Consider the following 141,978-nt stretch of genomic DNA (forward strand, 5'->3'; position numbering starts at 1 on the left):
TTTCTGAATGCTTGGCTTTCGGTTGTGGCATGGAAGCCTTGTTTCAATAGAAGACAAGGTGACTGCCCAACCAAAGTTGGAAGCAAGCAAATCTTGACTTTGTGTTTGTTTGCAGACAATTGTGCATTTTTTATTTTTATGCATGAAATGGCAAATGGAGAAAAGTTGTACTCTATAGGCTAGGTATAGAAAAGGGTGTTGCCGTGTGAACTTAAGATTTTCTTGGTCTTGGTTGTTGGCATAATTATCGGTGCATGACTATAAGCAAAGGAAATAGTTATGCATTGAGAGAGCATCCGGAGGAGAACACAAAGGAGAGAAAATAGAGAGTGAGAATGAGAAACACTTGGGGTAGAGTGAGGCTCTTGGGAAAATTCTGTGAGTGTACAAGGGATTGGGGTTTGAGTTATGTCGATTTAACTCAAGTGTATCTTGTACTAGTTATTCTCATAGTGAAGAGCAATATCTCTCCGGGGACGTAGGTAGGATTTTGCTGAACTTCGTAATTCTATCGGTGTCTTTATTTCTTGTATTTTAAATTGTTCAATTGTGGGTTTGTATTTTGGTGAGATAATCTGAATTTGGTTTTGCATTGACCGACCAGAGCACAACAAATACCATGTCGATGGGTACTTTGGTAATCATGTCATGTGTAAGATGTATATAAGGACGTTATTGTGACACACTAAGAAGATCACAAATTGAGCTATTTGACCAACTATACACTTTTCTCCATACCCAAAACGTAAGTGCATTAGCTAAGGAAACCTTTCCTCTCCTCTTACACTTTCCTTTAATTCATGCTTATATATTGCACATGATCATTAGAAAGTTAATTTTCTTCATGTTACTTTTGTTTGTTGTAAAAATTTGTGCAATCTCACACGGAAAATCACATTCCACTATTATTTACCCCCAGGTTCTACTCATCGTCATGTTTAGCTTTGATACAAATACACAAAGATGATTGTTTTGTTAATCATGGTACGTTTTCTCATGTATGCAGTGTGCTTAGTGTGTCTAATTATTAGCTAAAAGAATATAATGTGGAGGTTGAAGCTTTCAGAAGGCAGAGAGCCATGGCTTACAAGTGTGAACAATCACGTCGGAAGACAATATTGGGAGTTTGATCCAAACCTCGGAACACCGGAAGAGAGAGCTCAAGTGGACAAAGTTCGTCTTGAGTTTCACAAGAATCGTTTTCGCACAAAACATAGTTCCGATCTCCTAATGAGACTTCAGGTGAGACTCAGCTCACTGTACGTGCGTGAATGATTTCTTTCACAAGATCATTATTTGAAACTGATGATATGAAATAATATGAATTCTGGATATGTGTGCATATAATAAATACAAAGTTCGCAAAGGAAGCAAGTGAAAAGAAGCAAGTAGTATCAGATCAGGTGAAAGACAAAAGTGGTGACGAGGAGGAAGTAATAAGCGAGGAAGCAGTGGGAATCACGTTGAGGAGGGCCTTGAGATATTACTCAACTCTGCAGGCTGACGATGGTTTCTGGCCTGGTGACTATGGTGGACCTTTGTTTCTTCTACCTGGCTTGGTAAGATTTCAATATTTAACCCCTATTTAGCCCTAGCTATAAACTAGCTTTATCGCAAATGGAGCTCAAAAAACCATTCACGTTGTTCGAAAGTAAAATAAATAATAGCGTTCGTTGGATTAAACCAAAACGTCAAATAAAATAAGGGAGTTTTATTAGAAAGCCCCTTTTAGCATTTTTTTAATAAGAAAACTCTTAGCCAATTTTCTTTAATATATTGTTAAATATATGAAAAATTAATTTATTTAAAAATGTAATATATGCAACGTTGCTTCAAGATAATCTGAGAGATTTGGACAAAGTAAGATCTAGAGTTCTAGACTCTGCAACCTCACATATGTGATTTGGAACGATTTTCTATAAACATATCTTTCTGTGTAAATAGTTGAATTAACCTAAGGATTTTCAGTGAGTTTTTCGGAATATATCACTACGCGTAAAGTGGCATATTTGACAAAACTGAACTTATGAGTGCATGTACTTGTATATGAAATTATAATCCAACTGTTATAAAGAGGAGCATAGCAAGCTTCATATATCCCTTTTCCACTCAATCTAGAAACAAGATCAGACGTTATTCCGGTTCGTCTCCATTTTTGTGAAACTATTCCTCAAGCAAGTCAACCGATAAGTCATGGAAGGTTTTGTGATATGGATAAACAATAGAGCTGATATTTCGTGGGCCTAAAGTATATATTAATGAATAAATTCATGTTCTAACATAATTTTATTGGTAACACTGAATAAAGATGTGATGATCACACTAAAGGTTCTCATATGATATGAGCCCTTGTAATAAAACTAATGAATGACTTTATATGCAGCCACATAAATTGTATAGACTTGACGAAAATGCCATTATTCATGTCCAAATTATGAAGGTTTTCCATATAAACAGCTTCTCAATTATCTTATCTTCTCTTTGATGGTGATGAGTGATAATTAAACACTATTGACTTCAGAAGGCGGTATAAATAGATGTATATATGCCTCGAAAATTCATGGAGTGTTCATACAAACATACTATATTGATTAATTCCTTCTCATTACATAAATGGTCCCCTTTTCTTCCACTTGTAGTTGTTCAAATAGAATTATAAAATATCACAAATAAGTGTAACATGATAATGAAACTGTCGACCCAATATATATATATATATATATATATATATATAATTTGGTAGTAATTATTCCACTTAGTACTATAATTTAGTAGTATTTTTCAATTGTGAGAGAGATTTTTAAGTGCAAATTTCATGCATGGTGAAGTCGATACCAAATTATTTCCCTAGCTACCCGGCCCCTTAGTGTAAACATTTCGTTGTATCAGAAAACTAATTATCACAAATTTTTAAGCAAAAATCTTTCTTTCATCCTTCTATAAAAAAAACTTTTTATTATTGAACAAGTGATGAATTATGTTCAATCTCTCTTTATCATTAATGGTCCCCTCTTTTCCCTCTCATTCCCTCCAATTTGTTCCTAGTTTCCAACACAGAGACCAACACACACACACACACACACACACACATATATATATATATATATATATATATATATATCATACAAATAATATACATTAATTCTATGTCGTAATCATATTTATGCATTTTATTATTGTAAATACATAGAATAGGATATACATCAATTATACCACCAAATAATAATGTTTGTATATACACAATAACTAGTATACAATTGTATGCAAAACAACTTTACAATAAAATCAAGCTGGCTCCTTCATTATTGATGGTCCACTATTTTCGCTTATTCGTTTCAATTTTAAATACTAAGAGACCGTTTGACCATCTGTTTATATATACACCTCTCGTCTTTTATTTGTTTTCCCCCTTTTTTGTTGTTGTTTCTGCTGCATGTTAGTTTTCTGTATATTTAAATGTTTGTTAAAACCCTTAATTATTTATTTGTTTGTTTGGAATAGAAATAATCTTACACAAACAGGAGCTTTAAGCATGTATGCAATGATGTACTAGCTAATGAAGAACAAGAATAATCATATAAAGAACGATTAGCAACAATAAAATAATTGCAGACACAGTAACTCATGAACTCTAACTAGCTAGCTTCTTATTTTGCAATCGAGCATCTCTTATATCATGCACCAACGTTGCAAATCAATCATACAAATTAGTCAGTTTTAACTCTCATACAAGTCAACATTAGCATTACGGTTAATTGGTATTAATCTTTATTTATATGAATTTCATACATTATTATACTGTTCACATCATATGACTACACTAAATATGAGAGTTGTCTTACTCTTATAACACACTAATTAACTTAAGCAATGAAATGTGTCGTAGGTTGTTGGCTTATATGTAACTGGGGCCCTTCATACAATCTTGCCGCATGACCAGCATCAACAGGAGATCTGCCACTATCTGTATAACCACCAGGTATACTAATCAAGTATTTAATTTCTTTTCCTTTATGATTTGCTACCTGTCAATTGACATGGCTGACTTGCCATCTATTAGGAATAGGACCCAATCAATTATCTTGATCTCAGAATTTAATTAACAAGATGGGGTTGACATAACTAAACCACTCAACTGATCCCTTGTCTTTGCATGGGTATATTATTAATAGATAAAATGATTCTTTGTATAATTCTGCACATCTCTATTAGATCTCTATTATTTGATGCGACTTTTAATAATTCTCGAGGCCCCAACTCCTATTCAAAATTTTCAAATTACAATTAATTGTGAAAAAATATGTGACATTGAAACGTTAAGAAATCTTACAAAAGTTTATAAAATTTTGGCTATTCATTCTATTTTCAATTAGTTTTGTGTTCGATCCTTAACTCTTTTTTTATGGTATAACAACAAATTAGCTCATGATGTGTGAAGATTAATCTTACTAGGATATTTATTTATATTAAATAGTGCTAGCACTTGGGTATGACTTATGAGAGAGTACGACTAACACTTTTCCTTTCCTGCAAACTAAATTGGATAAACAAAATGCAGAATATAGATGGAGGTTGGGGACTGCATATAGAAGGGCCCAGCACAATGTTTTGTACAGCTCTGTCCTATGTCACTTTGAGATTGCTTGGAGAGGAAATTGACGGTGGTGATGGCGCAATGGATAAGGCAAGAAAATGGATTCTTGATCGTGGTGGAGTTACCTTCATACCATCATGGGGAAAGATGTGGCTTTCAGTAAGCAATCCTTTTTCTTAACAAATTCTCTCAAATTGTTTTTTTTTTTCTTAACAAATTCTCTCAATTTGGTTTTAAGTGTTAATAGTTTCTCTATTTGGATAGTGTAGAAAATATTGTTTGTTAAAAAAAATGTCAAGAGTATCTATTATGCATAAATCTTCAAAATGTAAAATCAAAGGAAAAAGTTAATATGCGCACAGATACAAAAATTAAATAAATAAATCTTCATTATTGATGTGGTCCTATATTAACCAATTAAAACAAAAATGCGGTCCTATATTGACCAAAAGAAATGTGGTCCTATTAGATAGATATTACATTTTAATGAAAAGTAAGGCTAGGACTTAAAGAAAAGAATAGTACTTGGATATTCGAGTAATACTTTGTACTCAAAATTATTCATGGTCTATTTTTAAAACTTCATGCTTATAACTTAAACCGGGCATATTATGAATCATTCTGTAAGGATGATTACTTTTGCAAAAAATCAATTAAATTAAGGTCGTTTGGTCAATCAATTATAACAAATAAATAGACCGTTTGTTTAGTCAATAGATTGTAGTATTATGAACCACCTATCCATTTAATACAGTTGATGACCTTAGTTTTAATTTAGAGAGACTTTGGATGCAGTCCTTAACTATCAATGTTCTTTGACTGAAACATTTGTGATTTTCAGTTTTTTATTGAAGTCTTTGACATTAATGTAATAATGTATTTCTATGTAGTTATTATTTTTTAAATTAAAAATAAAATTTGTAGTTATTTATAATAATGAAATTTTAAATAAAACCCATAATTTATGGGATAAAAAAATATTAAAGATAAATTATACTCTCCAATATATTGTGTGCGTGTGTGTACACATACATGGGTATGTTCGTCAATACTAACCAAAACATGGGTACATTTTTCAAAAAAAAAAAAAATATATATATATATATCTTAGGCTTAATAACATTATTAAATTTCTTCTATTAACTTGACATAGATACATTCTCAAATCAACGAAATAAAATGTACTCATATAAGTTAAAAAATGGATAAGAAAAAAGTTCGAATGAATTTTATACAAAACAAAAATGGTACATTTCATATAAAAGAGTTACATTTTACATATAACAAATTGGTATATGAATGGGTACATATAAGATTAAAAAATTGAAATTGAAATTTTTTTATTATAAAAAAAAAAAAAAAAATCAAGGTTCTTAAAAACGCTAGGCGCTAGTCCGGAGGTGGGCTAGCGCCTAGGCAACCTAGGTAGATTTAGGTAAATTTCTTGTATATCTTGTAAATAAGTGCATATTGACACTTACAAAAAGAGTAATATATATATAGATAAATTTCTTGTTATTTTTTAAAAAGAATAATATATAGATATATAATTTTGTAACTTAAGATTTTTAGTATATACTATGGTTTGGTGTTTAAAAAAAAATAATACAACATAAAAAATAAAAATAAAAAAGAATGAAAAAAAAAACCCATGACTACAATCGGTGGAACCCAAGTCGAAAGATTCACTCGACCTCTCAATCCCATGTCAAAGATTTAATAGTGCCAAAAATAAATAAATCAATCAATTATAGCATTTAATGATAAGATTAATTAGTGGTGGGCAATGGCAGTAAATACAGTAAAGTGGTGCACATCACAATACCTTTTTGACACTTTGGAATACCAAAAGCCCTTTATTTTGATTCCGTTTCCTCTTCCTCCTTTCTCACATCTGGTCTCCTATTTGGTTATTTTTCTGTTTCGTCTTCCTCCTCTTCCCTCTGTAAATTTCGTTCTTCTTCAAGTGTGGCTTCACGAGAGCTTGAGTTGCAGATGCAAGTCTGCTTAAACCAGATAGCATGATTTAGAGCAGTGCAGAAGACGATGATACGAACTGTGCATAGAGCCGAAGAAGAGAGTTTGAAACAAAAGTTGCAGAAGCAGCGGCGGAGGACAACGAGATTCAATCCGCCTAGACATGCCGCCTAGCTAGCACCGCTTAGAGCGTCTAGACCGCCTAGGGAGCTCCTAGCTCCCTCCCGATTTCTGTAAACGATTTGCCCCAAATCGCATCGGGCCTCCACCGCCCAATGTCTAGACCGCCTGGAACGATTTTTAGAACACTGAACAAAATTAATGGGTATAAACTTATTCTAATTTTATTTTTTATATTTTGGAAATGTTTTGAATTGAAAATTAATTAGGAATTTAGTAAGGATGCGAGTATTAAAACCCTAAAGCAATTACTAATTTTTATTTTAAAAATTATGTAACTGAAATGTAAATCATTAATACATTAATGCTAGAGATTTTGATCAAAATCTCAAAACTGATAAGGTATCAGTCAATGAACATTATAAACTATGGATTGGATACTAATTTTTTCTTTAGTTTATTTTTTATAGAGATGATCTTAATTTGCAAAGTAATTTTCATATGACTAGTTTCGATCATAAGCATGTATTTCTGAAAATTGACCACAAAAAATTTTAAGCAGGAATTCATACGCATCCTTAAATAGCAATGTTTTTTTTTACTAACACACAAGTATTATTCTAAAGAAAAACACAGAGTGACACCTCTCTTTTACTTTTATTTTTTATTTTTTTTTGTTTTTTGTTTTTTGTGGTTGCACTTGTTAGAATAGGAAGATAAATATTGTAATTTGATTGTATTGAGGATTTCTTACCTTAACACATTTCGTATATTATTTCCTAGATTAATTGTCATTAGGGTTATACAACTATATATATTTCCTCCCAGTGAGAAGAATACAGTTGAAACATTCACAAATTCTGTGTACTAGAGGGCAAAATTAAGATAACAAACGGAAGTAAGATTACAAACAAACAAAAATTAAACTGAAATATTCATCAGCCTCTCAAGGCTCCAAGTCTCATCATGCAAGAGACTCACCATCGAATGAGGTGACAGAGGTAAAATTACATGACAATATTAGACCTTAACCCTATAGCTTGTCGATGGCCCGATGTATTCTTTACCGATGAAAAAGTTCTCTCTCTCTCTCTCTCTCTCTCTCTCTATCTCTCTCTCTCTCTCTCTCTCTCTCTCTCTCTATATATATATATATATATATGTTTACATTAACCGTTCTCTTGGTCGCGGCATAATATGTTCATACATGAAAAGACGTACGTGAATCTAGCTATATAAAGCCTTCATCATGTTCAGTCGTACTCAATTTAATATGTATTTTAATTGCATGCATAACTTAATTTGGAATGGAATTGGGCAGGTGCTTGGTGTATATGAATGGAGCGGAAACAATCCTCTGCCCCCAGAACTGTGGCTTTTACCTTACTCTCTCCCAATACACCCAGGTATATATAAATCAAACTGTTTTCTTTCTATTCTTCTCCATCTTACGTGTATAATATGTGAGATTTTTATTTAACTCTAAACCCTAAAAGAAAAAGCTAAGAAGTAAATATAATTAAAAGTCAATCATGAAATGATTTTCATGTAATCATATGCATGCAATGATGGTGCAGGTCGAATGTGGTGTCACTGTAGGATGGTTTATCTGCCCATGTCATATTTATACGGAAAGAGATTTGTAGGTCCTATCGACGGACTTATTTTATCTCTCAGGAGAGAACTTTATACCTTTTCCTATCACCTGATTGATTGGGATCAAGCAAGAAATCTATGTGCTAAGGTACTTACTACGTGTAGTATTCATTCTACTATTTTTCTTATTAAATAAGAGAAAAAAGTTATACAAGTACCATCTATCGCTTAACTTCGTCTATTATTTTTCTTTCAAAATGTTTTTTGTGGTTTGCAATTGACCTATCTGGAGTATATTTTGATATGGCGAGAAGATGAACAGAAACCGTTCATCTCTATTTTTTCTCATAAAAAATACTTGCACAAATTGGCAAAGTAACCACATCCTTAATGGTCTAAAGACTCAAATCTTTGTAATATTATGAACCATTCATGAACATCGCAACAAATACGATTAAAACATTTATAGCTTTCACGTGAATAAGAAGTTGTGCAACAGATACAAAATAAGAGTTTAATATAATATAGAATAAGGAAGGATGACAACAAAGCAGTGTCAAATTTGGTGGAAGGAAGGATGTAAGACCCGCTCAACCAATTAAGGATCAGATATGGAGTCATTTGACAAACAAATTATAAATGGGATGGTTTTCTTTCTAATTACCTAACCAAATCTGATCTCATGACATCATTTTCTGCATAATCTGGTATGTTTTAAATAGGATATAATATACACACGGATAATAATATATAGTAATTAATTAACAGTTTAATTTTGAAAATAAATAGGTGCGTGGCTTGTTCTTAAGCTTCAACTCAAATGATATAAGAAAGCATAATTAGCGCAACGAGGGTTGGTTGAGTTTGTAAGAATTATTTTCTTAGCTAGGCCAAGGTCTAAGTTCGAGTCTTACTGCCAGCAATTCCTCTTGGTCGACAATCTTCAAAAAAGACAAAGAAAAAGACTTGTGGTATGCCCTAACCCTGAGATGGGTAGCCTCACCTCCTCCTAAACCCTTTTTTTTTACAGAAAAGAAAAGAAAGTGTAATTAGCCTTAGAAAGATGAATGACCTAAAGTTTAGACATCATAACAAAACAAAAGAAAAAGGGGAAACTGTGGTGGGCAGGTTAGGTCTGAAATATGCTTGATGTCTTGATTTATTCCAACTTCCAGCTCAAAAAGGAAAAAGAAATGTTTTATAATTATAATTAGATCATTAGGTTATTAAGTTTAGGGTCGGTCTGTTGGCTCAACTGCTAATTATACTTTTTCTATTGGTTGAGTTGGACCAATAATCGAAACCCTAAACCTAAATTTATTTCATGTTTTAATCTCCATATTAAATTTGCAGGAGGATTTGTATTACCCACATCCCGTTTTACAGGACATGTTGTGGGGATCTCTTCATAAGGTTGGGGAGCCTCTTCTGAAGGGATGGCCCTTCTCTAAACTAAGGCAAAAGGCTCTCCGCACTATAATGCAACACATACACTATGAGGATGAAAATACTCAATATATTTGCATTGGACCTGTCAATAAGGTTTGTTTAAAAATATTAAATAAAAAGGAGAATACAACTGTACACAATAAATATTTGATATTATTTATATAATACTCATGGCCCTTGAACCAAGAAGAAAAGCAGGCTGTATGATTATTGTGTGACTTAGCCCATCTCCTTTATACTTTAGTATAAAATAAGGTATTACTCTATCAGAAAAATGTACCCAGTGCATTGTCTATATAAACAGGTACTAAACATGATTTGTTGTTGGGCGGAGGATCCAAATTCAAAACCATACAAGCATCATCTCTCAAGAATCAAAGATTATCTTTGGGTTGCTGAAGATGGAATGAAAATGCAGGTCCTCAAAAAGAATTTTTAACATAATTTATCTCTTATTAATAAATGATGAGATTATTATTATTTTTAAATTGTTATTAGCATTCTAAAAATCTAATTATGCACTCTAAACTTTCTATATTTGGATCAAAAATACTCTTATGAGAAGTGCACAATTAGATTTTCGGAGTGCTAATAATAGTTCTCTATTTTTTAAAAGATGTGGGACTAACTGAACCTACATTATTTTGATCATGTATAGGGATATAATGGATCTCAATGTTGGGATGTTGCTTTGGCTGTTCAAGCAATCCTTGCAACCAACCTCTTTACTGAATCTGGTTCAATGCTGAAGAAGGCGCACGATTTTATAAAAAACACACAAGTAATTAAACTCAAAATAACTTGTATTAATTTAAACTAGATATCGTCTGAAATTCACTGCCAAAACATATATATATATATATATGCCAAAACTACTGCATGCAAAACTACTTAACTGTTTTTTAATCAATTAAGGTTCGGACAAACAGCTCCAGAAACCCTGGTAACTGGTACCGTCACATTTCCAAGGGTGGATGGCCCTTCTCCACTCCAGACAATGGCTGGCCTGTCTCAGATTGTACGGCAGAAGGTTTGAAGGTAATCTTTTTGAGTTGGCTTCTAGTGTGCAAAGTCCCTTAGCGCAACGAATATTCGCATCGCGCAAATGTTTTGCTACTTTACTTTTGGTGCAGCGCACTTGAGCGACAGCGCCTCAGTTTCGTCGCGCTAAATACACTTGCGCGACTAAACTTTTGTCGCACAAAGATCTGTCGCGCAAATGATTTTTTCTGAAATGATATGCTGACTAAAACTATGCACACCATCTCAATTGACTATGTATCCGACTGCTTACAGGCAGCCCTCTTACTATCAAGTATACCGTCTGAAATAGTAGGAGAAGCCGTACAGACTGATCACCTATATGATGCTGTTAATGTGATATTATCCCTACAGGTAAAAAATGGTTTTAGTGATTAGTATCTTATACAATTCTATTGGCAGTTGATTAAGTAGACATGGAACTAAATAGCTTAAGCTTCTCTGACAATTGTAAGTTCTCTTGTCATGAGATTGTCTGACAATATAAGAACATTTATATGTTGTCAGACTATGAATGTAAATAATTGATCAGGTCGATTCTTGCATGAGTCGACTATCTAGGTTCACACAAAATATGCCTTTGTCTGACAATTAAGTTTGGTGAGAGAATGTCAATAATACAGTAGAGTCTGGTTTCTGTCCATTCAATTGTCTATTGTTATGCTTAAATTAAATTTTGTTCTTGAACACAACAGAACAGTACTGGAGGATTTGCTTCCTATGAACTCACAAGATCTTACCCCTGGTTGGAGGTGAAGAAGCAATTCTTTCTTTTTCAATCTTTTAAAGTAAAAGCTTGTTAATTGTGGTTAATTAATTTTGTTGAGAGAATCTGAGACATATTTCAATACCAGATGATCAATCCAGCTGAAACGTTCGGAGATATCATCATTGACTATCAGTAAGCTCCAAAGATAATTTGAGTTATTTCTTTACTTTTATTTTCCAAGGCAATTACATCAAATAATATATATCTTCTTAAAAAAATGTAGGTACGTGGAATGCACATCAGCAGCAATACAAGGCCTTAAATCATTCATGAAATTATATCCAGGACATAGGAGGAAAGAAATATTAGCATGTATTGCAAGGGCAGTCAAATTCATCGAGAGCATACAACAACCTGATGGCTCGTGGTAATTTCCTTCTCCATACGTAAAACTCATTAATTAGAAGAGTACTAATTAAATTAAGGCTAATTATTGTTATACTTCCTGAATTATTCACTTTGCCCCATGGAATTTTTTAATCAGTCGAATAATGTTTCAGGTATGGGTCTTGGGGAGTCTGCTACACCTATGGAACATGGTTTGGGATAAAGGGGCTGGTGGCTGGCGGTAAGACCTACCAAACAAGTCATAGCATTAGAAAAGCATGTGATTTCTTGCTGTCCAAACAACTTGATTCAGGCGGCTGGGGAGAGAGCTACCTTTCATGCCAAAACAAGGTAAGGGACCAATGATTATAACTCAAAGATGGGGAGGGATGTATGATTTATCCCATAAAATGGTAATGATTTCTTGGGTAGAAAGTTGAGGTTCCACCATAAAACTAATTGGTAATATAGAGAATAACCCAACACTGTCAACATCTTGTCAAACAACGTAAAACTTCTATGTAGCGAGAACACTACAGTAAGAGAACATTTTCGGTTGTAATATAGAAACATTTTGATGTTAATATGTCGTCAGACTATTTGACAAGACATTTATGTTATAGCATAACACAATATTTTGTTATTAAATAGGTATACACAAACCTCGAAGGGAACAAGCCACATATAGTGAACACTGGATGGGCAATGCTGGGTCTTATTGATGCAGGGCAGGTGTGTCTCACTCTATGTTTGTTTCTTCTACAAAAAGATATGCTAATAGAAATAGCAGATAAATTCACGTGTAATATTATTTTTACCGTTTTTATTGATTAGGCTGAGAGGGACCCTGCGCCCTTGCACCGTGCAGCAAAGCTGTTGATTAATTCACAGATGGAGAATGGAGATTTCCCACAACAGGTATATTGAGAAAGATTTTCGCACCCGGTTTTCTTCTTCTGCACACAGTTGTTCAATTACATTTCTTGATAAGTTAGTGTCGTAAACAAGAGTGTGCATCAAGAAAAAATAGTGTCGGAAATCCAATTTCCCTATATTTATAAGCTAGCGTCGAATGTTATACATGTAATAATATTTATCTTGCAATTAATATTACTTTGTTTTATTTTCACAGCAAATCATGGGAGTGTTTAACAAGAACTGCATGATCAGTTATTCTGCGTACAGAAACATCTTCCCCATATGGGCCCTTGGAGAGTATCGCAATCGCGTATTCTGACCGTGTAAATGTACAAATCAACTTGCTAGAAAATGTGTAAGATGGTCATGTAACGATGTATTTCATTGGCGTTTTCAAAACCCTACTACGATGTTGATATTACATTGATGAATCTAATGTCTGTATATAATAATGTATTTGAAAACAATCCGGAAGAAAAATGGATATGCAATTCAAAAGTGTTCGAACAGGGGCTGAGTTGCAGAAAACTATATTACAACAGAATTTTACAGATAGGAAATTTTCAGCATTTCGTTACACATCTGAGAATATATAACTTATCCTCGAACCAGTACTCCATGGAAATAAGTGAAGACTCTCAGTTGAAGTTTGCAACTCAGAATCCTTGAATCATAATCAGTCCTGGCTTGTATTAGTTAATGGCAGAACAATCGCTCGACTGAAATATTATCAGAAATACAGAGACAAAATTTCGGGCCATTCAAAACCGTGAATTGCTAAGAAATGCGACAACGCAGCTAGTACTTTGAAACAACTTTTCTACTCTTTGCCATGTTTTGCATTGAATATCTAGGAGCTCCCTGGCCTTGTCCTGCAGTCTTGATTGGCACCGAATTGTTTCACCATGGATCTGTTCAGGGAAGAAAAAGAAGTAAATGAAAGAGGTTATTTGACGTTGAGGGTCTTTGAGCACCAAATGGAAGTAGCAAAAGTCGGTATATACTGGAATTGAAAAAGCTCCAAAAGCCTTCTGATAACACTACTAATTGGTTAAAAGCAAAAAAGGAGAAATCTATACCTTCAGAAACACCTTGATTACAGCTTGTACAAAGTCAAAATTGTTTCTGCACGAAGTCTCATGTATAAAATAATCAAGGAGCAGTTCGATTGAAAGTAATTCTGGGCGGCTTTCAAGTTCTTCCTCATCCTCATCATCAACAATCTCAAGCATTCGAAGCTCCATGTCCAGAGTCGATGGAGACAAACTCTTAATATAATCAGTAAATGCTGAAACTGCAACCAAAAACACAATTTAAGACGATTATGTCCTGCATAGATGTTACAACAATCAAGAAGGCAAAATTACAACTGAATTACAAGTGGAATATTACAGTACTAAGAGATTAAAAGTATTTACAATTTTTCATTTCTGCAGATGACTGAAGATGTTGCAAGAATTGTGATGGTGCCAGACCAGACTTTATTCTAGTGTGTTCTACGTCATCACCTTTGGCCTCCTTGTTTTCTAATCCCGTAAATAATATTTCTCCTGAAAAAGAGGGAATTGAAGGCAAAAAGAAAGGAGCCCTTTCGGGTTTTTTTGGCGGTTCAATTGGTTTATTCCGTTCCTGGGCATAGCAGAGCCACAACATAATTACTGATCAGTCACCAACAAAATGTACAGGGAAACAGATACAAATGTAATATATAATATTTCCAAATGAAGTCAAATGTTTGGAATCTGAACAATAACCACCAGTAGAAAGTACCTTTATAGTGTCTAAATTGATTAAGCTTTGCCACTGGCTTTTAGGCAATAATGAGAGAGTAACAAGATCAGGAATTTGAAAGTCAAGAGTAGTAAATGCAGGAGCATCTTTGGATTGTGGATGGTCCACAATAGGCTCGTCAGAGTCCTCCTCTAGAGAACCTTTTGTTGAAGAGATAGATGGCAACTTAACACTCCTAACTTCCTTTCCACTTGCATAAGAATCGACTTTTGAAGCTCCAGAAAACATCGATTGGTTTACCCTGTTCAAATTGTCAGGTTTAATTTCCGGTAAAAAATAAGGAATGAAAATACGAAATACTACAATATTAAACAATCTATTGCATGCTAAACCGTTCACTTTAAAATTTTAAGATAATTGATATTTTTAACTTTCCACTGGTTCTATGCTACATCATGATGCATTTGGTGGAGGGGATAAGGCCTAAGGTTATATGAGGTTGCTGTGTCTTGGCTCCAAACTGGGTAATTTGGATGGAAAGGTATGGAAGGGTCTTCAAAGGTTATAGAGGGTAAGGTTGGAGAGAGTACAGTTTAGGTGAGCAGGATTGGAAGAAAGCCGTAGGCTGAGTTATTGAGCTGTAATCATTAACGCTGTTTTCTTAATTATGTTCTGCGTCAGTTATTTAGTCTCCCATTGTTGCTGTATTCCTGATTAGATAAGGTTTTTCTTTAAAAGAAGCGTCCACTCTATATGCATAACAATCACATTTAAAAACTCAACCTCCGAATAAAAATTCAATAGTCAATAGAAATGAAGACTAACCAAAGATAGACCCCATTTTGGTCAACATGCGCAGTCGCTAGAACATCCATATTCGGTGACAGAGACAATGCTGTTATAGCCGCGTCAACATCCAATGCATCTATTTGTCTTGCTAAAATAACATCCCAGACTCGAAGACTTCCATCCATACTTGATGACAAAAGCCATTTTCCATCCTCACTAAAACACATGTCTGTAATACGATCCATATGACCTTCAAATTTACGAACCATTCTTGATGCCACAACATCATACAAACGGATGATTAAGTCATCAGCCACAACAGCCAGAAGACCTGAAAGTTATTTTGATCACATTATTATCCAAGGCATTTATGGTGCCAAAAAACCAAGCCAAATAACTCTAAATGGCAAAAATATGTCAAACACAAGTTACCATTCAAACGATTGTATACAATCGTCACAACGGAGCACCCAACTTCCCATCTAGATTTTACATCACGTCCCTTGAAATTCCAAACCTGCAGGCCAAAACAAGTGAGGCATGATGAAACATCCAACTACACTTGGCCATTTTCTTTCTTCCTTTAACTTGGGAAGCTTAGAAAATTTCTTTACTTTGCTGATTCTTATAACTCAAGATGACAATATATACAAGGGCAAAAGGCATCTTCATGCAAAACTGTAATATCTTTCAACAAACAAGGTTTAGGCCAGCCCCACCACCATCACCCTCATAAATCAATGTAAATCCCGCCTTGAGCACCACAGACCTCGTATGCTATTATGTGAGCCTGCCTACCAGTAACTCTGACATAAAGGTTGAGCATCATTTTTTGAAATAAGAAATAAAGACTGACCTTTATGTCTCCGTGATATCCTGCACTTATCATTACAGTATTCGTTGAATCACAAGCAATTCCAACCACTTCCCCATCATGGGCAAAGCTCCTTCTTTCTGACGTGTCCATGTAACTGCGTCGACTGATTCCTGATTGGAGGTTGAACCGCTCAACCCAACCATCCGCTGTCCCCAGTATGGCAAAATTGCCACATGCATTGATGGCACAAGCCTATTACCAACAACAGAAAACTGTTCATTAATATTGTAGACTGTTAAAAAAAATGATTCAGTATGGAAGTGGTTTTAACAAGTCTTTAAGATTGCACAGAGCATAGTCATTAGAACTGGTTCATTGGGAATCATATGAATCCAAAGAGAGTAATTCCAAATTTGATTATTCAACCTTGGAAAATGGATGTTACAAAAAACGAGCTATATTCAAGGCTTCAAGGAGAATCTAACCTTCACTGGTGTGGGGTTTTCCGGTCTTGGCTTCAGAATATGCTCACCAAGAACAAAGTTTTGAAGTCTCCATACATATGCCTGTGCAGTATCCATATGGCATGTAACCACATTGCACCAATCTCGCTCTCTTATTTCAGCTGAAGATATTTGTCGCATAAAGAAATCAGATGATTCAAAAATGTTACGGTTTCTCATCTTGAATATGGATTATAGGAATTAACACCAGTCTTAATGACTTCAACTACATTAAATCTATGGTATTGATTTTTAAACAAAACCAGTAATTTTTTTTCAAGAAGAGACCAAAACAAATTTGAAATTTATTATGTTCAATCATAATATACATTGAAATATAAGATTGTAAATTGCAACCTACAGAAATTTTTAGGATTTCTGTAGTATTTCAGTAAAGTGCTATAAAAAATTGTGTTGTAAAAGAGCCAATGAAGTTTAAAATGAAAACAAATGCAGAAAGTTACACAGAGAGAAAGACCTTACCACAATCAAAAGCGATGACAGGCTTCAGTTTTATCTCTTCTTCCTAAAAGGTAAAGAAAACAGAAATTACATAGTTAAACTATCAGCGAGCTCAAATAGATTTGTCAACTTATGATTCACGCGATAAAATGTTTCATTTAACCATCAAGGAAATGGGTATAAATGTTTAAGCCATGGTACATGGTCTTGACTACATGATGCTTCATCAACAGAGTATCATGAGAAGCATGACACGCATCAGAAGGATGCAAAACATTTGGAAATGGAGAGAGAGAGGGAGGGTGTTAGACAAATAAGGAATATGGTTGGAGTCCTTGTGTAATTGTATATAATATTATTATTGGAAGAATAAGCCGTCCTACAGCCGTCCTACAGCCGTCCTACCTTGTCCTACCTACACACTAGCCGTCCTACAGCCGTCCTACCTTGTCCTACCTACACATTTGTATCATGTATATATATCCTTGTAATCTTGTAGAGAAAAATTAATGAGAAAAAGCATTCTCTTCCATATTTTCCACAAAGCATTCTCTTCCATATTTTCTACATGGTATACAGAGCAGGTTTATAACCCTAGCCCTAATTTTTTTTTTCGGCAGCTTTCTCTGCCGTTCCCATGGCTGTTCGTGGCCCGTCCTCCCCTCCACTGCACCTACTGCAATTTTGATTATCATACCCAAGACACCTGCCATAAACTTCATGGCTATCCCGTTGGCCATCCCCTCCATGGCCAACCGTGGCGACCACCGCGCCGTGCCACTGCTTCCAGTTCTTCCCGCAGCCATGCACCTTCTAGTCATCCCCGGTAGCCACGGTTTTCTGCTTCCCGGCCCCATAATTTCACCCAGGCCCATCACGTGCAAGGCACCCAGGCCCCCGCCTCCTCTTCTACTCCAGCGACCCACCAAGTGCACGGGGCCCAGCCCACTTTGCATGACTTGCAGCTTGCCATGCCTGACCTCTCTGCCAAGCAGCACTCCCGTGTTCTAGCTGCTCTACGTGACACCACCACCCCTCCTCAGGCCAATGCCGTTCTCACTACTGATTTTGCCCAAGGACTTGGTTTCGAAGGCGATGATTGATGTGGGTAAGCGACGTGGCGATCTGTATTACCTTGTGGCCCTTACCTCTTCTCTCCCCACCCGTCAACCTCTCTGCAACATCATTACCGTTCCCTCCTCCCTCTGGCATAAGCATCTTGGTCACCCCTCCTCCACTCGTTTGCAAGCTTTAGCATCTAGCTCTCTTAATTGTACTTTTGATTCTAGTCATATTTGTGATGTTTGTTCATTGGCAAAACAAACTCGTCAACCTTTTCTTTTGAGTTCAATTTCATCAACTTTCCCTTTTGCTTTAATTCATTGTGATATTTGGGGCCCGAATCGTCAATCTTCTCTTTCTGGTGCTCATTATTTCTTAACCATTGTGGATGATTTTTCTCGCTTTACGTGGGTCTTCCTCATGAAACATAAATCCGACACTCAACAATTAATTAAGGATTTTTTTGCTTATGTCTTATGTCACTACCCAATTCCGCACTACCATCCAATGCATTCGTACTGACAATGGTGGTGAATTTTTATCTCTTCATAGTTTTTTCTCTGATCATGGGGTGCTTTTACAAACTTCTTGTGTTTATACCCCCCAACAAAATGGCGTTGTTGAAAGAAAACATTGTCATCTTCTTGAAACCGCTCGCGCCCTTCGTTTTCAATCCCATCTTCCTATCAAGTTTTGGGGGGAATGTGTTCTTACCGCTACTTATCTCATCAATCGTCTCCCTACCCGTCTTCTCCATCATAAATCCTCATTTGAGGTTCTCTTTTCGAAAACCCCATCTTATGACCACTTCTGCGTCTTTGGTTGTCTGGCATATGCCACCTCTGTCACTCCCACCACCAAATTTTCCCCTCGGGCTCATCATTGCATTTTTCTCGGTTATCCTCATGGACAAAAGGCCTATACCTTTTACGATCTCGACAATCACCGCATTTTCACTAGTCGAGACGTCATCTTTCACGAAACTACTTTCCCTTATGCCGTTTCTCACCCTCCTATCCCATCCTCTTCGCCTACCCTACCCATCCCACCCCCTCTGGACTTTACATATAACCCATCACCTTCCTCCCCTTCCATGCCTCCCACAGATTCCCTTGCTGCCCCATTACCCGTTCCTCCCCATGCCCCTGCCCTCTCGGCATCCCCTCCTCCCCCCCCCCCCCCCGCTACTTCCTTACCTTTCACCCTTTTACCCACGGACATCCCTACCCCCCCACTACCTACTAATCCTCCCCTTCCCCGCACCTCTTCCCGTGCCCATAAACCTCCATCCTATTTAAAAGACTACGTTTGCTCGCAGGTGATTCTGCCATCCCACCCATCTTCGACTTTGCAACCCCGTTCTACACAAGGTACGCGATATCCACTTTGTAATTTTCTCTCTTATCACCGTTACTCTCCCAGGCATTTTTCTTACATTAACTCTATCAGTCGGACTGTGGAGCCTTCCTCCTTTGCCAAGGCTGCCACTGACCCCAATTGGCAACGTGCTATGACTGAGGAGCTTCAAGCTTTACATGCTAATGGTACTTGGACTTTAACTTCCTTGCCCCCTGGCAAAATTCCCATTGGTTGTAAGTGGGTGTACAAACTCAAGCATAATTCCGATAGCTCTATTGACTGCTACAAAGCTCGTTTGGTTGCTAAAGGCTTCACTCAGGCTGAAGGTATTGATTATCATGACACTTTTTCTCCTACTGCTAAGATGATTACGGTGCGTTGTCTTCTTGCTCTTGCTGCTAGTCAGTCTTGGTCTGTTCATCAGCTTGATGTTAATAATGTTTTCTTACATGGTGACTTACATGAAGAAATCTATATGTCTCCTCCTCCTGGTCTTCGGCGACAGGGGGAGAATCTTGTGTGTCGCCTTCACAAGTCACTTTATGGTCTTAAGCAGGCTTCTCGCCAATGGTTTGCCAAATTCACTAGTGCCATCATTTCTGCCGGTTTTCAACAATCCAAAGCTGACTATTCATTGTTCACTAAAAAGTCTGGTATTTCTTTCACAGCTTTGCTCATTTATGTGGATGATATTGTGATTACAGGCAATGATGCTAGTGCCATTAATTCTCTGAAGTCTTTTCTCCATGATCATTTTCGGATAAAAGACCTTGATGATTTAAAATATTTTTTGGGTATTGAGGTTTCTCGTTCCAAATAAGGGATTTATATTTCTCAACGCAAGTATGCATTAGAGATTCTCAAGGACTATGGTTTTTTGGGAGCACGACCCATTGCTTTTCCTATGGATGACACAAAATTATTTGATAAAGGAGAACTTCTCAAGGATCCTGAAAAGTATCGACGATTAGTAGGTCGGTTAATATATCTCACTATCACTCGGCCGGATATCACCTATTCTGTGCATGTTCTAAGCCGTTTTATGCACGAGCCAAGGATATCTCATATGGATGCTACGCTTCGTATTGTTCGTTATTTGAAGGCTACTCCAGGTCAAGGTTTATTATTTCGTTCTGACAACCAGACCAAGTTAACTGCGTTTTGTGATTCTGATTGGGCAGGTTGCCCTATCACTCGCCGTTCGACTACTGGGTATTGTGTATTCTTGGGCGGTTCTTTGATTTCTTGGCGGACGAAACGACAGAAAACCGTTTCGCTCTCTTCAGCAGAGGCGGAATATAGGGCCATGGCAGGTGCTTGTTGCGAGATAGTTTGGCTTCGTTTTTTGTTGAAGGATTTGAACATTCCTTTGGATGGTCCTTCCATTTTATTTTGTGATAATCAAACAGCGTTACATATAGCTGCCAATCCTGTTTTTCATGAACGAACTCGTCACATTGAGATGGATTGTCACTTTATACGAGATAAGATTGTAGATGGCACAATAGAGACCAAGCATGTGGGTACGGCACAACAGTTGGCAGACTTGTTTACCAAACCTCTTGGGAAAGAAAAGTTTTCGGGTATGTTACGCAAGTTGGGAGTTCTTGACATCCACTCTCCAACTTGAGGGGGAGTGTTAGACAAATAAGGAATATGGTTGGAGTCCTTGTGTAATTGTATATAATATTATTATTGGAAGAATAAGCCGTCCTACAGCCGTCAAGCCATCCTACAGCCGTCCTACCTTGTCCTACCTACACACTAGCCGTCCTACAGCCATCCTACCTTGTCCTACCTATACATTTGTATCATGTATATATATCCTTGTAATCTTGTAGAGAAAAATTAATAAGAAAAAGCATTCTCTTCCATATTTTCTACAGAGGGAGGATGAAGAAGTGGTGTGATCAATTTATGGATTCATCTAAGACATTTTCTGATTTTGAACATTTTAAAAACATTGAGAAACGATCAGACATTCTTTTCATTGCTATCCAAACTGCAACACATTAATATGTTATGAAATCATTAGAATGGTACGATATCAACATGTCTCATGATCACCCATCATGGTGACTTAAATATAAATACAAAAAGGCAGTCGTGGCCTGATCTTGGGACCTAAATCATCCTTCATGGATGAACCTCACTGAAAAGCGACATAAAGCATCACATGGACCCTTCAATTCACCCAGGCATAATAATGTCAACAAAACAAGACACTGGTAACAGTACGGGTACCAGACACTCAAATGTGTGGACAGATTTTTGAAAATACATAAAAACAAACAAACAAAAAATGAGACATTTGTATGCATACCCACATCACGCAATCACATCTGAGTTCATGTAGTGTAGTGTATGCATATCAAGTTCACTTCGAAATGTTTTCATAGTAAGCGAAAAAAAAAAAAAAAAATCTTAAGTAAAAAAGTACAAGAAAAAACAAGAAACACAACCATCCTCAATGAAATCCATAATTAAAACTATCATTCAATAACACAATAAATAGAATATCCTGTGTTACAAGCAAAAAAAAAAAAGACAAACCTTCAACTAATTTATGTGCTTTCATAAATTTTTAGTGCATGCATCATGATTTGTCCAAGAACTAAGAGTCATGTGAAATTCAATTAAAGAAAAAATTAAAAAGCAATAATACCAACACAGTTTAGTTATACTAAGTACTGTAAATAAGGACAAAGATATTGTACTTCCAAGCCATACCTTCATCTTCAGTTTCTTTGCTCGTTTGGATATGTGACGCTGAGAAAGCTCTCTACTTTGCTGATCCTGATAACAACATGTAACTAAATAAAACACTGAAGAGAATTATAAATAACAAAAATAAAAATGGTAGTAAAAAAGCATGATGCTGACAGAGTCCGAACCTGTATTACAGAGAAAAGGCGAAATGCACGGTCCTGACCAGCTGATAGAATGTGTCTCCCATTCGCATAAAACCTAGAAGTCAAGCATGGTTAATAAAGAAGGTTGAAATCCAACCAATACCCTCAAAGTAAAGCAATGGCTTAAGCATCATGGAAAACCCAAAGCCTTTACATATGATTTATCGTACAATTTAAACTAAAATCGAGGAAGTCCTTAACTTGATGTGCAGAAGTGCTGCATGATAAGGCACAACAGATAGAGAAATAGAAAACTGGACTTTGCTTCGTACATATAAGCACCACAAGATAACATAGATATATGGAAGTCAAGATCATAAAATCAATGGGTAGAATATGTGAATCCTATAGCACCAAATCTATGGTAACAACAACACTGGAAGAATTTAAAATTCACTTAAAATAATGTCACAACTAAAATACCTTATGCATTGTGGAGGAGCACTATGACCACTTCTGAAGCGTAAAAGTCGAGGATCTCCATCAGTTGTGTCAAAAATCCACATCTAGAGGGGCATAAAGAGTTGTACAAATCAATTATTCGGGTGCACAGAAAAACATGATTTTTTTTCTTTCCAAGTAAAACAAGGTCATACAATAATGATAGTGTAAAAACCTTCTAATGCCTTAACCTCAGCAAAACAGAGGCGTTAACCTCAGCGCCCAGCCTCAAAGGCGCGCCTCGAGGCTAGTTTTTTTAAAACATTGCTTTACCATTAGGGATATTGCAACATCTTGGAAGTCCACAATATGACCTTAGTTGCGAAATCTTCGACTCATTCCAAGACTTACCGAAATTCACTATGCCACATGTGAGACATGGTTGAGAGTTCTTGTTAAGCATATTCGAAGTACTTGCTGTTTTCATTTATCGTTGAGTCCCGACGACGATCCATGAAGATTATGCCGTATGTATCAACCCGACCAAGACATGATCCATCAATGAAGACAACGGCAAGACAGATTGTGTGTACATCTACATCAGCAAAACATCAGGAGATTGAAGTCATGCAAGTCGATCCTAGATAACCTTGTCGACCTTTACACGACATCACTGCCGAAGTCAACCTTCCAGAAGCTTTTCTGAGGAATTGATACGCCTAACTATTCATATGCAATGCTTGTAGTTCTCATTTGGAAATTCTGTCAAACTTAGGGGGAGTATCCAGAAGTATACTCATTTGATCTTAATATACTTTTTTTACCTACGATGAGGAGCATTTTTCCCACTGGGTTTTTGCTACCTAACTAGGTTTTGACAAGACACCTATCGTGGGTTGGTCATACCCTTGTGAGCTCTTCTCATTGCGTCCAGAAGATGTATAGTTTTGACTTAATGCAACTTCTCATTTTTCTCTTTAATCTATGGGTTTTACGCCATAGCGAGGTTTTGTGAGTTTTACCTTTTATGCATTCTTCCGTTGATTTGAGACTCGCATTCGCTCATTGTGCCGACAACTTCATCAACTGTACTTACTTCATCGCTGAAGACCTGATATGCTATTTGTTTGAGTATTTACACACTCAAGGGGGAGTGTTGCAGTCCTATTAGATTATGAATGTGATTATGTAAATCCTATCATAACTGGGATATCCTTATGGGATTCTACCATATCTCTTAGACTAGATATTATCATATTAGAGTTGTAATCCTATTGGGGTAAGGAATTTACCTTCCCTACTACTATAAATAAAGACACAATGGTGTGAGATAACACACATCTCACAATTACACATCTCTTTCTTCTCTCTCTATGCCGCCGTACCCCTCTCTCTGGCCTCCATAATTGTTCAGTAAATTATGTCTACAACCACTGTTCTAAAATCGGCCGAAGCGCTGGGCGGTGGAGCCCTGCCCCGATTTTGGGCAAGGCGTTTGGAAAAATCGGTTAGAAGCTAGGTGGCTTCTAGGCGAAGAGTTAGGCAGCACCTAGGCAGTTTTTTTATTTTTTTTATTTTTTTTATTTTTTATCTTTTTTTATTAATTGTGTGCATTTTTCTTTTTTGGTTTCATGGTGGTATACTTATGGAAATGGTGTACCTAATTTGTATTTTATCATTATTTTATTATCCATACAAGCATAGTCTTTTTTTTAGGTGTAAATAGACACTTATTTACAAGATATATAATAAATTTACATAAATCCGCCTAGACACTAGGCCCCTACCCACCACCCGACTAGCGCCTAGTGATTTTTAGAACCTTGCCTACAACACTAGAAACTTTATATATTTCCTAAAAGAACGGTGCCTATGTCATACCCCGCCTCCCACGACACCCACTCCCACACGTCTAATATTTCCTACAAAATTTAGACATATAAATCAATTGATTTCCACGTGATTCCCATTAATTTAGACATGTTGACACACATGTCAACGTTAATTAAATTTGGGTTCTCTTCGTGGAGTGGGAACCCAACTGTTTTTAGATAGTATAAGATCGATGTCAAGTGTGATTGACCATAGCTTTAAAAATAAAAAGGTACAATGATGTTGTGTTTGGCTCATGTACTTATGAGTTGGCAACAATTTTGTAATTGTAACTTTCTGGCTTTCGGTTGTGGCATGGAAGCCTTGTTTCAAGAGAAGACATGTTGACTGCCCAACCAAAGTTGGAAGCAAGCAAATCTTGATTTTGTGTTTGTTTGCACGCAATTGTGCATGTTTTATTTTTATGCATGAAATGGCAAATGGAGAAAAGTTGTACTTTATAGGCTAGGTATAGAAAAGGGTGTTGCCGTGTGAACTGAAGATTTACTTGGTCTTGGTTGTTGGCATAGTTATCGGTGCATGACTATAAGCAAAGGAAATAGTTATGCATTGAGAGAGCATCCGGAGGAGAACACAAAGGAGAGAAAATAGAGAGTGAGAATGAGAAACTCTTGGGATAGAGTGAGGCTCTTGGGAAAATTCTGTGAGTGTACAAGGGATTGGGGTTTGAGTTATGTTGATTTAACTCAAGTGTATCTTGTACTAGTTATTCTCATAGTGAAGAGCAATATCTCTCCGGGGACGTAAGTAGGGTTTTGCTGAACTTCGTAAGTCTCTCGGTGTCTTTATTTCTTGTATTTTAAATTGTTCAATTGTGGGTTTGTATTTTGGTGAGATAATCTAAATTTGGTTTTGCACTGACCGGCCAGAGCACAACAAATAACATATCGATGGGTACTTTGGTAATCATGTCATGTGTAAGATGTATATAAGGACGTTATTGTGACACACTAAGAAGATCACAAATTGAGCTATTTGACCAACTATACACTTTTCTCCAAACCCAAAACGTAAGTGCATTAGCTAAGGAAACCTTTCCTCTCCTCTTACACTTTCCTTTAATTCATGCTTATATATTGCACATGATCATTAGAAAGTTAATTTTCTTCATGTTACTTTTGTTTGTTGGAAAAATTTGTGCAATCTCACACGGAAAATCACATTCCCCTATTATTTACCCCCAGGTTCTACTCATCGTCATGTTTAGCTTTGATACAAATACACAAAGATGATTGTTTTGTTAATCATGGTACGTTTTCTCATGTATGCAGTTGCTTAGTGTGTCTAATTATTAGCTAAAAGAATATAATGTGGAGGTTGAAGCTTTCAGAAGGCAGAGAGCCATGGCTTACTAGTGTGAACAATCACGTCGGAAGACAATATTGGGAGTTTGATCCAAACCTCGGAACACCGGAAGAGAGAGCTCAAGTGGACAAAGTTCGTCTTGAGTTTCACAAGAATCGTTTTCGCACAAAACATAGTTCCGATCTCCTAATGAGACTTCAGGTGAGACTCAGCTCACTGTACGTGCGTGAATGATTTCTTTCACAAGATCATTATTTGAAACTGATGATATGAAATAATATGAATTCTGGATATGTGTGCATATAATAAATACAAAGTTCGCAAAGGAAGCAAGTGAAAAGAAGCAAGTAGTATCAGATCAGGTGAAAGACAAAAGTGGTGACGAGGAGGAAGTAATAAGCGAGGAAGCAGTGGGAATCACGTTGAGGAGGGCCTTGAGATATTACTCAACTCTGCAGGCTGACGATGGTTTCTGGCCTGGTGACTATGGTGGACCTTTGTTTCTTCTACCTGGCTTGGTAAGATTTCAATGTTTAACCCCTATTTAGCCCTAGCTATAAACTAGCTTTATCGCAAATGGAGCTCAAAAAACCATTCACGTTGTTCGAAAGTAAAATAAATAATAGCGTTCGTTGGATTAAACCAAAACGTCAAATAAAATAAGGGAGTGTTATTAGAAAGCCCCTTTTACCATTTTTTTAATAAGAAAACTCTTAGCCAATTTTCTTTAATATATTGTTAAATATATGAAAAATTAATTTATTTAAAAATGTAATATATGCAACGTTGCTTCAAGATAATCTGAGAGATTTGGACAAAGTAAGATCTAGAGTTCTAGACTCTGCAACCTCACATATGTGATTTGGAACGATTTTCTATAAACATATCTTTCTGTGTAAATAGTTGAATTAACCTAAGGATTTTCAGTGAGTTTTTCGGAATATATCACTACGCGTAAAGTGGCATATTTGACAAAACTGAACTTATGAGTGCATGTACTTGTATATGAAATTATAATCCAACTGTTATAAAGAGGAGCATAGCAAGCTTCATATATCCCTTTTCCACTCAATCTAGAAACAAGATCAGACGTTATTCCGGTTCGTCTCCATTTTTGTGAAACTATTCCTCAAGCAAGTCAACCGATAAGTCATGGAAGGTTTTGTGATATGGATAAACAATAGAGCTGATATTTCGTGGGCCTAAAGTATATATTAATGAATAAATTCATGTTCTAACATGATTTTATTGGTAACACTGAATGAAGATGTGATGATCACACTAAAGGTTCTCATATGATATGAGCCCTTGTAATAAAACTAATGAATGACTTTATATGCACCCACATAAATTGTATGGACTTGACGAAAATGCCATTATTCATGTCCAAATTATGAAGGTTTTCCATATAAACAGCTTCTCAATTATCTTATCTTCTCTTTGATGGTGATGAGTGATAATTAAACACTATTGACTTCAGAAGGCGGTATAAATAGATGTATATATGCCTCGAAAATTCATGGAGTGTTCATACAAACATACTATATTGATTAATTCCTTTTCATTACATAAATGGTCCCCTTTTCTTCCGCTTGTAGTTGTTCAAATAGAATTATAAAATATCACAAATAAGTGTAACATGATAATGAAACTGTCGACCCAATATATATATATATAATTTGGTAGTAATTATTCCACTTAGTACTATAATTTAATAGTATTTTTCAATTGTGAGAGAGATTTTTAAGTGTAAATTTCATGCATGGTGAAGTCGATACCAAATTATTTTCTAGCTACCCAGCCCCTTAGTAGTGTAAACATTTCGTTGTATCAGAAAACTAATTATCACAAATTTTTAAGCAAAAATCTTTCTTTCATCCTTCTATAAAAAAACTTTTTATTATTGAACAAGTGATGAATTATGTTCAATCTCTCTTTATCAATAATGGTCCCCTCTTTTCCCTCTCATTCCCTCCAATTTGTTCCTAGTTTCCAACACAGAGACCAACACACACACACACACACACATATATATGTGTGTGTATATATATATATATCATACAAATAATATACATTAATTCTATGTCGTAATCATATTTATTCATTTTATTATTGTAAAAACATAGAATAGGATATACATCAATTATACCACCAAATAATAATGTTTGTATATACACAATAACTAGTATACAATTGTATGCAAAACAACTTTACAATAAAATCAAGCTGGCTCCTTCATTATTGATGGTCCACTATTTTCGCTTATTCGTTTCAATTTTAAATACTAAGAGACCGTTTGACCATCTGTTTATATATACACCTCTCGTCTTTTATTTGTTTTCCCCTTTTTTTTGTTGTTGTTTCTGCTGCATGTTAGTTTTCTGTATATTTAAATGTTTGTTAAAACCCGAATAATCATATAAAGAACGATTAGCAACAATAAAATAATTGCAGACACAGTAACTCATGAACTCTAACTAGCTAGCTTCTTATTTTGCAATCGAGCATCTCTTATATCATGCACCAACGTTGCAAATCAATCATACAAATTAGTCAGTTTTAACTATCGTACAAGTCAACATTAGCATTACGGTTAATTGGTATTAATTTTTATTTATATGAATTTCATACCTTATTATACTGTTCACATCGTATGACTACACTAAATATGAGAGTTGTCTTACTCTTATAACACACTAATTAGCTTAAGCAATGAAATGTGTCGTAGGTTGTTGGCTTATATGTAACTGGGGCCCTTCATACAATCTTGCCGCATGACCAGCATCAACAGGAGATCTGCCGCTATCTGTATAACCACCAGGTATACTAATCAAGTATTTAATTTCTTTTCCTTTATGCTTTGCTACCTGTCAATTGACATGGCTGACTTGCCATCTATTAGGAATAGGAACCAATCAATTATCTTGATCTCAGAATTTAATTAACAACATGGGGTTGACATAACTAAACCACTCAACTGATCCCTTGTCTTTGCATGGGTATATTATTAATAGATAAAATGATTCTTTGTATAATTCTGCACATCTCTATTAGATCTCTATTATTTGATGCGACTTTTAATAATTCTCGAGGCCCCAACTCCTATTCAAAATTTTCAAATTACAATTAATTGTGAAAAAATGTGTGACATTGAAACGTTAAGAAATCTTACAAAAGCTTATAAAAGTTTCGCTATTCATTCTGTTTTCAATTAGTTTTGTGTTCGATCCTTAACTCTTTTTTTTATGGTATAACAACAAATTAGCTCATGATGTGTGAAGATTAATCTTACTAGGATATTTATTTCTTTATATTAAATAGTGCTAGCACTTGGGTATGACTTATGAGAGAGTACGACTAACACTTCTCCTTTCCTGCAAACTAAATTGGATAAACAAAATGCAGAATATAGATGGAGGTTGGGGACTGCATATAGAAGGGCCCAGCACAATGTTTTGTACAGCTCTGTCCTATGTCACTTTGAGATTGCTTGGAGAGGAAATTGACGGTGGTGATGGCGCAATGGATAAGGCAAGAAAATGGATTCTTGATCGTGGTGGAGTTACCTTCATACCATCATGGGGAAAGATGTGGCTTTCAGTAAGCAATCCTTTTTCTTAACAAATTCTCTCAAATTGTTTTTTTTTTCTTAACAAATTCTCTCAATTTGGTTTTAAGTGTTAATAGTTTCTCTATTTGGATAGTGTAGAAAATATTGTTTGTTAAAAAAAATGTCAAGAGTATCTATTATGCATAAATCTTCAAAATGTAAAATCAAAGGAAAAAGTTAATATGCGCACAGATACAAAAATTAAATAAATAAATCTTCATTATTGATGTGGTCCTATATTAACCAATTAAAACAAAAATGCGGTCCTATATTGACCAAAAGAAATGTGGTCCTATTAGATAGATATTACATTTTAATGAAAAGTAAGGCTAGGACTTAAAGAAAAGAATAGTACTTGGATATTCGAGTAATACTTTGTACTCAAAATTATTCATGGTCTATTTTTAAAACTTCATGCTTATAACTTAAACCGGGCATATTATGAATCATTCTGTAAGGATGATTACTTTTGCAAAAAATCAATTAAATTAAGGTCGTTTGGTCAATCAATTATAACAAATAAATAGACTGTTTGTTTAGTCAATAGACTATAGTATTATGAACCACCTATCCATTTAATACAGTTGATGACCTTAGTTTTAATTTAGAGAGACTTTGGATGCGGTCCTTAATTATCAATGTTCTTTGACTGAAACATTTGTGATTTTCAGTTTTTTATTGAAGTCTCTGACATTAATGTAATAATGTATTTCTATGTAGTTATTATATTTTTAAATTAAAAATAAAATTTGTAGTTATTTATATTAATGAAATTTTAAATAAAACCCATAATTTATGGGATAGAAAAATATTAAGATAAATTATACTCTCCAATATATTGTGTATGTGTGTGTGTACACACATGGTTATGTTCATCAATAGTAACCAAAAAATTATTGAACCAAAACATAGGTACATTTTTCAAAAAAAAAAAAAATATATATATATATATATATATCTTAGGTTTAATAACATTATTAAATTTCTTCTATTAACTTGACATAGATACATTCTCAAATAAAAGAAATAGAATGTACCCATATAAGTTAAAAAATGGATAAGAAAAAAGTTTGAATGAATTTTATACAAAACAAAAATGGTACATTTTATATTTTAAAAAGGTACATTTTACATATAACAAATTGGTATATGAATGGGTACATATAAGATTAAAAAATTGAAATTGAAAATTTTTATTAAAAAAAAAAAATCAAGGTTCTAAAAAAACGCTAGGCGCTAATCCCGCGGCAGCCTGGTACCTAGGCGACCTAGGCGGATTTAAATAAATTTTTTGTATATCTTGTAACTAAGTGCATATTGACGCTTACAAAAAGAATAATATATATATAGATAAATTTCTTGTTATTTTTTAAAAAGAATAATATATAGATATATAATTTTGTAACTTAAGATTTTTAGTATATAATATGGTTTGGTGTTTTAAAAAAATAATACAACATAAAAAATAAAAATAAAAAAGAAAGGAAAAAAAAAAACCCACGAGCCCTCCACCTCTCCCACATCACTCCAATCGGTGGAACCCAAGTCGAAAGATTCACTCGACCTCTCTCACATTACCCAAGGTCTCAATCCCTTGTCAAAGATTTAATGGTGCCAAAAATAAATAAATAAATCAATTATAGCATTTAATGATAAGGTTAATTAGTGGTGGGCAATGGCAGTCAATACAGAAAAGTGGTGCACATTACAACACCATTTTGACACTTTGGAATACGAAAAGCCCTTTATTTTGATTCCGTTTCCTCTTCCTCCTTTCTCACATCTTGTCTCCTATTTGGTTATTTTTCTGTTTCGTCTTCCTCCTCTGTAAATTTCGTTCTTCTTCAAGTTTGGCTTCACGAGAGCTTGAGTTGCAGATGAAAGTCTGCTTAAACCAGATAATTTAGAGCAGTGCAGAAGACGATGATAAGAACTGTGCATAGAGCCGAAGAAGAGAGTTTGAAACAAAAGTTGCAGAAGCAGCGGCGGAGGACAACGAGATTCAATCCGCCTAGACATGACGCCTAGCTAGCACCGCTTAGAGCGTCTAGATCGCCTAGGGAGCGCCTAGCTTTCTCCCGATTTCTGTAAACGATTTGTCCCAAATCGCATCGGACCTCCACCGCCCAATGTCTAGACCGCCTGTAATGATTTTTAGAACACTGAAAAAAATTAATGGGTACAAACTTATTCTAATTTTATTTTTTATATTTTGAAAATGTTTTGAATTGAAAATTAATTAGGAATTTAGTAAGGATGTGAGTATTAAAACCCTAAGGGGGCATTTGTTTGCCCTCACTAACTTGGACTGGACTAGACTGGACTAGCTATTAGTCCAATACTGTGTTTGTTCCATGCTGGGACTAACATTAATGAGACTAAAGGGGACTAGCATGGACAAAACCCTTCACTAAGAGGTCTTAGTGAGACCCCCCAATAACCATGGGACTAGCTAAGACTATCCTCTATTTCTCGTTCTTGTCATGCTCAACGACCACTCCCGACAGACTCCTCGTCATCGCCGGTCACCTAGATTAATCATTAATTTCCCGACTTTCTTTCAGATCCATTTCACAACCAACTTTCATATAAAATATACCAAATTGAAGCTGGGAGTGACAAGATTACGATTTTACTTGAATCGAGGCCAAAATGTGTTCGGAAAATGGCTTGGAAGTCTCGGGCTGTTTGGGCTTCTTCAAATCCATGACAAATTCGAGCATGCAAAGCTAAGATCTTGGTCCAGGGATGGTGATGAATTTTTTGGCGTGCTAACTTCATCCAATTTAATGAGGGTTGGCCAAAAAACATATCGGGAAACCTGCAACTCATCGGGAAAATTGGAGCCGTGAGGTTCCGTTCGAACAACGCATAGCTAGAGAGGGAGGGAGGACAGAGAAATAGAGACTAGAATCAATAAGGAGTTTGACCAGGAATGAGAAAGAGATGAATTGAGAGGTCTGAGAAGAAAAGATGGAGAAAAAGATAAGATCATAATAAAATATTAGTAATTTATATATTAAATAAAATAATATTAGAATTTGTTATTATCCAGCTTCTTAGTCCAATACTGCACCAAACGCTTCACTAAGTTAGTCCAGTTTAGTCTAGTCTAAGCCAGTCCAGCTTAGTCCTTGAAGCTAATCCAGTCCGAGATAGTCCAGCGCAACAAACGCCCAGCAATGACTAATTTTTATTTTAAAAATTATGTAACTGAAATGTAAATCATTAATGCATTAATGCATTAATGCTAGGGACTTTGATCAAAATCTCAAAACTGATAAGGTCTCACTCAATGAACATTAGAAACTATGGATTGGATACTAATTTTTTCTTTAGTTTATTTTTTATAGAGATAATCTTAATTTGCAAAGTAATTTTCATATGACTAGTTTCGATCATAAGCACGTATTTCTGAAAATTGGCCACAAAAAATTTTAAGTAGGAATTCATACGCATCCTTAAATATCAATGTTTTTTTTTTACTAACACACAAGTATTATTCTAAAGAAAAACACAGAGTGATAAATAGGAAGATAAATATTGTAATTTGATTGTATTGAGGATTTCTTACCTTAACACATTTCGTATATTATTTCCTAGATTAATTGTGATTAGGGTTATACAACTATATATATTTCCTCCCAGTGAGAAGAATACAGTTGAAACGTTCACAAATTATGTGTACTAGAGGGCAAAATTAAGATTACAAACAAACAAAAATTAAACTGAAATATTCATCAGCCTCTCAAGGCTCCAAGTCTCATCATGCAAGAGACTCACCATCGAATGAGGTGACAAAGGTAAAATTACACGACAATATTAGACCTTAACCCTATAGCTTGTCGATGGCCCGATGTATTCTTTACCGATGAAAAGGTTCTCTCTCTCTCTCTCTCTCTCTCTCTCTCTCTCTATATATATATATATATATATATGTTTACATTAACTGTTCTCTTGGTCGCGGCATAATATGTTCATACATGAAAAGACGTACGTGAATCTAGCTAGATAAAGCCTTCATCATGTTCAATCGTACTCAATTTAATATGTATTTTAATTGCATGCATAACTTAATTTGGAATGGAATTGGGAAGGTGCTTGGTGTATATGAATGGAGCGGAAACAATCCTCTGCCCCCAGAACTGTGGCTTTTACCTTACTCTCTCCCAATACACCCAGGTACATATAAATCAAACTGTTTTCTTTCTATTCTTCTCCATCTTACGTGTATAATATGTGAGATTTTTAATTAACTCTAAACCCTAAAAGAAAAAGCTAAGAAGTAAATATAATTAAAAGTCAATCATGAAATGATTTTCATGTAATCATATGCATGCAATGATGGTGCAGGTCGAATGTGGTGTCACTGTAGGATGGTTTATCTGCCCATGTCATATTTATACGGAAAGAGATTTGTAGGTCCTATCGACGGCCTTATTTTATCTCTCAGGAGAGAACTTTATACCTTTTCCTATCACCTGATTGATTGGGATCAAGCAAGAAATCTATGTGCTGAGGTACTTACTACGTGTAGTATTCATTCTACTATTTTTCTTATTAAATAAGAGAAAAAAGTTATACAAGTACTATCTATCGCTTAACTTCGTCTATTATTTTTCTTTCAAAATGTTTTTTGTGGTTTGCAATTGACCTATCTGGAGTATATTTTGATATGGCGAGAAGATGAATAGCAACCGTTCATCTCTATTTTTTCTCATAAAAAATACTTGCACAAATTGGCAAAGTAACCACATCCTTAATGGTCTAAAGACTCAAATCTTTGTAATATTATGAACCATTCATGAACATCACAACAAATACGATTAAAACATTTATAGCTTCCACGTGAATAAGAAGTTGTGCAACAGATACAAAATAAGAGTTTAATATAATATAGAATAAGGAAGGATGACAACAAAGCAGTGTCAAATTTGGCGGAAGGAAGGATGTAAGACCCGCTCAACCAATTAAGGATCAGATATGGAGTCATTTGACAAACAAATTATAAATGGGATGGCTTTCTTTCTAATTACCTAACCAAATCTGATCTCATGACATCATTTTCTGCATAATCTGGTATGTTTTAAATAGGATATAATATACACACGGATAATAATATATAGTAATTAATTAACAGTTTAATTTTGAAAATAAATAGGTGCGTGGCTTGTTCTTAAGCTTCAACTCAAATGATATAAGAAAGCATAATTAGCGCAACGAGGGTTGGTTGAGTTTGTAAGAATTATTTTCTTAGCTAGGCCAAGGTCTAAGTTCGAGTCTTACTATTAGCAATTCCTCTTGGTCGACAATCTTCAAAAAAGACAAAGAAAAAGACTTGTGGTATGCCCTAACCTTGAGATGGGTAGCCTCACCTCCTCCTAAACCCTTTTTTTTTTTACAGAAAAGAAAAGAAAGTGTAATTAGCCTTAGAAAGATGAATGACCTAAAGTTTAGACATCAGAACAAAACAGAAGAAAAAGGGGAAACAGTGGTGGGCAGGTTAGGTCTGAAATATGCTTGATGTCTTGATTTATTCCAACTTCCAGCTCAAAAAGGAAAAAGAAATGTTTTATAATTATAATTAGATCATTAGGTTATTAAGTTTAGGGTCGGTCTGTTGGCTCAACTGCTAATTATACTTTTTCTATTGGTTGAGTTGGACCAATAATCGAAACCCTAAACCTAAATTTATTTCATGTTTTAATCTCCATATTAAATTTGCAGGAGGATTTGTATTACCCACATCCCCTTTTACAGGACATGTTGTGGGGATCTCTTCATAAGGTTGGGGAGCCTCTTCTGAAGGGATGGCCCTTCTCTACACTAAGGCAAAAGGCTCTCCGCACTATAATGCAACACATACACTATGAGGATGAAAATACTCAATATATTTGCATTGGACCTGTCAATAAGGTTTGTTTAAAAATATTAAATAAAAAGGAGAATACAACTATACACAATAAATATTTGATATTATTTATATAATACTCATGGCCCTTGAACCAAGAAGAAAAGCAGGCTGTATGATTATTGTGTGACTTAGCCCATATCCTTTATACCTTAGTATAAAATAAGGTATTACTCTATCAGAAAAATGTACCCAGTGCATTGTCTATATAAACAGGTACTAAACATGATTTGTTGTTGGGCGGAGGATCCAAATTCAAAACCATACAAGCATCATCTCTCAAGAATCAAAGATTATCTTTGGGTTGCTGAAGATGGAATGAAGATGCAGGTCCTCAAAAAGAATTTTTAACATAATTTATCTCTTATTAATAAATGATGAGATTATTATTTTTTTTTAAATTGTTATTAGCACTCTAAAAATCTAATTATGCACTCTAAACTTTCTATATTTGGATCAAAAATACTCTTATGAGAAGTGCACAATTAGATTTTTGGAGTGCTAATAATAGTTCTCTATTTTTTAAAAGATGTGGGACTAACTGAACGTACATTATTTTGATCATGTATAGGGATATAATGGATCTCAATGTTGGGATGTTGCTTTGGCTGTTCAAGCAATCCTTGCAACCAACCTCTTTACTGAATCTGGTTCAATGCTGAAGAAGGCGCACGATTTTATAAAAAACACACAAGTAATTAAACTCAAAATAACTTGTATTAATTTAAACTAGATATCGTCTGAACTACTGCATGCCAAAACATATATATATATATATATATATATATATGCCAAAACTACTGCATGCAAAACTACTTAACTGTTTTTTAATCAATTAAGGTTCGGACAAACAGCTCCAGAAACCCTAGTAACTGGTACCGTCACATTTCCAAGGGTGGATGGCCCTTCTCCACTCCAGACAATGGCTGGCCTGTCTCAGATTGTACGGCAGAAGGTTTGAAGGTAATCTTTTTAAGTTGGCTTCTAGTGTGCAAAGTCCCTTAGCGCAACGAATATTCGCATTGCGCAAATGTTTTGCTACTTTACTTTTGGTGCAGCGCACTTAAGCGACAGCGCCTCAGTTTCGTCGCGCTAAATACACTTGCGCGACTAAACTTTTGTCGCACAAAGATCTGTCGCGCAAATGATTTTTTCTGAAATGATATGCGGACTAAAACTATGCGCACCATCTCAATTGACTATGTATCCGACTGCTTACAGGCAGCCCTTTTACTATCAAGTATACCGTCTGAAATAGTAGGAGAAGCCGTACAGACTGATCACCTATATGATGCTGTTAATGTGATATTATCCCTACAGGTAAAAAATGGTTTTAGTGATTAGTATCTTATACAATTCTATTGGCAGTTGATTAAGTAGACATGGAACTAAATAGCTTAAGCTTCTCTGACAATTGTAAGTTCTCTTGTCATGAGATTGTCTGACAATATAAGAACATTTATATGTTGTCAGACTATGAATGTAAATAGTTGATCAGGTCGATTCTTGCATGAGTCGGCTACCTAAGTTCACACAAAATATGCCCTTGTCTGACAATTAGGTTTGGTGAGAGAATGTCAATAATACAGTAGAGTCTGGTTTCTGTACATTCAATTGTCTATTGTTATGCTTAAATTAAATTTTGTTCTTGAACACAACAGAACAGTACTGGAGGATTTGCTTCCTATGAACTCACAAGATCTTACCCCTGGTTGGAGGTGAAGAAGCAATTCTTTCTTTTTCAATCTTTTAAAGTAAAAGCTTGTTAATTGTGGTTAATTAATTTTGTTGAGAGAATCTGAGACATATTTCAATACCAGATGATCAATCCAGCTGAAACGTTCGGAGATATCATCATTGACTATCAGTAAGCTCCAAAGATAATTTGAGTTATTTCTTTACTTTTATTTTCCAAGGCAATTACATCAAATAATATATATCTTCTTAAAAAAATGTAGGTACGTGGAATGCACATCAGCAGCAATACAAGGCCTTAAATCATTCATGAAGTTATATCCAGGACATAGGAGGAAAGAAATATTAGCATGTATTGCAAGGGCAGTCAAATTCAACGAGAGCATACAACAACCTGATGGCTCGTGGTAATTTCCTTCTCCATACGTAAAACTCATTAATTAGAAGAGTAATAATTAAATTAAGGCTAATTATTGTTATACCTCCTGAATTATTCACTTTACCCCATGGAATTTTTTTATCAGTCGAATAATGTTTCAGGCATGGGTCCTGGGGAGTCTGCTACACCTATGGAACATGGTTTGGGATAAAGGGGCTGGTGGCTGGCGGTAAGACCTACCAAACAAGTCATAGCATTAGAAAAGCATGTGATTTCTTGCTGTCCAAACAACTTGATTCAGGCGGCTGGGGAGAGAGCTACCTTTCATGCCAAAACAAGGTAAGGGACCAATGATTATAATTCAAAGATGGGGAGGGATGTATGATTTATCCCATAAAATGGTAATGATTTCTTGGGTAGAAAGTTGAGGTTCCACCATAAAACTAATTAGTAATATAGAGAATAACCCAACACTGTCAACATCTTGTCAGACAACGTAAAACTTCTATGTAGCGAGAACACTACAGTAAGAGAACATTTTGGGTTGTAACATAGAAACATTTTGATGTTAATATGTCGTCAGACTATTTGACAAGACATTTATGTTATAGCATAACACAATATTTTGTTATTAAATAGGTATACACAAACCTCGAAGGGAACAAGCCACATATAGTGAACACTGGATGGGCAATGCTGGGTCTTATTGATGCAGGGCAGGTGTGTCTCACTCTATGTTTGTTTCTTCTACAAAAAGATATGCTAATAGAAATAGCAGATAAATTCACGTGTAATATTATTTTTACCGTTTTTATTGATTAGGCTGAGAGGGACCCTGCGCCCTTGCACCGTGCAGCAAAGCTGTTGATTAATTCACAGATGGAGAATGGAGATTTCCCACAACAGGTATATTGAGAAAGATTTTCGCACCCGGTTTTCTTCTTCTGCACACAGTTGTTCAATTACATTTCTTGATAAGTTAGTGTCGTAAACAAGAGTGTGCATCAAGAAAAAATAGTGTCGGAAATCCAATTTCCCTATATTTATAAGCTAGCGTCGAAGGTTATACATGTAATAATATTTATCTTGCAATTAATATTACTTTGTTTTATTTTCACAGCAAATCATGGGAGTGTTTAACAAGAACTGCATGATCAGTTATTCTGCGTACAGAAACATCTTCCCCATATGGGCCCTTGGAGAGTATCGCAATCGCGTATTCTGACCGTGTAAATGTACAAATCAACTTGCTAGAAAATGTGTAAGATGGTCATGTAACGATGTATTTCATTGGCGTTTTCAAAACCCTACTACGATGTTGATATTACATTGATGAATCTAATGTCTGTATATAATAATGTATTTGAAAACAATCCGGAAGAAAAATGGATATGCAATTCAAAAGTGTTCGAACAGGGGCGGAGTTGCAGAAAACTAGATTACAACAGAATTTTACAGATAGGAAATTTTCAGCATTTCGTTACACATCTGCGAATATATAACTTATCGTCTTCACTCGAACTAGTACTCCATGGAAATAAGTGAAGACTCTCAGTTGAAGTTTGCAACTCAGAATCCTTGAATCATAATCAGTCCAGGCTTGTATTAGTTAATGGCAGAACAATCGCTCGTCTGAAATATTATCAGAAATACAGAGACAAAATTTCGGGCCATTCAAAACCGTGAATTGCTAAGAAATGCGACAACGCAGCTAGTACTTTGAAACAACTTTTCTACTCTTTGCCATGTTTTGCATTGAATATCTAGGAGCTCCCTGGCCTTGTCCTGCAGTCTTGATTGGCACCGAATTGTTTCACCATGGATCTGTTCAGGGAAGAAAAAGAAGTAAATGAAAGAGGTTATTTGACGTTGAGGGTCTTTGAGCACCAAATGGAAGTAGCAAAAGTCGGTATATACTGGAATTGAAAAAGCTCCAAAAGCCTTCTGATAACACTACTAATTGGTTAAAAGCAAAAAAGGAGAAATCTATACCTTCAGAAACACCTTGATTACAGCTTGTACAAAGTCAAAATTGTTTCTGCACGAAGTCTCATGTATAAAATAATCAAGGAGCAGTTCGATTGAAAGTAATTCTGGGCGGCTTTCAAGTTCTTCCTCATCCTCATCATCAACAATCTCAAGCATTCGAAGCTCCATGTCCAGAGTCGATGGAGACAAACTCTTAATATAATCAGTAAATGCTGAAACTGCAACCAAAAACACAATTTAAGACGATTATGTCCTGCATAGATGTTACAACAATCAAGAAGGCAAAATTACAACTGAATTACAAGTGGAATATTACAGTACTAAGAGATTAAAAGTATTTACAATTTTTCATTTCTGCAGATGACTGAAGATGTTGCAAGAATTGTGATGGTGCCAGACCAGACTTTATTCTAGTGTGTTCTACGTCATCACCTTTGGCCTCCTTGTTTTCTAATCCCGTAAATAATATTTCTCCTGAAAAAGAGGGAATTGAAGGCAAAAAGAAAGGAGCCCTTTCGGGTTTTTTTGGCAGTTCAATTGGTTTATTCCGTTCCTGGGCATAGCAGAGCCACAACATAATTACTGATCAGTCACCAACAAAATGTACAGGGAAACAGATACAAATGTAATATATAATATTTCCAAATGAAGTCAAATGTTTGGAATCTGAACAATAACCACCAGTAGAAAGTACCTTTATAGTGTCTAAATTGATTAAGCTTTGCCACTGGCTTTTAGGCAATAATGAGAGAGTAACAAGATCAGGAATTTGAAAGTCAAGAGTAGTAAATGCAGGAGCATCTTTGGATTGTGGATGGTCCACAATAGGCTCGTCAGAGTCCTCCTCTAGAGAACCTTTTGTTGAAGAGATAGATGGCAACTTAACACTCCTAACTTCCTTTCCACTTGCATAAGAATCGACTTTTGAAGCTCCAGAAAACATCGATTGGTTTACCCTGTTCAAATTGTCAGGTTTAATTTCCGGTAAAAAATAAGGAATGAAAATACGAAATACTACAATATTAAACAATCTATTGCATGCTAAACCGTTCACTTTAAAATTTTAAGATAATTGATATTTTTAACTTTCCACTGGTTCTATGCTACATCATGATGCATTTGGTGGAGGGGATAAGGCCTAAGGTTATATGAGGTTGCAGTGTCTTGGCTCCAAACTGGGTAATTTGGATGGAAAGGTATGGAAGGGTCTTCAAAGGTTATAGAGGGTAAGGTTGGAGAGAGTACAGTTTAGGTGAGCAGGATTGGAAGAAAGCCGTAGGCTGAGTTATTGAGCTGTAATCATTAACGCTGTTTTCTTAATTATGTTCTGCGTCAGTTATTTAGTCTCCCATTGTTGCTGTATTCCTGATTAGATAAGGTTTTTCTTTAAAAGAAGCGTCCACTCTATATGCATAACAATCACATTTAAAAACTCAACCTCCGAATAAAAATTCAATAGTCAATAGAAATGAAGACTAACCAAAGATAGACCCCATTTTGGTCAACATGCGCAGTCGCTAGAACATCCATATTCGGTGACAGAGACAATGCTGTTATAGCCGCGTCAACATCCAATGCATCTATTTGTCTTGCTAAAATAACATCCCAGACTCGAAGACTTCCATCCATACTTGATGACAAAAGCCATTTTCCATCCTCACTAAAACACATGTCTGTAATACGATCCATATGACCTTCAAATTTACGAACCATTCTTGATGCCACAACATCATACAAACGGATGATTAAGTCATCAGCCACAACAGCCAGAAGACCTGAAAGTTATTTTGATCACATTATTATCCAAGGCATTTATGGTGCCAAAAAACCAAGCCAAATAACTCTAAATGGCAAAAATATGTCAAACACAAGTTACCATTCAAACGATTGTATACAATCTTCACAACGGAGCACCCAACTTCCCATCTAGATTTTACATCACGTCCCTTGAAATTCCAAACCTGCAGGCCAAAACAAGTGAGGCATGATGAAACATCCAACTACACTTGGCCATTTTCTTTCTCCCTTTAACTTGGGAAGCTTAGAAAATTTCTTTACTTTGCTGATTCTTATAACTCAAGATGACAATATATACAAGGGCAAAAGGCATCTTCATGCAAAACTGTAATATCTTTCAACAAACAAGGTTTAGGCCAGCCCCACCACCATCACCCTCATAAATCAATGTAAATCCCGCCTTGAGCACCACAGACCTCGTATGCTATTATGTGAGCCTGCCTACCAGTAACTCTGACATAAAGGTTGAGCATCATTTTTTGAAATAAGAAATAAAGACTGACCTTTATGTCTCCGTGATATCCTGCACTTATCATTACAGTATTCGTTGAATCACAAGCAATTCCAACCACTTCCCCATCATGGGCAAAGCTCCTTCTTTCTGACGTGTCCATGTAACTGCCTCGACTGATTCCTGATTGGAGGTTGAACCGCTCAACCCAACCATCCGCTGTCCCCAGTATGGCAAAATTGCCACATGCACTGATGGCACAAGCCTATTACCAACAACAGAAAACTGTTCATTAATATTGTAGACTGTTAAAAAAAATGATTCAGTATCGAAGTGGTTTTAACAAGTCTTTAAGATTGCACAGAGCATAGTCATTAGAACTGGTTCATTGGGAATCATATGAATCCAAAGAGAGTAATTCCAAATTTGATTATTCAACCTTGGAAAATGGATGTTCCAAAAAATGAGCTATATTCAAGGCTTCAAGCAGAATCTAACCTTCACTGGTGTGGGGTTTTCCGGTCTTGGCTTCAGAATATGCTCACCAAGAACAAAGTTTTGAAGTCTCCATACATATGCCTGTGCAGTATCCATATGGCATGTAACCACATTGCACCAATCTCGCTCTCTTATTTCAGCTGAAGATATTTGTCGCATAAAGAAATCAGATGATTCAAAAATGTTACAGGTTTCTCATCTTGAATATGGATTATAGGAATTAACACCAGTCTTAATGACTTCAACTACATTAAATCTATGGTATTGATTTTTAAACAAAACCAGTAATTTTTTTTCAAGAAGAGACCAAAACAAATTTGAAATTTATTATGTTCAATCATAATATACATTGAAATATAAGATTGCAAATTGCAACCTACAGAAATTTTTAGAATTTCTGTAGTATTTCAGTAAAGTGCTATAAAAAATTTTGTTGTAAAAGAGCTAATGAAGCTTAAAATGAAAACAAATACAGAAAGTTACACAGAGAGAAAGACCTTACCACAATCAAAAGCGATGACAGGCTTCAGTTTTATCTCTTCTTCCTAAAAGGTAAAGAAAACAGAAATTACATAGTTAAACTATCAGCGAGCTCAAATAGATTTGTCAACTTATGATTCACGCGATAAAATGTTTCATCTAACCATCAAGGAAATGGGTATAAATGTCTAAGCCATAGTACATGGTCTTGACTACATGATACTTCATCAACAGAGTATCATGAGAAGCATGACACACATCAGAAGGATGCAAAACATTTGGAAACGGAGAGAGAGAGGGAGGGAGGATGAAGATGTAGTGTGATCAATTTATGGATTCATCTAAGACATTTTCTGGTTTTGAACATTTTGGAAACATTGAGAAACGATCAGACATTCTTTTCATTGCTATCCAAACTGCAACACATTAATATGTTATGAAATCATTAGAATGGCATGATATTGACATGTCTCATGATCACCCATCATGGTGACTTAAATATAAATACAAAAAGACAGTCGTGGCCTGATCTTGGGACCTAAATCATCCTTCATGGATGAACCTCACTGAAAAGCGACATAAAGCATCACATGGACCCTTCAATTCACCCAGGCATAATAATGTCAACAAAACAAGACATTGGTAACAGTACGGGTACCAGACACTCAAATGTGTGGACAGATTTTTTAAAATACATAAAAACAAACAAACAAAAAATGAGACATTTGTATGCATACCCATATCATGTAATCACATCTGAGTTCATGTAGTGTAGTGTATGCATATCAAGTTCACTTTGAAATGTTTTCATAGTGAGCAAAAAAAAAAAATCTTAAGAAAAAAGGTACAAGAAAAAACAAGAAACACAACCATCCTCGATGAAATCCACAATTAAAACTATCATTCAATAACACAATAAATAGAATATTCTGTGTTACAAGCAAAAAAAAAAGACAAATCTTCAACTAATTTATGTGCTTTCATAAATTTTTAGTGCATGCATCATGATTTGTCCAAGAACTAAAGAGTCATGTGAAATTCAATTAAAGAAAAAATTAAAAAGCAATAATACCAACACAGTATAGTTATACTAAGTACTGTAAATAAGGACAAAGATATTGTACTTCCAAGCCATACCTTCATCTTCAGTTTCTTTGCTCGTTTGGATATGTGACGCTGAGAAAGCTCTCTACTTTGCTGATCCTGATAACAACATGTAACTAAATAAAACACTGAAGAGAATTATAAATAACAAAAATAAAAACGGTGGTCAAAAAACATGATGCTGACCGAGTCCGAACCTGTATTACAGAGAAAAGGCGAAATGCACGGTCCTGACCAGCTGAGAGAATGTGTCTCCCATTCGCATAAAACCTAGAAGTCAAGCATGGTTAATAAAGAAGGTTGAAATCCAACCAATACCCTCAAAGGAAAGTAATGGCTTAAGCATCATGGAAAACCCAAAGCCCTTACATATGATTTATCGTACAATTTAAACTAAAATCGAGGAAGTCCTTAACTTGATGTGCAGAAGTGCTGCATGATAAGGCACAACAGATAGAGAAATAGAAAACTGGACTTTGCTTCATACATATAAGCACCACAAGATAACATAGATATATAGAAGTCAAAGATCATAAAATCAATGGGCAGAATATGTGAATCCTATAGCACCAAATCTATGGTAACAACAACACTGGAAGAATTTAAAATTCACTTAAAATTAATGTCACAACTAAAATACCTTATGCATTGTGGAGGAGCACTATGACCACTTCTGAAGCGTAAAAGTCGAGGATCTCCATCAGTTGTGTCAAAAATCCACATCTAGAGGGGCATAAAGAGTTGTACAAATCAATTATTCGGGTGCACAGAAAAACATGATTTTTTTTCTTTCCAAGTAAAACAAGGTCATACAATAATGATAGTGTAAAAACCTTCTAATGCCTTAATTCCTTCAAATATTAATGATTGAAATGTTCAAAATACAAAAGCAGCAACTCCGCCACAAAAAATTAAAAAAACAATGTTCTTGATTGTAACAATAAAATGAAAAAGGAAACAATTCACAGTGGAACTTGAAGGAAAAAGCAAATAATAGAGAAGAAAATAACTAAAGATTGATATAAAGTGAGCACAAATCGGATCCTTTGGAAGTGAGGACATAACATCTTGGCAAGGCCAAAGAAGAAATTTTGTTTGGTAATAATAAATACTGGGGTCCGACTATCAACCAATATGCCTATGTCGGTGACTTGGTGGACGCACTTAAGTAAGTACTATCTAGTAACTACCTATTTTATAAATCTGAAGTAGCAGAAACAGTTCAAGAGGTCATGTTCTTGCTCATAAAAGGGCTTCTTTGCTTGATGAAGAAGGAATTTAGATTAATCACGGTTGCATGTTTCTTCAGAGCATTAACAAATAAATTTCCATTTATATATATGATTAGGGCAATATCATACATAATCGTGAAATTATGTTCTCCCTACAGATTTTGACAAGTAACTAGATGCAAATGAAATTTAACCAGATGCAAATTAAAGTAAGAGAGAACAATAAAGTGCCCTTACTTTGATGGAATTGTCAGATGATGAACTCATTAGCACGGGTTCATTCACAAGAAAGTGAAGTGAAAGTACAGAACCATCATGTGCATCTCTTATTACTGATTGAAGCCTTCTTTTTTCGAGATTCCATATGCTTATGACACCTGAAGAACCTCCAGATGCTAGTAGAGGCTGCCCATCTAACAAGGAGGCATAAGTAAACATAAGCATAAACTAGAAACTGACTTCATGGATAATCATCAAAATATAGCAGCCAGAACCCTTTAATTTCTCTTTTTTTGTTTGTAGGACAAACATATAATTCCCAACTCAAAAGAGACAGCTGAGAATCAACTATGAAACATAACTCAAGATTGATGTCCCCTTAAAAAATAGACTATTTGGAAGACAGGAGCAGCATGAAAAATAGCACTCATTCCAAAATTCACCCGATAGAGAACAAAAAAAAAAATCTCATATCAAGGATTTCAAGCATTGCATTACAAGAATTTATGATATGGGCCTCTCCACCCATTTCCAATTGCTTTTTAGTTGGACGCTCTAACATTAACATGACATCAAGGCCTTACATGCTCCGTGTCACCCAATTTAATTTTTCAGTGTGTTTGGCTTGGTTGCCCACATGTGAAGGGTCATGGTGAGAATATAGAATCCCACAATGGAAAATCTAAGCCTGCATAACAATATATAAGATTTTGGATGTCTCAACTTATCTCCATTTGATCCAATCCTTCAGCAAAACATGCTCAACATCAACCATTGTATGTTTCCATGTGAGCGGGTGTGATTGAAGTATAGAACCCCATATCCAGATTTCTAAGCCTTGCATGATAATTTATACTGTCCTGGGTTCAATCTATTTCCATTAAAGAGGCCCAGGATAGAGCATTAAAGAAATACGCCTACAGTATCAAAGCCTAACACAACAACTTCCACAGCACCATGGTAACATAGTAATTCATAGACAGTTATTAACATAAAGTGTAAAGTATAAACCAAAATCCTGATACTCTTACCTGTGCTGAAAGATAAGGCAGTCACAGCACCTCGTGTTGAATGAGAAAACGTGACTAGCTCTTCATCGTAACGAATGTTGTGAACATGGACGTTTCCATCAGCACAACCAACTGCAATAACATCTAGTGCAGGAGATGAAACACAACTGCAGATAGAAGAATTCCATCCCTTGAACTCATAGAGTTTTTTCTTTGCACTGATGTTCCAAAGTTGAAGTGAACCTTCCTGACTCCCAATAATAATCTGGACAGATTATAGATAGCGTTTAATCTTAATTGAGAGAAAAATGAGGTTGCATCAAATTTAATGACTGAACATTTACGGTTATTCTGCATAGAAAATTGCAAAAGAGCTTCTTTGAGAATGCAGTTACCTTATTTAGGTAGGTATCTGGATGCATTATACAGCTAGGACAAAAGTTGTTGTCTAACATAACATGTCCAATCGGAGTATGGTTCTCATCAATTCCTTTGAATGCCCATATAAACAGATGACCTTCAACATCAACACTTAGGATATGCTCTCCAAACAATAGCAACGAATTGACCTTGGCACTATGGCTGCACCATGTTGCTACCTGTTACAATATCAAATAACGTGTTAAACATGAAGTTCAGTCCATCAGATACTTCTGATAATAGAAGCATATGACTCTCCTGTAGCACGCTATTTATAAGATTCTAATTAAGAGCTTTGGAATTAGGATAGTTGATCAATATCGAAGGGAAAGAAGGCAATAACTCTGAAAAGTACAAACAATGGACGGGTGTGGAGGTATCAGGAGCAATAACTCTAACTACTTAAGTAACACTTTCTCCTCAACAAAATTTATCAAAAAAAAAAAAAAAAAAAACTGTTAACCAACCTGATGAGCTCGCTTAAAAACGGCTATCTCATTCCCATATGCAGCAAACGTATAATCACGGTAGCAAGCAAGAGCTCGAATCTTCTTCGGCAATTGTGGACCTTTTATAGGTAATAAAAAAGTGATCATAATTATAGTGCATGAACAAAACTACCTAAAAGCCCTACAAGAATGCATTAAAAAGTATTTGGGAAATAAAAGACCAAAAATAAAATTGCCAGCACAACGTCATGCTGCTCCCCAAACATTAAAAGTGTTGTTACGAAGCACCCGGAGCGATTTCTTCATTCTTTTCTTTTGTGAAAGTAAAACTGAAGTTTTTAAACAACTCCAAGCTAATTTTTAAAAAGCCAAACAACACTTTTTTGCAGATTCGTGCATAGATTGGTCTAAAGCAGATAATTTCGAAAGAATTTAGACAAATTATATTGCCAACTTAGTCCCAATTCTTCATTGATACACCTAATATCAATTCCAAACGTTAAATTATATAGTAAATCATATAATTACATTGTTCTTAATTAAAATAAAAAAATTAAAAAAAAAACCCATGAAAATTCAAATTTGAAAACAAAAGAACATAGAAACACACCAACGAGGACGAGACTGAGCTTTGCGCACTGCAACAAAAGACAAATTCAAACAAAACACGAAAAAATAATTAAGCATAAATTAATGGGCATCAAAGTTGCAGCTTGGAGAATAAAAAAATTAAATGAATAGAAATTGATTCAAAATTACGTTGTAAATCTGGAAAGCCTTGCCGACGGAGACAGTGACGAAGGTTTCGGTGCCGAGCCGCTGAACAGAGAAGGGGACGGAGCTGGTTGTGTAGCCGATTGCTCTGAACGGCTCGAATATTCCCATTCTCTCCCACTCTCTAGGGTTTTCTGAAGCTTGTCGAAAGACAAAAAATAGAAGAGAGAGAGAGAAGAAAATGGAGACGCCAAGCAACGAGGAGTGGGACTGAGACGAAGGAGGGTTAAGGGTTTAGGGTTTAGAAGGAGGAAAACGATGATAACCAACACGGTGCGTTTTGAAACCCAAAATATATATATATATATATATATTTTGGACAAAGGCTTACTTTATTGATAACAGAACAGATTACATGAGAGAAGGTCCAAATACAAGAAACACACAAACAAAAAGAAGATGGACTGCCATAGTAACCCAACAGCCCAAAACATAGTTTTGAGGCCTGAACAGGAAAAACACCAAAGTAAACCCAACAGTCCAAATACATTATATATATATAGTATAATAAATATATAATGATGAATGTTTTTAACCAATGAATAAGCTTTGTATAATTTTTTTATTTAATCGTAAAAAGAAAAAAAAATGTATAAAGAGAAAAGGGGAGGTTGAAATGCCTCTGTGAATCTTCCTGGCCCTCAGAAAAGGGTGGATAATCATGGTTTGTCACTAGTTGTTCCCCTTTAAAAATAAATAAATAAAACAACCAGTTCCAATACAACTTAATAAAGGGGTATGATATCCACACACCCTTTTTTACTTCTCACACAACCTTTTAATTTTCGATCGTCTGATCGGATGAATTGAATAAGATCAAAGGACATAAATTAATAAGAAGTGTGTAAGAAGTCCACACTTCCCCCTTAATAAAAAGATAAATATTGCCTAAATACGAGTATCTTGGCAAAGAAAGACCAACACAACTGATAGCATCCGCAAGAAAATTAACTGCCCAAAAAATTGTTGTAGGAAATAGTTGAGAATGATCTAGCAAGCCATTTGATATCCTCAAATTGCCTCTAAACGAGCATTTTACATATCTTGTTGGCCAAAAAGCTTCGCCGAAATACAAGTACTCTTTTTACTTCTTCCAAAGGTAGGTCATGTGAGTTTCAAATATACATTCTTTTAACCAAAAGAAATTGATCTGTTAGTTTGTTAACTGTGATGTTCGAATACGTCACCAATCGAAGAAAATGTTTCGTCGAACTGATCTTTGTACGAAATGGTAGGAAGCATAAACAAAAATCAACACTAATCCTTTTTCTTGCTCCTTTTCTTTCTTGAACCATGTATACAGAGTTTACAAGACAACCAGAATGATGTCCTACACATTAAAAGTCCTACAAATAAACGAGGATAAATTAAACAAGAACGCATAAACAAGTGCCTCCACTACTTGGACTCATCCATGGGGTCATTACGGTTACAAGATTCAGATCTTAAATCCTTCCTGTCCTGCCTCGACTCCTCAGACTCTGACATCTTTGAAACCGAATCATCAAGTGCCTCAAGAAAGGACAATACAGTGAACTTGTCTGCAAGAGCAAGAATGACAAGTAATTAAAACCGTAAGTAGCAAATCCATGAATTATCATCAACAGAGTGATGGCATATAATCTCATTTGACGAGATCCTACATCCGCAATTGGATGCAAAAGACTGAAAACTACATTAGCATCAGACCCTCTAGGTATAACCCCATGAACGACGACAACTCATTGACTTCTTATCACAAGCATAAGATACGTCTATCAAGTAGTTGGATTTTCTCACACGCTGGAATGTTTTATTGTCAAGTTACTAGGCAAGGCTCAATTTGAATTTAACCCAATAACGGTATAAACATTTTTCCAGTAAGAAGGGAAGACAAAAAATCATTCAGCAAGCATAGGTATACTAGCAAGCTACAAGATAATGAGTCCTTACATTTACTTGGGTCAATACCAAACTGCGTCAAATCTATCTGTCCTGTCCGAAGTACCTATAATAAACATTTAGGGAAAGGTAAAAGAAAGAAACAGCTTCACACTCATTAAAGAAACAGACAATCAAAATGCCACAAGATGAGTTTTCAAATTCTTACATAAGCAAAGGAATCCATTTGTTGGCGGAAAGGTGGACTCTGCAGCAACTCCAATACATCCTCAGGAGACCATTGACCCTGTAACCGCAACCGAATTAAACAATGGAGAAAAACTAATGTATAAGAGATCAAGAATACAGAAAAGGTAGTGAACCAGAAATTTGCATACCTCAGGTAAGTAAGAACCCAAACCCTGTTCCAGTGGCAATGTCTCAATCAATGGCATAATCAACTCAGGTTTCAATATATCCTCCAAACTCAAGCCTAGACCCATAAAAACAAAAGTCACAAGATTAGAGCCATATCATATTTCAAGGGAAAACATTGGAAACAGCAGCCATTTGGGTAATACTGTAGATACTATAGTACAATGGGCCAGCATGCATGTTGTTAGAACTCTTTAGTAATCATTGACAGGTACCAATAGGGAACTAAGAGAGGCTAATGTGAAAAATTAAGGGTTAAAATTACTTTCGTCCTCTATGTGATCAATTCTGTTAGGTTCTGCTAATTAAATAAATCGATTTACACCTCACTACCAAACTTGCACTTCACAAAAGATTAACTGAACAATTGAGGGTCAATGTGGAATCTGGACATAACATATCGAGTAAAGTGAATGTTTGCCACAAGCAACTTGACAATACTGCCAAGACAGTTAGGAGAAAGGCCACAAAAAGGAAGAACGAAAACAGAAAAGGTTACGGGCAATAGGGCAACTGAACTTCCTAGCAAATTATTCTTTTACATATGCGGTGCCCGCTGTGTCATCCTTTTTCAAGTGTAATACTCTTAATTATTGAGCAAATTAAAGAAATAAATTATTCAGTGCTAGAAGCAAACCAGGTCAACAATATGAACCCAATTGCAATATTTCTACATAGTACACGGGTTCAAAACATTTGACATGTCATGCTGAAGTAATTTCTAATGCATTAACAATTTTCACTACAGGAAATAAGCAACATATTCAATATTCACACAACTGTTAAATCTTTTCAGTAAAAATTAGGAAGAGCATTTTGCATTAAAACTATGCAACAAATTAGATGGTTGAGATAACAAAAACTCTAATAAAATTCCTATACGGAGGAAACCGGTTCATATTTAATCACAAAAATTTGGATTTAAAGCATTATTGTATTTATCCCAAAAACAACATTAAATGTAAAAAAAATATTAAAAAAAATCATATTATTACCTTCATCTGTATCCACAGCCCTATCTGCAGATGGCAGAAGTGTGAATGTAAGTATTTCAATTTAAAAGAAAGGGAAAAAAAACTTGTATAAAAATTTGTACTCCATGGAGAAAACATAGTACCGGCTGGCTCAATATTACTTAAGATTCTTTGAAGATCTTCCAATTTCACTGGGCCAGCTGAAGAAGTTACATCGCTACTTACTTCCCCACCCAGGTTTGGTTCCAGCAAGATTCCAGCTCTGGACAACATAACATTAATCATAAAAGAGTAATGTACTGCAAATGAGAGGAACATCAAGCAGAAAATGGCAAGCCAGATACAACATAAAAACTCTTTAAAGGTATCCAACGTCCCTAATACCCGCCCATCTTAGTTTTCTTGGGGGAGAGTCTGATTGTAAAAACATAATTTTTAAAATATTATAATGATTACTACACCAGGAGGGGAAACTTTTGCTTTCTTGCAAGTCACTAGAAGAGACGAAAACAACTTCTATAAGAATTTGGAATTTAAGAAACCATTTCTAACAATTACACAAACGGACTTGGTTCTGTCTATCTTTGATGAAAAAATGCCAATAAACTTACTAGTCAAGACAACAATTGTTTTATAAACTAACTAGTTAAATTATCTTGCAATTATAACAAATTTATTTGGTGGCAGCCTATTTGATCTTGTTATATTTGGGGGCTACCCAATTGAAAGCACCCCAGAACTCAACTGTAAGTTCATCACTCTTGTTTCATTACTAGTTGCGGAGTTCTGCCACTTCCCCCTTCTCCCCATCTGGCTACTAAGAGAACAAAGTAGCAAGTTTCACTGCTATGAGAACTATACCTTGATGAAATATCATCATCAACCATATCTTCAGAAACTTGTAAGGGAATAGAACCATCAGGCCCTTCTTCGTCAAGGAACTCTGCTGAAGCATCAAGATAAACACAAAATCAAACTTGAGGCAGAAATGCAATAGAATACAGACTAAGCTCCCAGTCTTTGAACTTATATTAGACAGTTTAGTTAAAGTTGAAGCCTTAAGAATTTTTGTAGTACGAGAATTGAAATCTGAAAGGTGAAATCTCTTTAGTTTTATGTCACATTTTAGGTAATGTTTTACAATGTTCTATGATTTAACAATATAATATAAATATCTACGAATTAACATAATGGCATTTAATGCCAATGACAGGCAGTATTTCTCATGTATATGGTTGAGAACTTGAGACAAAGCTTAATACATCGCAATGATGCAGTTAACACAAACTTAAAGAAGAAAAAATAGACATAGAGCAGCTAAGATTATTGGTAGCCTAAAGCAATAAAATAAATTTAATATACCTAATGGTCGATTGAGGTAGTAATTAACAGAGCTACACAACTGTGAGTCACCTTCAGCTTTAGGCTCCTGGATATCACATTAACAATGTAAGTAAGAATCTTAGAACAATTAAAAAATGGAAAACAGATTGACAATGAACCTCACCTGCATCCAAAAGAAAAACTTCCTGTCATCGGTGGTGAACTTCAATATGTAGACCCTTCCTGACACTTGATTAACCTGATTGAACAAAAAGTTAAGATATTGAACAGTAGTTTTGAGAGGGGGCAGAGATACATCATGAAAATCCAAAATCTGATTCATACCTTTTCGAAAACTGCCTCGTCAGGAAATATAATCTGATCCTGTGGTACTTTCGTTAAAGAAACTTTAAGAAAAGTTTAAACAAATATTAAGTGGGAGAGTAAACAAACAAAAAATGGAATGTGAAACTGTGAAGTGAACAAGAATTACAAAAAAATAAATATGTACAAATAGAAGTGGAAAATTAAGAAAACATGGAAGAACAAAGACTTCCAAGAAATAACAACAACGATAAAAATGGTCATAAAGAGCTTAAAAATATCACATGCTACAGAAAATTGTGAATAAACAGTTACCGCACCACAAAAAAGACTAGAAACTGGAGAAAGTCTTTTGCAAAAATGAAAAAGAAACCAGGATACATCTTCCACAACATTTAGACTACGATCAAGCCACTGAAAATGCACCAACCCCTCATCACCCTGATACAGAAAGAAGATAGATTTACTAAGACTCTGCTAGAAATGAGTTCAAATAAATATTAGATAGAATGCATGTCAACTTTTATATGCTAGAATTGATTAATAAAACCTCTCCAAGACTACGTCAACTTTTATATGCTAGAATTGATTAATAAAACCTCTCCAAGACTACGTCAACTTATACATACCCTTGCTATGCGAACAAGTCCTTTACGAGTATCAGGAGCAACCTTTTTCCCCTCAAAAACCATCTTACCAGCGCGAAACTCCAGCATATTTTCCTGTCAATATAGATTAGTTTGACAAAGAAAGTCCAAATGCTCAAGAAAACAAAAGATGAACACAGAGCATGTGTATGCAGCTCACACACAGATGCAAGGATACATATGTATAGAATTCTGCACATACTTGCATAATTAAATGTTTGAATAACCAACATTCGATACCAACAAACAGCATAACAGCAAAGCAGCTGTGGTAAAGTACGTGAAATAAAACATGTAGCGTAAACTTATAATTTAAATTCTCTTAATAACAGAATCATGCAATTAGAGCTTCTGAACCTGTGTATAATATTGTGAATTTGTATATTTGCTCCCTAAACCCACAAAACTCAATGCAAGAAACAAATTTGTATAACACCAGCAAAGATTTTCCCCCTCATTTCCTTACGTCAATGGCATACAACAAAATGGAACATAGAAAGTAACAAATAATGTATAAAGGAGAAGCCAGTGCCATAATTCTACAAAGAAATACTAAACTTCTAAGCAGAACATATAAAGAAGAGAAGCCAATTTATTAAGGGTACTAATATATTAACAGATGTGATGAGGCTCCAAATTCAGTAGTTAGCCACGAGGTCTGTAAACTTAACAGAAGCTTCAGTGGATATGTCCCTAACAAAAAATTCTCATCTATACCTATTTTACCTCGTCAGAACATAGAAACGCAACTCATACATCTCCAACCATATCGGCTAGTAAACCATAACTGATAATAGTTTCAATCCCGTTCCAATGAAACCTGACCTCACCACTTACAAGTCTTTCACCCATCTTTCTGTAGTCCAAACTATCAGTACCTACTAACCAGAAAAGCAAATGTTCACACCCATAGTCAAATGTCCAGTCTGTGAAATCCCCGTTCGCTGGAATAATGTTCCATGTTTATCTTATCTTGTCGATGAATTAAACTGTCACTTCTTAACCAACCAGGCAATTTCAATCTCTTTTTCTTTTCTATGAAAAAGGGTCAAAATCAATTTCCACGTTCTTCGATTCAAATGCACATATATACCACATATTGAATAAACAAAATACTACCAACACATAATATATATATATATATATATATATATATGTATCTACATTACCTGCATTTGTGGGACAGCCGCGGTTGAAGATGACCCCATTATTCAATCAAGGGAACAAAACTGCAAGGAAAAACGAAGAGAAAACCAATGCAATATGAACCCAAAACCCAAGAGAAATAAACACAATAGAAAAACAAACAAACCCTAAAATTAGATAAATAATAATCAGCTTGATGATTAATGTAGCTGTCTCTATATATATGAATTTTTGGCGACAAGCTTTGAGAGATTTTGTTTCAGAAAAAGAAAGGGAGCTTTATTCAGGATTATTCTGGCTTGTTTTTAGCTATTCGAGGTAGGGGTGGGCAAGGGCACGGGCCGGGCCCAAATTTGGAGCAACCGGACTCGCCTCATTTTAAAATGCAACGGGACAGGCCGGGGCAGGTATATGAATTCCGAGACTTGAACCGGACCTAACTCAAACAGGCCAGTTTGGGCCGAGTCCACAGGTCCAAATTACATTTTTTTTTCAGAACAGGTTATTTGGATTGTCTATAAAAGTCTGTATAATCTCCGTTGTAAATATTTGCCGAGTACAGACTAATGAATTAAATTTTCTCATCAACCAAACATTATCTAATTACATTACTTGGATTTACAGAAACGTTCCACTAATCAACCAAACATAATCTAATTAAAAATACCCAAATCTGAAACAGAAGATTCAAATATATACAAGTCTGAAACTATCACAGGACATACATATATATATTCAAATTCAATTTAATTCAACAGAACATCAAATTCAATTCAACAAAAGAATTGAAATTGGAACAGAACAGAAGTCAAGATTCAAGAAGCCAACAAAATCACAGCATCAGCATGTGCGGCTTCGGTAATCCTATGAAGGCAAATTTATGGATTGGGTTTGTGGTTTTCTTGAAATCCCATATGATTACAGAATGCAGAGAGTCAGAGATTGCAAAGTCAGATAGGGCATATATCCAGGAAACCCTAAATCCCTAAATCTAAGAAATTAATCAGAGAGAATCAGAGATTGCAGAATGCAGAGACTCCAGAGAGTTAAGATTTAAGAAATTATACTACCTTAATTTGGGAGAAGATGAGATGAAGATGGTCGACTTCGATTCACAGAATGGCGCTGGTGTTCTAGACGGCGATGATGGGGTAGTCGCGGTTGGGAGAAGGTGGTGGTGATGGTGGTCGCAACCCGCAAGTCGCCAGAGGGAGACAGAGACAGAGACGGAGAATTGGCGATGGCAGCCGTCGAGGGCTCGAGTAACTTGAGTTGTGAATGAATGGGAGACGAAGGCCGAGTGTCCGTCGAATGGTGAAGGGTGGAGGGTGGAGGTGTGAATATATCCTTAAATTCATCCAATATCCCAGCTGGAAACCGTTCGGGCCGGAGGCCCGTTCCTCTTAATATTTGGATCCGCCTGTCCCGTCCGTTTCTTTTATAAAATACTAGACCCGCCCCGAACCAAGAGGATCCATCCTAACCTGTTGGTCTAGGACCCGTTTACCCACCCCTAACTTAAGGCAGATGATGAGTTGGGTCTTTCTTAACTCAGGCATCACTTTTGGAGATATTTACGAAAGTGACATTCGGTCTTAGTTTGGACGTTAGTAGTCGTTGTGTCTGGGTGAGAATTGGCCAGATTTGGACACGGTCCATTTATGACCCGAAAACGGACTATAAAATGTTACCGATGTTAGAGTTATGGGTGGGCACGATGCGGTTCGGTACGGTTACACCCTCAAACAGAATCGGAATCAGAAAATATCAACGATTCGATTCAGTGTGGTTTGGCTTAAATTTATTACTAAAATCATATGGTTCAGTCCACACCGATATCGATTTAGTCCATGCCGTTTTACAATTCCGAATACTAGGTCATTTAAATACCATATTAAAATGGTATTCAAAGTTTACACTTTTTTTTTTCTCTTGTTTTTTGCATGCTTGCGGTCAAATATGACTTCTAAAACGGTTATACAAAGTTACAAACAAAACATATCATTTTCAAATACTAAATCAAAATCAAATATTGTTGACAACAAGCAAACAAAAAAAGAAACACAATTCAAATGTACATATAACATTCATAATACAAATATTCATCCACACGTACAAATACATTCAGTATACAGTAAAATGTTAGTATAAATCCAATATTTAAGCCCAAAATGAACTTATCGAGAGATTAAAAAAATTTAAAAAAAAAAAAACAGGAAAAAGAAAAGGAAAAAAAAAACAAAATGTAATTGAACACCTTAACATCACTCTATCAAAAAAAAAAAAAAATGAAATCACAACCTGAATGTGAAATTTGGAGGTCTAGGAGAGAAAATGACATTTTTTCAAATATGTGCCTTATCTCAATAGGTGAACTGTGCAAGTGAAATACCTAATTGAGAAATGCTCCCAGTTGCACTAGGGGGAAACTAGTTTGATTTTCACCACTCATTTAGTGACACCTACATACAACTATTAAATTTAATTATTTATTTATATTCATGGTTTGATTCGGCTCTAAGCAATTCTACCAACATGAAAACCGGAACCGGTATGAACGGTTTGGTCCAATTCGTGAACCTACGTTGACTATTTTCGATCAACACGGGTTTTTACCGTTTATTTTGTTGCAATTCGATCCAGCTTTGCAGTTCCACGGTTTTTATGCCCCACCCCTAGTTAGAGCACCTCCAACCCAACAGTCCAGTTAATTAGACAAAGATAATTATTGTCTTAGTAAACAGTAATTGATTAAATGCATCTCCACCCTGTAAATTAATTGCTCGGGCAATTGGATATTAAAATTTTATTGTCTTAGTAAATAGTTAGACAAATATAATTATTGTCTTCGTAAATAGTAATTGATCAAATGTATCTCAAACTTGTAAATTAATTGCTCAGGCAATTGGGTATTAAAATTTTATTTTTTAAAACATTTAACAAAAATTAACAAAACAATAGCACTTTTATATTATTAATTATTATTTTTCTAGATTAAATACCTAAAACCCTTTAACTTTTTAGTATCATTCCAAATTGGTCTCAACCTTTTTAAACATTCCAAACAAGTACCTAATCTATTGAAAATTTTAGATTCGTTAAGTCCCATTTAATTGTTCTATTAAATGTACATGTAGCAACAATGGGTTCCACTTATTTGCTTACTTGGACAATAAAATAATTATAAAAATAACTTCAGGAAGACATAAAGATGAAAAACTAAAAATAAATAAACAAATTCACAAATAAAATTAAGATCGGAAAATCTCTTACAAAAAAAAAAAAATGAATGTGTGTTTAAACGAAAGGGAAAGGGAACAAGCAAAAGGAAACCCAGTGTTGAATCAAAAAAGTTTAATTAAGGAAAGGACATGCCCCATCCTGGCGAAATAAAAGAGCTAATCACCCTTAGCAACTTCTTTTCCCTTAAAAGAAGACGAGGGTTCGACAAGTGCATTAGGCGGCAGATGACCACTGGAATAAGACTCATCCTCCTGTTTCGCTTCTAGATCTGAGATTTCGTTGAGGAGGTACTCTAGGATGGGCCAACAAATGTTCCGGATCTCTTTGAGGATTTAATGAACGCTCCACCCGTTCATTTGATCACTCCGGGCATAACCTGTGAGGTAACCATAGTTATACCTCTTAGTGTATACACTCCTAACTGTCTCTCTATGATCCTTACGAAGTGGAAGACATCTCCGCTTCACGCACCTCCATCAGCTTCTGAAAGTCTGCTAAGCGAGCATCCCTTCCCTATATCCACCTAAAAATCGACATTTTCTGCCTCCCAAATACTCGGGCACAGGATAAAGCATGCTCCAACTAGACCTTCAAGTTCGACAAGGCCTGCTCCACTTCATTCTTTGGCAAACGCTCATAAATCAGCTCTTTCTTTACCTTCACTAGGCTCTCTTGAAACATCTTCGCATTGATTTCCTCAATTGTAGCAGCATCAATATACTTACAAATATCCACCTCGTGGGGCTCCTTCAATGCTTGATGATCTGCGTGAAGCATTTTAAACTCATTTGACTAAGCCAGCATCTATTTCTCCAGCTTTATTTTGGTTTCTGACTCCATTGAAGACACATGTTCAAGCTTACGTATTCATCCTAATTGGCAAAATAAGGGGACCTTCGTCCACATGTTGGCCTAGTAAATAAAAGGTAAGAATGCAGAATAAAAAAATAAAAAAAGTCAAGACAAAACTATAAGAAAAAAATTAAAATATTGCTTTATAGCGGCTCGCATGGCATTGCACTAGGACGCCTTCAAAAGATGTGTGAATCTCCTTGTAATTGACAGGTGTCATTGCAATGCCAAAAAGGGCCCTAGCATAGTCCATGTTATGGAGTCCACTGGCGTCTACTAGAAAGGCAACATTGTCCATTGATGGCTTAATTATGAGCAGATGATGAGTTGTCCCTTCAATCTTAGATAAAGCAAGAGAAGGTGGAGGTGATATTAGGAAATGTATCAATAAAATCTGTTGTTGAAAGTCCCTGAAAGGTAGAAGAAGAGACGATCAGAGTGAACATAACATCATAAGGTAAGAGAAAAAGAAGGGCAGGTGAGAGCTGAACTTCAAGTAGTTCCTACAATACTGGAGAGGAAGAACTTTTCGTTCCTCCAACTATGAAGAATGGAGCAGGTTCCTTAATAATTGGGAGGATAGGACAATTGCAATGTTTATTTCTCCTTAATGCAGCTTCCTCATCAAGGCCCTTAGGTGCGATGTCCATAAATCGACAATTATGGTTGTGGTGGAGCTAATAGGGTTAAGGAGGAAGAACTGCTCGATTGTTTTTGCTTCTTTGACTCAAGAGTACGAGAAGTTTTAGATTTGAAAGAGGTAGGTCTTGGAAAGAATGTCTTAGCTTTAGCCCACTCCGACTAAGATATAGGGAATTTAGAACAATGGTGAGCAACAATATCCTCTCGCTGCTCAGAGAAGCGTTCAGAGGAAACAACCACTTTCATTAATAGTGTGCAGTGGAGATTCGCATCACCTAATGATAAATTTTGGGCCACATACCCCGATATCTGCCAAATTATTACTAAACCTAGGCTCAAGGGAAGTAATAGCTCTAACCCTAACTCCCTCAACATCCATTTCCCATTCGTCATCCACAATAAAAAAAATTGGCATACCAATCTCTATCTTGCCAAGGAAGATCTAAGATGTACAGCTCACAAAGAAAACTAGGCATAGCTATGAAGTAGTAGTGATCATCAAAACCTTTCTTGATGTTGTATTAAACCCTGAATTCTTGAATACCCAATTCAACCCTATACCACTAATTGAGCAGCTCGAAACATGTGATGAGCCTAAAGGCAGTCATAGACATATTATAAATCACTATGTCATAACACAACAAGATGTTGTTCAAAATATTGAAAAGAGGAAAATGTAAGCCAAGGTCCAAGAACCAGGGATAAATTTTGGTGCAAGGATGGGAAGGGTCAGAATATGCAGGGAGAGGGGCACAAATGTTGTACCCAGGCTCTTGCCAAACTCTACAATGACTAAGAACATCCAGTCGATCTTTGATGAAAGCCTAGCATTAGACTTGGTTGTGGACCCTAGTTAGAGAATGGTCATAGGGGATGCTTTGGGTATCTTAGGAGATTTACTTAATGATGCCGTTAGCAGGGATGTGAATATAAACATGCATGTTTTGAACGAAACAAATCTAGTGGATGAGATAAAAATGAAATATTAATCTCATCTTGCTTGCGCATAGGACAAAACGAAAAGTTTCATCATTACTTTCTTTATGACACAAAACTCGTAGTTACACGTCTGAAGGTCGAAACGTCTCCACTACTCTCCCAGTGGTCGAACTACTGTAAAGTAATGGAAGACCAAACGATACATATTCCAGCTTACTCGGAAAGACATAGTCTTTGGATAACTATCCATCCTCAAGGGGAATAAGTTGTTTTTGAGATGCATAGTTAAGGGCATTGTGGGACTTTGATTTTCTAAGGCCGGAGTAAGGATGATCGAAAGAGCGTTACATTAGAAGTTCGGTAATGGACTCTGTTAATCCATTTTGTTGAGGTGTTTGACTTCCAAACCTTCACCATTTCCCACAACTGTATTCTCATTGCCTTTATATGAAGAAGCTTTAGTAAGAACAATTATATCACGACTCATATGATGTGAAGCCCATGTGTTTACAATCCAAGAATCACATCCTTCAAATTCATGTGAATTTTTAGCTGATATTGCTTGGAAAACTGTTTGATTAGAGGACCAATTACCCTGTGAAATATTGATCTGAGGTGGATATTGAACTACATTAGTATAAGGTGAATAAAAAGAGCAATGAGTATCATTGCCTTGAGAAGTGTATTAAGAAGAGGATGGGAATAGTGGAATATGAGATAGATTATTAGGATAAAAGCCTTTATTTTTATAGTTGGCAAACATAGAATTAGGAGATGGAGTTCCTTGATAAGTATTGCTGCCTCTATGCTTGTAATTGAGTATAATGTGACATCTTTTACCACAAATTTGACATTCCTGTACAAATTGCCCATTCTCATTCCTATATAGACATGTGACAATAGTGTTTCCCTTTCTAGAACAAATTTGACACTCAAGAATAGGTTGAAATCAATTTGAAGTATTTCCTGAGTGTCAAATTTGTTCTAGAAAGGGACACACTGCTATCACAAGTCTTTATAGGAATGATAATGGCCAATCTGTACAAGGATGTCAAATTTGTGGTAAAAAGAAAAGATGGCATATTGCACTTAATTGCAGGTATAAAGGCAACTACCAACCATAGTTACCAAGGATTCACATTTTTAGATCCATTAAACCTCGGCTTATAGCCACCATTTCCAGTAGGGATATATGAAATGGAATTATTACCATATGATCTCTGTCCTAGATTACCACCAACATTATTATTTGAATGAAAACCATTACCACTGTTATTGCCATTACCATTAGAATGATACCCTTCTCGAGAAGAAGATTAAGGCAAAGATTGAGAACTAGATCCAGTAAAACCATATCCAAAATTCTGTGGAAATTGAGAATGACCATTCAAATATGATGAAAATGACGATGAGTCAGAGGTTCTAGAAGGATTCATCCCAATACCAATTGGAGAATTTCCATTCACTTAAATTGCAGCCATACTATGAATCAAAGATAGAACTCTAGCTTCAATATTTTTTTCAGCACCAAGCAACTGTGCTCTAAATTCCTTAAGTGTAATAGAAGTTTCACTTTCGGTTTTTACAACCGACCTTATCACTTAATACAAGAGAGGGAAAACTATTTATAGTCTACTCTTTAAACATCCAATGGCTTATGTCTTAAGCTACAATTAATGTGGCACATTTGCTGACGTATTAGTTGATGTGGTATACTTACTGACATGGCATATACATCCAATATTGTTGATGTCAGTTATGAAGAATTTGATCCACAAGATTGCCTTATCTCGAATGAGTGAATTCATTATAAAGTTCATGCAGATGCAACTTACTAATCTCTTGAAATTGAATATGAGAAGCAAACATATTAAGAAATGAGCTTTATGTTTTCATGATATATTTGGACGAAACTGCAGAGGACTTCAAACTTCGGATATGAAATGCTCTTTTTGTACTAATGCAAATGTTAACAATTATGTTCTCATTCAATTGTTGCATGTAAATCCTTGCTGCAAAATTTTGTACAGAAAATGTCAAATTTAGTTGGGACTTGTGTGGGCTATTCCAAATTTATTGTTGTGATACGTTCGAAATTATATCTTATAATATAAAATATTGTAATCTATAATTTTAATAATTGAATGAAAAATAGTGTTAACCATAGTTCGTAGAAATGTTATGTTATTTAGGTGCATTCCTTTATCAAATGATGTATACTTATAGATGAAAAGTTACATCTCTTTAACAAGAAGTACTTTGGTGCTATATAAACTCATGAAACCATCATCATTAAGATAGAAAATTAGAGTTAATTTTTACTCTCGTGAAATAGAGTTTTTCCACTTTGTTTCTCTCATTTTTCGTGTGTCAAATTCCGAGTTGTGTCTTGAGAGTACGAAATATATAAAGTTTGCCATAGTTTGAAGATTGAAGTGCTTTGACTTAGGATTATAAATTGTTGAATTCTGGAAGATGGACATCCATCGAACTATAAGCACAAAAGTAGGGGTAAAATTTTACCTTTAGGACATTGCATTTATGCAAGCCTTAATCTCCAAGTTTGTCAGTTTTTCTAACTTTATCTCTAGTTGTTTATATTTATCTTGTATACTATTGATGTTGTGAGTTTCTTTATGATTATTATCATTGTAATTCTTGTGTTATTTTCATATTTTCTAATATTGTTCCAACATGATATTGTCCGAACTGAAACACAGTTGTGTTTAGCGTTAGTAAGAGGCATAATATAATGTCTTATTGATAAGTTTGCTCTTGTACTCTTTAACAAGTATATATTGAGGTTCTTGCATTATATTCAAATCGAAAGTTCAAATCTTTTACTTCCATATCACATGTACATCATTACTATGGCGTCTCGTACTAATTCCATAGTTCCATGTGCAACTTCCCCTCCACATGACATTGCATCATCATTGACATAAGGCCTACCATCAGACTTTGGTTAACTCCTCATATGACATGATTTCCAATGGATCAAATTGGGATGAAGGGGTTTTTAATACTAATTCAACAATTTTTGGAATTTCAATGTTCATTCCAATTTTGAAAAACTTGGACTATTTGAACTATGTATTTTAAAATTCCTTAAAAAGTAACTTGGAATAATCTAACAACTTATCTCTCATAGGCAATAAAAAATGCTTTATAAGAATGCAAAATATTGCTTTTGAGTGATGTTTGTTGGACTAGTGCTCACATACAATCAAAAGTGCTTTTAAAATGACTGAAAGTGTTTTTGGTGAAAGTTTTTTAGGTTTCCAAAAGTACTTGAAGTGCATTTTGGAAGAAGTACTAGTTATGTACTTCTTGCATGAAGTACTTTTCCAAGACTAATTCACTTGCATTTTTACTAATACTAAAACAGAACTGGTCTTTTACGACACAAAGGGCGCCATAAATGGTTATTAACAGCGTGTACCCTTAAGCAGTAAAAGCCCCTATTGTAAAAGATGTTTTGTAAAATATGACGTACTGTAGTAGTTGTGAGTAATTCAAGCAAAACACATCGTAAATGTTCTTCAAGGTGTGCCTTGCATGCCTTAATTGGTATTAGATGCAACCTTAATGGAATGTCGTAATACTGCAAAAACAATTATGACATACTTTGTGCCATAATTTATATTTGATACGGCGTTTGATGAGTGTCATAATACTGTAAAGGCAATTATGGCATACGTTGTACATCATAAAAGAAGACTACCATCAATGATTACTGCTGATTTTGCATGTTGTAGTTTAATGTTTTTTTTTTTAACTATTCATTTTAGACAGACTTCACTTCATAACATCTAAATTAATATTGTAAGGAATACAATAGAAAGATAACAATAGTCATCATAAACACATTAAACTCCATATTCTTAGATTAATTAGTAAAAGTTGTCAATTACAATACAATTGGAAGTTTACAAAAAATCTGAATTGTTTTTTCCTCTTACAACCGATGCACATCCTAAAGTTAACGGAGGAAACTAATGATGACTACAAGGCAACATCATACCAAAAAGTAATCTCTCAAGCACACCCTATATGTCCATGGAGCAACCAATTTGATCATAAAGGAGCACCATATCAACAAAAAGCAAAGCAGTTCCTTAAAAAGCTAAGCCAATTCTCAAATTTGTAGGACCAAAATATACATAGCTAGTAAGTGATAGAAAAAACAAGAAATAACTAAAGTAGAAATTGATATAAATTTAGTGAACCATCATGACAAAAATTAGTACCTTTTAGTCAAGAGCTAGTCAAAGGAGATGGATCCGACTGGCCATGCGCTTGTACTAAAAAGTTATTGTCGAGAAGAAAAAACTCATGTGTTGGTCGAGGTAAGTTTATCCCAAATACAAGTATTAGCAAATTTTTTCCATGTATCTTCAGTAATGGAAACCAATTCCCTTGCCGTGACATCGATGAGATAAGCATACTTAGCTTCATTTTTCCCAAATGGTTAACCTCAATGATTGAAGTCAACTAGGAGTTTTTCCTATTCGCTAAGATACTGTAATTTAGCCCAATCCCTAGGTTTCCTTTTTTCTTCATTATTCTTAGACTCGCCAACCTTGCTTTTGCCTTTGACTTTTACCGTGGATGCTTCTTCAATGGAAGGTGAATTATTATCATCACCTTCATCATTTTTAAGCTTCCTCTTATATTCTTGAATTACCACTCTATCTTGACTGTAAGACAGAAGCGACAATAGCAGCTATATGTTTCTTTGATCACCTGACACCTTGTTTTGACGACTATATAAGAATGTAAATAAAGCAAAAATAAAAGAAAAAAAAGGTGAGAACACTTTATACGATTGCATGAAGTAAAAAAAAAAAAAAATGGTAGAGTATGTCAGTTTACTTCACCCGACATATTCACTTGTATGCAAACTTCTAAAAAATATATTTTACCCTGTGAACCACAAACATTAATGTAATCATCAGAAGTACCATCTCCTAATTTGCATCCTCAAAATCATGAAAAAGGATAACTATTGTCATCCAAGTGCACGTCAAATCTTGTTACATCTAAGGGTATGGGCAATGTACAAGCACTCTCATCATAATTATCAAAATCATAAAATCACAAAATCCCCTTACTTGTGCATCCAATGCAACATACCAATTTGATTCATCACATACTCTCCAATACAACACTTTCTTAGCTTGAGGTAAAATAAATAGATCATTTTTAATTGATGTGGGCCCTAATGAAGATTAACCAATGTGAATCCCCCTTCAGCTTTGACATCATTGGTGATGTTTGCCCAATCGTGGTCAAATATAGGCACTTTAAACATGTGATAGTCTCAAATATAGGCACTTTAAACATGTGATAGTCAATCAAGATTATGTCATTTATAACCCCATAATAAGCAACTTATTCCAATGGCTTGAGATGTGTCTTTTGCACTAGATCGACATAGTGTGTCTGCTTCTAAGGATACACCACTACCTTGTGTACTTCGGTCAACATCTCTTGTGTGAAAGCGATTTCCATTGAAAATATAACCAGAGTAGGACGTTACATCTCTCGAAGTCCTACATGCAAGCCACTTGACTGTAGTTGACATACCACTAGTATTGCCAAACTTGACTTTTCTTTCTAATCAGTCACTAAAAGTCTATATATGTTGTCTTTCTAAAAGGCTTTCATTATTCAAAAGGTGTCCATATGAATCTTAAGCTTTTCTCAGTGCATTCTAGTACAAAAAACAGGAGCATGCAGGTAGATTTCATTAATTTCATGCCATATAAAGTTATATGTTGTGTGTGTATACATATATTACATAAATTCTTAAGTTATTCTTACGCTCTGTATGGTTGAACTTCTGCTATATTTAATAATACACGACGATGAGCTATCTCCAACATGTCACAATCCATGCCCTTCAACCTTCCCGCTAAAATGGGTATTCCCTTAGTTGCTATTTTAAATTCAGATTCCTCATTGCGAATTTGTTGATCACCCACTTCAGCAACTTCTTTTATGTACCCACTACAGTGCTTAGAGTTTTCTTCAATAGCATAACTTTCTATTATACAACCTTCAGGTCTTGCACAATTTTTAACAAATCCCTTTAATATCTTCAAGGATCTAGAAGATACAAAACCATACATATTGAAATTTATTTTGTAAAATTTAATTGAAGCCTTATATATGTACATGTATATAATAATATTTACAAAAATAAAAAGTATCTTTCAAATGGGTACATCCAACAAAATTAGACTGGGCCACCTATTAGAGCTTCTCTACCAAGGTGAATTGTTAAGTGCAGCATAATATCAAAGAAGGAAGGATACTTCTTAAACATGCACAAGGTCTCCCAATTTATTTTTGTCAATGACTTTTTGATACAATTTATTAAAAAATGCACATAGTCGGAAGATTGCAATCCTTGGTCCATCTGACAAAAGGCCTCTTAATGCCACAGGTAATAATTGTTGTAATAGAACATGACAATTATGAGACTTCAAGCCTGAAACCCTACAATCTTTTAAGGAAACATGATTAGCAATGTTGGAGCTGTAACCATCCGGTAATTTTAAATCTACCAAACCTCTTACAAAAAACCATTTTTTCTACTTGTGTAAACATGTGTGGTCCTTAAGGCAAGCAAGAACATTGACCCCATCTATATGTAAGTCATCTCCAATGCCCGAGTTCTACAAATCTTTGCTAGAATTGGCCCCATCTTTTGTTTTCTTTTCATATTCAAAAGTGTCACCAAAATGCTCTTACATATATTTTTTTTCAATATGCATTCGTCTAAATTGTGACGTGCAAGTAATATCTTAAATATATACATTTAAAAGAAAATTCTCATAAACATAAGTGAAATCATGTTAAAAATTAATAGGAAAAGTAGAACAAAAAGGGCAAGTATAGAAATTCTAACCTTCCAATATGGCAGATCAAAGAAGATGGATTTTTTTTTTTCCAAGGCTAAATAGCATTTGTCTTCTTCTTCTTTCTTCTCTTCCCGAACTTTCTTTTCTTTCCTACATTTCCCCAATCATTGAGTCCATGGGCAATTTCTAAACCATTCAACATCCTACGCTTAACCCCATGTTTTTCTTTTCCATCATACCAATCTGCATTTGTGCTGAATGAATGATTATGAGCAAGAAACTGTCTATAGCCCATGTATGCAAACTTATGACTAGCATCAAACCATAATGAACATGTGCTAACATCACATAGCGAACATGCTACTTTACCTTTTACATGATGGCCAGACAATTTCCATAAACTGGAAAATCACTTATTGTCCACATCAAAATAGTCTTCAAATTGAACATGGACTTACCAAATGCATCATACACTTCAATGTCATTGTTCTATAGCTTTTTAAATCATCAATCAATGGCTCTAAATATACATCTATATCATTTCATGGTTGCTCCTTTCTGGGAATTAATAATGATAATATCACATTATCCTTAGACATGCACAATGATGGAGGAAGATTATACGTAACTAGTACCACTGACCAAAGGAAGAAGGGAAGAACAAGCACACTTGGAGAGCGCAATACAACAAAGAGTTGTATGCTGCTGTTTCCTGGATCCAAAAGAGAGTACTTAGGTGTTCCCAATAATTAAAAAGTGTATCATGCCTGAGTCTAATTGGGATTCGCGTCGAATCCATTTTGGATTTGATAAATATATTGCTTGTGAAGTATGTGTTCATGTATGTCCTATAAATCTACTTGTTGTTGATTGGAAATTGGAAACTAATATTCGCAAGAAACGGCTGCTTAGTTACAGTATCGATTTCGAAGTCTATATATTTTGTGGTAATTGTGTTGAATATTGTCCAAAGAATTGTTCATCGACTGAAGAATATGAACTTTCTACTTTTGATCGTCTCGAATTGAATTATAATTAAATTGCTTTGGGTTGTTTACCAATGTCAATAATTGACGATTGTACAATTCGAACAATTTTATCTTGAACTAAGATCAGCAAAAGGATTAAACCCATGAGATGAAATGGCTAATCTAAGATTTCATGGATCTAATGCAAATTTAGGATATTTACAATCTATTCTTTCCCATGCCGATAAATCAACTGGATGTCTCAACTTTCCATCTTTACTTTTATGCTTCGAATGCCATAATAGTTGCTCAGCCTTCTCGGGTGGTCTAAACATCCTCTTAAGTACAGGTATTATAGGAAAATAACGCAAGACCTTCGTGGGTATTCCTTTGTGAATCTTTTTAGCTCGCTCATTAGTTTTATACATTGAAGCATCGCATGTTGGACAAATCTCCAAATCATTATGATCATTCCAAAATAAACAACAGTCGTCGTTCACACATGCATCGATCTTTTGATATCCTATATCAAATGTCTTCAATAATTTTTTTTTGTCAAATTCAAGGAATCAGGAAGTGTGTTCTCATCCTGCAGCATGTCACTTAAAATTTGAAGTAAATCATTGTAGCCACTATTAGTTAACCCACATATCTTTAAACTTGTATATAACAACAACTGCTCTCATCTTTGTGTACTTATTACAACCAGGAAATAAAGGAAGCTCAACATCCTCCAAAAAACTTACAAAATTTGGCTTAATTCTTTCATTTGGTTCTACAACACCATCATCTTGAAAATATGCATCCCTATACATTCTATTAACATCAAACATTTCCATATCTTCATGTTGAATAGATGTATTCAATTTTTCTCCATGCCAAATCCATTTATTGTACGTAGGATCAAACTCGTATTCAATTAAATGATCATACACTACTGTGGAAAGTTGGAAGCACATGTTAAGACCATCCTTTCAAGGACATATTAATTTTTTTGGATACCTCCTTTGTCAAAACATCATTCAAAAAACTCCATATTCCATTTTGATACACTATTGAATTTCTACAAGTGAAAAGTACAAATTCAGTGTGTGTGGAATATGAATAAGAAATCGAACATTTCCACATCTTTATGTTGAAGAGATGTATTCGATTTTTCTCCATGCCAAATTCAATTATTGTACATAGGATCAAACCTATATTCAATTAAATGATCATATACTACTGTAGAAAGTTGGAAGTTCATGTTAAGACAATCTTTTCAAGGACATAATATTTTTTTTGGATTACCATCTTTAGTCAAAACATCATTAAAAAAACTATGTACTCCATTTTGATACACTGTTGAATTTCTACAAGTGAAAAGTAGAAATTCAATGTGTATGGAATATAAAGAAGAAATCTAACATTTACACATAGAGTTCAGAATATAACCTTGGAAAGTATGCCCATTATTTATCCATTTTAGACCAATTAGACTCTACATTCTACATTATTGAGTTCTCTATTTCTAGCAGTCAACATAGTAGCTACTAAAATATATACATAAAACAAAACCACGTTTAAAAGCATTATAATACAAAAATTTAGCATATTCAAGGCAAGACACAAAATAAGCCATCAATTACAATAATGAAAATAAATGACTACTCATATGCATAAATTGTTATACCTTAATTTCTAGGCATGCATTAACGACGATGAAACCTTGATAAAGCCAAATAAGCAACAGTGCATGCAGATTATCAAACCTTCAATAGCCAAATAAGCAGTGCTTTAGAAGATTATATACTCTCAAAATAAACCACAACTATTTATAAAACATATCAAATCTTCCATAGTTTGTCATCCAATATCCCACTTGTATCATCCAACTGTTAAGTCTTAAGGAGAGAAGACATGAAAGGTGCATAACCTTGTCACATCAATAAATGCATCTAAAATCTACAAGATTTAGACCTAAGTCCTAAGTCCGAACTCCTAACCAAAGGAACATACAACTTCTTTTCCGTTGATCGTAATATCTTTTTCCTCCAAAGATAATTTGAAGTTGATGCATTCAAATTCTTCTTCTTTAGTTTTCCTTGGTTGTCACAAATCACAATATCAACATTCAAATGGAGTACATAAAGAAATCATCAATCATATACGTAATCGGTCGTTTTATACTTTTTCGGACACAAACACACTTGTGAATGAACAAACCCAATAGTAGTCAAATACTCACAAATGCATTCATAGCACCAAACAAAAAATTGAAATCTACATCATTTTTCATAATTACAAACTCAACATTTATATCATCGAAAAGAATAAACGAAAAATTGAATGATTTTGCATTTGCATTTTCTAAAAAGAATAAATGAGTGAGAAAAGAGAGATGGGGATTAGGGAATCACCATGGGGAGCTTGATGGCGTAGGAGAAGTTGGGGCCTTTGGACTTGGAGAAAGAGGAGAATCAATTAGAGAGCCAAAAAGCTCCTTTTAGAGCATTGGAAAATTGAAACTAAAGTAAACTAATACACATTAGTTTTGGTCCAATAAAATAATAATAAAATGTGGGGTGGAAAAATTTCGGCGCAGACTAGGAAAATTTCGACACCAAAATGTCCTTTGATTGACCAGAAAAATTGGTTTATTAACATATTAATTTTCCCAAGTTAAAAGCTATTATTTATGAAGTGTCATTTGTGTCATAAAAGGTAGGGACATAAATATATGAAAATTTCAATTTACGACATAACGTGAAGCCTTAAAAAAGAAGGAAAGTGTGTTGTATAAATTGTCAAATACGACACACAATGCTTAACCCGTAAATATTTGTGTTTAAAAATTTGCACAAAACTACGGTCATGAATGCGAGATTATGCACAAGTATTATGACATGAATTTTATGAATGTCATTAATGATATTATTTAAGACATACCGGTACTATGCGCCGTATTTGTCAAGTTGTAAAAGACCCAAACTGTTGGTGTAAGAATTTGTTCTAAAAACATTTTTATCAAACGCGTTTTCAGTCATTTTAAAAGTATTTCCAAACGCATTTAGTATCTATAAAAAAAATTGTCTTTATCTTCTTAATCTATCTTATTCACTGCAATTGAAGTCTGTCATTGTAGGTAGGTAGTTAAAACTTGAAAACCCAATGTAATTAGAAATTTTTTAAATTTCATGAGACATCCAATTTCGTTCTAGTATTTTCTGAATTCTCGGATCGCAAACTTCTAGAGGTAGGATTTGATTTGCGTGTCACATAACCGGTCGGAATCAAAATTTCCAATCCAATGTGATCCCTTCTCAACCAACCTCGATCAACCTTCATCATACCTTGATTTTGCCCTTGATTATTTCTGTTTCTTGACATGTATAGTATAGTAGTACTGCAAAGCAATTTTTTTTTCTTTTTTTTGGTTATCGGAGGGAATCAACCCCTAAACTTAGCTCTGATTTGGTACTGATGTGATTTTGAAAAAAGTGGGTATAAAAAAAAGCTAGAGCTGGGAGCTTTTCTATGTTTGGTAAACATTCAACTTCAGCTTTTTTTCACGGTTTTGGATAAAAAAAAAAAGAAGCCAAAAATACAAAGTTGCATAACCCAGCTTTGAAAAACCAGCTTTTTTTGCTTGCCCAGCTTCTATGCAAACCGATTTCGCAAGAGGCGCTGAGGCCTTTAATGAAATTTTCCAATACCCAAAATGGCCTTTAGCAATTAAATAAATTATACATTATACCCATCGACTTCGTTGCTGATCCCCAAAATCTCAATAGAAAAGCCTCGACGCCTTCGCCGCTAACACCAACGGTAAGTCCTGAAATCAGAGTTCATCCATCTTTCGTGAATCGATTGATGTGACCCAACCTTTCTTTCCCCACGACCTAGCCTTCCTTAGGATCAGGCAAAGAAAGACAGAGAGAGACAGAGAGAGAAGGGGGAGAGAGGGAGTGAGTGGCAGAAGATAGAATATGCAAAGGTTCCGCAAAAATAAAACAGGGACAAGGTAAAGAAGAAACGACTCTTAGAGAAAAGAATAGAATAAAAAAATTATAAATATCTTAATAAAAAAAAAGGTAAAAGTACATTTTTTGAAGCTCACAACTGTTTATAAATAGTTTAAATAAATCTTATAAATGTCATAATAAAAGAAAAGATAAAAAAATCATTATATAATATTCAACATTATATCTTTTTTAATCATTTTACATAGTCACAGCAGTTTTACATAAAAATTTACCAAACACTTTAACACTGCTTTTCTTTTTTTGCCAAAAGCACTTTTACAAAAAAGTTTACCAAATACTCTACTGCTTTATTTCATAGCTGTTTATTCTAGCAGCACAACAAAATCAATTTTTTTCAAAACACAGAAATACCAAACCAGCCCTTAAGCTTTTGATGAGAAGCTACAATAATGTTAATAATTCTTAACTAGAGAGGCCAGATAAATGAGGCACTGGAATGAGGTGTTCTTGGTTGTCCCATTTTAGTAATGGAAAACCAAAGCCAAGAAATAAAAATAGGTGAAAGAGCTAGGGTTTATAGAAAATCAATCTCATGCATCAAAGTATTCAAAGGCGGACCGGATAACTCTCCTGCAAAATACACACATAACCCAATATCTTGCACAAAAGTTACAGAAATTAAGGTAAAGACTTTGTCAACTTTTGGACAACCCTATTTCCGAATGATCCATCCCTCCTCATTTGACCCTTGTAAACAGTCTTTCCAACTACTATTCTTAGCCTCTCTCCTTCTCTCTCTCATCACTCACTCTTCCCCTTTCTCTCTCAATGCCATCAAAATTAACCACTATCAACCTTCAAATCCTTCTTCACCTGCACCCTGACTCAATTTGCAGCGCAGCCCCCTCTAAAAGGGCACACACGCTGCCCCTACTTGTGCGTGTACGTACAAGCCTCTTATGCTACGTACCTACACCACAATTATGGAGCAACGTAACAAGAAGATGAAGATGATGATGATGATGATGATGATGCAGTGCGCATCATCATCGTTAATATCATCTCGTACTCTTGGTTTCTTCTTTGTTCTGTTACATGTTTGTGTTGCCTCTTCTGCGGAGGTTTCTGAAACCGAAATTCTCCTCAAGTTTAAGGGTTCCTTACAAAACACCGACGGAATAACCAGTTGGAAGCCATCGACCAGTCCCTGCACCTCCCGAACGTCGAACTGGATGGGTGTTCGTTGCGATGGAAAGGGGAGAGTTTGGGCTCTGCAGCTTGAGAACATGGGGCTCAAGGGTGGAATTAATGTGGACTTGCTCAAGGACCTGACCAACTTAAGAACCATAAGCCTTATGAAGAACAGTTTTGAGGGTCCATTGCCTGATTTGAGGAAACTTGGCCCGATAAAATCCGTCTACCTGTCGGATAATAAATTATCTGGGGCGATTCCTTCAGATTGGTTCGCAGGAATGTCATCATTGAAGAAAGTCCACTTGGCGAATAATCAGTTTACGGGAGAGATTCCAAAGTCGTTGGCAGCTGGGTTGGATAAGTTGGTGGAGCTGAGTATTGAAGGGAACAAATTCGAAGGCAAGATACCAGATTTTAGGCAGCCCGGGTTAACAATTTTTAACGTCTCCAACAACAAATTGGAGGGTGAGATCCCGGAAGGCCTAAGAAAATTTGGTGCAAGCTCATTTGCAGGTGAGCTCAAGTTCTCTCTCTCTCTCTCTCTCTCAATATCCAGGAAGAATAACCATGTTTAATATCTGAATTTGAGTTGTATTAATATATTACAATATATACCTTCCAATTAGGATTTTTCTTGTGAGAGACTTTGACAACCGTAGTTGAGAAACCAATGAGGAGTGAAAATCGATTAAAGCTCAAGTCTTACATATTCAGCTAGCCATATATGGCCTATAAACAAATCTTTCACGCAATTCTTTTAAATTCACTCAATTCTTTTTTTCTTTTTCTAGTGTGTTAAATCCACCTCAATGTCTTATTTTTCCATCTTTATTTTAGTGAAAATGTCAATAACATGTTTATCCTTTTGAAAAAGACTTTTAAACCCTACCTCGTTTCTCTCCCCACCGTCTCTCTCTTCGTCCCCATTCTCTCTCCCCCTGTGCTTCTCTCTCTTCCATTTCATCTCTCTTCTTAGCTTCTCCACCGACTGCCACAGCCGGAAGTTGCTGTTGATCTACGAGCTCCTGAGACCTGCCATTCATGTAGGCACAGAAAACAGAACAAGGGAGATATGGTTGTTCGAAAAGGGTAGTTGTCCCAAGTAGGAGATCCTCCATCTTTCCGAGTTGACATCAAAACCAACCTGCTTCTTAGGTTGTTCGAAAAGGGAAATTTTGGTTTAAGAGTTGGTTCCAACTCCAAATCGCTATTTGATTGGGCCCTAAACCAAGGGAGATTACCAGAAACACCAAGTTCATTTTGGTCAGGGTTGCAGCATAGGTTAAATTTGTGCCATTAACGAATTTGCAGAGCTCTATCAACAAATATCCACACGTCTGTACTGTTTCTGCATAAAACCACAAACTCAATTCAACCACACGGAACCATTTTAGCACTTACTTTTGGGGTTTTGAGAAAACAATTTAGCATTTTTTGCATATAACCCAAATGGGCATGCTGCTATATCCATTTCAGACACAATCTTTACAGTGAATAACATCTACTGAATAGAAAAGTCCAATATACGTTGCGTTTGGTTGCTGCGAAAGTGAGGGAAAATTATATGGAAAATACCAATTAACGCATTTTGTTGCTAAAGAAAGATTAGGAGCGAGTAGTCGTTGAAACTTGAAACAAAACAATGGAGGTGTGGTGTTGTGATATAAAGGTTATTTTAGGAATTAGCGTGGGTGGGGAATAAGATTTTAATTTTTAAGTTTTTATAGTGGGTGAAATTATTATGTGGATAGAAAAATAAGACAAAAGGGTGGGTCTAGTTGATTTTATTATTTTTTTCTTTTTTTGACAAACGATATCTATATTAAGGGGCCGAGATGAGTTTAGCTTCACAATGAGCTAGCAATAATATGGTTCAAATTTGCCTTTGATAAGAATCGAACTTAAGACTCACTTGCAAGTGATGAGAAATACCACTACATTGTAGGGCTTAAATAAAATTAGTTTTAGGGCTTTTACATATTCAATTGGGACTTTAAGATTTTAGGGTTTAGATAAAATTATTTTTAAATTTTAACATGAATGGTTTTATAAAGCTAATTTAAGTTCCTATTTTTATAACTTACAGTATTTAAGTAATTATAGCACATTTATTCTTTATAAACTTATCATGTGAACTTTATTCAAAATTCAAATTCTTATATTAAAAAAAAAAGTCAACAACAAAACAAAAACAATTTATATTTAAAAAAAAAACTTATATGTACGGAAGTATCGGTACAAATGTATGAATACATAAGTTTTGGTCCGAATGTGAGGGTATGTAACTATAGTATTTAAACATACATAGGTCACCTAGTACTACAGTCTAGTGATATTCCTCTTCACTTGTAAGTGAGAGCTTTTAGGTTCGATTCTCGCCAAAGATGAATTTGAACCACATTATTGCTAGCTCATTGTGAGGCTTAGCCCACTTTCTCACCTCCTTAATGTAGATAATATCATTTGTTCACAAAAAAAAAAATGGGTACGTAAAATGTATATCCATATATATAGAGAAATTCACGTACAATGACAGTAAATGATAATAAATAACTTTTCTTATTATGAGAACTTAATAATAATTATCAATGATAAATAACATTTTTATTGTTTATGGGAATCGATATATAACCTACACATAAAAAACTCAATATTACAACCTAATTAATGTTTGAAAATTACAATTAAATGCTAAGGACCATAGTTAGTTTTACATCTTAGGCAATGTTTCATCCAAAAAGTAATTTTTTTCAAGGATTAGAATAGAATTTTCCATAATTTTTTTTAACAAACGACATTATTTACATTAAGGATGAGGGATAAGCTAAGCCTCACAATGAGCTAGTAATAATGTAGTTCAAATTCTCCTTTGTCGAGAATCGAACCTAAGAACTCTCACTTACAAGTGAAGAGTAATATTACTAGACCGTAATACTAAGTGGCGTAATTTACTAGGTTTTAAGCAATTTATTAGGTTAGTGTCTTCTTTTAAGCAAATCGAAAGCATAGAGCGCACCTAGAGAACAAAAGAATTGTTCTTAAAAGATGCAGGCAATTAAAAGTTTTCCACCTTAACATGCAGGGAATGAAGGCCTCTGTGGAGGGCCAACTAACATAGCATGCAGTACCCACTCGAATAAGCCCGCACCCTGGATTATCGTGCTGATTGCCATCGCTGTCATCGTAGCAATCGTCGCCATAGTTGCTTTACTGGTCTTCCTCCTTGGACGCCGCAAAAATACATCTGAATCATCGGTAGAGGCTCCACCACCATCAACAGCAACTGTCCAAAACAGATCAGTTCAAAAAGAACCAGAGCACCAAGCAAGTGCTCCGGGATCACCCGAAAACTCTAGCAGAGGAAGTGGAAAGAAGGGTGAACAGAGCTTGAAGCTTTCGTTTGTGAGAGATGACAGGGAGAGGTTTGATATGCAAGACTTGCTGAAAGCCTCGGCGGAGGTGTTAGGCAGCGGTTGTTTTGGGTCATCTTACAAGGCTGCTTTGCTGACCGGACCAGTGATGGTTGTGAAGAGGTATAAGCAGATGAATAATGTGGGAAGAGAGGAGTTCCTAGAGCACATGAGAAGGATTGGGAGATTGGGACATCCTAATTTGCTTCCACTTGTGGCTTATTATTATAAGAAGGAAGAGAAGCTCTTGATTGCTGATCATGTTCAAAACGGCAGCTTGGCTCGTCATCTTCATGGTAAGTTCCTTTTCCTTTAAACATATACATATTTGCATTTTACCTAAACATGAATGACCATATTATCTAGTTGTTCTAGTAATTGATGAGATACTACTTTTAAGTGATTAAAACTATTTGTATACCACATCTCTAATCGAGACATGCCGCACATTTGTATAGGCGGAGTAATGCCTTTATCAGAGATGTGATTTGCAATGTCGTCCATATAGCATTGCTCGTCAATATGGTTTGCAAATCTTTAATGTCATTATAGACAATTTTACTTTTAATGTTTTAGTTGTATATATCAAGCCATTTCTCTTCCGCGGTCTCTCCTTCAGATTGAGGAAGAGACATGAATGAATGGTTAATCAATTTACTTGGTGTTATTTGCACTTTCATGATCAGGAAACCAAACCCTAGGCCAACCAAGCCTTGACTGGCCAACCCGTTTGAAGATTGTCAAAGGAGTAGCACACGGCTTACGCTATCTCTACGCTGAGCTTCCCAGCCTTGTAGCACCCCATGGCCACCTCAAATCATCAAACGTTCTTCTCAACGAGTCCTACGAGCCCCTTGTCACCGACTACGGCCTAATCCCTGTGGTAAACCAAGAACATGCTCACACCATCATGGTGGCCTACAAGTCCCCAGAGTACATGCAAAGCAAGCGCATTACAAAGAAGACCGACGTTTGGAGCTTCGGAGTGTTGATCTTGGAGATCTTAACGGGGAAGTTGCCCACCAACTTTCTGCAGCAAGGTAAAGGAAGCGAGGAGGATTTGGCAAGTTGGGTGAACTCGGTGCCTCGGGAGGAGTGGTTCAATCAGGTGTTTGATACAGGAATGGGGGCAGGCAAGAGTAGTGAGGGAGAGATGCTGAAGCTCTTGAAAATTGGGTTGGAATGTTGTGAAGGGGTAGTGGAGAAGAGATTGGATCTGAAAGAGGTTGTGGAGAGGATTGAAGAGTTAAAAGAGAAGGACAACCCCGGTGATTCAGATATTTTCTCTACGTGAGCTAGCGAAGGCGACATGACGAAGATTGTTGGCTGATGAAATAGTTCTCTCTTTCTGCATGACATGCTCAATGGTTCATTGCTTCAGTGATGATAAGAAACCTCTTAATGTGTATCTGTCACGTCCCTCCGAATTCCCTCAACCTGGATGAGAGACAACAATGGACTAGAGACAACAATGGACTGCTTGTCTATAAGATTTGGCTTTATATGCAAGCTAGGTTTAAACAAACTACTTTCATATTCCATAACATAATTCCTTCTAGTATAACCATTTATTCATCAAATAATCCTTAATTACAATCATACCCAAAAGAGTTTATAAAATTTCATTTCGCACCACATCTAAATGGAATAGGATTTGCACACGTTTCAAATTAATTACCGGTTCAAAGCAATGATATACTCTCCACCTATGTACTCGGTGTAATATCACTTGGTTCTTATATTTGACTATTCCAAATCATCAAGGGAGAGGAAATAATAATAAAGAATCAGTCAGGGAGAAAATGATCACTAACATCTCCCTTCCCACCTCACCAAATATATAAAAATAAAAAATAATAAAAAATTAAAAATTAAAGAAGAAGAAAAATAAAAAATTCCCAATAAATTTTCTCCATATTAACTCGAGAAGGTAAGAGGGTTTTTCTTTTTCTTACTAAATTGTAGAGAAAAATTACTACTAAAAAGTCCTATGATCGATCCTAAAAAATAGGAGAAACTTTGATTGTACAGCATAAAAGTGATTTTTCTTATATCAGTGATTGAACAATTACCGTTGTTGTATTCTAGCTGCAGATGTTCATAATCTAACGATATGCACGAGAACCAAGGGTGAGAACCAAGTCTAGGGCCTAGGCTTTTCATTTATCTCTTGTTATCAGTAGTATATTTATCTCTCGTATGTATTGGTTCCTCTATATGTAAGGGAAACCCTCTCAGAGATCACTACAAGGTCAAAAACCGAAACTTAAGTGCCCTTTTGTTTTTTCTCATCGCTCTTCAAGTTCTCCATTGTAACAAGTCATCTCTCATCTGACGGTACGTACATGTGGAATCAAAACTTTGTTGGTAGACTCGGTTAATATTAGAAATTTTAACCGATGTGGGCGTTTTGGCATGCATCTGCATCAATCGTCTCTATATCTAGGGCCAAATTTCTAAAATAATCCTGTAGATATGGGGGGTTAATTAGCTATAACCGAGTTAATGTTTGTTTTAATTAACTTTAAGTAGTTTTGAATATTTAAGTTCCTCTGGCCCTTAGGCAATTGGGAAGTTTAAGAGTCCAGAAGGAGAGACAGAGAAAGAGTCAGAAAGCTTTGCATTATTTTGTTATATTATAATTATTATTTTTTTTTCGAAATTTACTTATGTTCCCATATTCATATTTGAGCAAGAGGTTGTTGAATCTGAGAGTTGAGAAAGAGGAAGGGCGGAAGAGAATAATGTGGTATAACAATGTTGATAATGGAAATGATAATCAAGGCGCGGGGACAATAGCAGTGGCAATCGGCGAGGGCGTCTCCAGCCAAAATGCTTTGAAATGGGCTATTGATCATCTCGTCTCTAGATCTACCAGCCATGTTCCTATTAAGCTTGTCCATGTTATTCACCAATCTAATTCCTATAATAAACTTCATGCAACTGGTAACTCCCTCTCTCTATATCTTTCATACATACGCATGTGCTGCATGTTGTCCGATAATTAGTTCTATTCATCAATCAATGACGTGTTAATTATCACATTTCTAATACAGGCGAGACTCATTTATGTGAATGTCTCACGCAGAAATTTTCTGCGTGTTGAGATGAACAAATAGCAGTACTCTTGCGTGAATAATTAACATATTTTGTTTGATTTTTGGTGGCGCTTATAGAGAATAACCCATCAAATGAAGGGCAAGCTCATGATGCCCCAAAAACAGATTTCTTACTTCCATTTCGTTGCTACTGTACACGCAAACGGGTAGGTTAATTCAATTCATAACTTCTTTTTTTTCTTTTTTTTTTTTGGTAAGAAACCTCCGTGATAATAAATGATATTTAGAAAAGGAATTTCGCCTAATCTGGAGGACATAAAACTTTATCCGTCACTCTTTTTTTTTAATCTGATCAACATACCTATTTATATACACTATATAATTAAGAAGGTAGTTATCTATGATTAAATATTTTAAGTTTTGACAAATTATAAGTAGATGTAGTTGATTTGTGAAATTAATATCATCAGGTACAATGCGAGACTGTTCTACTGGAGGATCAAGATGTAGCTGAGGCCTTAGTTGAGTACATTTCCCGCCATGGCATTGTGAGTATTGTTGCTGGTGCGACATCCAGGACTGGTGGGTTAACAAGGTATGCAATATAGCTAGATATGTAAAATTGTGCGTCTATGTGCAATTTTGTTTGTCCAAACTCATATGATGTTCAAAACATATTGTTCAAGTAGGCGTCGATTCAAGGCATCAGAATCTATTCCAGGCAGAGTCCTGAAGTTGGCACCACATTTCTGCTCAGTATACACCATCAAACAAGGAAGGGTGAGTGAAATGCGTGAAGCATCTCGTCCACTTCCAAATATTCCTGCTGGAGAGAGGGCAGCAGATCACCATTCCGATCACATGTAAGCATTTATATATTCAATAAATATTGGATCATTTTGCCAAACTTTCAATTTCTACCAAATATTACATTAAAAAACATACAATGCAAACGTCTATTTAAACAACATGCAACCAATATGTTACTTATGTTGAGAATGAGTCTCACATTGATGGGAGGAGGAGGGACCTTGCATGGGCTTAAAAGAGGTTGGGCTACTTCCCCTACTCCCCATATTGCCAATTGGTTTTATGGTGGAACCTCAACTTTCTTCATGGTATCAGAGCAGGTTATCCTGCGTGTGAAGCCAAACGGCCACATGTGCTCCACGTCATCCCATTATGTTGATCCACGTGTTAGGCTCAAAATTTGGCAACACATGAGGGGACATGTTGAGAATGAGTCCCACATTGATGGTAGGAGGGACCACATGTGAAGCCAAACGGCCACATGCGCTCCACGTCACCCCGTTATGTTGATTTACATGTTAGGCTCGAAAATTCACAACACGTGAGAGAGCGTGTTGAGAATAAGTCTCACATTTATGGGAGGAGGGACCTTGCATGAGCTTATAAGAGGTTGGGCTACTCCCCATATTCCCAAATGATTTTATAGTGGAACCTCAACTTTCTTCAACTTATTTGACTCATTTATTAATTAACTGATTTGGTTGATGTCTTATCTAGAGGTAGAGGTCCGATCAACGGAGCATATGATGAGGTCTCAGTGGCTGAGAATGATGTTTCGTTTGTAAGCTCAGAAAGACCAAGTACTGATAGCATTTTATCTTTCTACCAAAATTTTGGGCCAGCTGGACTGACCCGATTTCCTTTAGAATCATCATCAAACATGGAGAGTATTGCAAAACTGGACGAAGATTTTGACAGTTTTGATTTTTACGCTCTGCATGAACCGTCATCAACTGTACAACGTTGTGGAGGAACACCATTCTTGTCGCAGAAAGTATTGATAAGTCATTTGAAAAGGATACAAGTCAATTACAAACACAAAAGAAAGTTTATTTTGATTAAAAATCTTTCGGTACTTGCAGGAAGATATGGAAGAGGAGATGAAAAGGCTTAGAGTGGAGCTGAAGCAAACAATGGACATGTACCATGCAGCCTGCAAAGAAGCAGTGGCAGCAAAACAGAAGGTTCTAGCATAATTTAAACCCTCATAAATCTTCCTAGCAACTTAAAGCTAGCATTTTAGCTAATAGCGTTTTCTCTTACCATCAAAAGTTTTTAGGTTGCATGCATCTCACTGAATCTCTTTGCTCTTCCATCTCTCCCATAAAAGTAGGACCACTTGCATATAAAACCAAGGCTCCAGATTCGATTAGCAGTGTGATCATAATAACTTGTTTAAGCATTCTTGCTAAACTGATACCGTAGAATATTTAGAATACACATTCATATAATATATAGCTATGTAACACTCAACCCGATCAATAATTTTAGATTCACGGTCAAACAACACGACAAGAGAGAATTTGTCTATATAAGTGTATAAGGCATAATGATATTCACATCTATGTTGTTATTTGGTCCATGCATCGTGGCGACCAATTATCACCTAAACTTTGAGAATTCTTTTTTGTTTGAAAACTTTGGGTATATTATATCGTAATGTCGTACTTTCATCTATTTTGTTATTTGGATTTAGTGTCTCAATAACTATCCTGATTGGAGTCTTCTCATCTTACTCATATTCAATATACAGACAATTGAGCTAGAAGAGTGGAAACTGAAAGAAGAGAAAAAACTAGAAGAGGCACGACTTGCCTTAGAAGCAACTAGGGCAGCTGTGGAGAAGAAAAATGCAAATTCTAAGGCAGCAGTTTTGGCAGCTGATCATCATCACGAAGCCGCTCAAAGGTTTGCTGAGAAAGAGGTGCAAACAACGATCAGTGCAGATCAAATATTCAAAGCTTTAAGGGAAGCTGACGATGAAGAAAAGAAAAGAGTTTTGGATGCTTTAGGCCAGTCCCAGATAGTTTTCAAATACCAAAGCTTAGTTCATATCTTAGTTGTTTTATTGTTACTTTTTTTTTACTGTTCACTGTTTTAGTGAATTTGTTTCAACAGATTTAAGTGGCCTTTGTATGGCATATCAATTGGTTTGTTTTTCTCCATATACATATTTAGGTTCAAGGGGCTAGTTACTAGTTGTATAGCATTTTAGCATTAAATTCACTGCACGGACTTACACATGCACCAGAGGTCTATCTAAATGATCATGCACGTTACACGCGACTTACACTTGTATTACATTTAAGTTACTTTGCAATCAACAAATTCTTATGCTGAAGAAACATTGTAATATACTTTTTATCTTTCATGATGGTGTATGTTAGACAAGAAAAATAAAATAACACTCACTTTATTTAATCAGGAGGATTAATCTCATACAATATTTTGGTTGGAACTCTCGTTTTGAAGATGCAGTTGAGCACATTCCATATAGGGAAAGTTAGGTATTAACAATATGAAGTGCCTCTTTCTTTTTCAGCTTTTTCTTATAGCATAAACCTGTATAAGGCTTCTGATGAGTACATATTTTACTATATAGTTTACCTTTATTTTAGCATTAATTTATTGATTATTTTGACGTGATTTTGATATTTTGAATTATATTTTTAATATAGAACTTTCAAATTCTTTCTGACCAAAAAGGGATCAAACGGACGAATTTTGGAGTGATTCCAATTGGAGGATATTGGTGTGTCACCCAGCTTATTTGTATCAAAGTTTCAGATTTTTCTACCAAGCGATTTATTTATGGCAATGAAATAAAGGAGCAACGCACAATGCTGTCAAGGTAACATTTCGGGCTTATTTAGGCTTTTTGGCGTCCAAGATGATGTCTTTTGGGTCTGATGCCTTCTGTAGTTATGTTCAGGACATCTCAAGCTTTAATTATAGCCGCTTTGGGCCTATTTTGAAGGCCTGAATGTCCAAAAATGTGGCTGATTTGTGGCTGGGAAGATTTTCCATATTTGATTAGGATTATGTTTCCTAGTTTCTCTTAAGTTATTATGTTTCCTAATTTTTAGAAGACATTTTCTAGTAAGGATTTTAATTGTGTAGTAGTATAAATAAGGTTTTTTAGTCATTAGAAAAGAAGGGGAAAAGAATGCATTACTTTAGGGAAAGGCCCTACTTTGGAGAACTCAGCTTAGAGAGCTTTTGACATTAAGTTTATTTTCAAGGTATTTTCTATCCTTATTTTTAATAATATTTTATTTTATGATTGTTCGTAGCTAATTTCATTTGTTAGGGCGAAGTCACAAGCCTTAGCATGAATATGTAGTTTCTTTTCAATTTAATTATGATATTATCCATGCAGGTTTTGAATTATTAATCATCGTGTTTGAAATTATCTACTTGTCTTGATGAATGGCCACCATTAGGATATTTAGAAAAGTAATTTGATGCAATTTTGACTGAGAGTTGTCCCTGGAATTGACTAAGGCTTCTTGTGGTTAATATATGTAACTTCTTAGGATGTATGACACGTCATAAGGGTTATATGGTTTTTCAAAAGGTTTTCACAAAACTTAATGAGTCTTACATGTTCACATTCGATATGGACACCACGAACGGGTTGCATGTTAGATATATGTTCTATGTTGGAGGTTCCAAGTAGGACACACTTCAGGAAAACATAACCTTCAAAATGTGCATGGGTAATTCATAAGTAATTGGAAGAACTACATAAGATTGCTAAGGTGACGGCGGAATCCTAATGCTCGAATTTATTTTCCAAACTATTTTCTTTTGTTTTCTTCACTTTACCAATTTATTTAATTATTTTTAATTAAATTCATTTTTAATATTTTAGGTCATTAAATCAACCTTTTCCAAATAATTAATTAAGATTTGATTTTAACATAAATTATTCATTCAATCCCTGTGGAGAATGACCTTGCTAGAGCCGATTATATTACGATTAACGTGTACTCTTATAGGTATTTTTAAGTGTTTTTATCCCTACTTTTGCAAACTTGAGGTGTAGAACTCTGAATAGGGATTATTCCAACTCCTTTTTGAGTCATTTCTCATATTGATATGCTCCTAAACAAACTTTGGAAAATATTTCCCTTCGGGACACTGCAAAATATCACGGTTTTTTCAAACAACAAAGTGTACAAATTGTAGGTTTAAATCCATAAAAAATAAAAATAAAAAAAATAAAAAACCCCCATTATGCAGATTTGAATCATAAAGGCAGTCCTCCCAGTTGTATATTGAATCCAAGAGGAGGTACAAATTTCATAGTTTCACAAATTATAACCTCAAAAAAAAAAAAAAAAAAAAGTTAAGTACAAGAATAATTAACTAAGAATTGATAAACACAAATTATTTAAACAATCCCCTGCAACGGTGCTAATTTCTTGATGAGATTTTTACCACCTGCAAAAAGTAGGGAAAAAAACACTTAAAATACTTGCAAGAGTACAAGGTAATTGTAGTATAGTCGGCTCTAACAATGTCGTTCTCCATAGGGATTGGATGAATAATTTATGTTAAAATCAAATCTTAATTAATTATTTGAAAACAAAGTTTGGAAATGGTTGATTTAATGACCTAAACTGTTACAAAAAAATTTAATTAAAAACAATTAAATAAATTGGTAAAGTGAAGAAACAAAAGAAAATAGTTTTGAAAATAAATTTGAGCAGTAGAGTTCCGCCATCACCTTAACAATCCTATGTAGTTCTTCCAATTAAATATGAACTACCCATGCATAATGTCAGGTTTTCCTAAAATATGTCCTACTTGGAACCTCCAACTTAGAACGTATATCTGACATACAACCTATCCGTAGTGTCCAGATCGAGTGTGAACATGCAAGACTCATTAAGTTTTGTGAAAATCTTTTGAAAAACCATATAACCCTTACGACGTGTCATCCATCCTAAGAAGTTACACATATTAACTCAATTCTAGGGACAGCCCTCCGCCAAAATTACATCAAATTACTTTTCCAAATATCCTAATAGTGGCCAATCATAAAGATAAGTAGATAGTTTCAAACATGATGGTTAATAATTCAAAACCTACATGCATAATATCATGAGTAAGTTGAAATGAAACTACATATTCATGCTAAGGCTCGTGACCTCACCCTAGCAAATGAAATTAGTTACAAACAATCATAAAGCAAAATATTATTAAAAACAAGGATAGAAAACACGTTGAAAATAAATTTGAATCGTCAAAAGCTCTTTAAGCTTAATTCTCCAAAGTAGTGAACTTCCCTAAAGTAATGCGTTCTTTTCCCCCTTCTTTTCTAATGGCTAAAAAGCCTTATTTATACTACTACACAATTAAAATCCTTATAGAAAATGTCTTCTAAAAACTAGAAAACATAATAACTTAAGAGAAACTAGGAAACATAATCCTAATCAAATATGGGAAATATTCCCAGCCACAAATCAGCCACTTTTTTGACATTGAGGGCTTCAAAATAGGCCCAAAATGGCTAGAATTAAAGCTTGAGATGTTCCGAACATAATTACAGAAGACCTCAAACCCTAAAGACATCATCTTGGACGCCAAAAAGCCCAAATAAGCCCAAAACATCACCTTGACAGCAATGTGCGTTGCTTCTTTAGTTCATCGCCATAAATAAACCGCTTGGTAGAAAAATCTGAAAGTTTGATACAAACAAGCTGAGAGACACACAAATATCCTCCAATTTGAATCACTCCAAAAGTTTTAGTTTTAACCAAAAATCATGTTATAAGTTTGTTTAATGGTTCGTACAAGGCCCATATTAAAGCAGTCCAACTAAAAATGGCCCAACTATAATAAATGATGATTTGTCGATTTTACCCCTAATTTTTTAGGTTGAGTTGTTTCAAATTTGTTCAGTTCGGTTTTCTTCAAGGTTCAGCTCTTTTTTGTTGGAGTTGGTCGAATGCTTTGAGAACTAGACTTTCGAATTCTTATCAATTTGAACGTGATCATTGTTTCAACTTTTGAAGTGTTAATCAAATTGAATATGATCATTGCATTTTAGATCGTCTATCATCATTCGTACTATATTCGAGGTATTTTTCCAGATTTTCATCGTTAATGGAGTTCATTGTTGTTTCTGAGATCATTGTTTTGTAGATCTTCTTCTTTTTCTTTGGAAAAAAAAAATAGATCATCATGCTATTTAATTTATGTCTTGTATTATTTTGTTGAATCGTGATCGTCGTCATTATTCATAATGTATTCGAGATATTGTTTTTCAATTTTTCATCGTCAATGGAGTTCATCATTTGTTTCCCTAGAAAAAAAAAAAAAAAAAAAAAAAGAAGATAAATTTGAGATCTGCATGTTATTCAATTTCATATTATTTCGTTGATAATTGTATATGAGTTGCAGAATGCTTTTTCTCATTTTGCAAATACAATGTTAGCTTTTGGTTCAGTTTTTCCAGATACAGTGTTTTTTTTTTGTTCATATTTTCATAAACAGTTTTAGTTTTTGTTCAGTTTTTCAAAACCAGCGTTATCTTTTGGTTCAATTTTATGATGAAACAGTGTTAGTTTTTGGTTCAGTTTTTATTCAGTTTTTCAGAGATAGTGTTAGTTTTTGGTCATTTTTTCAAATACAGTGTTAACTGTTGGTTAAACAATTTGGTTTTTGTTCAGTTTTAGCTTTTAGTTTTATTTTCCAGAAATAATTTGGTTTTTTTTCAGTTTTTCATAAACAGTGTTGGCTTGCTGTTCATTTTTCAGAGATAGCGTTAGCTTTTTGTTTATTTTTCAGAAACAGTGTTAGATATTGGTTCAGTTTTTTAAAAATAGTGTTTTTTTTTTTCTTGAGAGACAATGTTTTTTTTTTTTGTAGTCTTTACATTTTGTTGTAGGTTATTGATATATATATGTTCCTTTAATATTGTGTATTGATTTTATTTTTGTTTTTAAGTTCTATAGTTATGGAGAATAGTAAACTAGCTCAGTTTACTTATGGTGGTTTAGTCCAAATATTAGAGCAACATCATCAAGTATCTCTCTTGAGTCGTGATCTCCAAATCTGAACTTCTACTCTTCGGGGTCGTAGCAATTATAATCTTAATTAAGTCCATATCAAACTTCTTCCTTTTGGTTACAACAAGGATGTCATCCATGTAGAGTTTAATAAGACTCCAGAATGGTGTCTTTTCCAAATGTTCGCAAACATCTTTGTGGTCTTCAAGCATTGGCTTGTAAATTTTCATTAAGTCTGAAAATCCGATCATATTGCACCAATATTGGATACATGTACCCCCGATATCTTTTCTTCTTCTCAACTGAAGTTTTCTTCTTATCCATTGGAGTTTTCTTCTTCTCCATTGTTGTTTTCTTTGCAAGAGTCTTCCTTCTAATTTTTTTTGTTACCTGTATTTGTAAAAATGAACAAAGCTTAGGAATTATAATTAACTTTTTAAGAAGAACAATCAGAACATGGATTGAAGAAAACAAATAGTCAACGGTCAAGTTTTTACACAAATCAAACAGTTTCTGGATCCAAATCATACTAAGGCATATTGTGTCTAGAAAAGTACCAAGCAATCGCACTGTTTCTGGATTCGGTGTTTGTTTTGGGTTGGATTTTTTAGAGTCAGTGCTAGGTTTAAATTCTTTATTTTCATAAACGTTGTTATGTTTGGTTCTTCATTTTCAAATACAATGTTAGTTTGTACACAAAGGGAGCAAACTGTTTCTCTGGATCCAAATCATAACAAGTAAACTTTGTTTTTGAAAATTACCAAATAATTACACTATTTCTAGATGCAGTGTTTTTTTCTTGATTTTTCAGAGACAGTGCTAGGTTGTAGTTCTTTATTTTCATAAACAATGTTATATTTTGGTTATTTTCTTCCCGGATACAGTGTTTTCTTGTACATAAATAAAACAAACATTGTATCTAATTTTTTCCAAAAGCAGTGTTATGTTTTGGTTTTTCCAAAAACAATTTTATGTTATGTTTCTTTTATTTTTTAGAGACAGTGTTAGTTTTTACACAAAGGAGCAAACTGTTTATGGATTCAAATCATAATAAGTCGTATTGTTTTATGGAAAAGTGGCAAAACAATCATACTATGTTTTTTTCTGAAAATGTTTAACTTTAAGAATGGCATGAGAATTTATAATTTAAGTAGGATAAGATTATTACCTCTTTTTTGCAGGTTTGTTCCGACGAAGGTTCTGGTGCGTTTTGCACATCTTTTTCTCCGGTTGGTTCTGACGGAGGTTGTGGTAAGTTTTTCACTTCTTTTGCTCTGGTTTGTTCACAAGGAGGTTCTGGTACATTTTCCACATATTTTTCGCTAGTTGGTTCCAACGGAGGTTCTGGTAAGTTTTGCACCACTTTTTTGCCGGTTTGTTCCGACGAAGTCTGTTACATTGTGGTCGTCATTTTCTTCTACCATTGAACTTCTTTCGGTAGCTTTGCTCCGATGAATGGTTCTTTTCTCATAGTTTATCTCTTTTTTCTTCTTTTTTTTTTTTTTTTAAACTTTGATTTGAACTTTGATTTTGTGGTTTTTGAAACGGGGGAATTGGATTTGATAGGAAGACAGCCAGTTATTATGACGGTTTCTTGTTGATTTGATTATAAGGATGATAATGACGGTTGTTGAAGAGTCGTGACAGTTTTTAATCATTTAGGGGTATTTACAAAAGTGTATTTTTGTAGCGGGTTGAGCTTGTAAGTTTGACCCGTAGACAATAGTTTTAGATGGTTTTTTTATTAAACTTTGAGCCATTTTGGTTAAATAACATTTTGGGATGGTTTTTGGTTAAAAATTTGTTGGCCCAAACCCCTTTCATTAAAGCTCTCTAAAAAAAACCCACAAATAATAACATAAAAAGACATATGGTGAATGTTTAAATTAGTGGTACTCATCCATAAATTCAAATTTGTAGGGTTCTTGTATTCTTTTATCAAGAAACACACACAAAAAAGACCGTGTTAGAAAAGAGAAAATAATATTGTTGTCTTAGAGCACTTCCGGTGTAGGAACGCTCCCCATGGCAATTGGCAATTAAATCCCCTCCACTGAATAGTAACTGCCTTTAATGAACAGTAATTGCCTTTTGCATCTCCATCCCTAAACTAAATAGTCATGACAATAGGCAATAAAATATTAGTATTTTTTTAATAAAATAATAAAAAATAATTTTATTTGTAATTTCAGATAGGATTTTTAACCGGTCTCGTTAAGCCACGTGTCATTATCCGAAAGTACAATTTTTGGTGACAAATTTCGATAAGATTTTTATCCAATTCTATCGCACCGCATGTCGGTACCTTTTTAGAATCGTTGAAAATATTGAAATGTGGTGTAAGGTGGGAGAAAATGGCAAGGTATTTATATTTTTTTTTTTATATTTTTTTCGGATTTGTAATTAATTTTTTTTTAAATTATTAACTTATTTAATCTGGACCGTCAGATTACAAAAAAAATTGAAATCCAACAGTCCAGAATGAGACACGTGGCCCACCCAAACATTTCTGATTATTTTCTTTTTCTAAAAAATTTTTAAAGTTGAAAAAACTGGACCGTTGATCTGGAAATCAAATGGTCCAGATTCAAAGTGATTGAGTAGGGCTGACACGTGTTGCCCACACGCCTGACGTAAAAATTTTTATAACGTGGAGCATTACATCACTCCCCTAAGGCACTCGAGCCTTGGACTCCTGCCTACCTTCTCCCGTATGGGCTAGAGCTAGTTTGGAAGGGGATTGGGTTGCAAATGTTCCCTGTCCACCGAGTTAAAGAGCACTCTAGAAGTGCTCTTATAATGTGCTAATTTTTCATGCAAATGATATTCTACTTTTTAATTAAATTAAATTAAATAGTAGGTAGAGACGGGATAAATTCTAAGTCGGGTTCATTAGAAAAAGCACTTCAGCTCAAACTTCAATATAAAGTTAGTCATTTAGGCCTTCCACAATAAGCCGAAAAATGAGTGATATACCAATAATTGAACTTATACAAGAATCACATTCCTACAGTGGCCTGAAAAGTTGAATCTGTTACCAATAAATTAAACATATGAGTTCAATATATTAAGCTCATAAGCGTGATATCAACATATATATATTTTGATATCACATTAGTGTTGCAGCAATACTACAACATATGATCTAGTGATATTGTTTCTATTTGTCAGTGGGAGGTCTTAAATTCAACTCTTGTGGATGACAAGTTTGACACTAGATTATGATTGGCTCATTGTGCATTGACTTCTTTCACGTTGTATTAAGAAAAAAATAGGTAAAACCTGAATAAGGGTTGATTGGTTATCAAACGTCATCTTAATTAAAAGAAAAATCGAGATCTAAACAAAAATTAAATTTCTTTGACAAGACGAAAAAAAAAACAAAACAAAAGAAAACAAAAAATAAATTTTAAGAAGCCAGGAAAATTCCCACCAACGAAATCAAGTTTGTGGACTAAGAACTTCTCTACCTTCAAAATATTTCGTATGCAATAACCTAAGTTGTTGGAAAAAATGTGCGCCAAAATCTTAGCCGCATTATACGTGTTTACTTGACATAGCAAAAATTTCTTCAGGTGAAAGCTCTTGCGTTGACAAAATTTTACTTTATCGGCTTAGAATTTCTCAGTGAAATGATATTTAATGCAGGCTAGGAAGGGAAAGTCGGCATTAACTGCTAGACTTGCTAGGCTTAACATGCATTTAATACAAGAATCTAGTTTAATCCTAACTAAGGGAGTTGGCTTGCTACAGAAAGGGGTAAACTAGGCTAATTCTCTCTCAATGATGCCTGCGTGAAATACAAAAGGGTATGAGCTTGGATCTTTGGGCTCCAAGCAACCCAAAGTCTTCCATGATCCCGATTCCACATAGGCCTGATAACCTTCCATAACCATCCACACCACAATTCACTTGACAAGCCCCGATGTGACTTGGGCTTAGCATGAATAGTGACTAAGGAAGCATGGCGTGATGAATAGGTATGAGCATGGCGTGAATATCCAGCTTAATCACCGTGGCATGGCATGTTTGTAAATATATTCCTCGTCACTCCTATGCCTTGGAATGTATTTGGGCCTGAATGTAGGCTTTGCATGACAATTGGGCCTTAAGACTCGGTTGGATTGGTGTATGACATTTTTGGGCCCCAACAACACCAGATTATGATTGGCTCATTGTGCATCGAATTCTCTCACGTTGTATTAAGAAAAGAAAAAAATGGTAAAACTGAATAAGGGTTGATTGGTTATCAAACGTCATTTTAATTAGAAGAAAATTCGAGACGTAAACAAAAAGTAAATTTCTTTGACAGAAAAAATAAACAAAAAGTAAATTTTAAGAAGCCGGAAAAATTCCCACCATCAAAATCAAGTTTGTCGACTAAGAACTTCTCTACCTTTAAAATATTTCGTAGGCAATAACCTACGTTGTTGGAAAAAATGTGCGCCAAAATCTTAGCCGTAGTATGTGTGTTTACTCGACAAAGCAAAACTTTCGTTAGGTGAAAGCTCTTGTGCCGACAAAATTTTACTTTATCAGTTTAGAATTTGTCAACGAAATGAGATTTTCTAGTATTGAAAGTATACATTAACGCATTGTTTACTATAAGTGATTGGTTTATCGTTTTGATTTATTGGTAATTCACTTACTATTAGCCTATCATGCACGCTCAAAGCTAAAATATATATAAACCTGCCCTCCATATTCTCTTGTACAAAAAACTGAAAAAAAAAAAAAAAAAACATCCATCAATGTTAGTTGATTTCTCTGGACCCCTTTTAGAAGTAGTTTCTCAATAAAAAAAACATGAAGTGTGTGGTTTTATGTAAATGAAAAACATGAAGTGGATGGTTTTATGTAAATGAAGTTAATACAAAACACCAACGATTTTAGTCTAATTTTTTATGTTCTTGGCAAAAAAGAAAATAACTTTAAAGTTCAAAGCTTCTAGCGCGACCAGTACATAAAGTGTTTAACACTATATCACTGCGAGTAAAACACAAAAATTTTCACTTATCATAAAACACATTCAACATTATATCTAATGCAATCGGTACATAAAGGATGTGTTTATTGCACCGAACTATCTCGAATTGGACTAGCTTTCGATTCTAAGTTAGACCGATTTGGCTTGGACTAAATTGGATAATGATAATGAAGTATTTGGTGTAATGCCGAACTAAACTATAGACTAAATTATTTTTAGGATTCAAATTATTTTTTATCATTTTCAATTTACTTTTGCCTTGAAAAACAATAAACAAACAAATTTTATATTATAAAATATAATTTAGTAGTTATTTAATTTTTAGAAGCCTATTTAATGTTTCACCTAAAAGTTTGCCGATTACCTTTTAGAAGATGAGAACCCAGATAATTTGCAAAGCTCTCTCTCTCTGCCTCTTCACAATCTCCCTCTTGGCCTCTTCGCTTCCTAACAAATACATTGCAATTCTTAAAATCAAACCAAAGAGCAAGCAAGAGAATGAAAATTTAGGAGTCAGGGTGGGGTGCATGTGGGATTGGCTTGAGGGTGGGAGATGGGGGTTGAATCTGGTTTCGGTTTTTGGGTTTTATCGGTTTGTAGCTTTTTTGGGTTTTCTGGGTTTCTGACTTTTTTGGATTTTCTGGGTTCAAATTTTGGGAGTTGAATCTGGTTTTGAAAGGAATAGGCTGCAAAATTCCACGAAATGGGTTTACAGAACTCCACGGAATGGCTTTCTCAGATAACAAGTTTCTGAAAGAAAATGAGTTTTCTGGGAAATGGGATCCATGGCGGCTTTGCTGGAAGAGGAGTTATCTGGGAAGAAAAAAAAATAGGAGTCGGCAGATACGAATACGAAGTGGAGAACTTGCGAAGGGGTGAACAAGGGAGGGGCAAAGCGGAGCTGGTCTTAGCAATCCGTCCAATTTCCGGGAGCCTCGCTAAGACCGCCTAGTGAGGCGTTTAGTCTGGACGAGTCCCCCTGGTCTCATTAAACCTAGTCCTCCCTGCAAACAAACATGGGATTTCACTGACTAGCCAGTCCAACGAAACTTCAACAAACATGCCCAAAGTCTTCAACTTGAGTTATACTCGAGTAAATCAAACCCTACACTTATCACAAAAATAAAAATAAAATGTGTCCTGAAAGACGAATTATCATGAGAAAAGTGTCATTCAAGGGAAGGTCAGAAAATTTCTCATCCAATGCAACCAAATATGATTGTTTGTTTAGGGGACCTGAAAGAATCTCTTAGCATTACAATCTTTAATTTGATATGATTGGGGGTGGTTTGTTTTGTTTAGGGGATCTAAGAGAATCTCTTAGCATTAAAATCTTAGGAAACTAATGAAATGGTTTGAAAATTTTGAGTTTTAATGATAATGACAAAATAAAAGGTAAAATGAATAGTACCAGGATTGACTTTTTAGTGTAAACATGTGGTTTTTCGTTAAAGTGAACAATATCGAGAACTTTTTGTTAAAGCTTACTAAAATTTTTAATTTGATTTGATACGTTTCCTTCTAACATAAAAGCCAATTCAAAGTACAAGTTTTCCTAGAGTAAAAAATAATGCTTGGTAGGCTAAATTATCGAACGTGACATTCATAAGAGATAGGGTGGTATTAACTTATAATTACCACTAGAGATATTTAAAATTTAGAAATCAATAATTGCTAGAAAGAATAAGAATAGTCAAGAAAAAGTAACATTTGTTCTTCTCTCTTTTTATTTTTTTTTAAAGAAAATTGGATTATTTGTTCTCGAATGATTACTTAACTTAGATTTGGTCAATTAATTAAAAATTCATCAAATTGAAATTTGCTTTCGACAAAATGTAAAGCATTAGTCCTTCTATTGTAACGTTGTGTATTATTTAAGAAAAAGAAAACGAGAGTCGTATTCTCAGTAGTTAAATAACCTTTTGAACCTTCAACTAAAGGTCATTGATTTTAAAAATTTTATCAAATAATGTTGTCTCTTAACTTGGTAAAACAATACTTTAAAAAAAACCAAACAGGACGAAACTCATTTTTGAAGTAACTCACTCACAAATATTATGGACTGTTTGGTAAACAACAAATATACAAGTAGTCATTTTGAATTTCGCTTCTGTGCGGACACAAATGAAAAAGTTTCAAAAGAATCTAACAACTCAAGGGCCATAATTCATTAACCAAAACATGGAGGGGGCAATTTAACAGAAAAAGAAAGAATAAGGAAAGTGACAACCACCAATTATTACATACTGTGGAAGTCCGCGGTCAATTATTTCTGTAATGTTTGCCCAAAAAAAAACAAAGGAAAATTATTGTTTCTGTATTATTTCGCAAAATTAATAAAAAAATTAAATTTATTAGAGCAAAGTGTTTATATTTGCCCTTTCCTCTGAAACCACGGAGGCGTTAGAGAAGACCAGAGAGAAGAGACCTGAAAGGTGATCTTCCTCTGCATCTGTCTCTCCCTATCTTTCTCTCTCTAGAAACACTCAAGTTTTTAGATTTGAGAGAGAGAGAGATAGGAAGTACTTCTCACCAAAGCTGCACTGAATTTGGCAAAAAATATATATATAAAAAAAAATCCCTTTCCTACTTGCTGGATAATCCATTGCTTCTACTTCACTCCCTCTAAGTTTTGCAGAAAACCTCTCTCTCTCTCTCTCTCTCTCTCTCTCTGTGTTAAGATCTCCAATCTTTCCTGGTTTCCTAAAGAGTCAAGAAAAACCCTTTTCTCTGCACTCGGTCTTCCTCTGCTTTTTTTGACAATCCCACCTTTAATTCAGCTGAAAAAAATCACAAATCATTCAATTTAGCAAAAATAAGGGAATCTGAACGTAACCCAGTTGCAGATTTTCCCGGAAAATGGAGAACATTTCCGGGAAAAAGCGACCCACAATCAGTCTCTCACTTTTTACTACTTTTTCCGAGTCAATTTCCTCTGACAAGTCCCCCAATTCAATCAAATCCCCCCGAAATTTCCAAGAGGGGGTTGTTGGGCTTGGAATAGTGGCTGCCATGACTGATTTGGGCAACCCCAATGAAGTGGCTTTGTCTGACAAGTCGCCTAGGTCGAGCCCAATCCCCATAGTCTCTGCAGCTAAGCCTGCAGCTAATTTCAGAGGTGGATTTTGTGTGGAGAGGGCAGGGGCTGTGGTGGATGAATTGTCCGAGAGCTATACATGTGTGATTTCGCATTTCGGAAACAATTTGACATCGAAAAAGGTTTATTTCGATGATGAGCTGAGTGGGGTTGTGGATGATCCTAATGCTGGTGTGGTGGTGGCCTCTGGGGTGTTCTATGTTTCTCCACTGAGTGTTGGTGAAGTGGGAAGAGAGTTTTGGCCCTCGGATTTTCTCAGTAGTTGTTATCTTTGCAAGAAGCAGCTTCATGGGCTGGACATTTTCATGTACAGGTAAAAGAAAAACAAAAGTCATACATACATACAAACATATATGCTTACATACATATGTATTTAAGTTCTCTTGATGTATTGTTATGAATTAAATCCCTTTTGATTATTCATTTCGGTGAAGCATGATTTAGGAAATTGTGGATTTTGAACCATGTTGATGGTTTTGATTACGGGCTAATGTTTGGCATATTGATTATGTTGTCTTAGTGGGAGATTGTGTTTTGAATGGATTTGAACTTAGGCTGATGGTTGTTTTATTAGCATGGATGAATTGACCAATTCTTGGAGACGTATGATGCATCGGTTTTGTTCAAGTTTACAAGTAGATTTTAAGTTCAAGAATGATACCTTAGATGCTGAACAAACTGGCCAATCCTTTACATAATTTTTGGTCTATGGTAAGCCGTCGGTCTAGGCAGGAGGATGTTACTCATGGATCTGCATCAGCAGCTTTATCGTTTCTCCCCATATTAGTAATCTTTTCTTTTGAGTAGAGTGTTACCTTTCGTGGCATGATTTTGAGGTTTAACTGTTTTAAGTTATGGTTTGTCCTTGAATGGTACTTGAATACTTACAACATTAAACGATATGTAAGTAATATTGAGGCCACCCCATTTTTTGGGATGATCTGCTAGTTTCTGTAAACATGATTCGGCTGAGTCTATTTATATGGTAATATTTAAGCCAGTGAAAGTCCAGCCAATTTGCAGTCCATTTATTGGGCAACGGACCGTCCCTGCCAAGTTGCCAACTGAAATATCCTGTCTTGTCAACAAGCGTTTTAAGTTATGGTTTGTGAATATATCAGTATAATTATTTATGCCAGGCTGTACACCAATCATTAGTTTGTTAATTTGATGTCATTAGACTGTTGCATGCTTAAGAAGTAATGCCATGTTTGTTTTCTCTTGAGACTCATTGGAACATGCATCCTTAGAAACTTAGGATGGAATGCCAGCTCCAAGCTGTTTCCTTAATGAACACTTGCAAGTTACATCTTTGATTGCAGTCATTTGGTTTTATAGTATTAAAGATTCCGTCGAGTTAATATGTGCGTATATATTAGTTATTATAACTTTCTTACTAGTACTCCTATAAGAAAGTGGTCATTTCCTTTGGAAAAAAAAATAAAAAAATTGGTCACTGCTTTTACCATGGTGTAGGATCGCCACTCTAATTAATGGATCCACCTGTTATACAAGTACAGTTCCCCTGGACTCCATGGTCCAAGAAAATTGAGGTAACCCACCGTTTGATCTTATTCCAACAGCAGAGGAGAAATTATAACAACAAAAGTTAAATGACCACCTACTGTTGGATTAAGATCAAACGTTGGGTGACCGCAATTTCCTTGGACCATGTGGTCTTGGAGAACGGGTCTGCCTATTATACGTAGTGTATGGTTAAGTTTTTTGTAATAAATAAAACCGTGCTAGTTACACGTAGATAGCATTGAGTAGGATGGTGAAGTTGTACATTAATTGAAGGTAGTGAGCAAAGTTGTTCTCTTCTTAATCTTCTGAGCAAAAGTTGGAGAATCAGTGGCCTTTCAGTTGTGTAGCATTCATAATTTGGAGAATCGTACTAACAATTAATAATTCTACTGCTTTCTCTTATGTACTTAAATTCCTCTTTTTCCTGCACAAACGCTGTGAGAAATTGCCTTAGATGGTGTAATATCTTACGATATCTTTTGAAATCGGATGAGCCTCTATTGGAAATTTAGTTCACAGTTCATAGAAAGCTCATCGTTGAATTATGTGTGAAAATTCTCAAAGTATTAGAATCCTGAAAGTGCAGCCTTCCGAAAGGACATACGCATTATGTTAAGAGAGAGAACACTATTGGAGAAAGATTCCAAACTCCATGCTGGTGAGATATTTTGATGCAATTATTGATGGAGAAAATTCCAGCTGGTTTTGTTTTTGTTTCAATTTCTGAGTGTTTAGATCTCTTAATTGAGATATTTTACGATAGATAGCGAAAGAACTTTATTTCGGAATTGTGGTCCTTGTTTGCTACTGCATCTGGTGTTGACTTTGTTTTTTTCCGAATGGTAGGGCTATGAACTTGTCAATTTGAAAATGGGGGATGGGTCTGTGCAATATACTTGGCATCTTCTATATCCTTTGATGTAACTTAGATTCTTTCTTCAGGGGTGAGAAAGCATTTTGCAGCGCCGAGTGCCGTGACAAGCACATTCGAAGCGATGATCATAAAGACAAGTGCAGATCCGAAGCATTGAAATCGCTTGAGTACTCGGTGCCTCCCTGCTCCAGTCCGCTCGTCTTCTTATCCGGGGTTGCTGTGGCATGAAAGTTTACCAATACCTATATAGTAAATAATAGAAGAAGGGATGGGAACCGAATAAATTGGGACAAGGTTCAAGCAGGCACTCTATACAGTCTACAATTCACTTTGCAAGAATTTTTTTACAATTCAATTTGCAAGAATAGATTGGATAAGTTGTATTGAGAAATTGGGAAATCATATAACCTGAGGGGGAGATTTTTACCAACTTTGAAGATGGGGAATAATTTGGGTGGGATTTGGAGTTAAGTCTGTCATGCATTGAGTCAGTTATAATAATTATGTTTCGAACTCGCTATCCTTGAAACTTCTTATCTAGAAATGAAGAAGATCGTCATTAGACCGTAATGTTAATTAAGCATTGTTTTAATCATATGGATTTTGTATCATTTTTATTTTAGAAGTCTTTTCAAAACTACATTGCATTGAAATATGCGGAAATGAATGATTGATATTGAAAACAATATATCTAAACAGATGTGAAAATCAACTTTTAACGGCTAAAATACTTACAACATTAAACGATATGTAAGTAATATTGAGGCCACCCCATTTTTTGGGATGATCTGCCAGTTTCTGTGAACATGATTCGGCGGAGTCTATTTATATGGAAATATTTAAGCCAGTGAAAGTCCAGCCAATTTGCAGTCCATTTATTGGGCAACAGACCGTCCCTGCCAAGTTGCCAACTGAAATATCCTGTCTTGTCAACAAGCGTTTTAGAGTCAAACACGACACGGAAGAAAGTCATTGTAACGAACCAACCAAGCTACAAACTCTTTACCAGTTCAAATAACTAGTCAATTCCAATCGAATTCTTTTAATCCCGAAAACCTAAAAATAACTTCTCATTCTACAAAGACTCATCCTTGCATGAATAAGACGACATGTGTTCTTCATAAAACACTAATCGACCAAGTTTTTGCTAAATTTTGAACACTAAACTTGAATCATTTAACGCTGTCACCAATTTAACAAATAATGAATTGCATTGTAGTTAACGAGCAGCAATTAGTAAAACAATCACATTTAGACTTCGACGTCGGGAGCTAGTACATTGTGATGTTTTCTATGAATCTAGTTCAACTTAGCATCAAAAACCAAAGAAAATCAATAACAAAGAGGCAAGCGAAAACTTCATCGAGCTCCAAGTAAAATCTAGTCCTCAACCTGCCAAATAGTATTCAAATGCAATCACTAAATCAGTTGTTCAAAAAATAACAAAGTTAGACTAGAAGATGGAACCAAAAAATCAATTTTATGTGCACTCTCAAAGAATCAGATGACAATTGGTGACCATGTTGGAAATAATAAGATTCTCTATTAAATTTTGTTGTGAACATCGCGTTTAAGAAAGAAAAATAGAAGACGAAAAAAACTCAGAAATTGAAAACAAAATAACCATGACAAACAACACCAAGAATTAACGTGGTTTAGCTATATATGCATACGTCCACGGGGCAACAACAACAATCTTTCACTATATCAATAATGAGTACAACATATAATCTTGCCAAGCCTCTAGGATTAAGACTTGACGAAAAACCTAAAAGACAAGAACAAGAAACTAGTACACTCTTATCTCTTTTATTTTCTTTTGCACACACTTTGCCCTTCTCTCACTCTTTGACACCTTGAGTGGTACACAACTTATTGTTTTGCTCCAATTCAAAACTAGTGCAACAGCCCCTTTATATAGACATAATAAAGGTCTTTTTCAATAACGATTACTAGTCCTAATTGGAATCTAGTAATGAATCCTTCTCTAACTGAGAAACTAACTCCAATTGGGTAAGCAACTTCAATTGGGTAAACAATTAAAATTGGGTAGGCAATTTAATATGAGAAAACAATTTAAACTGGGTAAACAACTTCAATTGGGAAACCAACTCCAATTGGGTAAACAATTTAATCCTCTAAGACTATAAATCTAATAGACTTAGATGACTCATCATGGTTGGAAAAACCCAACAAATTTCTCGTTAATTCTGGAAGCAGTAATTAAGCCTATGCCAAGTGAATCCCGTATATTTCCTTCCTCTCGACTGCGCCAAATTATCAGCCTTCCCACCCCCACGAGGCTGTCAGCAGGACATGGCTCATATACTAACACTGCATAGAGGAGCCAACTTGAAACCACTAGGTTACTTGTGACCATGCAACTTCACTTCCTCTAATACGAAAAAATCATCCAATATCGTGGAAGCTAACCAGACACGACAGATTGTTCATCTGATATCAGTTAACCCACATCCCCATTTTAAGAACTCATAAACCATGATACAAATGGAACACAACAGAAATATGACTCCATATCACTGCATAAGTGGTCAGCTACGGGAAGCGCAATTTCATAGTCAAAATGAATTATTATATGAAATGCTTTATTTGCTGTTTCACAGATAAAGGCTTTGTTGTTGTTGATGTTTCACAGATATGCTTTTTTAAAATAGAATGAAAACACCAATACCAATTATAAGATAGAGTAAGATGGGTAGTGATATGCATGTCTACTAGGAGCTTTTATAAACATCAATTACCCTTCCAAAGTTCATGTGCATCCAATCTCCACTATTAAGCCCATCAAAGCTCTTTTCCTGCCAGTAGTGTTGATTATTTCTCTTAGTTCAAACTTCAGATATCTACCAAGCATGGAATTATAGTCGTAACGTTTTCCATTTCTTTGATTTTACTCTCTAACTACGCTCTGAGTTCACATAGCACTAAAATCTTCCATCCATAACTTTCTGCAAAATGCTCCTCTTAGAAATCTACTTTATGGCTCCATTAGGTTCCGATCGACTTACTCACTGACACACACACCCCATTATAAATAATTATATCTGCGAATGCATATTAAAAAGATTTTCTGCCTAGTTTTGTTGAAAAGAATAAATAACCAAGGCCAACATCCTTTCTATGCCTGGAAAGAGGCTTAAAAAGGGTTGAGGTTCGACCCTAAAACCAACTAGCAATAGTAGTAGCCCAACTCCTTATATAACCATGCAAAAGTCCCTTAACTTTTTGATGTAGGACAACTGCCCGCATCCTCACATGCCTAGATCATAACAATGAACAATCTACATTGGTTTTTCAGTTATTCCCATTTTGTACAGACCCAAGTAACGTCACGATGTGCTGCAATTGACTCCCGAAATTCATGTCAAAAAATGTAAACTTGCTTCTTTTAATTGCACTTATGACCAAAACCCACATAGAAAATCGTTGACATTGGTAAATTGAACATATCATAATCATTTGCGATAATTTTGAAATTGTTGAGATGGGTATTGGGTAATAATCATTTCTGAAAATAATTGCGATGAAGGGGTCGGAGGCCAATGTATAAAACTATCAGAAATTCAACCAAATCACAGATACAATAGATTAGATTAAAACAACGAAATTAAAAGTAAATAAATATTAATACCTGAGCGGGATGATGATTCGGGTCTGGTGACAAAGAACGCTCAAGGTTCACAATTCTACCTTCAAGAGCATCAAACTTTTGCTTCACCTACAAAATCCCCCATAGAAAAAAAAAATGAAACCCTTGAAAAGGGGGAGAGAGAGAGAGAGAGAGAGAGACAACGAGAGTTGATGGGTTGCGTACATCAGAGGAAAGAGCGAAACGGTCGACGAGAAGATCTTTCCAGACGAGGTGAGAAATTGCAGCTCCTGTCAGCGAAAACCCAACACCGAACCAGACCAAACGAGTTCGTATCATCTTTCTTTTTGGTTTTCCTTTTAGGGCTTCGAGAATCTCTGAAATCTTACGAGCGCTATGTGTGCGCTGATCAAATGAAACGCAGCAAGGAATATCAATCTCTGAAATCCACAATCACAATCCAAAAACGGGGAATATATTTTGGAATAAAAAAAACCGAAAAAAAAAAAAAAAAAAAAACCTAACCGAACTTAATTGGTTCGGTTTCAAATTTAGAGCTTCAGAAACCAAACTGAATCGAACCAAATTGAATCCTTTTGCACTTTATGAATGTATTCTTATGATGTTTCTTTTGTTAATCTTTGTTGCCAAGTTTGAAAATAAGACTAGGATTTTTTTAAGGAGCATACTTGATTCAATTAGGAGGATATTCGATTGGTTATAAAAAAAAGTTTTGAGGGGCTTTAGAATTTGGAAGAACTTCTTTATTTGTTTGTTTTTGGAATGGATATGGTGATTATTTTTCTTTGCAATTGTTGTTATTGATAGAATATGTTTGGTTTATATGATCAAGTAAATGTACAACTCTATCTTTCCACTTTCTCCGTTTTCTATTATTAGTCTAGCAATGCAAGCGTCTTTTCTAATTTTCATATTAAAGAAAGATCAAGTTTTATAAAATAAAAAACCGAAACCAAATCAAACAAACCAAATCGAAAAAAATCGAAAGAAAACTAAACCGAACCGAATGAAACCGAACCCATCCCCAATTACATAACGACCATTAAATACAGGATTAAATTAACAATAAAACTAAAACTTTATTAATAAACCTACACCCCAATAATCAAACTCTTATCATGCAATTTTTCTCCTACGTACTATTCTGGCTAAAACACCAAGACCCCATCATAGACAAAATCATCCCTTTTTGAGGGAAGGATAGTGATTTTGAGGATAATAATTTTGAAGTTTTAGATTCCCTGGATAAATCGATTTATGCAACTTTTTCTCTTTGTTTGATTTCAATTATTTAGACTAGAAATATCGATTGTATTAATAAAAACTACATAAAATGAGTTCACTGTTATTTTAACATGTAAATCCCATAATAAATTGTGATGTACATCTTGAATTTGTTTATGACAATTTATTTGTTTCATTTTCATTTTTGCCACGAGCCTTGGGGCTCTCAAACGTCTGTGCATCATCAATAATGCTGCACACAATAGCTATGCCTAAGCAAAGGCAACGCGAATCGGCGAGAAAACAGACTACCCTTTTGAGCCCACCTCCAATTGAATTTGAACATCCTCATGGTTACGATTGAAAGATCGAGTAAACCACGTCCACAAACCCTAAATTGTAATCATGATAGTTGGATTTTAATCGTCAACAGAATCTCAAATTAGCTCTAGATTTCTTACTCGGTTTTCCCCCCAAGCGCCAACACATGTTACCGAGACCGACTCAACAAAACTGATTAGGCAAACGGGGATCGAGCAATTGTGCTCCAAATTCCCAATCGGAAACCCTAACACTAACCCTAGTTTTCCCCTCATTTCGTTGTCGTTGGAATTGGGTTAATCTCATTTATTAGAGAACGTGTTAAAATGTGAGGTATAACCACTTTTATATAGTGGCGTGGCTGTCCTGGCAAATTACACAAATACCCTTAATTCAATACAGAGAATCAACTGATTAATCAATTGAAGAATGAATGGCCTATTCAGACGAGAAATCAATGGCCTACGCATTACAACAGTTACACCAATTAGTGGAAGGACTCGAATGTTCTCTAACACTCTCCCTTAGACGTTCACAAATTGCTTAGTTGGGTAATCACAGGGACTCCATATCAATGCCTCGTCTTCATCTCTCTCAAAAATGAAAAATAAAATCCAGCAAAAGGTGAAACCTTAAAAATGGTATTAGGATTCAACCGAAATTATGAAAAAGGATCTTGCTTAATATAAATAGTTTGCACAACCCAATACAAGTTTGTGTACCCAACCGAAACAAATGAACATGTCAAAATTTCAAATGAAATACTCACATGTCACTAGTGTTACTAGTTCTATCAAGTAAAAGAATGGCACAACTTAGAATAACTCAAATATAAAAAAGCAAAAGATTTTACGTTTTAATGTTGTCGAGTAGACCAGATAGTGGCAATTCGAAAGCCATCCATGTAAGCAGATGCACCGGCTAGTTCTTGGCAGCGGCTGCAGGCACCAAATGTTGGGGCTGTTGGCACATGAAAGAGGCATTAGTAAATATGAGAACCCATAATGGAAAATCGAAGGCTTGCCAGTAAATATGTGTTCCGGGTTAGACTAGCTTCTTACCGCTTGTAGCTCCTCTTCATGCTTTGGAATAAAAGCAGTATCGACGTTGCCATTTTTGAAATCCTCTATATCAAGGATAAGTCTATGGTATTCAATGGTTGTGGGAACCCCTGTGGAACAAAGGCAATAACTGCATCAACTGGCATGAACAATGAAAAAGGAATGTTCTAGATTTACAACATGAATTAAAGCAACCTGAAACTTCAACCTTCGATTCTATTAATATCACAGCTTAAATTCAATTGGCTCACACACTGTTTTTTCAACACAAAGTTCGATCATGCTGACATAAAAAGTAACTCATAATGAATGATTTCACCAATTAACTTTATTACTATTTACCTGTTATGACAGTGTCGTCAAGAGCCCTCTTCATTCGCTCAATTGCCTTTTCTCTTGTTGGTGCCCAAACAATAAGCTACACCAAGGGAGCAATAATTGCCTCAGTTACTAGAATTTGGATCAATAAACCTGAAAGCTATAATTTCATATTGCTGATGTATATGGGCCACAAACCTTTCCAAGAAGGGAATCGTAATTTGGAGGAACCACATAATCAGGATAAACATGGCTATCCATTCTAACAAAGGGACCTCCAGATGGTAAGTAGGCTGTTATTCTTCCTGTTAAAAAAAGGCAGAAGATGATGTATTAAAAAATAAAATAATGTCATTGTTAATCCTGTGCATGCGCAACCCGAGTTAAATCAATGGAATTCTTTAAGTGCTGAACTAACTTAGAACCCTATATCATCAGGGTTTGGCGGTATCACATAGAGCCAGCCAATACAGAATAACGAAAAAGACCAAATGTAGCATTAGTGTCATGCTATACTAAGCAATAACCAAGGACATACCTGGCCCAGGTCGGAATCCTTTAAAAGCGTCTTCTGCATTGATACGGCATTCAATTGAATGTCCTCTGAGCACTATATCTTCCTGTAGATGGAACCACCTCCGTCAGACATTGAACAGAAAGCATCAAATCTGTCTCAAAAACTACACTACCATACTTACCTGTGTGTATCGGAGTTTTTCACCCATAGCCACACGAATTTGTTCTTCAATCAAGTCAACAGAGGAAATCATTTCTGTCACAGGATGCTCAACCTGTGGTTCCATGGGCAAAAATATTTTAGTTTAGCATAGCTAAGCAAACTTTTAATACCAGTCAAAGCAATCCTCAAAACTTATAATGATTAGTTTAACCTGAATCCGAGTGTTCATTTCCATGAAGTAAAAGGAACCTCTTTCATCCAAAAGGAATTCAATGGTTCCAACACCAATGTAGCCAATCGATGCTGCTGCTGCAACTGCTGCATCACCCATAGCTTTCCGCAGTTCTGGGGTCAATGCAGGGGAAGGTGCTTCTTCCAGAAGCTTTTGGTTCCTTCTCTGTGAATGTTACATTCAAAACATGAAAACAATTTGGCAGGTGTCATTGAGTTTTGCATTTCTCAGAAAAGAATAGAGGATAAATGGATAATAGCTAGAAGACAGCTGTATTCTAATAATAGAAATAAACTTTCACAGTGATTCATGCAACTAATAAGGCTGGATAAAGTACCTGGATGCTGCAATCCCGCTCTCCAAAGTGAATAACACTGCCATATTTATCTGCAAGAACCTGTTTTTACAAGGGAGAAATCAAGAGATTGCAGGTTGGCATCAAATGTCAAAATGAATACTAACAATAATCCAGAACATACGATGTATCACCATAAACAATATCCTGAACTTTTACAAGCACATTACCTGAAACTCAATGTGTCTAGGATTTTGGATGTACTTTTCCAAATAAACTCCATCATTTCCAAAAGCAGCTGCAGCCTCACTCTTTGCTTGCTGCAAACAATCAAATTGAGGGCAGAAAAATATTTAGACAGAAGCAGCAATGTATTACAAAAATTTAATATTCATTTAAAGATAATAAGACCAACTAAACTAAGAACCCAACCATACAATTTATAGTGATAACTTTATTTAACACAAAACAATATCTCTGAAGATGAACGAAGAAACACTTTTAGAGAAGACAAACAAAAAAAGAAGGAATCAGCGAAGTAACAAAATAAGAAGACAAGGCATTGGGTGCAGTACCTGTAACAACTTCACAAACTCCTCAGGTTCTTTAGCAAGACGCATACCACGTCCTCCACCTCCTGCTGTGGCCTTAAATAGCAAAACATGCTTATCATTTAACAGAAACAATAACAGACAAAATTCTATATTGGCTCTCCTTAACTCAGAATTTGAAAGAAAATATTAATGAAACACCAGAATACTAAATAGCCATTCCTGTCATGAAACTTTATTTTTAGTTCATTCAAGTCTTACATCTGATTCATTAGAGTTTAAATATAGCACACTAGTAACTGAGATTGTTTAGATTTATTTTTACCAAATGATGAAACGGCCTCATCCAAAGATTGGAGGTAACAGTTACAACTCACTAAAGCTACTGGGAACTAAGCAACAAACTTAAATTTCTGTAAGAAACTCCATGCTTGACTCAAACTCAAAACTAGCTTCATTGAGTTGGTACATCTTCACAGCTTAGCATTATAACAAGGAAATTGGGTAGTGTCAAACAGATACAATTTGTGAGCAGCTATTCTATGTAATAGGCATGTGTTCCTCTCAATTAACTTCAGTTTACAATTGAAAAGAAGTTAAAGAAAAAATTCTACTATATTAAATCATTAGTTTCCCTTTTATAGAATGGGAAAAGAAACTTGATAAATTAGGAATACGGTTAACTTTTGAACATTCACAGTTAACATTAAAAGGTGAGCACTGTAAATTCTATGACACAGCAAGGTACAATGAGTTTTAATTATCATAAAACATAATAGGACAAGATACTTTACTTTGATCATAACAGGAAAACCAATCTCATCCGCAAGCCTGATTCCTTCCTCTGTGCTCTGTGAAGGAAAAATGATTACAATTAACGTAAAATCAATTATATGACTACCTATTCCTGGAGGTGTTGAAACTTATAATACCTAAGGTTCAAGTAGATACCTGTAGTAATCCATCACTTCCTGGTACAGTTGGAACACCTGCTTTCTTCATTGTGTCTCTGGCAGTTGATTTATCACCCATAACACGGATGCTTTCGGGCTGTAAATTGTAATCAGATTTTCAAACTTTGTCCCCCATGAGAAGATGAACTAACTAATAAGCAACTAAATATAACCAAATGCTTCTATACACCTAAATGGATCAATTACTGTTCACTCTAAGATGTTGGGAACAAGTGAAATACATTGTATAAAACCGAATAAAATACAACTCAAGGAAAAAAAAAAAATCATTTTTGTCTAAGGGAAAAAATAAATTTTTTTTCAAGTTGAAAAATCTTCATTAATAACCAAAAAGCTATCTAATATATCGCATGAACTTATCACAGAAACGTTCTCTTGGTCACTCACCCTTGGAATTGATATCAAGGGTTGAGATTAAAACATTAAAAGCACGTCCATTTATTCTCCACCCTTGATATCAAATCCAATGGTATGTGGCCATGAATCCTTAGTCACCAGGTTAGCAAGAGAACAGGACTCTAGCTTATCACGTTCACATGGCACAAACCCAGAACTTCACAATGGGGTGAGCTGAGCCTTGGAACTAAATAAGATAATGAGAGGAGGAAAAAGAAAGAGGGCTGAAATGAGAGGTAAAAAGAAAAAGAAATTCCCTTGAAATGGGACGGGGCTATCACACACTGAAGCCACCATCTTTGTCTGCACCTAATTTAAATCTAAAAATTAGAATTAAGAGAACAGTTCCTAGCTTTAAGTGTTTAAAGTTTTATTTTATTTTACTTGAAGTACTTACCTTAGGCCCAATAAAATTGATTCCATGTTCTTTGCACATTTCAACAAATGATGCATTCTCAGAAAGGAAACCATATCCCGGATGCAACATTGTACATTTCCGACTGATGGCAGCAGATAAAACGTTTGGAACAACTAAGTACCTGCAGAAAGATATATCAAAATGGCCAAGTTTAATCATTATCATCTGTAACAGAAACTGGGACATAAAATTATTATGTTCTTAAGATAAAGAATGTAGATCACAGGTAAAGTAGTAAAACAGGGCTGGCCAGCTTGAGCACGGCACAATTCAAATGAGCATGGAGGGGCTAGGTCACATCCTTTGTCATGCCACGCTAACCAAAAGGCATAAGGCATGTAAAACCATTGGTTTATTACAACTACAATCTTTGTTTGCAGTTTCTTTATTGCACATCCTTATAAACAATGATTATCTATCAACGATGTTATTATGTGTTTACTTTCATCCTTGACTTCTTTCTAACAGAAAAATAATAATCATCACTTATTTGTAATCTTACTAGCCACATCTTAGTAACTAAGATTAACTTTATAATAAACTGTTACTAAGTGAGATACAAAAAGAATTGTAACGAATGATCACGTTACTCCTAGTTACTGCACATGGAATACTTAAAAAAAAAATCATGGTTCCCTTTGGATTCCTAACTCCTGAACTTAAATGGTTTTCAGAAAGGATTCCTTTGTGAAAGTTATGATAGGGGGGAGAAGGACAAAGAACAGCGTAAAAAAGAAATTAAACTGATCAACCACTTACGATTGACTGCTTGCTGCTTCACCAATGCAAACTGACTCATCAGCCAATTTCACATGAAGTGCATCCTTGTCTATTGTTGAGTAAACAGCCACACAAGGTATTCCCATCTCATGGGCTGTTCGAATAACGCGGACGGCAATTTCCCCTCTATTTGCCACCAGAATTTTTTCAGCACGACATGTAGCATGAAGAGCTCCCCCATGCCTCCTGGATTTAATACTAACTTGAGCACCCTGAGCTCTATGCCTTAAAAAGTTGACTTTATTTCCCACCATAAAGCTACATTGGGAGCTCCGGATCTCTCTAGTTCTCCCAAAAAATAAGCCCTTCCGTTGACAGAAGAAAATGAAAAACAAATGTAAAGAAAATTGCGAATAAATTACAAGGCATGTCTGAAGACCATAACAGAAGCAATAACAAACAGGATTCTGAAGAACATTTAACAATCACAACTCACTTGTTTTGCAACGCTATTTATCTAGGAATTCCAATATGTTACTTTCCCCTAATGAGTTATAATCGTTCTATTATCTTCGGTTTTAATGCATTGGATAAGCAAGGTAAAGTTTTGAGCTTCTCCACAGCACTGGAAGGTACTTATCTACGAAGCCACATTCTTCGGTCTATATAGTTATAAAAAGAGACCCAATGAAGTACCTAAGAAATTAAACCAAATCTCAAACTAACTAACACGCATTTGAAAAGTGGATCCATTTCAATATATATATATATATATATAGCTTGAATAACTCACTATCACACCGATCATATCCGAACTAAGATCAATTGATTAACCACTCCAATTAAAATTAATCAGAAAACCACGCAACATTTGAAACCCAAACCCAATTCAAAAAAACGAAATAAGCATTGGGCAACAGAGGTACTTACCGGAGTTGGCGTGACAGTCTTGCAGATGGGCATTATGGCATCCATTTTCAAAACAAAGCGATATGTGTTACACCAAATATCCCAGTCACTGCCATTGCAGAAGAACAACAGAAAAACAGCATAATTTGTTAGAAATTGCAACACTCTCTTTCCACAAAATCGAGAAGAAGCTAAGCAGGAATCAACCATTCACATGATTCTAATTCTATCGTAGAATTAAATCACAACCCAAAAAAGGGGAAGTTGCTGCCATTTCGAAACGATTCAAATGCTAAAATTTGACACTGGAACAGGGAAATACCTTTCTCAATTGGCTCAGATCAAGCTCAGATTGGATGAAGAACAAGAAAAGGAAGCCTCTTTGGTACCCAAGAGGTCTAGAGAGAGAGAGAGAGAAACAGAGATGCGAAGTGGGAAGGTGGGAAGGTGGGAAGGAACGAGGGTAGATATAAAGAGAGTAGAGTTGTCGATGAAAACGAGGGGAGTGAGTGATTGAAATCTCCGCCTACAAGGAAATGGGAAAACCACCGCCAGCCCTGGAAGCCGCCGCCCTCCCCCATCCCCGGCGGCCCTCCATTCCTCTCTATCCATACTCCCCAAAACAGAGAAATAAAACGAAAAGCAAAACATTAAATTGAATTCACTGACTGACCTGAATGGTTTTAGGTTACTGTTGCTGTTGACCGTGGCAATGAAGAAGGAGTGGGGCGAGCTGGGAGGTGATGAGAGGAAGAGGAGTGGAGGACGGCTGACGGAGGAGAGCTAGTTGGACTGCACGGCCACTACGCCGCCACTGCCACTTCCCTTGTCAATGATGCTAAGTTTTCATCCACGGTGGCGGTGTTACGATGCCATGAAAGTCTACGTATCACTAACACGTGGATTAGTAAGCCACGTTACAGTGTTACGATTCAAATGAACACGGTATAATGGTTACGTAAGAGTGTGTATCGTATTGACAACATAATTTTTTGGGTAAATATAAAATTTACTATCCTCATATTTCGTGGTTTTTAATATTTAGTAGATCAAGTTTTTTTCGTTCCAAATCATACCTAAAATCTTAATTTTGGGACAATCTCATACATCTGTTAGTCAAACTTTTAAATCTACCATTAACTGATGACGAACGCCACGTGTTATTAAGGTCCACGTGATTTTTATTTTTTTGAGAAGGGGTTCAAAAAAAAAAAAAAAACTGAAACATGTCTTCTACCCCCGCACCTTCTCTCCCTCCATTCTCCCTCCTCTTTCTCTCTCTACCTCTCTCTCCTCTCTCCTCTCTCTGTACCTCCCTCCATTCTCCAATCCAGCAAAGATTCAATCTCTTCCCAATTTCGAATACGGAGGAGAGAAAGCATATTTCCTTCTTTCTCTGCAATTTCTAGGGTTTATTGAAGAGATCCCGACCCGATCTTCTCCGCTACACCACCCATTTCCCACCGCTGTGATGTTCGTCGATAGCGCCCTTGTTTCTTAGAGCCCGAGTCCGCCTTGGACAAACCCTGCATGAAGATCTTTTTGCCATTGATTTCTTCATCTCAGCCAGAGCAAATCTTGGGTTTTCTCCATTTTTTGGTTTCTAGGTTTGAGAGTTGCTTTGTTTCTAGGATTTTACAAGGAAGAAGAAGTGAGAAGGGAAGAAGGAAGGAGGAGAGAAGGGAGGTTGCTTTGTTTCGGTTTTTTTTTTTTTTTTTTTTGAACCCCTTCTCAAAAAAAAAATTCACGTGGACCCCTTAAAGACACGTGGCGCCCAGTCATTGTCCACATAGTCACCACGTCATTAGTTAACGGTAGATTTAACAATTTGACTAACGGATGTATGAGACTATCCCAAAATTAACACTTTAGCTATGACTCTGAGATGAAAAAAACTTGATGTACTAAATGTTGAAAACCACGAAACATGAGAGTAGTAAACTGATATTTACCCCAATTTTTTGGGCTTATTTATGGCTATAGCACTTACTGGCTTATTTGAAAGTACTTTTAAAATGACCAAAAACGTTTTTAGAGAAAATGATTTTGGCACTTAAAGGGTTTCATGTAAGAAACATAAGCTATGTGCTTTTTGCATGAAGCAATAAAGTGATTTTTTATGGTTAATTACATTTTTATTTTTATTAAGGATTGGTTTCAAAAGTAATTTCACCAAAAGAGTTTTCAGCTATTTTAAAACACTTCTAAACAAGCTCATATTCTTTGCTAAATTTTACTCAACAAAATCCAACAACATCGGGCTTCGAACCACTCAACGGAACCAAAATACCAAGCGGGATTCTAGGCCACTTAACGAAATCCAAACTAGGATATGATTTCGAACCACTCAACAGAATCGCGGAGTAAAAGGGATTATGAACCTCCCAACGGAATCCGAGTGGATAGCATTCTGAACCACTTAACGGAATCGCGGAGTATGATGGATATCGAACCACTCAATAAAATTAAAATTCAATGCACTATTCCTGACCACTCAACAGAATCCAGACAGAGCAGGGAACTGGACCACTCAACGGAACCTAGTGGAAGTCTAAGGAACATAAATATGGCTCGAAGAAACAAAACATGAATCAAGTGTTCAATTACAAAGGCTCAACGAAATGAAACAAAGCACATGCACTGAATTTAGAACGGTTCAACGAAGCGAGAAATGAAACAATGAAACGGGATATGAAACAAGCTCTGAAGCAACAAACCACATGGTAATAGGTTAACGTTCCACTACTAGCCCTCACATTTCATCGCATCATACCAATCATGCAAATCAAACCACATATCAAATATACACATCAATCACATTTCACAAATGTTTTCAATACACAGTCAAATCACATTTAATAAAATCAAGTGATAACCACAAAGAATGCTAAATACGATAGTAGGTAGTAACCGTATCACATATATTCAAGCCACTTACTAACCAATGTAGGCTCACTAGACTTCATTTAGTCTCATGTAGTACTAATTTTAGTATTTAAAACGATTCAAGACATGTTGACCAAAAGTCAACTCTCAATCAACAGTAGGGTCCACAACCCTAGGTAATTTGATCTGGAAGATCCACACATCTAATTTTAGATCCGTAACTCTCTAAGGTCCTCATTATGCTCATAGAACAACATACTAAAATTTCATTGCAATCCGACGGTCGGATCTCTGCCAATCACAAATTCAAGTGGCGGTCAACGTTTGGTTTTAGAAACTTAGAAATTCAATTTGGGAAGATTTGTACGTCATATTCCCGATCCGTCAGTTTCTAATGTCCTTAAATATGACGTTCTATGGGGATGGGGGCCTAGTTGCAATGGCACTATACGATCTAACGGTCGGATCGTCGATTCAAATAATGATCAAGTGGCGTATTATAATAAAAATGGGTTCAAACAATCAAATCACATCAAGTGGATATTGAATCTAAAATTAGGACATCTAATTTAGCTTAAAATAGCATCGTCTGCCCACTGGCCACGCACCGCCGCAGGTGGCAGTTTCCGGCGAATGGAAACCCAATTTACCGCCTAACTCTAAAAACTTACAGAAATGTATAACTCATAAAGGGGAAGAACTTTCATACCTAGGACAAAGTCCAATTCGGCCGGAAAACCCCTCAAATCACCCTCGATCCATCGGAAACCCTTGAAATGGGTGCTCTTGATTCAATCTCAAAACGAACTTCGACTCCTTAACCACTGCTTGAGCTTTGTTCCTGAGGTTAGGGGAGTAGATTGGTGGTCGTAATGGATGGAGTTAACAACAGGATTGACGGATTCGTGAACCCGAGCCAAATTTCATCAAATTTTGGGTGAAATTGGTAGAAGGAAAGTCGTCGAGCGTTTTTCAAGTGGTTAGATGTCGCGGTTCACCAAAAAAACTGACAAAAAACTGCCGGAGGAGACAAAAGGGACCAAGTTGGGTCAGGAAAAAGGAAACGAATCGAGGATCCTGTGCTTCTTCTCTCCCGCATTCCCCTTTTTTCTTTCTTTTCTGATTGGTCCATTTCCCCCCTCCTTCATTTCTCTCATTTTCTTTCCATCATAGCCACACACGTGGCTTCATAGATCTTTGCTCTAGCAAATCTGGAGCCTTCCAGATAATGGTCAAATGACCATCTTGCCCTCAACTTTGTTCGTTTATAACTTCTTCGTTATAACTCCAAATAACATTTCGTTTGCACTCACGTATTCGTATCGACGAGTACTATCCAAATATGTAAAGAAGTATGTAAAATCACGAAAGGATCAAATACGTCCATAAAAAATCCCGTTTAGTCCATGAAGGGCGTTTTCATCATTTTACTTATCGAAAAAATTATACGCCGCAAATACAAACGCGTCAAAACTAAGATTGCCAATACGAAATACGTAATTTTAAATAGTAAAATCCGGGGATGGGATTTCACACATTCTTTACTTGATTAGTCAGTTGATTCTCTCTATTGAAATAAGGGTACTTGTGTAATTTACTAGGATAGCCACACCACAACAGGTGGTTATGCCTCACTTGGTAACACACTAAAAAAATTCTCTAATAAAATTATCTCCTTCTCTCAAATTGTTTTGCCTTACAACAATTAACAATAAAATAAACCTAACGATATAGGAAACTGTTATTAGCACTTCAAAAATCTAGTTATGCACTCCTCACAAGTGTATTTTTCTTTCTAATTATAGAATGTTTGGAGTGCTAATAACAATTTTCTATAAAAATAGTAAATAATTTTAAAAAAAAGGGAATAAATGAGATTAACCTAATTCCAATGACAATGAAAAATTCGGGTTGGTGGTATGGTTTCCAAATGGGAATTTCGAGCACAATTGCTTGATTCCTGTTTGGCTAATCGGTTTTGTTGATTCGTTCTTGGTAATATGTGTTCGTACTTGGGGGGCAAATCGAGTAAGAAATATTCGTTCCTAGAGCAAATTAGAGATTCTGTTGACGACTAAAATTCAACTGTCATGATTACAATTTAGGGGTTTATGGATGTGGTTTTACTCGATCTTCCTACTGTAACCATGAGGAGGTTCAAATCCAATTGCGGGTGGGCTCAAAACGGTAGCATGTTTTCTCGCCGATTCGAGTTTCCCCCAGGGCCAATCGTTTCCTTCCTACTAATGAAGGAGTGTGGGGTGAGCTGGGAGGTGATGGGAGGAAGAGGAGTGGAGGACGGCTGACGGAGGTAAGCTAGTTAGACCGCACGGCTACTGTGCCGCCACTGCCGCGTCACATGTCTATGATGCTAAGTTTTCGGCCACAGTGGCGGTGTTCCGATGCCATGAAAGTCTAAGTATCTCTAACACGTGGATTGGTAAGCCACGTGTAAAGGATAACACGGTCTCTAAATCATCAATTAATTCTTTTTTTCTTTGTGGCAAGACATTCTTCTAAATGACTATAATTTACAACTTGGATGGATGCAAGAAGGCATACTTACTACCCTAATCCATCTCATCTCATAAATCATAATCCTCCACCGAAGATAAAACATTTTGTCGTAATAAACGGGCCCTAAGGTTCTCAAAGGCCTTGTTTGTTGTCTAGCATTGGAATGGATAGGACAAACTCTTTAGATTCAACGTATCTTGAATGACTTAATGATACCAACTTTCAAACTGTGTCCAAATTGAGGGTAGGGGATGAATTAGTTGCGAAGAAAACTTCAAAACTAATCATGGTATGAGTTTTCTTCACGACTAATTCATCTTCTACTTTCTATAGGATACAATTTTGAGAATTGGTATCCGCTTCTTCGCTCAAAATATATTCAAAGTGTCTTGGGAGTTGGAATCCAAGGATTTATCCAATCAATTTCATCCTTAGATACCAAACGTAATAAGACGATCGGTTGTCAATGCCTTGAGATTGCAAAGTTTGTGTCAAATTTTGACATGAAGGCTCCTCTAGGGGTGGAGAAGATTGATATGAGTGAAAAAAGTAGGTGGTTCACAAGTGGTAGATTAAACAAGAAGGGAATGATTTGATGGCAAAATTTTATTTCATGATTAAAACAAGAAGTTTTGAAACAAGCGTTTGAAATTACTTGCAAGTGCTTTTAAAATAACTAAAAACATTTTAAAATCACCAACAGCACTTTTGACAATGTTTGGTGAAAAGAAAAAACAAATTAAGTGCTTATGCATTTAAAAATAAAAATTTATCTTAATAAACCCCACATATTTTCCAATGATACCTTCACACCAAAATTTCTCCACTTCCAAAATTTCTCTTATCAGAGAATCAAGCAAATTAAAGATCTACAGAACGAGGATGAAAAATAATCTTTTTTCCACATTTTGTGCTTTTAGCGGTTAGGGTCTTGTTCTACAATGAAGGGACGCGAGTGACTTTGAGAGCTTGAAGAAAAGCAATCTTAGAATACATGTCTAAATTATGGGCCAACGGAAGAAACTTGATACAGTAACAAAAATTATAGGGAACAAATAGAAACATAACTTATCATATCAGCCTAGGCAACCAGTCATCACTACTGTGACGGAAACCTTTGTCTCCACCATGCCTAAGATGGCCTGCAGGAAGAAATCTACAGATACAGGGAATTTGCAAACATGATACCTCGCCGGAGGCTTTCGCTTGCTCCAGTGAATTTCTCTTCCAAAGCAACTTCTCCCACAGCCTGAGCAGCAGTACGCAACTGAAAATAAAGGCCAGCGAGTTAGAATCACTTGATAATTTAAGTGCTGCCTCAAGTGCTCAAGCAATTAATGTTTAGGGCACATTTCTCAGAACTAAAAATTAGTGGTTCAGAAATTTCCGTGCATATCTAATCTGTGTTCAGAACAAAAGACTACACCTACCGTAGGAGATTTTCAGCATGTTATACAAACATGGATAGGCTACACTCCCTTTTTCACCGTTCGGAAAGCACTTTTCAAAATTGAATACCAGTTGTGCCATGAGAAGTTATATTTCATCATAACTCAAATCACAATAACTAAAAATAAAAGCTAATAACATGTTGGGACATAAATTGACCAGGCCAGGTTAAGCCCAAAACGCTAGCCTAGCATTAAGGTCATTATAGCAAGGACACGGACAGTAAACATGGATTTGCGTACTTTATTCTTACCTCTATGCTTATCAAATGACTATGACTGAATCTATTATACTACTACCAATCCTAAATGTTAATTTTCCTTGACTATCACAAGCGTTATATTGGGCGAATAACCTTCCGATGGTTCTGAACATAGTAAAAGAGGCCCTTGAATGATTGCAAAACCAACTTACGAGATATAATGTTCAGCTTCCCAAACAATACCTGGTTCAAAAATTCATCAAGTCTTCTAGCAGCTCTGATGATACTACCCTCAAATATATCTGTCATTTGTGTAACCTCCGCGAAACTTGCACCCTGATGGAATATTTATTAGAAAAAAGAAAAAGGGAAAGATTAGTCCAAAAAGTCCTTGCTAAAACAATCCAAAAGGTTTTTTACATTTTTATTGGCTTGGAAAAATCCAAGGGCTACAAGATGAAACCTCTAACAAAAAAACATTAACAAAGTTGAACCCTCCAGACATTACAACGTCCAGTAAACCAACATACTATAGTAGGCAAACCCGTACAGTGATATACAAGACAAAAACAAAACAAAGATTTTGTCAAATGAGAGCAGTATGAGCAACAGACAAATAAATAACTTGTAGATGCGAAAACAAATTGGTAGAAATGAGATAATAGCAGGAAATTTTAAAACCATTGCATGAGCAAGGATGAAGAAAAAATCTGTCATGTTCTATCTTGTAAAACATTTCCACCTTTGGCAAATTATAGTTTCTATCACCCACATGCAACAAATTACACAAAAATATAACAAACTAACCTTTGACCAACAATAAATCACATCCATCAAGAATGGTCGCACTGTTGATTCCACGTACTCTTCAATGTTTACATCTAATTTGCATTCATGTTGTATCTGCAGTCATGTAGCAACAGTTACAGAATAGAAAAAATAAAAATTTGTACGTATGAACAGTGTGAAGCTAAACATTATAAGACCTCTGCTATTCTTCTAGCACTCTCTTGGAGTTGTTGTAATGGTCTAGCAAGCTCCGTCCTCAATTGTATCTGCTCATTTGATTTATCTACTGGAATAAAACAACTTGCGATTGCCGCAATTTGATGATGATCCAAATCATTGAATGTACCTGATCACATATAGCATTTATACTTACAGAAAGCTGAACAGTATTGATGCGATGACTGAAGAGCAAAGGTGTTCTAAATAGATAATATGACCAGTTTCACTGGCTCAGTGGGCTTGGCTAAGGCCAAAATCAGTTATATTAGCTTTCAGGAGTTCCTTATCTTATCAATCGAAATTTTATTGATAAAACCTTTTCAATTGTAGCCAATATCTTATTACCTAACTCCATATATGAAATAATACGTATGAACGGAGGATTAAGGATTATTTTTTTTTTACTAAAATTGGAATTTGCAACAGAATTGATAATTCTACTTAGACTTATGGAATTTTGTATAGAATATCAAAACGAAAAGTGATTCAATTTCTACCATTATTATATTATGATATTCTGTACTCCAATCGAATTGGATACCATCTTTCTACTGTTCTTGCATTGGCCAAATTCATCCCAATAGTCTGTCTTGTAACAGGTCTTAAGTAATAACGTGAAAAGAGAAGTGCAAGATAACTACCATTAAACATCAGTTCAGTAACAAGGAGCTCGTCTCCCGTGTCTATCAAGCAGGCTGCCCGCCCCTTTAACTGGACAACACCCTCGGCATCAATGTGACCAAGCTTCTTCAAGACCCGTGAACGGTTCTTAAGTTCATCACGAAATTTTTGAAGCTGCAGAATCAATTGTAGTTAAAGTTGAATATGCATATTCTTTTGCAAATTTCTTTACATGTAACATCAGAAGGTTGTAATACATGCAGCGTAACATTGACTCGTCATCCCATACGAATCATGGTTCTACTTCTTGCAAACGTTAAACTGACAGAAGTATCAAGACGAGGCATACCTGGGACTCACGCATTTTGGACTTAAGTTGTTGAATTTCATGATCCACCTCTGCTTTCCTTTGAAAGCATTTAATCTGGTTCACATCTTGAGACTGCAGCGAACCAAATAGTAAGCACAAAGGGTAATGGTGAGGTAAATTCCATCAAGAAAAGAAATTTTTCTCCAGACGGTAGAGTTCCTTAATAATTTGTTTTATAGAACACAGTATTTTAAACAAATGACAAACCTTATGCAGTGGATGTGCGTATAATTTCTGTTCAAGATCCTCTATTTGATTGACTAACTCAACAATTTCAGGATCTTCAATGCCCATATCCTAAAATCAAAATGAACTTTGAGAAAAACATAGGAAAAATAGGAAAGATGGTATTGTTGCAGATTGATATCAATACATGGTTTAGTGAAAGGGATATAATCCTTTTTTTTTTTTTAATGCAAGGAAATAGGGCCTTAAATAGAACAGATTGCTAAGTTGCAGACTTGCAGATTAAATCCTTACACCAGTGATATTTTAAAGAGTTACAACCAAAACATTACAGTTTGACAACAGAAAATTGTCGCAATAATATGGTTGAAAAAAGTCTTTGCCCCAATGTACCAAAGACAGTTGATCATTATTACCTTTACAGGATTCAGCTTTGGAAGACCTTGTGGAAAACGAGTTCCCAGCTCCTGAACTGCTAGAAGAATACTTTGCCTTGCCTCTAACGGCCGCAAATCAGAGGGAATAGATATTCTGAGTTTGCTTAGAGCAGAAATCAGGGGCAATTGTACAGGGACCTTAAAACAGATCGAAAGAAATATCAGAACCCCAGAGGACCAATTTAACTACTTGAAAAACTTAATGAACCACATCGAACTTTAAAATTCAGTTGCTTCAAGTGCATGAACTTACTACATGCATTTCACCCTTTTCTCCAGGGCGAGGAGGGCAAGGCTTTGGCTGTGAACTGTTCTCACTTGAACCAGGAGAACAGTGGAGCAAAGTATCCACTATATACCCTCCACCACGCGAGGACAGTGTGCCTAACCCGGATGAAGGCTTTTTTACCACATTAACTACAACTCCCCAGCCCCAATCTGTACCACCTTCCCTAATCTTGACCTGCGACAAGAAAAACACGTCCTGAGAACAGGCAAATACATGACTTACAACCCTTGTATTGGAAAATCAACATCTGCATTTCTAAGTTTAACAAGCAATCAAGATGACACAATCATTGGTATTAAGCGAGTTTATATACAATATAATCGAAGTTAGCATAGAAGCTTGAGGACAAGGCATAAAATGAAATATTAATATCAATAAATGATTAGGTAAGAGTTGTAAGACATCAGTGCGACAAGTAAAACAGTAAATATTTTCGTAGGGTGGTGCTATACACACACCCAATTTTACCTTCCAAACACCTTTCTCAATTTCTGGCCGTCGGATTGAACCAATTGAAGAGGATCAAAGGATAGAAATTAACAGGGGGTGTGTGGAAGGTAAAAAGGGGTGTTTGGATAGCACCACCCTTTTCTCACTGTATCTAGCAGAATAGCACTACAACCAGAAACAAGTATCAAACAGAAATTAGAAGAAAAAACTTTAGACCGCAATTTCAGTTCCAATGCTCTTAAAGATCCACCTATACAAATTAAAACCAAATTTCAACTAAGAGACTACATTATCCAATTTAAATGTTATTAGAAATCAACAAGGATAAGTTTACAAAAAATTCCAAACAGCATGACCATTCTCAGCACATACCAGGCGGCCAGGAAGAAGAAAATACAGAACTCTTTCAGGCCTCGTTATCTCTGACATCATTTTCTTCTCAAGTTGAGCTATATCAAGTTTTATCTTATGATACTCAGCAACTTCAGCCTGCACATAAAACATTAAACTCTAAGCATGTAACAATAACTAGAAAAAACATATTTAAGATCAATGGGGAAAGACTACCTCTCCTGATGCATCAAGCAAAGCCGCTTCCTGCTCAAGCTTTGAAACCTTTTCCCCTATACCAGGCAAAGCCTAAATCATAGAGAAAGATCCGGAGTGGTTAGTCATTATGCACCAGATTCCGGTGCGGAACAAGTAAAATATGTGATTCAGTAGAAACCTTTTCATACTGAAATTGGTGGAATGAATTCTTTATCACGTGTTCAGCTGTGAATTGGCCTTCCGCACGGCTCAACAAATTCAAAATTGAGTAATAGCTGAGTCTGAAAGTGCTAACTAGAGGAGCTGGTTTACCCAAAACCATATCCTTTAGTGTGTTCATTTCCATCTGTAAAAAGTAACAAATTTCGAATTAATTTCATGACTTAAGATGGTAAATGGCTTTCTTGCTTGTTCAACATCACCCTGGGCTGTGATAGAATTCAAGCGATATAATCAAATATAAATCAAATAAAATAAAAGGGATCATTCTGTTTTACCCTTTATAAATATGAATTTAGCTCTGAAAATATAAGACAATAAAACATAATAAAGCAAACAAAAAGTCAAAACTCAAGGTGACTAAATGGAAGACCTCAATATGTGGAAGGACTTCCAATGGTTGATGTGTAATGAATAATGATAAATTTATCGATTTTGAATCTATACAGAAATTAGTGAGTGGCACTTGTACACTAAAGAGAGATGACTAATAGTGGCATCACCTGTTCATCAATCATTATGATACAAATACCCCGCTCATCTTTGCCACGACGCCCAGCCCTTCCACTCATCTAGAGCAATTAAGATAATAGTTAATAATCAGAAAAAGAAATAATCCACACACAAATATACAAACATGTGTCTTTTTCACTTATTATTTCTCTTAAAGAAAAGCAACAAAATCTTCACTTACCTGAATATACTCACCAGATCCGATATATCGATGACTATCACCATCCCACTTCTTAACAGCTGTGAAAACAACAGTTTTTGCTGGCATGTTTAAGCCCATTGCAAACTGTTCACAAAGTACAGATATTGAAATGTTATTCCATCTTATCATCTAAGCTAGATAAATAAGTTACAGCTGTAAACTAAATATATGAAAAAGGAAACGAAGCAGGAGAGAAAAGGTGTTTAAAAAATGTTCTTACTGTCTCAGTAGCAAAAAGGGCTTTTACAAGGCCTTCTTGGAAAAGAAGTTCTACCAGTTCCTTGATAACAGGTAGAAGGCCAGAATGATGAACGGCAATTCCTCGTTGAAGGAGTGGCAGCATTAACTCAATAGCAGGCAACTCCCTGTCTTCCTCGTTTAAGCAGAGTATTGCATTACGAAAAACCTGTTCAACAGCATCTTTTTCGTCTTGGCTGTTAAAATCAAGCTTAGACATGGACATCGCATGTTGTTCACACTCTCTTCTACTGAAGCTGAAAATTATAACTGGCTGAAATTTCCGTTCCATAATCATCTGAAACTCAGGGCAGAAAAGCATAACTAAATAAATAAATGAATGAACAAAGAAAGATAAGCACATGTGTGATGTCGATTAAATAAAGCACCAATGTTGGTGGATAAATATTAAATATAGAAGTATTTGCACTAAGAGCCTTCAATGTGGGAAGCAACCTTGTTTCTAACAATCCATGTGATGAACAGCCTCTAGGCAACTTGCCAAACAGGCAACTAAAGAAAACATTAGGATCTGAGATCATTTTATACTCTACTTTTCACTTTACTTTCTTTCTCTTTGTTTACATAAGTATAACCCTTAGATGTCCTGCTCTCAGTACCGTAAACAGTGACCAAATCACTTTCTGGACAAGAATAATTATTCGACAAGAAAACTGCCATCCAGATTCTCAATGCTACCGCTAGTGTTTTTGATGAATCATCTTTGCCAAACATGGTCTAAACTTTCCATAAGTGAAAAAACACCATGCAATCATAGTACTAATAATAGGTAAAAAGATGAAATATTTATTTCATGGTGTTTTTAAAATATAAGAAAAACCACCTTTTGAAGGAAGAGCAAACCTTCAAGAAGAAAGAACGAAAGTTAAAATGAAGAGCACACCTTCACAATTTTGAATATGTCAGAACCCCCAGATGCAGTCCCACCTTTTGCAAGTCTCCCACTTGCCTTGTTATTCCTGTGACCATCACCCAATTTCTGCTTTGAGAAAGTATCATGTAGCTTCACAAAATTTTCCTCCCTGAATTGTTCATTCTCATCGACCACAAGATACAACCCATTCCCACCCACTGGAAAAACGTAATGCTGCAGAGGAGTTGGTCGAAAATCTGTGTACACCACATGACAAGGCTGTTTGTGCAAATTACAAATCCACTCTGCAAACTCAGTCGCATTGGACATTGTGGCTGAAAGAAAAACCATTTTAACAGCAGGAGGCATAAATATGATACTCTCTTCCCAAACAACCCCTCTTTCACGATCCTTCATGTAGTGAATTTCATCGAAGATAACCCAGGCGACTTCCTTTAAAACCTCGGAACCCCTGTAAAGCATTCCCCTAAGGATCTCAGTTGTCATAACCAAACAACTAGCATTAGGTGAGAGTGTAACATCTCCAGTCATCAATCCAACATCTTCAAACTCCTGGCTGAGCTCTCTATATTTCTGATTGCTCAAAGCCTTCAATGGCGAAGTATATATAACCCTCTGCTTGTCTCTAAAAGCCATGGCAATTGCATACTCCGCAACTGCAGTCTTACCTGCTGAAGTATGGGCGGAGACCAAAACTGACTCTTTCCGTTCTAAGCATGCCACAGAAATCTGCTGAAATGGGTCAAGGGTAAATTCGTATGTCTTGGCCGCCTCGCCATTATACACAGGATTCGAAAGGGTTCCATAAACCGACTCATCCTTGGTCGAAGCATAGTCACTGGGAACTGCAACCTCATGCACACATGTTCGAGTCAAATGCCTTCGCTTCAGGGAAGATTCATCGGTGGGAGTTTCTGTGATCTCTGACGCTTCAGGTTCTTTTCGTTTCGCAGGTGTTGGAGATTCTTCCATCCCTAAAACTATTCCGCTTCCAAGCTAAACCAAACAAAATTCTCCTACTAATAATGTTGAGCTTTCCTTCTGCAACAAAAACACCAAACATGAATCAAAATGTCGTTTGTTCAACAGAAAAGCAATCTTCTTTTTCTTTATTGGAGGAAAATTAATAAAACCCAATACTTGCAGAATATAATCGTCACAAATATTCAAAATTACACAAAAAGCTTGATTTGTTAATTTTTTTTTTTTTTTTAATAGAACTACTTTTGGATTTCAGGTATGAACAACCATTGCACCTATGACCAGCGTCAACTAGGTTCCCCAAAAAGATTCAAAGTATTTAAGTTAAACCCAAATTCTATGAAAACTGTGAGAAATTACAAGAAAATAGGAAGAGAGAGAGAGAGAGAGAGAGAGCAACCAATTCTGCTCTGAAATTGGCGAACCTGAATGCTGAAACGGAGATTTCCCAGTTAGCCAATGCCCTAGCTTGACATATAGTGTACGGTAATATAGGAGAACTGTTCAAATCAAAGTTAGGGTTTTATTGGAAGATCCAATTGTAGGCAATTAGGGTTTCACCTTCAGTTGCAGGTGGTAACCAAATAACAGCGCCTATTTTTTACGAAATAAAAAACAAAGTGTATTATGCTTTAATAGTATTCATGTAAGAGATTTTAGCTTTGATTTACATTAAATGTAAGTTTGAATCATATTATTGTTCACCTGCTTAGCCCCCTCTGCTGAACCAAACCATTTGGTTGCATTTCGATTTTATATGATTTAGGTTTTGATTTCAAAACTTTCACGCTATTTGTACACTAAGGGTACGTTTTTTGCACCGAACTATCTCAGACTAAACTAATTTCAAAAATTAAATTAGATTGGTTTAGATTAGATTAAACTAAACTGATTTAGTGAAGTGTTTGAAGATAGACAAAGAAGTAAGATTATAATATTATATTATTTAATCTATATCTATAATATTTTATTATTAAATTAATATATATTTATTAATTCCTATTATTAATTTATCTTTTTCCTATTTTGTAGAACACCAGGTGAATCATCTTTCTCTCCATCTAACCTCTCATTTTTTTTCTCCGCCGTCTCTCTCCCCTCTCCATCTAACGTCCAATCTTTTCCTCCCTTTGGGTATCCAAGTTGCTTTGCTCTTTTTCTCTCCGTTGCACTCACAATTTGAATTAAAATCATAAAAAATGGAGACTTGCCTCCCAAATTCCCGATTTCCCAAAAAAACCCAACTCCTCCCTCTCAAGCTTAGCATCACCAATTCAATGGTGGTCATGGTGAGTTTTCTTGTTTAGCTCCCTCTCTCTTCCCTTTGTTTTTCCGTTCAAATCCCTCTCTCTCTTCCCTCTTCCTCTTTTCTCGTCCAACTCCCTGAGTGGTAATCAGATTATAGGTGGTTACCAGATTCTAAGATTTTAGGTCGAGAGGGCTGCGATCACTGATGAAGGCGGCTTAAGACGGATTTGGGGAGACAAGAAGGTACCGACATCTAGTCCTAGCTAATACCATGCTTTTGGTTAAGATTAGCTAACGACAAGTAGCAAGGCCCAAAGTTGAGCGAGTTTGAGCTAGCGTCATTAAAGCTAAACATTTGATGTTGTTGGTCCTGTCTAGTCCAGTAAGAGCTAGAATGTTAGACAAACACACCCTAAATACTTTATGCCATTAATACAACCTAATTGAAAAATAATTCATGATCACCACGCTAAAATTCAACATCAAAATGCCTTATGATTTTGACAAAAAAAAAAAAAAAAAAAAAAAAAAAAAACAGAAGCCTTGTGACCTTACTTTAGTAGTTCAAACAAACTTCAACACCGAAATGCTTTAGCATTAGTAGTACAACCCGAACAAATAAATTGTGCTTACAGTCAGCGAAAAGGTTTTGGTGCTTCAACTTTAAAGTTACTACTTTGTATTGTTTAACCCTTTCTCCTTTCCTTTACTTTTGCCACTTACTTTTCGAAGGTTGAGGAGGCCTTTGAGTTTGTGAACGGGCTTGAGAACGCGATACTTGAAAGACTTTGGACCTTGAGAAAGTAAGACCAATAGATGAGAAGCTACTGAATCTTGTGAACTAGAAGCTTAAGATTGCCTTGGAGCTTCTTATTGTGGTTGTGGACTTAGAGTAAGAGAGATTGGTCAAATCTACCCAATATAATTTGTAGTAGTTGTTATAAACTTTAAAAAGCCAACAAAACAAATTGAAAAAAAAAAAAAAGAAAGCCTACAATATAAATTACCTAATATTGGTATTTAATTATATATTTATTTAATTTTTGTAGTGTAGTTCAATTTTGGTTTTTCCATATTGCAGTTCGGTTTCAAAACCGCAAAATTGAATCATTCGGTGCAGTTTGGTTTGGTGCATGTTTTAGTTTCAATTTTCCATTCCAAGTGCCCACCCCATTATTAATTAGGGAAAAAAAATTCAAAAAATGGTAATTTCATACTCTCTTTATTTTTTACCGTTGGCTTAAATAAATCAAACAAAAACAATGAACTAAACTAAATAGAAGTTTGAGAACATAAAAAAAGGTGTCTATTATCATTCTAGAAAAATAGTGTATACTAGCAAATATGCCGACGCCATGCTGCAAATTTTAAAACTGTATAAAACATGTTAAAAGTTTTAAATATATAACGATAGACAATACTATTTACATACATGTGAAAATCTATAAGTTATAACTCTATTTACAATAGGTAAGAAAATAGTTGTCCAAGGGTGAGGTTTAGAACGGTAATTAGAATAGTTTGGACAATGGGCAGTTCAACACTAATCAGCAGTAGAAGTTTCTTCTTCACTCATCGGCACTTCAGAATTTCCTTCTTTTTTCTCATATGTAGCGTTTTTATTTCACTGTTACAAATTAGGACATGGAAATTGTTAATGTAAATAAATGACAATTTTAGTAAAAATGAGAGATCAAAATATGAGTGTGATTTGAATTACAGATGATAACAATGGAATAAGTTGAATAGTATTGCGTTATCTAAGCAAAAAATATGCAAAACAACTGTCATAAAGAGCATGAACCGATCAACTAACAAATCAAAAAACACAGACAAAAAACGAATGCTTCCCATTCAACACAAAAAGTCTGCTAAAAGAAAATAACTTCTCATTGAAAAGACATTAAAATAAAATTTTGGAAACCATTGCTTGTCATTCTTCAGGATCATCTTTACGATTTCTGGACATTTTTCATAAAAAATAGAAATATGAATCCAAACAGCATCTAGAAAAAAAATTAAGAGAAAATAAAAAATCATCGTTTCAATCATTTTCTAGTCTTTCAAGTAATCTATCCAAAATAAATACATTGGTTAGGCTTCTAAATCATGAGAGCCTTAACTAGCTTATAAAATGCTCATTAGAGTTTCAAAAGACAAAATATTAAAATTACCGTGAAAGATAAGTATTGGGAGACAAAATTGGCATCTCAACCACAATAGGTCAAAAATTCCTTTGAATGTGCTTTAGCTTCTTGTTTACTTGAAAACACACATTCTTTGTTCAGAATATCATAATTTCTTGAAATTTTTCGTCTTTGAATCAATAAGAAGAACTCCCTCTGTTTTATGAATGGTACATATAATGAACTCACAATATTGGATCTCAATTGATTTCAAATTTTTTCTGCATTTTTCTATTATTTTAGGATCCATTTAGGCAACACTACTACGAAATCATTTACTAGCGTCGCTATAATAACCGCCAAAAAACGTATATTACAAAATCCGACAGAAAATGGATGCAGTGATGGATATAATAGGCAACAGAATTGCCTGCATCAGGAAATGAATTTTCTGAGAGAAAATACTCTAAAACCGACAGAAATTGTGTCACATCCCGACCCGAGGCGGATCACTTCCCGGGCCCGCTCCACCGCCGTAGCACGATATTGTCCGCTTTGGGCTTACCATTCCCTCACGGTTTTATTTTTGGGAACTCACGAGTAACTTCCCAGTGGGTCACCCATCATGGGATTGCTCTCGCGCACTACTCGCTTAATTTCGGAGTTCCGATGGAACCCGAAGCCAGTGAGCTCCCAAAAGGCCTCGTGCTAGGTAGGGATGGGAATATACATTTAAGGATCGCTCCCCTGGGCGATGTGGGATGTCACAATCCACCCCCCTTAGGGGCCCGACGTCCTCGTCGGCACATTTCCGGCCAGGGATTGGCTCTGATACCAAATTGTCACATCCCGACCCGCGGCGGATCACTTCCCGGGCCCGCTCCACCACCGTAGCACGATATTGTCTGCTTTGGGCTTACCATTCCCTCACGGTTTTGTTTTTGGGAACTCACGAGCAACTTCCCAATGGGTCACCCATCATGGGATTGCTCTCGCGCACTACTCGCTTAACTTCGGAGTTCCGATGGAACCCGAAGCCAGTGAGCTCCCAAAAGGTCTCGTGCTAGGTAGGGATGAGAATATACATTTAAGAATCGCTCCCCTGAGCGATGTGGGATGTCACAAATTGTGTCGGATATAACTGACAGAGAATATATTAATAAAGATTAAATAATGAATAAATATGAGCATTTATGTCGGCTAAAACCGACAGAAAATACTAAAACCGTTATGATTTCTGTCGGATTTAACCGACAGAGAATTTGTTAATAAGAATAAATAAAACATTCTTGTCGGATAAAACCAACAGAAAATATATTAATAATAAAAAAAATATACGACCCATTACAAATAGAACATTGCCACTGTTCTTATTGATCAAAGACAAAAATCATCCAAAAAACACAAATTGAATATCCATTGCTCCGTCAAACGAAAATTCCAGTCAAGTTCATACCATAAAAGCTAGTTCAAATTCTGCAACAAATTTGGGAAAGAAAGAACGGCAATCCGGAAAGTTTAAATCTAATTCCTTTCAACAAGTAACAACTTCCTTAAATGCCAAAGATTATTGCCTAATTGAGAACTTTCTTGGTCTTTCTCAGAATCCTTTCTCTCTATCAAAATTTTCTGCAAGCAAACACAACCTAGCAGAAAAAGTAAAAAGATATCAGCCCTTAATCTTTTGTGAGCAAACAAACACAACCTAGCAAAATGTTTTGATAATCAAACTCCAAAAAACAGAGCAAGCATCCAGATTGCGTTATCATTTCCTAATCTATTTCAATTGCAAGAAACGTTTGGAATTGTGACAAAATTGGCCACGAAACCAAAATTAAAACCCTCAAAATTCAATAATTTTATAGAAATTTTACACAACTGAGAGAAGAAAAGCAAAAAGCCCTAACATCGGAATCAACAGATTTGAGAGAAACCCTAACAAAGAAGACGCAATAAACACACATGTATAAAGCTATAAAGCACAACTGGAATAGAAGGAAAGTAAGATTGAAAGAAGCATTAGGGAAGTAGACGTACGTGAAAGAGCACAAGTGAGAGCGCAATTGAACCAGAGCTCGGCCTTGCGCCTATCGTCTTCGCTCTCGTCCTTTATGAAGTCGAAGAAGCACGGAGCCGAGAACTTGTACGTATCGTCGACGATCATCCCTGTCGCCGTCGGAGCCGGCGGGTTGGGTTCTTGGTCTGTCATTTCCTCGTTTTCGAAAACTTCTTGTTTGCGGTTGGGGATTTCAAATGAGGAATTGAAAAGATCTGGAAAATTAATGAAGAAATGAATAGAGAATAATGAATAAACGAAAGAGAGAGAGAGAGAGAGAGAAAGAGAGATGGAGATAGAGCGTCTGAGTGGGAGCGAGTCCGGCGGATTGGAGCATAAAACCGGCAGAAACATTTTTTTAAATAAAAACTGATAGAAAATTTTCATTATTGTCGATTATAACTGACAGGAAAAAAAATAGCGGCAAAAATCCCCAAAAATTCCCTCTCCCAAAATTTTGTTACGATTTTAAAAAATAAAATAATAATTGTTTGGTTTAATAAATAAATAACATGTATTTAAATAGAATATGTTTTTAAAAATTAAATAAATAATTGTTTGGTTTAATAGATAATAACCCATGTAAAGTATGTAAGAAGCAAAAAAATAATTGTACAATGAAAATATCATCACACAAACTAAATATTGTCTAACCAATACTTGAAAAACATAAATAAAAATTTAGCATAAATTACTTTTCCCACTTCAAAATTTAGGTAAATTTAACGGAGATATGCATTATACGAAACTAGTTTCCATGATCTAACCGTCAAACTTGTTTGTAGATACTATAAGATCACATGCGTAAAAAATCGCAAAAAAAAAAACATTCAAAGATTAGGTAACGGAACAAAAGTTTTCGACGGTTGTAAACGAAAAATCACAATTTAATGGTTATTTTTGCTTCGGTTTTAATGATTTTTTTACAGCTACACTCCTCGACTCTATAAGAATGCAATGAACGAATTCGATCTTTAATTTAAAATATTTACACCAGTGGATACCACAAAATCTTATTTTATACTTGATGGAGAAGTATAACATTAACTCTAAGTGTTGGTTTAATCTACCGTTTTGATGCAATACTGTTGACTCTAAAAATTACAAAACCTACGTGGCGCGCAGGCCGAGTAACTAATAAGCCAACTACGTCCTTCGGTTGAATGCGGGGCGTGCCAACTCGTCGGCCGAGCTTGGTCGAGGAGTAAAATTTGTTGATGTCGCGTTGAGCGCGTCGTTGACTTCTCTATCTTGCGATTGCGACCGAGGAAGGAACACTCTCGGTCTCTGGGTTCTATAGCCTGAAGACAAGGCTTCTAATTTTGCGAAGTTCAATATCAAATTCGGCTCTTATGGTGCCGAATGTAGTAACCTAGTAACACCTCACTTTGCCCAGAAGGCTAATGAGATGACCTCTGCCAATAAGGATTCAAAAATCCTTCTCGACCGAGACTTGGATAGATAACCAGCCGGCCTCGATGCAGTGCTGTTTATCCAAACTGAAGGTGCTTCGAGAACGGCTGATTCTACGGCAACAGTGCTGTTTATCCAAACTGAAGATGTTCGCCGGTTGCTTTCACAGTGCTATTTATCCAAACTGAAGATGTGTTGGCGAGAAAAAGAAAATAAAAAAAATCTCAAGATGTTTTGAGAGGTTTTGCGCAGGGCATTTGTGTGTTGAATTGGAGGTCCCTCTTTAATTGTCTGCCGCTTGGTATTTATAGAGATCTACAAGCCAAAGTCGTGAAAACCAATGCTAATTGTACTGTGACTCTAAGTCTTTATTGCTCTCACCTTATCAAAATTTGCTGTCATCCTGCAACCTGATGCAATCCTGCTTTGACTAATAACCTTCATCCATCATTATCATAACCTTCTGCCAAAGACCACATGCATGCATGACTCCTTCACCAATTCCTAGATAAGACCACGTGCACCAATCTCATCCATGAATTCCAAGTCACTTTGTACCGCACCACCCACTTCTATATCAGAAATAGGACTTAGGTTTAGGTCATAATTAGCCACGTAAGAGACTGCATACACTTAAAAGTCTTATATAATGAGCCAATTCGAATGTCTCTGCGCAATCCTTTGAAGACGGATCAGATCATTTTTTCCGAAACAACCACCTAGATATATCAAAAATTAGGTTTTAACTATCCTAGTTATTATTGAGATATAATATTACGATAAAAATCAAAATATTACTTCTCAATAATAACTAAAAATTATTTCAACCACTTTATCATCCAACGGTCTAAAATTCGCCTATTCAACGGTCTCGATTGCTCAGGCCGATGGTGTAATTTTGGGTCCAAACAAATACGCATTCTATGAAATGTTTTTCAATGATCTAACCATCAAAGTTGTTGTATACACTCCAAGAGCGCATATGTCAAAAATCGCAAAAAACAAACATTCAAAGATTAGGTAACGGAACAAAAGTTTTCGATGGTTATAAACGAAAAATCACAATTTAACGGTTATTTTAGCTCCGATTTTGATGATTTTTTGCAGCTACACTCCCCAATCCTATAAGAATGCAATGAATGAATTCGATTTTCAATTTAAAATATTTACACTAGTGGATAAATCTTATTTTATGCTTAATGGAAGTATAACATTAACTTTTAAGTGTTTGTTATATCTATCAATTTGATAAGATACGCATTATACGAAACTAGTTTCAATGATCCAACCGTCAAATATGTTTGTATATACTCCAAGATAGCATGTGTAAAAAATCGCAAAAAAAAAAAATCACAATTTAACGGTTATTTTAGCTTTGATTTTAATGTTTTTTACAACTACACTCCTCGATGCTATAAGAATGCAATGAATAAATTTGATCTTCAATTGAAAATATTGACACTAGTGGATACCACAAATTTTTATTTTATACTTAATGGAAGTATAACATTAACCCTTAAGTGTTTATTTAATCTACCGTTTTGACGCGATACACATTCTACAAAACTTTTTTCAATGATCTAACCGTCAAAAGTTTTAATCTACCGTTTTGACGCGATACACACTCCAAGATCATATACGTAAAAAATCACAAAAAAAAAAAACATTCAGAGATTAGGTAACAAAACAAAAGTTTTCGACGGTTATAAATGAAAAATAACAATTTAACGATTATTTTAGCTTCGATTTTGATGATTTTTTTATAGCTACACTCATCGACCTTATAAGAATGCATTGAACGAATTCGATCTTTAATTAAAAATATTTACATTAGTGGATACCACAAATCTTATTTTATAATTGATGGGGAAATATAACATTAACTCTAAGTATTGATTTAATCTACTGTTTTGATGCAATACGCATTCTATGAAACATTTTTCAATGATCTAACCGTCAAAGTTTTTTGTATACACTCCAAGATCGCATACGTAAAAAATCGCAAAAACCAAACATTCAAAGATTAGGTAACATAACAAAATTTTCGATGGTTATAAACGAAAAATCACAATTTAACGGTTATTTTAGCTCCAATTTTGATGATTTTTTGTAGCTACACTCCTCGATCTTATAAGAATGCAATGAATGAATTCGATCTTTAATTTAAAATATTTACACTAGTGGATAAATCTTATTTTATACTTAATGAAAGTATAACATTAACTCTTAAGTGTTTGTTAAATCTATCAATTTGATAGGATACACATCCTACGAAACTAGTTTCAACGATCCAATCGTCAAATATGTTTGTATATACTCCAAGATAGTATGTGTAAAAAATCGCAAAAAAAAAAAAAAAAAATTTAGAGATTATTCTGACAGCGGTCCAACTTCGTTCGTACTGGTTATGTGCCAGATGTTCATGTGTGTTTATGTGCTAGACAATGTGCTTTGTGACGCATTGAAAAAAATTGTTTGAATTTCTTTGTATCTTGTTGCTTGCCTATGAGGGAGCATAATCCTTATTACAAAAATGATAGAGTTTCAGATTGTATTATGTTGTTATTATTCTCTTAGAAAATTTATGGCTTGTGGGAATTGAGTTCATTAGACTCTAGGGTCATGAGTGAAAAAAAAAAATATTTAAAATATGTGTTTATTTATTTATTTATAATCAATATAACATTTTAAAATAATAAATTTTCATTTTTGTCAGTTATAACCACCAGAATACCAAAATAATAACCACCAGAAAGTAAAATAATAAAATAGTCAATTTTTGCCGGTTATAACTGCCACCATTAACTTAAAAACCACTAGAATCTGTCAAAAATATTAAAAAAAAAAAGGAGTATTTTTTTGATATCCGCCAGGAATTTATGTCGGATATAATCGACATGATTTTTCTAATATCCGCCACTAATTAAATGATGTATCGGATATAATTTATTCGACATGATTTTTCTAATATCCGCCACCATCATCCGCCGTCTAAAGCTAATATTGAAGTAGTGCAATCTCTTAGACCATTAATTTGTTTGCTTTGACAAAAATGGAAAATAGAAATCTCTTAGACCATAATAAAAATTTCACCCAATTTTTTTCCTTTCAATTTTAGCATTTAAAATTGAACAAAACCAAACGCAGGAATTTGGAAAAAAAAAAAAAAAAAAAAACCTCTCAGATGCAATATTCGAATAACTCACCAGAAAATGATCAAGTTTGAAAGCGATTGAGACCACCAGAGAAGATAGCGAGAGAGAGCAAAAGGACGGCAAAACCAGAGAACCGAAAATAATGGAAAGACAATTCCACAGAAAAGGGTGAAAACCAATCGAAAAAGCTAGGATATCCATCGATGACAGACACCTAGAGATGAAGGGCATAAGCACCATTTTACTGTGGAAAAGCTAAAACAAAGCGAAGTCTACAAAAAAATTGGAGGACATTTTCGTCACTTTACTTTTAATGAACAGTAGCATTTGGTTTGGGTTTTAGTAAATAGATAATGTTTTGAGAATTGCTCAATATGACAAAATAAATAAGTGAACAATAAATCAAAGATTTTACAAGGCTAATTACTTTTTACATCTACATTTTTATTATACATTAGTAAATTGACATTAAAGGGCAAAAATTGGTATCGAACTCATCATTCACGAGATTAGAACTGAAGGCATATACGAGTAAAGAGGATTATAATCAGATTGTGGCATTAAGTAACACACATTTCACATTTTAGGTTATTTTTTAAATGGGTTACAAAGTTTTAGTTCTATGACATTGTACCATGAGGTTTTAGAATCGTAATAGTTTATGTCATCTATCTCTTTTATCATATGATCCTATATTCAATTGAATTATCACAAACAAAACGAGCTTTAGGCCTTCCATAATGCACCTTAAAATTGAGTGTGATATCAATTATATAGGAATCAAACTCATACATCATTCTCACGATGAAGACGGCGGACGAGTATGGAGAACTATTGAAATAGGAAGGCTTACTTTTAGCTACGCCTCTCGGAACTTGATTTTGATCTCACTTTGCACCCTGTAACTCAAAAGTCACCATTTTAATCTCTGAAACTTAAAATTTGTTCAACTTTACAATGTTTTCTTTTCTTCTGTCAAATAGCCATTAAAGTTGTTGATGTGGGTGGGTAAAAATGTAATACCATAGGCTTATTTTTAGTTACACTTTTTGGAACTCGATTTTGATCCCACTTTGCCCATTAGAACTCAAATTTGATTATATTTTGCCCTTGGAACTTAATTTTGATCCCACTTTGCCCCGAAACTCAAAAATCATCATTTTATTAATCTCCACTATGAAATGTTGAATGTTTACATGTAGTGGAGATGAATTTGATTATAAATATCTACTATGAATTTGATTATAAATCACCACTATGTGCTAACATTCAATAGTAAAAAATATTAAGTTTAAAGAAGAAATTAACGATTGGAATATTTTTGGGTTGTTGTGCCTGAGTTGCAGAGATCTAAAAAAATAAAAAAGAACTTGGTTAGGCTGGTGCACCCAAATCAGACCCACATAATGGAATTTGCTTTAATTCTATGGATAGCAAGTCAATCTTTACATAAGGGTAATGAGAATAAAAAAAAAGGAATTGAATTTTGATTACGGATTACTCCGGTGTTTACTAATTACTGGGGAATCAATAGTGCAGTGGACCCCAGCCGAAACAAGGAATGCAATTCCTGAAATTGGAGAAGTGAGATTCTCTGGATAGATGAGGTATTTGAATTCCAGAAGGGTAAGAGAATCAGGAATGCATTTTTTCTTCATATCATACCCTTATTCACATTATGCACAACTTCATGCTCATTCACATTATGCTCAACTCCATGCATATACCAAAGAGAAGAAACTACAATTTGAGCGAGAATTTAAATATTAAAGTAAATACTTAAATTTAAAAAAAAAAATAACAAAAGCATTTTAGTGTGTCTATGAAATAAAAAACAATTTAATTTTTTCTTATTATTATATATTATATCAAAATTTATTTTTTTAAAAAAGTATATAAAATATTTGAATTGGGACAAAGGGTATTTTAGCAATCATACTTTTTTATATTCCGATTCTGCTGATTTAGTAAACAACTTTATGGAATTAGTGTAATTTCTATTCCGATTCTAGAACATTTAAGTAAACAACTTCAATAGAAATCTGATTCTGACTTCTCTGCATTATAACTCATTTTCAATTCAACTCATTCTATTTTCATTACAGTGATATAAACGCGTTATTAGAGAAAGAGTGAAGGGGAGAAGTTCAAAGCAACCTGAGTTGCATACTCATGCTGCTTTGAATCTTGCATTTTTATTTATTTTTTATTATTATTTTTTACATATGCATTTTTTTAATCCACGTCAACATATCCGATGGCTTTTGAACGGAATTAATTGATTAAAGCAATGTTGACTGAATTTTGAGTTTCAAAGCGGGCCGAATGTGAACTGCAAGTACCCACTTAGCATTGTCCTTTGCTTTCAGCAGCTACGTAGACTTTAAGCTCAAGTCGGGTCATCCGCGCTGAAAGTTCGTTGACCCTTTTCTACTCACAACAGAATTGCTAAATCAGACCGTCCCGTTCACCGCTCTAGGAATGCTCTGTCACCCTTTCTTTGGCCATAAGCTTCTGCAATTCCGCAATTCCCCCTGCAGCTGCCTCTCCATTTTGAAGATGTTGTCCGTATGACTTTGGAGTGCAGCCTCCATCCAAACTGTGGCCTAGCAGGAGGTATTCGTGATGTGTTAGATACAAAGATTAAAACAAGAAATGACAAGTTGAGAAGAAATAAAGATGACTCACCGCATATCGGCTCTAGTAGCAGTTTCTTACCACATGATCAGACTCGGCAATTACATCATCAAAATTAGTTGGGGAAATGGTCGAACGGATCAAGGCCTGCGCATGCTTCACGAAAGGAGAGAGAAGTTGTGATTTGAAATAAGAGAACTTTAACGAAAAACTTACGGTACTGTTTACTTTAATGAAAAATTATATTTTTACACTAAAAATTCAATTATGATACTATTCACTTTATCCTTTATTTTGTCCTTATCATTAAACCTCAAAGTTTTCGAACCCTTTTTATCAGTTTCCTTTTAAACAAAGCAAACCCTGAAACAAAACTAATCAAATTAATCCCCTACCTACCCTACTAATTTCCTCAAATTAAAACCCTCAATTGAAAATTAATCCCCAAATTCCCTTTTTTTAAATCCCCTAATTCAAACCCAAATCCCCAACTTGTCCATCAGACTTCAGACCTACTGTGTTCAGTTGACATTTTCAACTTTGGTTTTTGCTCGCGGCTCCTTACAGAGAAAAACCCCATGCATGAGGATTTACAAGGATTTTCCCATTAAATAATAACTCTGGACAAGAAAATGAAAAGCAGAGATCACTGTACATTACCTTTAGATCATGGATCCAAAACGCTGAAGGTGGGGATCTGTGGAAACAAAAAAGAACGTCGATTTCTTTTGAAACGATTCTTCAATTCGAAGGCTGAGGGATGTGTCGGCTCAGATTTGGATTGAGTTAAGGGAAGGTTTTGGTGATTTCTAGGTTGTTGACAGAGATAAAATTTGAGAGAGATGAGACTCGGAGAAGGTAGAGTCTTTTTTCGATCCCTATGAACAATACATGCCCAAGAGATGGCCCCGCTAAGGCCCAGGAAAGGAGAAGACCAATGCCTAAAGAAGAAGGAAGACCCCAAAAGCCCATGGAGATAGAAAAGGGATCTCGTCGAGTGCTATAGCCGACCGCCACTAGCTCGGCTCGACTAGGTTGCATAAAGTACTTTCCGACCAACATGAGCACGTGAACAGACTGACAACTTTATACCATAAGGCTCAAGGAATAGGCTAACTCAAACCGTCAACTCAAGACACGTGACAATCACTAGTCGATATCAAAGTTTATGACGTGATGTAAAAGTGAAGGGAACGATACTCAATCGATAGAATTGGAAAACTAAGCTCGAGTAGGCCGCACGGCTCCCATCATTTAGAGAGCGATGCACACCTGAATGTACAACTATCACTTCATCATCGTATAATTGAATAACGAACCAAAGCAGCGCTCGACATGAAGCGCTAGGCAGACCATCAGGAGGATACTCCACATATGATAGCTTCCTAAGAAGCCTTACAGCTAGACTATTATTAAATGAAGGCACGTTGACCAAGATAAGATATTTATTAGACTAGTTATTTATTGGGTGGATAAGAGGAGGCCACGTCACCTTCTCATTGAGACCACACATTATAAAGAGGGTTATTTGCCCATTTAAGGGGAGCGAGGCAAAGGGGGGAGGTGGTTGGCATAGTTGGGGTGAAATGGGGGCATTTGCTCCACGACTTCACTAGCACTAGGCCAACTGAGGGTTTTGAGCCACTTTGTATGTAATCTCAGCAAATTTATAGGCAGAATAAAGTGGATGTAGCTCCATTTATGGGTGAACCACTATATATCTTTGTGTTCATGTTTAGCCCAATATTTTACAGTTCATATTCCAAGCCCACCATGGGTTCAGTATGTTTGATTGTTTCATTTAGAACCTGTGAGTGTGCACTGGGATTTCGTTTGGGTTTTGCCTGCAAGTTTTGAGCGTTGAGACACACTGTGTGAATTATGAATTACAATATTCTTATAATTATATATTAGTATCATATATAGTTATTTATATGAAGCTTCTACAGAGCAGCAACGAAGGGCATTTGGTCTAGTGGTATGATTCTCGCTTAGGGTGCGAGAGGTCCCGAGTTCAATTCTCGGAATGCCCCCAAAAGGTTACTTTTTTTTTTTTTTTTTTTACTTTTATTTATTTAATTTTTTTTTTCTGTCTTTTCCTCCTGTGCAAGAAAGCAAAGCGGGAGGAGTATTTGGTCTCTCCCACTAATTGTTCTTGAGCTCTCCCTCTCTTCTAGCTATTTTGTTACTCTCTTCCGTTCTCGACTGGGTGTTCCGATTTTCCTGAAAGATGGATCAGTCTATACAGAATGACCTTAATGCCCCTCACTCCATGGGCACCACCATCATCGGCGTCACCTACAATGGCGGCGTCGTCCTCGGCGCCGATTCCCGAACCAGCACCGGTAAAATACCATCTATCGTCCCTCTCTCTCTCTCTCACTTTTGATAGAACAAAGCCATTAAGCTCTGCGGAATTTTACATAACTTTGGAATTCCCGTAGAGAGATTTTTTTTTTCCATTTTGTGTTTGATTTTCGGTGGAATTTGGTTAATTTTTGTTGATGATTATTAGGTGTTTATGTTGCAAACCGAGCATCCGATAAGATCACTCAGCTCACTGACAATGTCTACTTGTGTCGCTCCGGATCGGTATCTCTCTCTGGTTCCTTTTTTCTGTTTGCTAAACAGATTATTATTATTATTATTGTCAATTTTTTTTTTGTAAATGCTTGCGATTTCTGTTGTTTGCATACATGTGGGAGGATTAAATTGCGTTCGGCCGTTCAAGCTGTTGGCTTTAGGCAAGAGAAAGCAGAGATTTGATCAATTAGTTAGTTTTGTTTTCTTTCTTGCTAAAACATTATCTTGTATTATTAGTTTACTTTGTCCAATTTTGGTAGTAAAATAGTTGAACCATCTTAAGTATCTGTAAACGAAAACTAGTTTGATTATACAATTTCCTAACAACAAAAATTCTTAGGGTTAAGTAAGATAAAGTCATCTTGATGTCATCTGTTTAGATCTCTTAACTCTTGTTTGTGTAGAAGTAGAAGCTTACGTTTTTCAGGCTTTTAGGCGAACTGAGGGCTTGGTTGGTGGCTGGTTAGATCTTTTGGGCTTTGTTATAGTAAAAAGAATATCTCGACTTCACACACCCTTAAACTGTATTTGGGGTTGGTTACATGGATTGTCATAAGAAACTAAGCACAATCAACCCCGTGAATTCTCTTATGTTTCCTAGTCGTATCTAGACCTAATATCATCCACAGAATCCTTTGCGGACGCAGCTTCCTAACCACTTCTACCTATTTCATTCTTTATCTCTCTTTACTCCTGCTTAATTTGTTTTTGAATCATTCAATCTCTCGGGAACATTGTTCGATAGCTAAGTAACAAGGCCCTTTTTTGGGTGGCTGATAAAAGACTTTGTAGTTGCTCTATTCTGTCATTAATCTGTCTAACATTCTGTTCTCAGGCTGCTGATTCTCAAATTGTGTCTGATTACGTGCGTCACTTTCTTCATCAGCACACGTAAGTGACAGACCTCTGGTTTTTAACAACTGTTTTTTGTCTTCCCTTTTGTAGTTGGAATTGTGCAGTTTTTTTATTCTTATTTTCGTTAGTGTTTTCAGTGACTTTCAAATGTAAAATTTTGACGTGCTGAATTTTGGCAATAAATCTTAACGACATAATTCCAAGCAGGCTGAAGTACTTTTGGGAAGCATTTTGTTGCACCCAACTTATGATGATCAAGATATTTCGTTCATCTTGGACTTCATTTTGTGGCATCATATGTTTTTTGGGTTTGCAGAATGCATTTTCTTTGTTTGACATTGCATTTTCTTGCTTAAAACTATAAGATACGTTAGAAATCATGTAACCTGGTAAATACTTTACGAAGTTATGATTTAGAGGTTGAAGTTGTAGACATTTGAAACTCGCGGTAGGAATTTTAAATTTCTTTTGGAATTATCAGTCCAAGTTTCTCTTTTGTGTAGGGTACAGCTGGGCCAGCCTGCAACAGTCAAGGTTGCTGCAAACCTTATCAGGTTGTTCTCATACAATAACAAGGTTTGTCTCTGGTAGTCATTTTTCTTTACACAACCCATGCATCAAGTTACAACTGATAGTGTTAAAGTTTTTGTAATATAAAATTTTAACGATATCAGTTGTAACTTTTTTCCTTTAAGATATTGTTAGTGATTTCATCATTAAGTCATGATTCTGCCTTCATATGTAATCATTTGCTAGTATATTTCGTATTCCTTATGTATTCTTTTTGGTAGAATATGCTACAAACTGGCTTGATTATTGGTGGTTGGGACAAGTATGAAGGAGGTAAAATATATGGAGTGCCACTCGGAGGGACAATTTTAGAGCAGCCTTTTGCTATTGGAGGTGTGTTTTTTATAACTCTCCTATGTTCTTCATAAAGATCTTCTATTTTGTTTTCTATTTTACTCTTCTTGGTTTCCTTGTCATGGTTGGAATGGTTTTCCCTGAAATAAAAATTTTCTCCTTTTTTTCATATGTAAGTTTTCTGCATTTGCTTATGAGTTGGTTAATTTCTATATTACTCTTGTTCGTAGGCTACTTTCTCATTGAGCATAATAAGGTTATATTTTAGGGTTCATAGCAAATCTTTCTGACAAGGTATCATCCTAAGGTGTAATTTTAATTTAACTTTCAACTCTACTTGAATTTTATAGTTGAGTAAATGCACATGTAACAATTTTTCTTGCCACTTAATGCTATTGAATTACCATAAACTAGTGGCTTTAAGTTCTCAAGATCCTTGTGTCATCCAGGATCCGGCTCCACTTATCTGTATGGTTTCTTTGATCAAGAGTGGAAGGAAGGAATGACCAAAGAGGAAGCTGAGGTATGTAGTCTTTATGTTACTGACATCTTTTGGTACTGCTTCAATGCTGGCTTCCTTGATATTACTTATTAGTAATGTGCCCAGGTTTGATTCCTTCATCATTGTGACAATGAGAGATAATGAGATCCAAAATTGCTTATTAGTATTGTGTACAATGTTTAATTTGTTGTATGGTGTTTTAGTTAGGGTAATAAGGGGAAGGTGGGGTGGATGGTCCTTGTGTGGTGGTAAGTGGTTTCCTTAATAGTGCTACTTTTGGTATTTTGGATGGAACATAGGTTTATTTTCTTGGAAGGAAATGTGGACTCAGTGTGCTTGTGAATGGCTCTTTAGGGTGGCCACTGCTCAAGGGAAGATTTTGACTATAAATTATTATTTGATGTTACATGGGATGATTTTGTGCCTTGTGGCTGAAGATGTATGCACTAGATGATAGATGAGTCTGTGGTTCACATTTCATATGTCCAGTAGCTTGAGCGCTATGAGTTTGTGTTCTTAGTTTGTAGTTATATGGGTTATGCCAAGGTCTGTTGACAGATGATTTTGGGGTAAATTTAACAATTTGTTTGGAAGGTGGAGCCTATGCTGTAG

At 35.5% G+C, this 141,978-nt stretch overlaps 12 protein-coding genes, 1 long non-coding RNA gene and 1 other non-coding gene across 20 annotated transcripts in view; 7 read left to right on the plus strand and 7 right to left on the minus strand.

Moving 5' to 3' along the window:
- Positions 1-691: 691 nt before the first annotated feature.
- Positions 692-13,344, plus strand: LOC148690068 (cycloartenol synthase 2-like). The gene is made up of 19 exons (XM_088687590.1): positions 692-745; positions 1,007-1,242; positions 1,359-1,559; positions 3,887-3,979; positions 4,559-4,753; positions 8,013-8,097; positions 8,269-8,435; positions 9,641-9,829; positions 10,041-10,154; positions 10,395-10,517; positions 10,652-10,774; positions 11,033-11,131; positions 11,473-11,529; positions 11,632-11,678; positions 11,770-11,913; positions 12,047-12,224; positions 12,525-12,605; positions 12,708-12,791; positions 13,006-13,344. The coding sequence occupies exons 2-19, from the start codon at positions 1,045-1,047 to the stop codon at positions 13,108-13,110; spliced, it is 2,283 nt and encodes a 760-aa protein (XP_088543716.1). The 5' UTR covers positions 692-745; positions 1,007-1,044; the 3' UTR covers positions 13,111-13,344.
- Positions 13,345-13,456: 112 nt separating this feature from the next.
- On the minus strand, positions 13,457-22,995 carry LOC148690069 (U3 small nucleolar RNA-associated protein 21 homolog). The gene is made up of 12 exons (XM_088687591.1): positions 22,850-22,995; positions 22,409-22,481; positions 22,245-22,310; positions 17,115-17,157; positions 16,614-16,753; positions 16,168-16,380; positions 15,744-15,828; positions 15,348-15,642; positions 14,562-14,823; positions 14,210-14,420; positions 13,871-14,085; positions 13,457-13,702 (listed from the first exon to the last, which is right to left on the minus strand). The coding sequence occupies exons 1-12, from the start codon at positions 22,930-22,932 to the stop codon at positions 13,553-13,555; spliced, it is 1,836 nt and encodes a 611-aa protein (XP_088543717.1). The 5' UTR covers positions 22,933-22,995; the 3' UTR covers positions 13,457-13,552.
- Positions 22,996-25,626: 2,631 nt separating this feature from the next.
- On the plus strand, positions 25,627-39,015 carry LOC137730945 (cycloartenol synthase 2-like). Its single transcript, XM_068469963.2, has 19 exons — positions 25,627-25,710; positions 25,972-26,206; positions 26,323-26,523; positions 28,734-28,826; positions 29,411-29,605; positions 33,713-33,797; positions 33,969-34,135; positions 35,343-35,531; positions 35,743-35,856; positions 36,098-36,220; positions 36,367-36,489; positions 36,748-36,846; positions 37,188-37,244; positions 37,347-37,393; positions 37,485-37,628; positions 37,762-37,939; positions 38,240-38,320; positions 38,423-38,506; positions 38,721-39,015. The coding sequence occupies exons 2-19, from the start codon at positions 26,009-26,011 to the stop codon at positions 38,823-38,825; spliced, it is 2,283 nt and encodes a 760-aa protein (XP_068326064.2). The 5' UTR covers positions 25,627-25,710; positions 25,972-26,008; the 3' UTR covers positions 38,826-39,015.
- Positions 38,978-48,312, minus strand: LOC137730944 (U3 small nucleolar RNA-associated protein 21 homolog). Its single transcript, XM_068469962.2, has 18 exons — positions 48,009-48,312; positions 47,860-47,887; positions 47,268-47,368; positions 46,776-46,979; positions 46,402-46,645; positions 45,389-45,564; positions 44,560-44,642; positions 44,117-44,189; positions 43,953-44,018; positions 42,838-42,880; positions 42,336-42,475; positions 41,890-42,102; positions 41,466-41,550; positions 41,070-41,364; positions 40,284-40,545; positions 39,932-40,142; positions 39,593-39,807; positions 38,978-39,424 (listed from the first exon to the last, which is right to left on the minus strand). Exons 1-18 carry the CDS (start codon positions 48,132-48,134, stop codon positions 39,275-39,277), a joined length of 2,715 nt encoding a protein of 904 aa, XP_068326063.2. The 5' UTR covers positions 48,135-48,312; the 3' UTR covers positions 38,978-39,274.
- Positions 48,313-49,274: 962 nt separating this feature from the next.
- RPN13 (regulatory particle non-ATPase 13) lies at positions 49,275-56,144 on the minus strand. Of its 3 annotated transcripts, none has more exons than XM_068470837.2 (14): positions 55,803-56,144; positions 54,756-54,815; positions 53,569-53,661; positions 53,321-53,380; positions 52,961-52,999; positions 52,800-52,874; positions 52,655-52,721; positions 52,154-52,235; positions 51,436-51,554; positions 51,314-51,337; positions 50,282-50,376; positions 50,113-50,190; positions 49,956-50,010; positions 49,275-49,564 (listed from the first exon to the last, which is right to left on the minus strand). In XM_068470837.2, exons 2-14 carry the CDS (start codon positions 54,792-54,794, stop codon positions 49,422-49,424), a joined length of 969 nt encoding a protein of 322 aa, XP_068326938.2. In that variant the 5' UTR covers positions 54,795-54,815; positions 55,803-56,144; the 3' UTR covers positions 49,275-49,421. The 3 variants fall into 3 exon arrangements, with proteins under 3 accessions (XP_068326938.2, XP_068326937.2, XP_088544061.1); XM_068470836.2 differs by having other exon boundaries at positions 52,154-52,238; positions 55,803-56,111; XM_088687935.1 differs by lacking the exons at positions 54,756-54,815; positions 55,803-56,144 and adding an exon at positions 54,313-54,464 and having other exon boundaries at positions 52,154-52,238.
- Positions 56,145-72,895: 16,751 nt separating this feature from the next.
- Positions 72,896-78,413, plus strand: LOC137732425 (pollen receptor-like kinase 1). Its single transcript, XM_068471734.2, has 3 exons — positions 72,896-73,917; positions 76,487-77,110; positions 77,501-78,413. Exons 1-3 carry the CDS (start codon positions 73,170-73,172, stop codon positions 78,106-78,108), a joined length of 1,980 nt encoding a protein of 659 aa, XP_068327835.2. The 5' UTR covers positions 72,896-73,169; the 3' UTR covers positions 78,109-78,413.
- Positions 78,414-79,483: 1,070 nt separating this feature from the next.
- Positions 79,484-82,802, plus strand: LOC137732794 (U-box domain-containing protein 51-like). The gene is made up of 7 exons (XM_088687235.1): positions 79,484-79,760; positions 79,991-80,079; positions 80,344-80,468; positions 80,563-80,736; positions 81,401-81,687; positions 81,770-81,867; positions 82,437-82,802. Exons 1-7 carry the CDS (start codon positions 79,484-79,486, stop codon positions 82,782-82,784), a joined length of 1,398 nt encoding a protein of 465 aa, XP_088543361.1. The 3' UTR covers positions 82,785-82,802.
- A 12,240-nt stretch (positions 82,803-95,042) lies between these two features.
- On the plus strand, positions 95,043-98,707 carry LOC137730850 (FCS-Like Zinc finger 14). Its single transcript, XM_068469839.2, has 2 exons — positions 95,043-96,099; positions 98,256-98,707. The coding sequence occupies exons 1-2, from the start codon at positions 95,549-95,551 to the stop codon at positions 98,413-98,415; spliced, it is 711 nt and encodes a 236-aa protein (XP_068325940.2). The 5' UTR covers positions 95,043-95,548; the 3' UTR covers positions 98,416-98,707.
- A 672-nt stretch (positions 98,708-99,379) lies between these two features.
- LOC148690070 (fanconi anemia group D2 protein) lies at positions 99,380-102,280 on the minus strand. Its single transcript, XM_088687823.1, has 4 exons — positions 102,023-102,280; positions 101,840-101,926; positions 100,950-101,006; positions 99,380-99,579 (listed from the first exon to the last, which is right to left on the minus strand). The coding sequence occupies exons 1-4, from the start codon at positions 102,134-102,136 to the stop codon at positions 99,568-99,570; spliced, it is 270 nt and encodes an 89-aa protein (XP_088543949.1). The 5' UTR covers positions 102,137-102,280; the 3' UTR covers positions 99,380-99,567.
- Positions 102,281-104,024: 1,744 nt separating this feature from the next.
- On the minus strand, positions 104,025-110,865 carry LOC137731860 (biotin carboxylase 1, chloroplastic). Of its 2 annotated transcripts, none has more exons than XM_068471103.2 (16): positions 110,590-110,865; positions 109,938-110,025; positions 109,047-109,372; positions 108,267-108,408; positions 107,451-107,549; positions 107,294-107,350; positions 106,524-106,595; positions 106,179-106,268; positions 105,991-106,050; positions 105,633-105,818; positions 105,441-105,533; positions 105,281-105,362; positions 104,941-105,047; positions 104,767-104,842; positions 104,425-104,534; positions 104,025-104,323 (listed from the first exon to the last, which is right to left on the minus strand). In XM_068471103.2, the coding sequence occupies exons 2-16, from the start codon at positions 109,980-109,982 to the stop codon at positions 104,285-104,287; spliced, it is 1,584 nt and encodes a 527-aa protein (XP_068327204.2). In that variant the 5' UTR covers positions 109,983-110,025; positions 110,590-110,865; the 3' UTR covers positions 104,025-104,284. The 2 variants fall into 2 exon arrangements, with proteins under 2 accessions (XP_068327204.2, XP_068327205.2); XM_068471104.2 differs by having other exon boundaries at positions 110,239-110,773.
- A 5,337-nt stretch (positions 110,866-116,202) lies between these two features.
- Positions 116,203-124,556, minus strand: LOC137731987 (DExH-box ATP-dependent RNA helicase DExH10). 4 transcript variants are annotated; one of them, XM_068471261.2, is made up of 17 exons: positions 124,353-124,556; positions 122,956-123,987; positions 122,035-122,349; positions 121,794-121,898; positions 121,603-121,671; positions 121,059-121,226; positions 120,899-120,970; positions 120,704-120,820; positions 119,846-120,055; positions 119,572-119,730; positions 119,177-119,266; positions 118,949-119,041; positions 118,620-118,773; positions 117,957-118,105; positions 117,778-117,873; positions 117,214-117,306; positions 116,203-116,586 (listed from the first exon to the last, which is right to left on the minus strand). In XM_068471261.2, exons 2-17 carry the CDS (start codon positions 123,916-123,918, stop codon positions 116,476-116,478), a joined length of 2,964 nt encoding a protein of 987 aa, XP_068327362.2. In that variant the 5' UTR covers positions 123,919-123,987; positions 124,353-124,556; the 3' UTR covers positions 116,203-116,475. The 4 variants fall into 4 exon arrangements, with proteins under 4 accessions (XP_068327362.2, XP_068327363.2, XP_088543598.1 ...); XM_068471262.2 differs by having other exon boundaries at positions 124,328-124,532; XM_088687472.1 differs by having other exon boundaries at positions 119,846-120,076; positions 124,353-124,493.
- Positions 124,557-136,051: 11,495 nt separating this feature from the next.
- Positions 136,052-137,932, minus strand: LOC137730501 (uncharacterized). Its single transcript, XR_011068169.2, has 3 exons — positions 137,223-137,932; positions 136,614-136,709; positions 136,052-136,531 (listed from the first exon to the last, which is right to left on the minus strand). It is a non-coding gene; the product is annotated as an uncharacterized LOC137730501 (long non-coding RNA).
- A 591-nt stretch (positions 137,933-138,523) lies between these two features.
- TRNAP-AGG (transfer RNA proline (anticodon AGG)) lies at positions 138,524-138,595 on the plus strand. The gene has a single exon. It is a non-coding gene; the product is annotated as a tRNA-Pro (tRNA).
- A 66-nt stretch (positions 138,596-138,661) lies between these two features.
- The window catches only part of LOC137730982 (proteasome subunit beta type-6), a 5,068-nt gene continuing 1,751 nt past the window's right edge, over positions 138,662-141,978 (plus strand). Inside the window, exons 1-6 of the mRNA XM_068470010.2 lie at positions 138,662-138,907; positions 139,078-139,154; positions 139,981-140,036; positions 140,504-140,576; positions 140,792-140,903; positions 141,314-141,387. Coding sequence (XP_068326111.1) covers positions 138,793-138,907; positions 139,078-139,154; positions 139,981-140,036; positions 140,504-140,576; positions 140,792-140,903; positions 141,314-141,387 — 507 coding nt within the window. The 5' untranslated portion in view covers positions 138,662-138,792. The remainder of the gene's footprint in view (positions 138,908-139,077; positions 139,155-139,980; positions 140,037-140,503; positions 140,577-140,791; positions 140,904-141,313; positions 141,388-141,978) is intronic.

The sequence above is a fragment of the Pyrus communis genome, chromosome 16 (genome assembly GCF_041283825.1).
Source record: "Pyrus communis isolate YQ-2024b chromosome 16, ASM4128382v1, whole genome shotgun sequence".
In the NCBI taxonomy this organism is placed as follows: domain Eukaryota; kingdom Viridiplantae; phylum Streptophyta; class Magnoliopsida; order Rosales; family Rosaceae; genus Pyrus; species Pyrus communis.

What these genes read in the sequence shown, in the direction of transcription:
- LOC137732425 (XM_068471734.2), top strand. Translation starts at nt 73,170, where the DNA reads ATGCTACGTACCTACACCACAATTATGGAGCAACGTAACAAGAAGATG. An exon ending in TGGTGCAAGCTCATTTGCAG is followed by an intron (nt 73,918 to 76,486) that starts GTGAGCTCAAGT and finishes CTTAACATGCAG; the next exon opens with GGAATGAAGGCCTCTGTGGA. An exon ending in CTTGGCTCGTCATCTTCATG is followed by an intron (nt 77,111 to 77,500) that starts GTAAGTTCCTTT and finishes TTTCATGATCAG; the next exon opens with GAAACCAAACCCTAGGCCAA.
- LOC148690070 (XM_088687823.1), bottom strand. Translation starts at nt 102,136, where the DNA reads ATGATACGAACTCGTTTGGTCTGGTTCGGTGTTGGGTTTTCGCTGACA. An exon ending in GTTTCGCTCTTTCCTCTGAT is followed by an intron (nt 101,927 to 102,022) that starts GTACGCAACCCA and finishes GGGATTTTGTAG; the next exon opens with GTGAAGCAAAAGTTTGATGC. An exon ending in CGAATCATCATCCCGCTCAG is followed by an intron (nt 101,007 to 101,839) that starts GTATTAATATTT and finishes CACTACTGGCAG; the next exon opens with GAAAAGAGCTTTGATGGGCT.
- LOC148690068 (XM_088687590.1), top strand. Translation starts at nt 1,045, where the DNA reads ATGTGGAGGTTGAAGCTTTCAGAAGGCAGAGAGCCATGGCTTACAAGT. An exon ending in GGGGAAAGATGTGGCTTTCA is followed by an intron (nt 4,754 to 8,012) that starts GTAAGCAATCCT and finishes GGAATTGGGCAG; the next exon opens with GTGCTTGGTGTATATGAATG. An exon ending in CAAGAAATCTATGTGCTAAG is followed by an intron (nt 8,436 to 9,640) that starts GTACTTACTACG and finishes TTAAATTTGCAG; the next exon opens with GAGGATTTGTATTACCCACA.
- LOC137730945 (XM_068469963.2), top strand. Translation starts at nt 26,009, where the DNA reads ATGTGGAGGTTGAAGCTTTCAGAAGGCAGAGAGCCATGGCTTACTAGT. An exon ending in ATCTCCTAATGAGACTTCAG is followed by an intron (nt 26,207 to 26,322) that starts GTGAGACTCAGC and finishes ATAAATACAAAG; the next exon opens with TTCGCAAAGGAAGCAAGTGA. An exon ending in ATGGAGATTTCCCACAACAG is followed by an intron (nt 38,507 to 38,720) that starts GTATATTGAGAA and finishes TTATTTTCACAG; the next exon opens with CAAATCATGGGAGTGTTTAA.
- LOC137731860 (XM_068471103.2), bottom strand. Translation starts at nt 109,982, where the DNA reads ATGGATGCCATAATGCCCATCTGCAAGACTGTCACGCCAACTCCG. An exon ending in TCAATTTTATTGGGCCTAAG is followed by an intron (nt 107,550 to 108,266) that starts GTAAGTACTTCA and finishes TACAATTTACAG; the next exon opens with CCCGAAAGCATCCGTGTTAT. An exon ending in AAAAACTCCGATACACACAG is followed by an intron (nt 105,363 to 105,440) that starts GTAAGTATGGTA and finishes TTCCATCTACAG; the next exon opens with GAAGATATAGTGCTCAGAGG.
- LOC137731987 (XM_088687472.1), bottom strand. Translation starts at nt 123,918, where the DNA reads ATGGAAGAATCTCCAACACCTGCGAAACGAAAAGAACCTGAAGCGTCA. An exon ending in ACATATTCAAAATTGTGAAG is followed by an intron (nt 122,350 to 122,955) that starts GTGTGCTCTTCA and finishes CCTGAGTTTCAG; the next exon opens with ATGATTATGGAACGGAAATT. An exon ending in GATCTGGTGAGTATATTCAG is followed by an intron (nt 121,672 to 121,793) that starts GTAAGTGAAGAT and finishes TAATTGCTCTAG; the next exon opens with ATGAGTGGAAGGGCTGGGCG.
- RPN13 (XM_068470836.2), bottom strand. Translation starts at nt 54,794, where the DNA reads ATGGGGTCATCTTCAACCGCGGCTGTCCCACAAATGCAG. An exon ending in GACTTGTTCGCATAGCAAGG is followed by an intron (nt 53,381 to 53,568) that starts GTATGTATAAGT and finishes TTTCTGTATCAG; the next exon opens with GGTGATGAGGGGTTGGTGCA. An exon ending in GTCTAAATGTTGTGGAAGAT is followed by an intron (nt 53,000 to 53,320) that starts GTATCCTGGTTT and finishes AAAGTACCACAG; the next exon opens with GATCAGATTATATTTCCTGA.
- LOC137730944 (XM_068469962.2), bottom strand. Translation starts at nt 48,134, where the DNA reads ATGGGAATATTCGAGCCGTTCAGAGCAATCGGCTACACAACCAGCTCC. An exon ending in GCTCAGTCTCGTCCTCGTTG is followed by an intron (nt 47,369 to 47,859) that starts GTGTGTTTCTAT and finishes TACCTATAAAAG; the next exon opens with GTCCACAATTGCCGAAGAAG. An exon ending in AAAACCCCACACCAGTGAAG is followed by an intron (nt 42,103 to 42,335) that starts GTTAGATTCTGC and finishes TGTTGGTAATAG; the next exon opens with GCTTGTGCCATCAGTGCATG.
- LOC137730850 (XM_068469839.2), top strand. Translation starts at nt 95,549, where the DNA reads ATGGAGAACATTTCCGGGAAAAAGCGACCCACAATCAGTCTCTCACTT. An exon ending in CTGGACATTTTCATGTACAG is followed by an intron (nt 96,100 to 98,255) that starts GTAAAAGAAAAA and finishes TTCTTTCTTCAG; the next exon opens with GGGTGAGAAAGCATTTTGCA.
- LOC137732794 (XM_088687235.1), top strand. Translation starts at nt 79,484, where the DNA reads ATGTTCCCATATTCATATTTGAGCAAGAGGTTGTTGAATCTGAGAGTT. An exon ending in GCTACTGTACACGCAAACGG is followed by an intron (nt 80,080 to 80,343) that starts GTAGGTTAATTC and finishes TAATATCATCAG; the next exon opens with GTACAATGCGAGACTGTTCT. An exon ending in AGGACTGGTGGGTTAACAAG is followed by an intron (nt 80,469 to 80,562) that starts GTATGCAATATA and finishes TTGTTCAAGTAG; the next exon opens with GCGTCGATTCAAGGCATCAG.
- LOC148690069 (XM_088687591.1), bottom strand. Translation starts at nt 22,932, where the DNA reads ATGTGGATTTTTGACACAACTGATGGAGATCCTCGACTTTTACGCTTC. An exon ending in AAAACCCCACACCAGTGAAG is followed by an intron (nt 16,381 to 16,613) that starts GTTAGATTCTCC and finishes TGTTGGTAATAG; the next exon opens with GCTTGTGCCATCAATGCATG. An exon ending in GATATCACGGAGACATAAAG is followed by an intron (nt 15,829 to 16,167) that starts GTCAGTCTTTAT and finishes TTTGGCCTGCAG; the next exon opens with GTTTGGAATTTCAAGGGACG.